The sequence below is a fragment of the Aegilops tauschii genome, chromosome 6, assembly GCF_002575655.3.
Source record: "Aegilops tauschii subsp. strangulata cultivar AL8/78 chromosome 6, Aet v6.0, whole genome shotgun sequence".
Lineage (NCBI taxonomy): Eukaryota > Viridiplantae > Streptophyta > Magnoliopsida > Poales > Poaceae > Aegilops > Aegilops tauschii.
This window is the reverse complement of record NC_053040.3, coordinates 153,652,986-153,797,164: the sequence shown is the minus strand read 5'-3', so window position 1 is coordinate 153,797,164 and position 144,179 is coordinate 153,652,986. Positions and strand designations below refer to the sequence as shown.

The window sequence follows — 144,179 nt, the reverse complement described above, 5'->3', positions numbered from 1 at the left end:
AAGGAGCCTTAGGTCGTGGTCTTTCACTCAGTGATGCCGTTGGAGTTGATGGACTCACTTTATCTTCCAAGCCTTCCGCTGTTATCGTTTTAGATGGCCTAAAGCCATATTTATTGTAATAAGTTCTCTTTTGAGACATTCGATGTAATAAGAGTGTGATTGCTACTCTGTTATAAATCCTCCAAGTACTGTGTGTGTTAGCATTACCGATCCAGGGATGACACTTATGCACAGAGATCAGACTGTTTGAGGTCTGGTCGCTACAAAGATGGTATCAGAGCACACGCTGACTGTAGGACACGACCACTAAGCTAAAGCCCTAGATCACTACTCTCTTCTCATTTCTAACTCCTCTCCATTTTCTACTCTTTAGGATGGCGGATGCAAGGATTAAGTTCATGCAACCGGATGAAGACACCCCATTTGGACGCCACTTGAAGGAAGTTACTAAGTACCTGACCAAGCTTCATCGGGACCTACAACGCCACTTTACCAGAAGAGGAGCGCTGGATGATTCAAGTTCAAGTTCCATGAAGGACGTTCACGCCAGTCACTGAGCCCATAGAGTTTTCTTTCGATGCACCAACCTGGAGTCTAGGAAAGAGTATGGCAGGTCACATTACCATGGGACGCATTGGAGAAGTTTACCACAATGACATCAAGGATACAATCTACCAGATTTGTGGGCGCCGAGATGGGCAATGGGAGATGATCAGTACCAGGAAGGATAGATCGATTGCCTCTTTCATCCAGGAGTTAAACCAGCACATTCGACGCCAGGAGAACCAGATGTGCGCAGGCATGGCGGATTTGAAGAAGGCAATGACAAGGATCACGGAGCTGGAGGAAGAACTCAAGGCTACACGCGAGGATTATATGGAGGAAATCGTCGCACTAGTAGAGAAGAATGGCGACCTGACAAAGAAGCTAGGAGTTTTCATGGGAGACCCTGTGCCAGGAGGAGAAGATGACAGTCCACTTGCCCGGACAACTACATCATCATCGATGACACCGACTCGGACCCTGATGATAGCGATGATGACTATGATGATGAAGCTGGAGCAGATATCATGGAGTCTTCGACCGATCAATTTTTCTAATCGACCACCATATCAGTAGTAGTATTCCACCATGTATATAGTATAGTCCAAACACTTTTGTAACGATAGTTCTAGACCGATTGTATGCCCTTGTTTGATTGTTTGAGTGATATGTTTGTGTTTGTCTCATGTGCATATGGGTAGTGTTTTCCCTCTAGACCTCATTCTATTCTGTTTTCTCATCTTTTCTAAACCCAGCAGATGCCTCCGAGACACGACAATGGATTTGCTTTCCCACCGGAGCTCACTCAGTTGATCCAGCAGCAGAATGCATTGATGCATATGCTAGTCCAGAATCAGAACCAGGGGAACAACAACAACAACAACCCACCCCCACCCCCACCAGTTGACCACTTAGCCCATTTTCTTAGGCTGAATCCGCCGGTGTTCTCCAGTAGCACCGAGCCGATTGTTGCAGATGATTGGCTTCGCAAGATTGATAGGGAGTTGACCACTGCAGGATGCACAGATGCGGAGAGAGTGCGTTTTGCCGCACATCAGCTTGATGGACACGCAGCATCTTGGTGGGAGAATTTCATAGTCACTTACCCTATTGACACTGTGACATGGGACCAGTTCCAGCAGGCTTTTCGCACTGCCCATGTTTCAGCAGGAGCTATGGCCATGAAGAAGCGTGAGTTTCGCAACTTACGCCAAGGAGGGTGCACTGTTGGCCAATATGTGGATGACTTTAGTAAGTTAGCACGTTATGCCCCAGATGACGTCGCTACAGATGCAGCTAAGAAGGAGAAGTTTCTGGAAGGACTGAATGATGAGCTGAGCATGCAGTTGATGGTGGCAAATTTCAATAACTACCAGGAGTTGGTGGATAGAGCTCTCATGCTTGAAGGGAAGCAGCAACAGATTGACAGCCGCAAGAGGAAGTATGGACAAGGGAAGTATAATTCTGGAGCCCAGCAGAGACATCGTTACACCCCGAACCCGGGAGGACTTGTTCATAACCATGGAGGCCACACTCATAATGGAGGAAGTTCACACAATCATGGTGGCCCCAAGAATGGTAATGGTAATGGAGGAAGCAGCGGACAAAACCGTTCCAACCCGGCAACACCCGCCAAGAAGGACCTAAGCCACGTTACTTGCTACAAGTGCCAGAAGACCGGACATTACGCAAATGAATGTCCTGAAGCTAAGAATGGAAACGGCAATGGAAGCTCTGGGAAGAAGCCCAACCCTTTCAACAGGGGACAAGTGAACCACGTTAACGTGGAGGAGGTTGAAGCCCAGCCAGATGCAGTAATAGGTAAGTTTTTGGTTAAGTCATTTACTGCAGTCGTACTTTTTGATACTGGTGCATCGCATTCATACATATCAAGGGGATTCGTGGATAAGTTTAAACTGCCAAGCCAAGCCCTTAGGTCACCCATGTTAGTAACCTCGCCAGGAGCAGAGTATATGGCTGGCCTATGGTGTGATCAGTTACCATTAAGGATTGGTAACTACTTGTTTCCCTCGGACCTAATAGTATTGGAGTCACAAGGACTGGATGTGATATTAGGCATGGATTGGTTATCGAAGTATGGAGGGAACATTGACTGCGCCAATAAGTCGATTTTGCTTACCACCCCAGAAGGAAGAAGGATCAAGTATGTATCCCGGCATGTGCCGAATAGAACCCAAGTAAATTCCTTATCAGGAGTTGTACAGGAGGAAGTACCAGTGGTGAAGGATTTTCTGGATGTATTTCCAGAAGAGTTGCCAGGCATGCCACCGGATAGAGACATTGAGTTTTTGATTGAACTTTTGCCAGGCACAGGGCCAATATCTAAGAGACCGTATAGAATGCCCGCAAAGGATTTGGAGGAAATTAAGAAGCAGATTAAGGAGTTACTGGATAAGGGATATATTCGCCCAAGTTCGTCACCTTAGGGATCACCAGTACTTCTAGTGGAGAAGAAGGATGGATCGTTAAGGATGGTTGTTGACTATCGTGGATTGAATGAGGTGACGATCAAGAACAAGTACCCACTGCCGATGATGAATGATTTATTTGACCAGTTGCAAGGAGCTAAAGTGTTTTCTAAGATCGATCTGTGATCAGGGTACCACCAGCTAAAGATTCGAGAGCAGGATATACCTAAGACAGCTTTTACAACGAGGTACGGGCTGTATGAGTACACCGTTATGTCATTTGGTCTGACTAACAATGATCAGGAGATCAGGAAGTTGATTCTGCAAGAGGCCCATGATACACCATATTCGATTCACCCAGGAAATACCAAGATGTATCTGGATTTGAAGGATAGTTTCTGGTGGACCGGAATGAAGAAGGATATTGCGGAGTATGTAGTAGTTTGTGATGTATGTCAGAGAGTAAAGGCAGAACATCAGAAGCCAGTAGGATTGCTACAGCCATTGCCTATACCCGAATGGAAGTGGGATAAACTAGGCAAGGATTTTATCACGGGATTACCCAGGACTTGTTCAGGCTATGACTCGATATGGGTTGTAGTCGATCGTTTGACGAAAGTAGCTCATTTCATCCCCGTGAAGACCACTTACACCAGTGCTAAGTTGGCAAAGATATACATGACCAGGATCGTATGTCTGCATGGAGTTCCGAGGACCATTGTATCAGATAGAGGAACCAAGTTTACTTCAAAGTTTTGGAATCAGTTGCATGAAACTTTGGGAACCAGACTAGAGTTCAGTACAGCTTTTCACCCGCAAACAGATGGACAGACTGAAAGAGTAAATCAGATTCTGGAGGACATGTTGAGAGCTTGTGCGCTAGACTATGGATCTAGCTGGGACGATAATTTGCCTTATGGAGAGTTCTCTTATAACAACAGTTATCAAGCCAGTTTGAAGATGTCCCCTTTCGAAGCGCTGTACAGAAGGAGGTGCAGAACACCGTTGTTGTGGGACGAAGTTGGAGACCGACAGTTGTTTGGACCAGATTTGATTAAAGAGTCTGAAGAGAAGGTTAAGCTGATTCGCGGTAGACTCAAGGTAGCCCAATCCAGGCAGAAGAGTTACGCGGATTCTAAACGCAAGAGACAGTCTACGAAGTCAGAGACAGAGTGTATCTTCGAGTATCACCACTTTGAGGAGTGAAGCGCTTTGGAGTTAAGGGAAAGTTAGCACCACGTTTTGTGGGACCATACAGAGTTTTGGAACGTATGGGAGAAGTTGCCTACAAGTTAGAATTACCCGAAGGATTGTCCGGAGTTCACGATGTCTTCCACGTTTCTCAGTTGAAGAAGTGTCACGTAGAGATGGCTGATATTCCTCTGAGAGATACAGTGCCGCTGGAAGCGATACAGTTGGATAGCGATCTGACCTATGAAGAGAAACCAGTCAAGATACTCGAGTTTGCCAGCCGAGTTACACGCAACAAAGTAATCAAGTTCTGCAAAGTTTAGTGGAGTCACCATACCGAGGATGAAGCCACTTGGGAACGAGAGGAAGACCTACGGAAGGATCACTCTCACCTATTTTCTAGCCAACCCGAATCTCGAGGGCGAGATTCATCTTAAGGGGGCTAGGTTTGTAACATCCCAAATTTTCAATTTGGAATGTTATACATTAGATCATCATTGCATACCATATTTTATTGCATTTTGATTTGATCCTAAAAATTCCACGCAACTCAAGGACCCACGGAGAGAGTTGGGGATTTCAATTTATTTCATATTCGAGTTTTTCTTGAATTTTTGAAAAGAGGATCGTTTGATTTTAATTATTTTTCTCTGAAATATTTCTTTTATAAAAAATAAAAGAGAGAGGATAAAATGACTTCCTAAAATTAAAGAAATATCAGAGATTTAATATTAAAATCAAATAAGATTTTCATTCGGAGTTTTATCGCTATTTTGTTTGAATTAGAAAAAATATGCGTTTTTCAAAATTGCATTTTAGGCCCAAATAAATGTTCACCTTGTCCGGCCTATTTTTAGAGGACGGGGAAAATTTATTTTGGGATTTTTGGAGTCCGTTTAGTATTTCTTTTCTTTCTTTTTTGCATGTAGGAATTATTAAAAAAAGTCAAACCGACTTCAGGCCGTACCCGGCCAGGACTCTTCGGGCCGGCCCCTTTATAAGCTGCCACCCGCCCCGCCACCCAAAACCCTAACCCTAGCCGCCCGCCGCCCGCGCCGCCGCCGCCGCACGCCCGCGCCGCCACCCCGTGCCGCCCCGCCGCCCTTCGCCGCCGACCGCCGCCGCCCGCCGCAGTTCGAGGTAGCCGCGGGTTTTTACTTTAAATCGATCGGTTTTATTTCGTAAACCCTAGTTTTTGTTCGGTTCGGTTTATTTTTTGGTTTAGTTTTGTAGCGAACGCTCGTTCGTTCGTTCGTTTTAACGAACGGTTTTCACCGTTTAACCGCAGACAGCGAACGCTCGTACGTTAGCCTGTTCGTCAGTTTTTCTTTTTCTCGGATTTTCCGCGATTATTTTCGATCACGATTTCTGATCCGATTTTCGTTCAAGTATAACTTTTCGCTCGTTTATCGAAATCAGGCGATTCAAACGCCTAGAGTTTCGTCTCGAAACCCTCTTTCTGTTTAACCAACTTAAACAAGCTTTTGCTACTGTAAAATTTGACTTAAGTCCATATTAGTAAATGAAGCTTGTTTCTTTCGCCGTTTGAGTTTTGTTGCTTCGTTTGATTTGATTCTTTTTGCGAACCGGAGTTCTTAAGTTGAACTTTCTGGTTAGATCTCTTATTCGAGTTTTACTCATGCCCTTGCTTGATTGCTTATTATATGCTTGTTTGTTTGCGATAGAGTACCCGGAGTGTGAAGCATGCTACTACGAGTCTCTAGGTTTCGCGGATCATCAGCAAGGCAAGTAACACTTTGATCATACCTCTTACTACCCAGTTTTATTGCATTAGATCAATCCTCAAACAATTGCATGGTTAGGATTTGAATTAAATTGTGGGTTTGGGAAGTAGATGAGGTAGTACCTATTCACCTGTTTATTATCAAACCTTGGGAGTTACTTCTACGCTATGCTTATATTGCTATGCTATGCTCGTAGACGTGGATTGGGTTTGAGTGTATCCATGACAGTTGTGAGATTGTTAATTAACGGTTCAACTTAAGGTGGCAACTTAAATACACATCTGGGTGGATTGAGGCACCTGGGGAATCCAGTGATTGCATGTATTTTTGGAAATCCCGGGGTACCGTGTGATTCTCCTATGGACTGCCACCCAGGCTCAAAGGGATCATGAGATTATTCATACTAGAAACTTCCGTGTGCAGCCACAAGCTATTATGGGCTCTAGCATAGTTGATTAAGTCGTGTGAACTCTTACAGTGGTAGACTAGCAGATGTAGGGGATGTAGGTGGTACGGTCTACCCATCGTAAGGTGCTAACGCTTCTGAAAGACTATGTCTCGGTCATCCTTTTCTCAAACATCTTGTAGTGCGAGAAACCAAACGGAGGAGATCGAGTCTTGTGGGGAAAAGTGCGCAAACCTCTGCAGAGTGTATAAACTAATCATGGTTAGCCGTGTCCCCAGTTATGGACATCTTGAGTATCTGGTTCTTGGATTATCATGTTGATCTCATCGCTACTAAATTAATTTGATTGGGTTGTTAATGATTACTTTTAATTGGGATTGAGAGGGGGTTTACCTTCTCAATGTTTTCAACAAACTTTGTAGTTAAATAAAATATATTCCTTTGCAGTAGGGAAAAATTGGCTTTCCGCAAAACACAATAACCATACAGCCTCCACCAGCCATATATGCATGTAGTGATAGCTTTATTCTGTTTACTACTCTCTTGTGTTACATTGCCAGCATATTCCATGTGCTGACCCGTTTTCGGGCTGCAACGTATCATGTTGTAGACTTTTCAGACGACGAGTAAGGAGCCTTAAGTCGTGGTCTTTCACTCAGTGATGCCGTTGGAGTTGATGGACTCACTTTATCTTCCAAGCCTTCCGCTGTTATCGTTTTAGATGGCCTTAAGCCATATTTACTGTAATAAGTTCTCTTTTGAGACATTCGATGTAATAAGTGCGTGATTGCTACTCTGTTATAAATCCTCCAAGTACTGTGTGTGTCAGCATTACCGATCCAGGGATGACACTTATACACAGAGATCAGACTGTTTGAGGTCTGGTCGCTACAAAAGCCTGCCGTGTTCGCGTCGCACCCCCACACGGTTGGTCTGGCATGCCGCTCAAGGGGGAATGCGTGATGTGTTGCATTTTCACTTACAAGTGGGACTGCAGTTGAGAAAACCGACTATCGGCAAACCCCCACCCCGCCACCGCGCGATGGCTGAGAAAACAGGAGGGAGAAGAGATGGTTGTAGCATGGACTCCAAGAAAATTGGTGTCGGATGGGACTCGTGTGGGTGGCATGTGCCGTACTGCTAGACATGAATGCTAGTTATGGCCCATGCCACCCCACTATATCGAGGTGCTGGTTACGTAGAACTAATATCCTGGAGTCCGTGCTCAGCCCTCCTCTATCTCTCTTCTCAGCCAGCCAGCAGATGCGTGGAGCCCATCGTCTGTTTGCTCATATGCGGTCCCACATGTCAGTGAATACACAAGAGGACCCACTGAACCTGCACATCTTTCACCTCGACGTGCTGGTGATGAAAAACAAATCCAATAAAGATCTTCGGTGGCTGCTTTTGGAGTTACTCAAGAGTAGTAAGATTCTATTTACAGTTTAACCCAAGATGCACATCGCGTGGCTTCAACTATCACTCTATTTTCTTGCATGACACGACCTGGATGCTGGATGTCCCACGTGTCGGCAAAAGGAGGAAGAACTCGACCAAATCTTCGGTTGTGCTCTCGGATTAGACTAGTTGTGCTAACTTAAAATTTTATTGTGTAGAATGGATGCAAGTTTTGGTATTGGGAAGAAGAGTACAATGATATATTGATAGAGCGCAATTTAGTAGATGTTCTAGCACTTTTAGCTAGCATAGAGGCTAGAGATGAGACTAGTGCACTTGTTGATAGAATAGAGGCTAGACACGTCTACTTCTTTACACTCGAAGAAGAAAGAAGCACGCAGGATCGAGCCTCCGCAGATCAACAATGAATGTATCGAGAAGGCACTAATCCAACTTACAGGAGCAGTTATGGAAGTTGGATATCTTCTAAAATGTATTCTTGTGGTTCTTGTTTTTCTAGTCAAAATTTTGGTGATGTATTTCCTTGTACCAAAAAATCAATGATGAAAAAGATACGTGTTTGCAAAGAAAAATGTACGCGGCCGGGATGCGTCCGCACGTTCGGCGCACGGCCACCGCATCCGAGAAATGGCCCGGACATGACCCCATTGCCCTACCCAAACGAACAGAATCCGGAAAAAACAGAGGTCCGTTTGGGGTCGTGCGTTGGAGTTGGCCTTACAAGTGGGACCGCAGTTGAGGAAACCGACTATCGGCAAACCCCCACCTCGCCCGCCGCGCGATGGCTGAGTTAGAGAAACGACGAGGTTGAAGAGATTGTTGTAGCACGGACTGCAACAAATATGGTGTCAGATGGAAGTCGTGCTGGTGGCGTGTGTCGTACTCCTGGACGTGAATGCTTGTTCTGGCCCATGCCACCCTACTACTCCTACTACTCATAGTAGTAGTATCGAGGATTCGAGGTGCTGGTTACGTACAGCGAACACATTAACATATGGCCCACCTCACACTGTGGCCAAATTTCCTGGAGTCTGTGCTAGGTTAAAAAGTGTTCTTTGTGAGGATGGGTGGCTGGTCTCAAGTTTAAAACTTTTTGTATTACGTACGTAGACATAGAGATAGTGCAGCATGTGAAGCTAGTACATTTAGTGTACTATTGTTGATTGGCCTCATCCGATAACCTGTTGCAATGCACGTACAATTATGTATTCGGAAAATATTTTTTTGCCTCGTCGCAGCACCCACTCAGAGAAGCGACTCGAAAGCCATTCATAAATTTAGTAAGTTTATCACAGGCATATCATTTTATTACATACAACAGGTCATCAACCCACAACGACAACGAGGATACATTATAAATACTAAAGTTTTCATCACACAACAAATAACAAGCAATGAAATGAACTTCAACTCAACCAATCCTCGGCGTTGGAAATGCTTGCTTTGAACCACAAGCGATTCTCTGGGAAGAGCCAGCTACTGTCAATCTCGAGACCAATGCAGGACTGATCATCCAGGCTGAAGCGTCCTACAATATCACGACCAGGGTAGGGAACCACCGCAATGTCCGACGTATAGATACAGTTGCTTCTCATAAATGGTAGTAACGTTGTGTCAACAGCAGTTGGATCGCCTTTCACCATCATTGGATAGTTTTGTCCAAGGAAGAGCGAGTTTGCTCCAAGACTATCAATACTGTACCAGGAAGAAGGTGTTGGCGCTAGCACAATAGTATCCATCCCGAATACCATGCAACGGGTGTTGGAATAGGTCCGGAGAGTGCGACGTTGGGAGACAACACCTGCTCCCTCAGTAGTAACATCAGCAGTGGGCTGTATACAGACAAGAAGTGGTGATCCATTGGAATTAGTTGCCAGCCGCCAGTGAGCATATGGGCCCTGCTCGTCCTCATGCTCGTGATCATCACCATCGTCATCTCCCCCTTGGTTATAAATTTTTTCAAGTATAGGTGGTGGAATGTTCACAGGACCTTGGAAACACAAGAAGAAGGTTAATTAGTAGAGAAGGTAAACTTGCTAACTCGCATGCATGTGGATGAAACAATTATAATTACGGTGGAAGACAAACATACCGAAACTATGAGGATCCCGTGCAAAAAAAGTGCCATGAGTGGTGGCAGCAAACACAAGACCCTCGTATTCAATTGCATCATGGTACACATCCGTGTATAGAAACTGATTTTTGAGCAATATCCATCTAGTCGAACCACGAAGGATGGCAACAAACTTGTCGAAGATAGCAACAACTTGATAGTTCTTGTAATTCCAAGAGTGGTTGGGAACTCGAGAAATTGCTATCTTCCATAGACGACAGTCACCATGATCATATTTGAATGTACGTAGATCATCTGTGTGCTCAACCTTAGGGCACTCAGAGATTTTTGGAAGTGGAATCCGCTGACGAGTGTACACATTCACAAGTTCCCACTCACAATTGTACCCAATATAAACAACCCAATCTCCATTTGCGCCTGCCCAAGCCTTGCCCTCAAGCGATGGCATCTTAACATCATACGTATCATTATCAAGCGGCATCAACTTGCACAAGGCGAGGCTTCCCTCGTCCCTGCGCCATTCAGCAGGGTCACGGCGAAGAAGATAGGGGAGATCAAACCGCTCCTGGACCCTTGGGTTCCTTGTAATGATGTTATTAGTTGAGTCGAGAATGTTCTTGAACGAACCTGCCATGCTAGCCGAGGTGATGACTTTGCACCGATCAATGAGTTCCCCCACCACGTCATTTTTCAGATCGGGGCAAGAATAACGGGGTCGTTTCCGGCTTGTTCCCTCCATGGAGAAGACGATCGAACAATGGCAGAAGGAAGGGTGAAGGGAAATGGAGGAGGGAGGAAGAGCGTGCGACAGCAGTTCCAAATCGAGAGGGAAAGGCGAAGAGTCGGTGGACGGTTGCTAGTTTGCCACGGTACACGAAGAGGCACCCCGGCCTACACGTCCTTTCGGAAATTGTACAAAAGGACTCGCCGTCGTCTCACTGGCATGTTGGAACGGGACCACATGTCAACGAAACGTGGTGTGTAATTTCTCGTTCAAAATGCGATCTGGCCGCGTTGGCCTGAGGTGCCGCATTAGTTATCGACCTTTATTTTTTTAACATACAATCTGAGTGGATAGCTCATGTGGTCATCACACGTGAGCAGATATATAGGTGGGCTAGGTGGGCAGGCGGTAAGTGCTAAAAGAGTTGATCTCGGAAAAATAGTTGATCCAATTCTTGGTTTTGTTTGAATTTTCCAACTATGACCATTGGATAGAGTGAATCAATGGCTTACATTCAAAGTTATTCTCATACTATAGAATGGTATAGGAACATGGAGAGATTTGGTTGATTTTATATCGCTGAATAATATAAAATATTATGAGTGCAGACGCTCCACCCCGAGGTTTGTTGCTCCTTCTCGGTCGTCGGGAATCTATGTTCTTCCACTCTTTCGTTTAAGACATGAGCTTTGTTCATCCTTTTGCCGACACGCGGGACATCTATATGCCTCCATTTTACAAAATCATACTATGTGCCTCCATGACACGCGAGACATCTAGCATCAAGGTGGCGTGTCATGCAAGAAAATGGAGATATGCGGTGCGTAAGTGAGTCATGCACTTCGGTGGCACCTAGTACAACGCAATATTTTTTCTCCTCGATGGCACGTGAATAGTGCACGTACTCAATGACAGAGCATGGGATGGAAGACATGGACATGGTCGGCCCTTTTTGAAGAGAGTACTAATAAATAACTTTGATGTGTCCCGTCAACTCGCAGAACTCGAGAAGCTTGCTTACTATGCCTTCTCCCTCGCCAACGCGTGCGCGGTGGCTCGTAGCACGAGGAGAAACTTTTGCTTACAAGCGGTGGACGTGCAGCAGTTCATTTGGTGTCAGATTTCCAGAAGTACTACTGTAGTACCATCATTATTGTTCGACTTCCGGAAGAGGAGAAGAGCCAAGCGCAAGGTCACCTACTAACCTAGTACAATACTACTATAGCCAAAGTTGGTCCACCTTTTTAGAGCATGGTTAATTAATATAGGTGGCTCTTGCAGCGGCACATTATTTAGAGCAAGTACTCTCTTCGTAGGAACAAAGGAAGTGAAACAAAAGTTGGAGTGGATGCTAGATTGCCAATTAAAACATGATTACATAGGAAAAAAATCCTATAGCATTCTATCCTATGAATCAAACGACCGATGTAGGAAAATTATGAGGGGGGGGTCTCTCCAACAGTGTTCCTTGGCTCGCACCTAGCATCACGGTGGTCGAACTTGGAGTCATTCATCTGGTACACGTGGCATCTCGGATCTGGACACAAGGTGATGCGACCTCTCACTTGCTCCGCCATTTGAAGCGGCGCGCCGGTGGAGGGCTAGCATACTCCAATATTAGGTTGGATCTATGTGATGTGGCAACTTCATATACTAACCGGATGCTGGCTATACTACTACGGTACTCACACTCCAAGAAGTGACTCGAAAATCATTCATAAATTGAGTCTATGACATGCATTTGCAAATGTACCATTCATTACATACAACAAGTCATCAACACACAACGACAACGAGGATACATGTTGGATTATAGATTATTTCCAACAAAACATTCTAGCAAATACTAAAGTTTTCATCACACAACAAATAACAAGCAATGAAATGAACTTCAACTCAACCAATCCTCGGCGTTGGAAACGCTTGCTTTGAACCATAGGTGCTCTGGGAAGGGCCAGCTATTGTCAATATCGAGAGCAACGCAGGACTGATCATCCAGGCTGAAGCGGCATATATCAGGACCAGGGTAGGGAACCACCGAAATGTCCGAGGTATAGATACAGTTGCTTCTCATAAATGGTAGTAGTAACATTGTGTCAACAGCAGCTGGATCGCCTTTCACCATCATTGGATAGTTTGGTCCAAGGAAGAGCGAGTTTTCTCCAAGACTATCAATACTGAACCAGGGAGAAGGTGTTGGCGCTAGCACACTAGTATCCATCCTGAATACCATGCAACGGGTGTTGGAATAGGTCCGGAGAGGGCGACCATGGGAGACAACACCTGCTTCCTCAGTAGTAACAATCTGAGTGCACTGTATACAGACAAGAAGAGGTGATCCATCGGAATTAGTTGCCAGGCGCCACTAAGTATATAAGTTCCGCTCCTCCTCATGCTCGTGATCATTGCCATCGTCATCTCCCCCTTGCTTATAAAATTTTTCAAGTATAGGTGGTGGAATGTTCACAGGACCTTGGAAACACAAGAAGAAGGTTAATTAGTAAAGGGAAACTTGCTAACTCGCATGCATGTGGATGAAACAATTATAATTACGGTGGAAGACAAACGTACCGAAACTATGAGGATCCCATGCAAAAACAGTGCCACGAGTGGTGGCAGCAAACACAAGATCCTCGTATTCAATTGCATCACAGTACTCATCCGTGTGCAGAAACTAATTTTTGAGCAATATCCATGGACGACGAACCGTGGAATGAGTAAGGATGGCAACAAGCTTGTCGAAGATAGCAACAACTTCATAGTTCTTGTAATTCCAAGAGCGGTTGGGAACTCGACAAATTGCTATCTTCAGTAGAAGACAGTCACCATGATCGTATTTGAACGTACGTAGATCATCTGTGTGCTCAACCTCAGGGCACTCTGAGATTTTTGGAAGTGGAATCCGCTGGCGAGTGTACCCTTTCACAAGTTCCCACTCGCAATTGCACCCAATATAAACAACTCAATCTCCATTTGCGCCAGCCCCGACCTTACCCTTAAGCGATGGCATCTTGACATCACACGTATCATTATCAAGCGGCATCAACTTGCACAAGGTGAGGCCTCCGTAGTCCGTGCCCATGCAAACAGGCTTATAGCGAAGAAGGTAAGGGAGATCAAACCGCTCCTGGACCCTTGGGTTCCTTGTAATGATGTTATTAGTTGAGTCGAGAATGGGCTTGAACGAACCTGCCATGCTAGCCGAGGTGATGACGTCGCACCGATCAATGAGTTCCTCCACCACGTCATCTTTCAGATCAGGGCAAGAATAACGGGGTCGTTTCCGGCTTGTTCCCTCCATGGAGAAGACGATCAAACAATGGCAGAAGGAAGGGTGAAGGCAAATGGAGGAGGGAGAAAGAGCGTGCGACAGCAGTTCCAAATCGAGAGGGAAAGGCGAAGAGTCGGTGGACGGTTGCCAGTTTGCCACGGTACACGAAGAGGCGCCCCGGCCTACACGTACTTTCGGAAATTGTACAAAAGGACTCGCCGTCGTCTCACTGACATGTTGGAACAGGACCACATGTCAACGAAACATGGTGTGTAATTTCTCGTGCAAAATGTGATCTGGCCGCGTTGGCCCGAAGTGCCGCATTATTTCTCGACTTTATTTTTTTAATGGCGTGCCGTTCAGTTTTGAAGCACGACTAAGTGGTACTGTTTGCAGAGAAAATATAAACTACTCTACCACTACTCCACCTCTAGTACTAGTAGTATAAAAAAGATATGTAGGCTAGAGCTTCAGAGCTTTCTTGCTAAGGGCTGCCCACTTGCTTTTCACACTATCACCCTCTCTCCAGATCTAAAATAGACGGCCTCTCTCTCCCTCCTCACCGGTGGTCACAGATCCGTCGGGGAAGAAAAGGACGTGCAGCGTTGACGCACTCGTCGTCGGCGAGTGAGGTCACACACTGACGGCAAGGCCGTCCTCTCAGACCTAGCGCCCGCGCGGGATGGCCTCCGTCCCCAAGCTCGCTGCCGTTGTGCGTGCGGAGGACGACGACCACGAGCGAAGCCACTTCCCGCCGACCCTCAGGTATGCTACCTCTTTTCAAACCATACCCTTGTTCTATTGCCCCATCTGCCACATCGCTGCATGTGGATCTTTTTCCACTCCACCATCTTCCCAATTTCCTGTCCTCTGCTCTGCTGGTCACGCAGACGGAAACCTTAATTTGCACTATTAAAGGAAACCCTACTTCATGCAGACTAATCCATGTCTGGGTTGAATAAGGAAAGGAAGGGAGACTGTACTGTCCAAGAGAGTAGGCATCGAACCCGCATCTAGGTTGAAAAGGGGAAAATCAGTAGCTAAGGAACGAGTCTCGTGTCTCTTGGTTGAAGAAGGGTAGAAAGGCATGACAACGCAATAGAGAATGACCAGGTTGATCGGTTTGTTGTCCTCACATAGGAAAAAGGTGGCTAAAGAGAACAAAAATGGGACGTAATCCACATATGTTGCCTGGATATTTGTTGCTCTGGGCAACCATACCTCCCTCACCACTCTATGCGTCCGTGGAGGTACATCGTACTGGTGCGCCCACTGTCCGAATGGGCCTAGCATGTCCCTTAAACTAAACACATCCTTATTGTCACTTTTTTGCTGTTAGTATAACGCCAGCAGTCAAGTCAAGCAATGCTACTGCTAAAGTGATGCCACATTTAACTAATGCCACTGATAAAAATTTTTTTGACGAATAGGCAAGGCCACTGCTTTTCATTGCGTATACAAGAAATAAACAGTTACAAAAACAAGATTAGAGAAGGAGGATTGGGGTTAGAGATACATCATAAGTACATCAGTCTAGTTCTAGGGGGCGCTCTACCTGACATCATGATGTAATGTTAAGTCATTTCCTTTAGTTACAGTGTCACTGAATTGTCAAGGCGGTGATGGCATTTTATTTTAGTTGAACTGCACAAAATATGCTTAAAAGAAGAGGAAAGGTCAGGAATCGATCATTCTTTCAGAAAGAACTATATATGCCTTTCTGACATCAGCTGCTGTTGCCTTATTTATTCCTTCAAACAGGTGGTTAGAAACAGTCTTGCTACCTTTTCCCATTAAGAAATTGGAATGCTTATATTTGTGAGTCTATGCTTCAACTAGTGCCACTTTTATAGTAATCACACTTTCAATATCTATGCAAACAGGGATGCTCGATTTTAGTGGAACTGCACAAAAAGTCCAACTGGTTCAACATTAGGAGCATGTTTTCTTCCAAACCTTTATATCCAATTGGTGGCACTATGAGCTGTTCATTAAGAAGGTACATGGTTTGCTACTATCTTGCTACTCTTTTTGTACTATCATTAGATAGTAATACTAGTGGTTTGCATGTGAATTTATTGGCAGGGTGGACCTACATTGGAGGTGCAGGACAAGATTCAATGATTGGATGCTCAATTTCGGTTGTATCGATTTCACCTCTTCCATCACTGTGAACATGGATATCCTTCGTCTGATGAAGAATAGGCGCTATATTTCTGCTCTGAACAAGCAAATCAATTCAGTATGAAATTGTCCAGGGCAAAACATGACTGTATCAAATTGTCCAGTGCAAAACATGACAGATGCTAAGCGGAAGAGACATGTTTAAACCGAAAATACAAGGTGGGGTATATGTTTACTAGCTACTTGATATCTGTGCAGACAGAGATGTCTGCCCGTTGCTATTTGGCAAACACATAAAGTGACCGCAATTTTGATTCAATTGCACAAGAGAATAGTATGGTCACTGCATGCAGTGCCATTTGAAAATAGACACAGAAAGATTGGATAGTCACTTCATGGACTGCAGAAAAGTAGTATTGTACTATTTATTGGTCAACACTAGGTGTTGGTGAATGTAGTAATTTCAAAATTTTCCTACGCACACACAGGATCATGGTGATGCATAGCAACGAGAGGAGAGAGTGTGTCCACGTACCATCGTAGACTGAAAGCGGAAGCGTTAGCACAACGCGGTTGATGTAGTCGTACGTCTTCACGATCCGACCGATCCAAGTACCGAACGTACGGCACCTCCGAGTTCAGCACACGTTCAGCTCGATGACGTCCCGCGAACTCCGATCCAGTAGAGCTTCACGGGAGAGTTCCATCAGCACGACGGCGTGGTGACGGTGATGATGTTGCTACCGACGCAGGGCTTCGCCTAAGCACCGCCACGATATGATCGAAGTGGAATATGGTGGAGGGGGGCACCGCACACGGCTAAGAGATCAAGAGGTCAATTGTCTTGTCTATGGGGTGACCCCTAGCCACGTATATAAAGGAGTGGAGGAGAGGGAGAGGGCCGGCCTCTATGGCGCGCCCTGGAGGAGTCCTACTCCCACCGGGAGTAGGATTCCTCCCCTTCCAAGTAGTAGGAGTAGGAGACAAGGAAGGGGAAGAGGGAAGAGAAGGAAGGAGGGAGCGCCGCCCCTCCCCCTAGTCCAATTCGGACTAGTCATTGGGGGGGGCTGCCTCTCTCTCTCCCCTAAAGCTCAATAAGGCCCATATACTTCTTCCCCCGTATTCCCGTAACTCCCCGGTACTCCGAAAAATACCCGAATCACTCGGAACCTTTCCGATGTCCGAATATAATCGTCCAATATATCGATCTTTACGTCTCGACCATTTCGAGACTCCTCGTCATGTTCACGATCTCATCCGGGACTCCGAACTACCTTCGGTACATCAAAACACATAAACTCATAATATAAATCGTCACCAAACTTTAAGCGTGCGGACCCTACGGGTTCGAGAACTATGTAGACATGACCGAGACACGTCTCCGGTCAATAACCAATAGAGGAACCTGGATGCTCATATTGGCTCCCACATATTCTACGAAGATCTTTATCGGTCAAACCGCATAACAACATACGTTGTTCCCTTTGTCATCGGTATGTTACTTGCCCGAGATTCGATCGTCGGTATCTCAATACCTAGTTCAATCTCGTTACCGGCAAGTCTCTTTACTTGTTCCGTAATACATCATCCCGCAACTAACTCATTAGTTACAATGCTTGCAAGGCTTATAGTGATGTGTATTACCGAGTGGGCCTAGAGATACCTCTCCGACAATCGGAGTGACAAATCCTAATCTCGAAATACGCCAACTCAACAAGTACCTTTGGAGACACCTGTAGAGCACCTTTATAATCACCCAGTTACATTGTGACGTTTGGTAGCACACAAAGTGTTCCTCCGGTAAACGGGAGTTGCATAATCTCATAGTCATAGGAACATGTATAAGTCATGAAGAAAGCAATACCAACATACTAAACAATCAAGTGCTAAGCAAACGGAATGGGTCAAGTCAATCACATCATTCTCCTAATGATGTGATCCCGTTAATCAAATGACAACTCATGTCAATGGTTAGGAAACTTAACCATCTTTGATTAATGAGCTAGTCAAGTACAGGCATACTAGTGACATTCTGTTTGTCTATGTATTCACACATGTATCAAGTTTCCGGTTAATACAATTCTAGCATGAATAATAAACATTTATCATGTAATAAGGAAATAAATAATAACTTTATTATTGCCTATAGGGCATATTTCCTTCAATCTCCCACTTGCACTAGAGTCAATAATCTAGTTCACACCGCCATGTGATTTAACACCAATAGTTCACATCACCATGTGATTAACACCCCTAGTTCACATTGTCATGTGACCAACACCAAAAGGGTTTACTAGAGTCAATAATCTAGTTCACATCGCTATGTGATTAACACCCAAAGAGTACCAAGGTGTGATCATGTTTTGCTTGTGAGAAAATTTTAGTCAACGGATCTGCCACATTCAGATCCGTATGTATTTTGCAAATTTCTATGTCAACAATGCTCTGCACGGAGCTACTCTAGCTAATTGCTCCCACTTTCAATATGCATCTAGATTGAGACTTAGAGTCATCTGGATCAGTGTCAAAATTTGCATCGACGTAACCCTTTACGACGAACCTTTTGTCACCTCCATAATTGAGAAACATATCCTTATTCCACTAAGGATAATTTTGACCGGTGTCCAGTGATCTACTCCTAGATCACTATTGTACTCCATTGCCAAACTCAGTGTAGGGTATACAATAGATTTGGTACACAGCATGACATACTTTATAGAACCTATGGCTGAGGCATAGGGGATGACTTTCATTCTGTCTCTATCTTCTGCCGTGGTCGGGCTTTGAGTCTTACTCAATTTCACACCTTGTAACACAGGCAAAAACCCTTTCTTTGACTGCTCCATTTTGAACTACTTCAAAATCTTGTCAAGGTATGTACTCATTGAAAAATCTTATCAACCGTCTTGATCTATCTCTATAGATCTTGATGCTCAATATGTAAGCAGCTTCACCGAGGTCTTTCTTTGAAAAAACTCCTTTCAAATACTCCTTTATGCTTTCCAGAAAATTCTACATTATTTCCGATCAACAATATGTCATTCACATATACTTATCAGAAATGTCGTAGTGCTCCCACTCACTTTCTTGTAAATACAGGCTTCACCGCAAGTCTGTATAAAACTATATGCTTTGATCAACTCATCAAAGCGTATATTCCAACTCTGAGATACTTGCACCAGTCCATAGATGGATCGCCGGAGCTTGCACATTTTGTTAGCACCTTTAGGATCGACAAAACCTTCTGGTTGCTTCATATACAACTCTTCTTTAAGAAATCCATTAAGGAATGTAGTTTTGACATCCATTTGCCAGATTTCATAAAATGTGGCAATTTGCTAACATGATTCGGACAGACTTAAGCATCACTACGAGTGAAAAAATCTCATCATAGTCAACACTTTGAACTTTGTCAAAACCTTTTTCGACAAGTCTAGCTTTGTAGATAGTAACACTACTATCAGCATCCATCTTCCTCTTGAAGATCCATTTATTTTCTATGGCTTGCCGATCATCGGGCAAGTCAACCAAAGTCCACACTTTGTTCTCATACATGGACCCCATCTCAGATTTCATGGCCTCAAGCCATTTTGCGGAACCTGGGCTCATCATCGCTTCCTCATAGTTCGTAGGTTCGTCATGGACAAGTAACATGACCTCCAGAACAGGATTACCGTATCACTCTGGTGCGGATCTCACTCTAGTTGACCTACGAGGTTCGGTAGTAACTTGATCTGAAGTTACATGATCATCATCATTAGCTTCCTCACTAATTGGTGTAGGTGTCATAGGAACCGGTTTCTGTGATGAACTACTTTCCAATAAGGGAGTAGGTATAGTTACCTCATCAAGTTCTACTTTCCTCCCACTCACTTCTTTTGAGAGAAACTCCTTCTCTAGAAAGGATCCATTCTCAGCAACGAATATCTTGCCTTCGGATCTGTGATAGAAGGTGTACTCAACATTTTCTTTTGGGTATCCTATGAAGACGCACTTCTCTGATTTGGGTTTGAGCTTATCAGGTTGAAACTTTTTCACATAAGCATTGCAACCTCAAACTTTAAGAAACGACAGCTTAGGTTTCTTGCCAAACCATAGTTCATACGGTGTCGTCTCAACGGATTTAGATGGTGCCCTATTTAACGTGTATGTAGCTGTCTCTAATGCATAACCCCAAAACGATAGTGGTAGATCGATAAGAGAAATCATAGATCGCACCATATCTAATAAAGTACGGTTACGACGTTCGGACACACCATTACACTTGGTGTTCCAGGTGGCGTGAGTAGTGAAACTATTTCACATTGTTTTAACTGAAGGCCAAACTCGTAACTCAAATATTTGTCTCTACGATCAGATCGTAGAAACTTTATTTTCTTGTTACGATGATTCTCTACTTCACTCTGAAATTCTTTGAACTTTTCAAATGTTTCAGACTTATGTTTCATCAAGTAGATATACCCATATCTGCTCAAATCATCTGTGAAGGTCAGAAAATAACGATACCCGCCGCGAGCCTCAACACTCATCGGATCGTATACATCAGTATGTATTATTTCCAATAAGTCAGTTGCTCGCTCCATTGTTCCGGAGAACGGAGTCTTAGTCATCTTGCTCGTGAGGCATGGTTCGCAAGCATCAAGTGATTCCAAAAGCCCATCAACATGGAGTTTCTTCATGCGCTTTACACCAATATGACCTAAACGGCAGTGCCACAAATAAGTTGCACTATCATGATTAACTTTGCATCTTTTGGCTTCAATATTATGAATATGTGTATCACTACGATCGAGAACCAACAAACCATTTTCGTTGGGTGTATGACCATAGAAGGTTTTATTCATGTAAACATAACAACAATTATTCTCTAACTTAAATGAATAACCGTATTGCAATAAACATGATCAAATCATATTCATGCTCAACGCAAACACCAAATAACACTTATTTAGGTTCAACACTAATCCCGAAAGTATAGGGAGTGTGCGATGATGATCATATCAATCTTGGAACCACTTCCAACACATGTCGTCACCTCGCCCATAACTAGTCTCTGTTTATTTTGCAACTCCCGTTTCAAGTTACTACTCTTAGCAACTGAACTAGTATCAAATACCGCGGGGTTGCTATAAACACTAGTAAAGTACACATCAATAACATGTATATCAAATATACCTTTGTTCACTTTGCCATCCTTCTTATCCGCCAAATACTTGGGGCAGTTCCGCTTCCAGTGACTAGTCCCTTTGCAGTAGAAGCACTTAGTCTCAGGCTTAGGTCCAGACTTGGGCTTCTTTACTTGAGCAGCAACTTGCTTGCTGTTTTTCTTAAAGTTCCCCTTCTTCCCTTTGCCCTTTTCTTGAAACTAGTGGTCTTGTTAACCATCAACACTTGATGCTTTTCTTGATTTCCACCTTTGTCGATTTCAACATCACGAAGAGCTTGGGAATCGTTTCCATTATCCCTTGCATATTATAGTTCATCACGAAGTTCTAGCAACTTGGTGATAGTGACTAGAGAACTCTGTCAATCACTATCTTATCTGGAAGATTAACTCCCACTTGATTCAAGTGATTGCAGTACTTAGACATTCTGAGCACATGCTCACTAGCTGAGCAATTCTCCTCCATCTTGTAGGCAAAGTACTGTCAGAGGTCTCATACCTCTCGACACGGGCATGAGTATGAAATACCAATTTCAACTCTTGGAACATCTTATATGCTCCATGGCGTTCAAAACATTTTTGAAGTCCCGGTTCTAAGCCGTAAAGCATGGTGCACTAAACTATCAAGTAGTCATCATACCGAGCTTTGCCAAACGTTCATAACGTCTGCATCTGCTCCTGCAATCGGTCTGTCACGTAGCGGTGCATCAAGGACATAATTCTTCTGTGCAGCAATGAGGATAATCCTCAGATCACGGATCCAATCCGCATCATTGCTACTAACATCTTTCAACTTAGTTTTCTCTAGGAACATATCAAAAATAAAATAGGGGAGCTACACGCGACCTATTGATCTACAACATAGATATGCTAATACTACCAGGACTAAGTTCATGATAAATTAAAGTTCAATTAATCATATTACTTAAGAACTCCCACTTAGATAGACATCCCTCTAATCATCTAAGTGATCACGTGATCCATATCAACTAAACCATGTCCGATCATCACGTGAGATGGAGTACTTTTCAATGGTGAACATCACTATGTTGATCATATCTTCTATATGATTCACGCTCGACCTTTCGGTCTCTAGTGTTCCGAGGCCATATCTGCATATGCTAGGCTCGTCAAGTTTAACCCGAGTATTCTGCGTGTGCAAAACTGGCTTGCACCCGTTGTAGATGAACGTAGAGCTTATCACACCTGATCATCATGTGGTGTCTCAGCACGATGAACTTTGGCAACGGTGCATACTCAGGGAGAACACTTTTATCTTGAAATTTAGTGAGAGATCATCTTATAATGCTACCGTCAATCAAAGCAAAATAAGATGCATAAAGGATAAACATCACATGCAATCAATATAAGTGATATGATATGGCCATCATCATCTTGTGCTTGTGATCTCCATCTCTGAAGGACCGTCATGATCACCATCGTCACCAGCGCGACACCTTGATCTCCATCGTAGCATCGTTGTCGTCTCGCCAACTGTTGCTTCTACGACTATCGCTACCGCTTAGTGATAAAGTAAAGCATTACAGGGCGATTGCATTGCATACAATAAAGCAACAACCATATGCCTCCTGCCAGTTGCCGATAACTCGGTTACAAAACATGATCATCTCATACAATAAAATATAGCATCATGCCTTGACCATATCACATCACAACATGCCCTGCAAAAACAAGTTAGACGTCCTCTACTTTGTTGTTGCAAGTTTTACGTGGCTGCTACGGGCTGAGCAGGAACCGTTCTTACCTACGCATCAAAACCACAACGATAGTTTGTCAAGTTAGTGTTGTTTTAACCTTCTCAAGGACCGGGCGTAGCCATACTCGGTTCAACTAAAGTTGGAGAAACTAACACCCGCCAGACACCTGTGTGCAAAGCACGTCGGTAGAACCAGTCTCGTGTAAGCGTACGCGTAATGTCGGTCCGGGCCGCTTCATCCAACAATACCGTCGAACCAAAGTATGACATGCTGGTAAGCAGTATGACTTGTATCGCCCACAACTCACTTGTGTTCTACTCGTGCATATAACATCTATGCATAAAACCTGGCTCGGATGCCACTGTTGGGGAACGTAGTAATTTCAAAATTTCTCTACGCACACACAGGATCATGGTGATGCATAGCAACGAGAGGTGACAGTGTGTCCACGTAACCTTGTAGACCGAAAGCGGAAGCGTTAGCACAACGCGGTTGATGTAGTCGTACGTCTTCACGATCCGACCGATCCAAGTACCGAACGTACGGCACCTCCGAGTTCAGCACACATTCAGCTCGATGACGTCCCGCGAACTCCGATCCAGCAGAGCTTCACGGGAGAGTTCCGTCAGCAGGACGGCGTGGTGACGGTGATGATGTTGCTACCGACGCAGGGCTTCGCCTAAGCACCACTACGATATGATCGAGGTGGAATATGGTGGAGGGGGGCACCGCACACGGCTAAGAGATCAAGAGGTCAATTGTTGTGTCTCTGGGGTGCCCTTGGCCACGTATATAAAGGAGTGGAGGAGGGGGAGAGGGCCGGCCTCTATGGCACGCCCTGGAGGAGTCCTACTCCCACCGGGAGTAGGATTCCTCCCCTTCCAAGTAGTAGGAGTAGGAGACAAGGAAGGGGAAGAGGGAAGAGAAGGAAGGAGGGGGCGCCGCCCCTCCCCCTAGTCCAATTCGTACTAGTCATTGGGGGGGCGGCCTGCCTCTCTCTCTCCCCTAAAGCCCAATAAGGCCCATATACTTCTTCCCCCGTATTCCCGTAACTCCCCGGTACTCCGAAAAATACCCGAATCACTCGGAACCTTTCCGATGTCCGAATATAGTCGTCCAATATATCAATCTTTACGTCTCGATCATTTCGAGACTCCTCATCATGTCCCCGATCTCATCCGGGACTCCGAACTACCTTCGGTACATCAAAACACATAAACTCATAATATAAATCGTCACCGAACTTTAAGCGTGCGGACCCTACGGGTTCGAGAACTATGTAGACATGACCGAGACACGTCGCTGGTCAATAACCAATAGAGGAACCTGGATGCTCATATTGGCTCCCACATATTCTACGAAGATCTTTATCGGTCAAACCGCATAACAACATATGTTGTTCCCTTTGTCATCGGTATGTTACTTGCCCGAGATTCGATCGTTGGTATCTCAATACCTAGTTCAATCTCGTTACCGGCAAGTCTCTTTACTCGTTCTGTAATACATCATCCCGCAACTAACTCATTAGTTACAATGCTTGCAAGGCTTATAGTGATGTGTATTACTGAGTGGGCCCAGAGATACCTCTCTGACAATCGGAGTGACAAATCCTAATCTCGAAATACGCCAACTCAACAAGTACCTTCGGAGACACCTGTAGAGCACCTTTATAATCACCCAGTTACGTTGTGGCGTTTGGTAGCACACAAAGTGTTCCTCCGGTAAACGGGAGTTGCATAATCTCATAGTCATAGGAACATGTATAAGTCATGAAGAAAGCAATAGCAACATACTAAACGATCAAGTGCTAAGCAAACGGAATGGGTCAAGTCAATCACATCATTCTCCTAATGATGTGATCCCGTTAATCAAATGACAACTCATGTCAATGGTTAGGAAACTTAACCATCTTTGATTAACGAGCTAGTCAAGTACAGGCATACTAGTGACATTCTGTTTGTCTATGTATTCACACATGTATCAAGTTTTCGGTTAATACAATTCTAGCATGAATAATAAACATTTATCATGTAATAAGGAAATAAATAATAACTTTATTATTGCCTCTAGGGCATATTTCCTTCACTAGGTGCTTCATTGCTTTGGTCTGATTATACAATGGGCATCATTTTGCCTAAGTTAAAGTTTGTATTCCGAAAATAGTCTCGCCGTGTGATCGAGAGAAGACCAAATCATATTGCAGTGGATGTTCCTCCATCATGTGTGGTTCATTCTCATGGTTCCATCTGTTGGTGAGACCACTTACGTTTGCAAGAGAAATTGTAGACTTCACAAACAAATTTGTCTTTCAGTCTGTACTGAATGTTGGCCAAGAGAAGCATCCATGTTAGTAGGAAGAACATATGTTTTTTCTAGATCTTTGCTTTTGGAGCTACATATTTGTATATGATCTGTGAATCATCGAGATGCATTAACATGTTGATCTTATGTATGAGAATCGTACTAGTTGGTTTTAGTTGTGGCTGATCTTTGCTTTTGGAGCTACATATTTGTATACGATCTGTGAATCATTGAGATGCATTAACAGTTCCTTATATCTGTTCGCTCAGTGTTTACAAGTTACTGATCGATCACTAGCTAGCCTACTAATGCACTCCTAGCAGTTTTAGTTGCGACGCAAGATCTGAAGTGGCGGTTTTTTTGAATAAAAATGCCTACCTCTGAAGAAACTGACAAGCTGCTCTGAAGAAAATGCCATGCGAATCTGAAGAAACTGCCAGCAAAAACATTCGCAAATGCCTTATCTCCCAGCTAAAGTTCATCAACTAATGCCCTCGGCTGCGACTCGTTGCATGATGCTCCGCGTACTGACTGCGACTGATTTTGAGTGCCTGCATGCAGCCGGCCGTAATTAAGGCAGCTAACTGATGCGAAAAAAGATGTGCTTTAATTGTTGCGGGCCTTTTAAATCCGTGGAATCATTATTGACAAGGAGGGAGATGATTCGAGTGCACTCGTTTGACCGTCATGCCGGCGTGCGACCCAGCACGGACGGGACGGCACAGTCAGAATTTCAGTTTCTCTAGTTTTCCATGGCAAGCTGGTGCGCTAAGCCATGCCTGCTTAATTATGAATTGAATTCCGATGACCTTCGCGCTACCTTCCGCCTATAAGTACTGTTTCCCGGCCTTCTATGGTGGCACCGTGACCCAACTCGCCCTATCCTCATAAGCCCCCATCGGCCCGACGTCGCTCGCAACTTATCCTCGCTCTCGCCACGTCCGCCATGCCCCCGCCCGTCCGCGATAGGCGAGGCCGGAGGCGGTCACCACCGGAACTAGTGTTCGGTTTTTCACCGGAAGGCAGACGGAGGGAGGAGGCATTCTATTGGTCTTTAGATGGCAATGCGGAGATCGAAGACTTGTTGGAGCGCGACCGCCTGGCGGAGGAGCAGGAGTTGTTGGAGTGCGATCGCTTGGCGGAGGAGCAGCGTATCGCTGATTTGCGCTGCCAGCGGGACATGGAGCAGCAGCGCACCGGCGCTCTGAGTCACGAGCAGAGCGCCCGCTACTGGGCCGACTACGTGGAGGCCGGCGCCCGGCAAATAGCCCTGGAGGCTGTCGGGCTCGCACGCGTTCGCGACGCCGATTTTTACAACCAGCTCGTCAAGTGGGTTTCCCGCTTAGAAGCCGAAGCTTCGGTGGACCTGGAAAGGGCCAACGCGCGCGAGCAACACGCCCTATCGCACCTCTGGCAAGTCCGAGACGAGGCGGAGGACGCCGGTGCCGGCGTTTAGCGTGTACCGCAGATGGCGGCCGGCATCGTCTAGTCAGCTAACAGTAAGTTAGTACTTGTACGCTACTAGAGTATTAGTGGGAGTAGATAGTTAACTTGGTTATGATGGTTGTCAACGTGGAAGTTCAGTACTCTATATGTGGATCAGACCTGTTACTTTGCTCTGAATGTTGAACTTTCCGTTTGAACGTATGGAATGGGCTGTTATTTTTTTAAATGGGTTGTATTTGTCCTCCATGGGTTTAGAGGCTGACTTGTGGGCGTACCAAGTTGACGCGTACACAATCAGGAGATGATTGTACGTGGAGAGGATGACAGCAGGGAGCCGCCAAGGTCATGGCAGTACGCAAGCAAGTGCCTCCTTATTTCAAGCCAATAAAAAAATGGCTCCTCCTAATGGATTTCTGACATCTGGGTCCCATGCCATTGTCAACGTAGTCAATAAACGAGAGAATTGCACAACGAGCGGCTGACACCAGGGACCCAGCAGCTCGCCCAGTTATTTTTGTTTTGGGTTAATTTGATAAATGGCACTCCAAATCTGGTGTTTCTGAGAAATGCCACTGCAATTTCCAAACATTGAAAAATGCCATTTTCAGTGGCATTTTTCGAAGTCTGGAGTGGCGTTTTTCAAAGTTTGCAAATTGCAGTGGCGTTTTCCAAAGTTTGCAAAAATTGCAGTGGCATTTTTCAAAGTTTGGAAATTGCAGTGGCATTTTATAAATCGCCATAATTGGAGTGGCATTTATCTAATTTGTTTTTGAGACGGAAGCAGGGTGTCAACTGTGCTGTGCAGGGCACTCTGGCCTGTCTAGACAGCCTTCTCTTTTATGTTTACCACAGACCAGCCCAGTAGTTTTTTTTTCTGAAAATGGCTAGCCCAGTTTTTTTGTGATTTGCCAAGTAAGTCGCTTTGTCAGGCCTGTTGGGCTGCAAATCTTTCAAGACGAGGAGAGCTTCATTCGACTGGACGAGAAAATGGCCTATCAGTAATGGGAAATGGGTTGTACATTTTTAAAACACATCAAACCGGCAATTAGTTTCAAATTTCTTTTTTTTCATTTTGAGATTTTAAATTGCATTAATTTTTATGCGTGGACAATTTATTGGATTTTATATTGATATACATTTATTTTTAAAATCAGTTTGAATGTGATTCGAAATTTGGGGATTAAAAATAGTTCGGACCGTACCGAAATATGCAAAATTTCGTATAATTTTTTAACCATGGCCACAATATGGGTTGTAATGCTAACAAAAAGAATATGGGCTCCAAAAAAACCTTAAGAATTAGCAAATGGGCTGTAAATTATTAGAAATAATGGCAGATGGGCTGTATGCTGTTTTCCACAGATTTGAGGCTTTCCTGAAAAAAAAAGGTTGAAGCACAAGCAGTGACTGTTGGATGTCCATCCAACGGCCATCGTGCTTCTTCAATCTCTGCTCTTCCTGCTCCAGCCGCTCAAACAAGCACCGGCGGGACTGCCTGCTCCCTCCTTCCCGCGGCCAGCTGTGCTGCCGCGCAGGCCTCACCGCCCCACCGTACTCCCATCGCTGGCCTAGCCATCCCTCTACTCACCCACACCTGCTGTTATTCTCCGGCGACGGCAGAGGAACCAGTAAACCCTCGTACAATCGTACTCCCCTCCGCGTGGGAAACAACTGCCGAGTCTTCCCTGCCTCCGTGTCGTTCCCTTCCTAGGCCTCGCCATCGTCCATCGCCCTGGTGCTCTCGGCGCGGCCTGGTCAACGTGGTCAACGACCGACATGCATCTGAAGTGGATTGTACGTGGAGAGGCTGACAGCTGGGTCCACAGCCGCACGCAAGGAAATGCCTCCTTATTACGCGCAAAATAATGATTCCTCCACCTGACATCTGGGACCCACCTAAAGGGCCTCTGTATTTCGCGAAAAAACATTACCGCCGCTGACAGCTCGGACCCACCAGCTATGTCTTCGCACACAAGGAAGTGTGTCCTTATTACGCACAAAAAAATGAATACTCCCCCTGCTAGCTGGGACCCAGTATAGTGGCAGGCTGACTTGTGGGCCTACTAAGTTGACGGGGACGGAGGGCTTTGTCAACTTAGTCAATATGCACGATTCTAGCTCCAGTGACCGTATGATGTCCATCCAACGGCCGTACGTAGTGCTTCTTCAACCTCTGGTCTTCCTGCTCCAGCCGCCAAACCAGCGTTGGTCGTGCCTCGTGCTCTTGCCTCCCGTGGCCGGCTGCGATGCGGCGGAGGCCTCATCGCCCCCTACTACTCCCACCGCTGGCCAGGCCATCCCTCTACACACCCACACCCCCTGTTATTTTACGGCGACGGCAACCTCACACCGCAGCGAACCAGTGAACCCTCATACTCCTCTATGCGTGGGCATCCACTGCCGCGTCTTCCCCGGCTCCGCGTCGTCCCCTTCCTAGGCCTCACCGTCGTCCACCGCCCTGGTGCTCTCGGCGCGGCATGGTCAACGTGGTTAAGGAACGACTTCCATCGAAAGAGTACTGTACGTAGAGAGGCTGACAGCTGGGTCCACGGCAGCCGCAAGGAAGTGCCTCCTTATTACGCGGAAAATAATTATTCCTCCACCTGACAGTAGGGACCCACCGGACGGGCCACCGTATTTGGCGAAAAAAACGTTTCCCCCCTAACTGTTGGGACCCACCGGACGGGCCACCGTATTTCGCGAAAAAAACGATCCCCCCGCTGTCAGCTCGGACCCACCGGAAGTGCCGCCTTATTACGCACAAAAAAATGAATACTCCCCCTGCTAGCTGGGACCCACCATGGTGGTGGCTGATTTGTGGGCCTACTAAGTTGACGAGGACGGAGTGCTTTGTCAACTTAGTCAATATGAACGATTCTAGCTCCAGTGACCGTACGATGTCCATCCAACAGCCATAGTGCTTCTTCAACCTCTGGTCTTCTTGCTCCAGCTGCCCGAAGCAGCGCCGGTCGTGCCGCATGCTCCTGCCTCCCATGGCCGGCTATGCTGCCGCGGAGGCCTCACCGCCCCTACTATTCCCACCGCTGGCCAGGCCCTGCGGCGACGGCAGGCTCACATCGCAGCCGAACCAGTGAACCCTCGTACTCCCCTCCGTGCGGGCTTCCACTGCCGCGTCTTCCCCGGCTCCGCGTCGTCCCCTTTCTAGGCCTCACCGTCGTCCACTGCCCTGGTGCTCTCGGCGCAGCGTGGTCAAGGAACGACTTCCATCGGAAGAGTACTGTACGTGGAGAGGCTGACAGCTGGGTCCACGGCCGCAGCAAGGAAGTGCCTCCTTATTACGCGCAAAATAATTATTCCTCCACCTGACAGCGGGGACCCACCGGACGGGCCACCGTATTTCATGAAAAAAAACGTTTTCCCCTGACTGCTGGGACCCACCAGCTACATCTTCGCACGCAAGGAAGTGCGTCCGAGCAAAAAAATGATTCGCCCCCCTGATTGCTGGGACCCACTAGCTACATCTTCGCACGCAAGGAAGTGCCTGACAGTCGGGACCCACCTGGTCGAAGCGTACGTAGCATTGTCATTCTAGTCGCAAACGTGTACGTACATACTGGTCGATGTAGAGGCGCACACGTGTCGTAGTAGGGGCGCGCACGTAGCATGTACACGTACATATAGCGGCCAGTGTGCAAGAAAGAAAATACGGCCACGTACGTATATACGGGCAGGGTCTTGAACGCCTACTCGCGCATACGTACGGCCGGGGCTCGTGTACATGGCTGGGTCGGAACGGAGAAACTGCGTCGTCGTCGTGTTCATGGGGAGGCAACAGAATGCGTCGTGTTCATCGGGAGGCAACGGAACGCGTGGGGGCCAACCGGCTTGGACGGAACAGCCGATGGAAACGAGGCCTGGCGTACCGCAGAACAGAGGAAACAGCCTTGTGTTCGACCGGCCACGATCGAAACGGGATCCTGTTCATCGGGAGGGGTCTGGCGTACCGCAAAACGGAGGAAACGGACCTCCTACAGTCGAAACGGGGGTCCTATTGATCGGGAGGGGTGTGGCGTACTGCAAAACGGAGGAAACGGACTTGTGTTGGAGCGCTACGGTCGAAACGGGGGTTCTGTTCATCGCGAGGGGTGTGGCGTACCGCAAAACGGGACTCCACGGGATACCATTCATCTCCACCGTCGACCCCCTCCAGCCTCCATGGGCTACTGTTCATCCACCGTCGACCTCCTCCAGCCTCCACATGTGACTGTTCATCCACGGGCTCCTGTTCATCCAGCCTCCACCGCGCGCTACTCCACCGGCTACTGTTCAACCAGCCCTCTCCACGGGCTCCTGTTCAACCACCCCTCCACGGGCTACTGTTCATCCACCCCTCCACGGGCTACTGTTCATCCTGCCCTCCACGGGGTGGTCCTGTTCATTCAGCCCTCCACGGGGTCCTTTTCATCCAGCCCCAACCGGCTCGATCGATCGGGGTCCTGTTCATCCAGAGGCAACACCACGGGGTCATGTTCATCCACCCCCATCGGGAACTGTTCATCCAAACCCCCCCAACAACACTCACTGTTCATCCAGAGGCAGCATCGATCGGCTTCAGTTAGCAGCAGTAGCGAAGGAATCGCTCGATCGGGTTCAGTTAACAGCCATCGATCGATCGCTCGGGTTCAGTAACGCATAGCCTGCAGTGCAATCGCTCGGGTTCAGTTAGAGCCCAACGCCTCGCTCGGGTTCAGTTAGAGCCCAACGCCTCACACCCACGCGCGTGCGTGTACGAGAGAAACGCGCATCGCTCGGCCCCGACCACCCACCCTAACCGGGAACACCCCGATATTTTCCTCGCCCTCGCTTCTACCACGGTTTTTTCCGTCATGGACGGCTCAAAGAATGTCATGCAGCTCCGTCTCCGGCCCGCCCAGGATGAAAAGCCCATTTTCTGTCATGATTTTTTGTCATGGAAGTAGGAGCCCACCACATCTATGATGATACCGGGTTTTGTCACAATTATCATCATAGAAGTGTCATAAGTATGACAGAAAAAAATTTCGTTCAGCCCAAAATGTCACGGATGTGTCTTTTTTTGTAGTGTATGGTGTTGATGTAGAAGCCCTCCGTGATCGATTCCCCCTCCGGCGGAGCACCGGAAAAGGCCCCAGATGGGATCTCACGGGTACAGAAGGTTGCGGCAGTGGAAATAGGGTTTCGTGGTGCTCCTGATTGGTTTGGGGTATATGGATATATATAGGAGGAAGAAGTAGGTCGATGGAGCTGCGAGGGGCCCACGAGGGTGGGGGCGTGCCAAGGGGGGCAGGCGCGCCTCCCTGCCTCGTGGCCTCCTTGTTGATTTCTTGACGTCCACTTCAAGTCCTCTGGATCACGTTTGTTCCAAAAATAACTCTCCCGAAGGTTTCATTTTGTTTGGACTCCGTTTGATATTCCTTTTCTGTGAAACACTGAAATAGGCAAAAAAACAGCAATTTGCACTGGGCCTTGGGTTAGTAGGTTAGTCCCAAAAATAATATAAAAGTGTATAGTAAAGCCCATTAAACATCTAAAACAGATAATATAATAGCATGGAACAATAAAAAAATATAGATACGTCGGAGACGTATCAATATTGAGATGGTAATGTGTGGGGGTATCATACATCTCCAATATATCTATAATTTTGGATTGTTTCATGCTATTTTATTATCAATCTTGTATGCTTTATATGCAATTTTATATCTTTTTGGGGAACTAACCTATCACAGTGCCCAGTGCCAGTTCTTATTTTTGCCTATTTTCTTGTTTCGCAGAAAAACCATACCAAATGAAGTCCAAACATGATGAAACTTTATGGTTATTTTTCTGGACCAGGAGACCTTAGAAGCTTCTGGGGGAGGTAAGAAGATATACGAGAGAGCCACACGCTCACACGGCACGCCCCCAGGGGGCGCCCCACCTGAGCTTGTGGGCCCCTCGTAGCTCCATTTGACCTAATTGCAAGCCAATAAATTCCCTAAAATCTAGAAACCACCAGAGCGAGACCTGAGACAATAATTCCGCCGCCGCAAGCCTCTGTTCTTTTGCGATCTCATCTAGAGGCCTCCGCGGGTACTCATCTGGAGGGGGAATCGATCATGGAGGGCTTTTACATCAACCTTGCTGCCTCCATTATGATGCATGAGTAGTTCTCATAGGCCCTACTGGTTCATAGCAGTAGCTAGATGGTTGTCTGATGCGGAGCATCCTACAGACATCACCATGTCAAGAGTCTGTTTGGCGAGTGACACATGTGACATCCCTTCACATACACAAAGGTGAATCATCTCCTTTACACGTATTCACTTGACCCCATCGAGGATGGTATACTACTTGACACTCCTCTCGTGTGCATTCATAGGTATTATCAGAGCACCACGGATGACGAAGAGGAGTGCAAGCGCAAGCGTACGCCTACACCGTCCGCGAGGGAAGCTTGGAAGCGACGACGGAAGAAGATGGTGCAAAATTTGCACTACCGGACTGTCCGGTCGCCCAACCGAACTGTCTGGTCCATCAAGAGAGTAGTTTTGGTCTGTGCAGAAATTGCACTACCGGACAGTCCGGTCCCCCAAGCAGAAAGTCCGGTAGTACAATACCTGGACGCCCAAAAGTTTCTGTTTCCACCGGACTGTCCGGGCCCCCGTACCGGACTATCCGGTAGTGCATCTGCGGGCCGAATTTGAGCAAGGCCCATGTAACTTTACCCTTTCGCCCTCACTTACCCCTTCCTTGCCTTGGACCAATATATATCCCTCCTTCTCCTCCATTTTAGGGTTAGCTAAGATTAGAACTACACATTGGAGCTTAGCTCATGTACCTCCCCTTGTGGGATTCCTCTTGAGGGAGAAGACTCCATTGGAGTTCAAGGCCTCCATTGGAGAAGATCCTTAGGGATTCAAGACCCCCTTGTGGGAAGGATCTATCTAGATCATCAAGACCTCGTCTCCTTCATAGGATTTGGGATGAATTTTACCATGTATCTTGTTTCCCTTTGATTGTTTTTGTACCTTGTGAATCTCATGTGTTTGTGAGTCTAGTGGATGTGTGATTGGACTTGTTCTTGAGTGTTCCTCTTGTGATTTACCCTCTTGTTCTTCGTGTTCTTCGCGTTCTTCGTGGATTTCCCTCCAATTGGTGAAAGATCTCCACTTAGGGTCTCCACCCTACAACATTGTCTCTCCTTTTGATCTTCAATACAATGTTCTCTTCGGAGATCGATTCGATGTAATCTTTTTGCAGTGCGTTTGTTGGGATCCGATGAATTGTGGGTGTATGATCAGATTATTCATTGAAAGTAACTGAGTCTTTTCTAAACTTTTTATGTGTTATTTCTATAGCTTTATATTTATCTTTGATCTATTCGTTTAGTTTGGCCAACTAGATTGATTTATCTTTAGTGGGGAGGTGCATGGTAGTAGGTTCAGTTCTGTGGTGTCCTCACTCTGTGACAACAGGAGTAGCAAGGCACACATTTTGTATTGTTTCTACTAAGGATAAAACGACGAGGTTCGAACATATTATTTGATCTTACGTTGTCTACATTATGTCATCATGCTCCAAGCATTACTCTGTTTGATATGAACTTAATACCTTAAGATGCATGCTAGATAGCAGCCGAGGGGTGGAGTAATAGTAGTAGATGCGTGTGTTTGTATCTGGTTGTTGATGGTCGTTACTTTATATATAAAGCGGAGCGAAGGCCTTTTTGGGTATAATTCATTCAGTATAAGTTTACTTTCAAAGCAAAGAAATTATAAAGTCATATAAGAGAAGCATGAATGACATGTCCTGAAAATCGTATGAGGTTCAATCTTGATGTAATTTTGGACTGAATGTTTCTCACTTGGATAATGTTTTTTTTTGCTAAAATCAATGTTTTTTCCAGTGCCCCAACGATTTCATTCCCCATTCCCCAGTGCCCCCATGGACTTAGATCAAAATTTTCTTCCAAAAATGTATTAAATTTGCTATGATTCATTGAAGTAGTTTGACAGAGAGAAATGTTCTCTGCATAGTCCTTTTACTCGCTAGCAACAAGTACTCTCATTTTTAGTCTTATGTACCGTCATTGACATGTACCTTTTTCTTCCATGGAGAATATATTATGTACATGCTGATTTTTTGTTACTGAATACTATGAGATTTTCAAAATGGTTAGTACCCTAAACGTTTGCTCACACCTGAGTTACTAAAATAAGATTTTACTGCACGCTAAAGTATATATTTGTAAAGAGAAATCCTTCTCATTTTTTGATTAAAAGGGTTTGCGTTGGTACCTAAGTGTTTCCTCACACCTAAATTGCTAAAAAAAAATACAAATAATTTCAACACACTCATGGTTTCAAATGAGACTCTGCGCCATTTGGTACAACGGGTCATCTAGTGCTTGGATAAATCATGACGGTATTGGAGAGCCACTTCGGCTCTCTAGCACCGTGACCAATTAGGGTGGTTATCCTCAAGAGCTTTCTAAGAACCAACCGAATATAAGCCTTTACATATAGAGAGGTTAACAAGGCAAAAGAAAAAACAATTCAAGACAATAGTAAAAGAGTGCATCGCCACCTTCGTATTTAGTACTCCCTCCATTTATTATTATTATATGTTTTGATATTTCAATATGAACTACATACGGACTAAAATGAATAACAAACACACTAAAATGCGTCTATAGCATGTGCCAAACAAACCCGATCAAATTTAGATTGTCCCCCCTCCTCCTCCCGTGTCGCCCCGCGCGGCAGCCAGGAGGAAACCCTAGCCCGCCACCGCCAGGAACCCCATCCATCCTTCCCCTCCTCCCTCGTCGTCGCCCTGGACTCGGCCGGGAAAAACCCGCCTGGAGCCGGTGGCGGCGGGGCAACCTTGATCTCTCGCAGGACAGGGCCGGCGCGGGGCGGCTTCCTCTGGCTTGGGCGCGGTGCGGGCGGCGGTCACCGCGGCGCGGCGGCGTGCTGCCGCCGTGGTGGGCGCCGCAGTGGCGGGTGGTGCGCGCGAAGGTGGCGGTGGCTAGTCTTCGTCCCGATCTCGCGGGCGTCATCTCTCGCGGTGCGGCCCGTGGGCGGCGTGGCTCCGTCCTCTCACCCGGCGGCTGCGGTGCACACGGGGCTAAGTGGTGCGGCCGGCCGCTGCAGGGGCTTGCCAGGATCCGCCCGCGCCTGTGGTGGGCGCTCAACGTCGGCGACTTGGTGGAAGTGGTGGTGGAGCGTGCCGGGCGGATCCGACGCTTTGTTTCCGGCGGAGGGCACGGGTTGGGGCACCGACCCGACGTGGCTGCTGCTTCGGCTGTGGGTGACGGCGGCGAGGTGGCTCGGCCCTCTGGATATGGCGGCCTCAATTCGCCACGCCGGCATCATGGCAGCTCGGTGGGCTGGCTGCGGCTGGTTTTCCGGCATCGGCTCGTTTGTAGGCGGTCTGTTTCGACCTTTGAACCCTCTTCCTCGTCGTCAAGTCGTTGCCTTCGTCGATGGAAAGGCCCTCCCCCAGCTGCGATCCATCGCCCCCCGCACGGCGGCCGGGAGGAAAACCTAGCCCGCCGCCGCCAGGAACCCCAGCCCTCCTCCCCCTCCTCCCTCGTCGTCGCCCTGGACTCGGCCGAGCAAAACCCGCCCAGAGCCGATGGCGGCAGGGAAACCTCAATCTCTCGCAAGACAGGGCCGGCGCGGGGCGGCTTCCTCTGGCTTGGGCGCGGTGCGGCTGACGGGCGCGGCGGCGCGCTGCCACCGTGGTGGGCGCCGCGATGGTGGGTGGTGCGCGCGAATGTGGCAGCTGCTAGTCTTCGGCCAGATCTCGCGGGCGTCATCTCTCACGGTGCGGGGTTGTGGGCGGCGTGGCTCTGTCCTCTCGCTCGGCGGCTGCGGTGCAGGCGGGGCTGGGTGGTGTGGCCGGCCGCTACGGGGGCTAACCAGGGTCCGCCGGCGCCTGTGGTGGGTGCTCGACGCCGACGACTTGATGGCAGTGGTGGTGGAGCGAGCCGGCCGGATCTGGCGCTTTGTTTCCGGCGGGCAGCGTGGGTTGGGCACCGACCCGGCGTGGCTGCTGCTCCGGCTGTGGATGGTGGCGACAAGGTGGCTCGGCCCTCTGGATATGGCGGCCTCCATTCACCGCACCGGTATCACGTCAGCTCGGCGGGTTGGCTGCAGCTGGTTTTTCGGCGTCGGCTCATTTGTAGGCGGTCTGTTTTGACCTTCGATCCCTCTTCCTCGTCGTCCGGTCATTGCCTTCGTCGAAGGGCAGGCCCTCCCCCAGCTGTGATCCATCGCTCGTCTCGCGCTCGACAGCAGGACCGACCCTGTCTCGCGCCCAGCAGCAGGACCAACCTCGTCTCGCGCTCGGTGCCGTTGGACGGGTCGTTGGTGGCCACTTTTGGCCGGCCTATTGGATCTCGTCGCTGGGGGCGCCCAGGGGTGCGAAAGGCGGGTCCTTCCGGGTCGTTTCGTTGGTTGGGGTAGCGACGGGTCTCGGGTGAGGTGGTACCAAGGTCTTGGAGGCCGGGGCGGCGGCCTTGGTGGTGGCTCCGCGGTGCTCATGGGCAAAACCCATGGCTCGGTGCTGCCCGATGGCCATGGCCATGTGAGTGGCATGGTCACTAGGGGTGAGACGTTCGGTGGCGGTGAGTGTTGGCCGAGGTGAAAACCTACTCTATCCTCGGACAGACCAGTTGTAGCCTAGCCCGTTCCCTTCTTCAAGGCTTCGTCGCGGCTCTCATCAGCCATCGTGTCGCTCCAAGGGAAACTCTGATCATCGGGTCAGGCGGTGGCGGCGCGTTGGTGTCGTAACCTTCTTGAAGGCGCCGCCTTGGAGCACACGGTTCGTCATATGCAGCTTCATCTCTTCGCGGTGGCGTGTTCACGGTGGAGGACCCCGATTGCTCTTCTAGTGCTAGAGGTGGTGTTGCTGCGCTTAGCGCCTATGTATCCCACCTTGGGTGTGTGCATGTGTTGTGATGGGATGCGTGCCTATGTATCCCACCTTGGGTGTGTGCATGTGTTGTGATGGGATGCGTTTATACTTGCGCTGTGGTTGATCACTACTTTATATATAAAGCGGGGCGAAAACCTTTTTCGATAAAATGCGTCTATATACATCCGATTCAGAAAAAAGTTAGAACATCTTATAATAGTGAATGGAGGGAGGGAATATGAACATTAAATTAAAAAAACTGGGATTTGGGAATATCAAACTTAGGTGTCCAATCTACTCCTGTGTGAAGTTTCGTGAAAAAGATGACATCAGCTGTATTCTCGGTAAAAAGACAAAAAATTCCAATGTATAGAAGAAAAAACTGTTTGGAGCACTCGGGGAGCTCCGGTGTATTTTCCACGGAGAGAGTAAGGGTGATAAGGCACAAAAACAAGGCATAGGTTTCAAATTCTCTAACGTTAATGAAAAACAAATTTTCTTTTAGAATGCTCTGAAACTATGTGAACATCAAAATGGCAGAACACAGTTGGAGCAGCAAGATAAACATATCAGCAACAATCGTGTCAAGAACAAAGATGAAGAGGTCGTTTGCCATCACATGTGATGCATAAGCAGAAAAAAAAAGGAATGCTAAGAAAATACAGCAGACTGTTTTACATTAAGCCATATACAGATCAAGACAGCAGGATTTGAGTGAGCAGAACTGAACAAGTGCAAGCTACATCACTTAACGTCAGATCTGCTGATCCTACAACATATTTTTGACTAAATCCTATAGACTTCTGCTGATCCTACAATAGCAGAGAGTTAAGCACAATTACACAAATTGTATTTAGAAGTTACTCCCTCCAATCCAAATTAAGTATCGCGGCTTTGAACCAAGGTTAGTTCAACCTTAGTTCAAAACTGCGACACTTATTTTGGATCGGAGGGAGTAGTATTCAATCGAGAATATACACCTGTTTATGAATAAAAGAGAGCTCGTGCTCAACTCTATCTCGCAAACAATCCACGAAACTTCGACCTGTATCTTTGGGCTTTGATTGGTAGCCACTTGTCTCAATAATCCACCATGGTATCTTGTTCATCCATGAGTGCCTTGCATTAATAAATTTCTTGAGACCAGCTACAGCTTCACATTTTCCTGAAGCTTGACTTGCAGATCTGAAATCATCTTTTGACTGCACCAACATATACAAATTTAGTGCAAGGATATTCTCAAAATTTTGTTGCACCGTCAATAATGCATTGTGTTTTAGCATACAAGTATTTAAAAGTCGTTATTATCTGCTAATAATAGCGCTTTTATGAACACCATTAATTGTAGGTCACTGAAAACAAGGAAATTATTCTAAATTATTGGCTGTTGTTGATAAGCTTCTCAAAATTGCAATAAAAAGACAAGGCAGGAGTCAAATTGACACCAATGGTATACTGCAAACTCTATCTTCTATATTTTGTGGCACATACAAATCCAAGGCAGAGAATGACGAAAAAAGAGTAAAGGTCAATGTTGGAGAGTACCTAACCAATTTATTGCCCTAAAGTTCAGCCAACATGAACGATGTAGCTGTCAACAAGGGATTAGATCACCACAGTATCTTCTAAGGGCTCTGACTTTCTTCCAATTCCAAAGACCTGCACAGATATGAGATGAATAAACAGCCAGCAAAAGGTGCAATGTCAGTGCCAAACCATGCAACTTAATTTCAAACGCGATACTGCAGTCGGATAGTTTATTTGCATATGAGCTACAATACCTATAGACATCAACAGAACAAATAGTTCAACCAAACAAATACCCTAGATTAACTTGCCTCATTTTCCTAACACAATGATTAGGCATGATTGCAAAATATTTATTTAAATATAAATATTATAAAAGAACGGAAATCTTCATGCATGTTTACTTGTTGAGGTGGTTTTTCTTATGCATGGTTGCATGTTGAGGTGAGTCTTTCTTCCATGCATGTTGAATGATGAGGTGGCATGCTTGCATGTTGAGAGAAATAGGTAGTGGGGGCTAGGTAATTAGATATAAAAGATAAAAGATTCCAGAGGATAGAAAGGCTGGAACACCAGAAAGTTAATTATAACATCTATACACTTCTACCCTCTATAACTAATAGCTACCTCCCGACCTATTTTTTCCTACAATCTCATTCAGCCACATCATTGACAACCCTGATTAGACGCCGCATGTACATCCTCACGATCAGATCCTGTTGTACTGCTTCTATTCCTCTCCCCTTACTTACTGACAAGTTTTTTTGTAGCCAATTCTTTGTATTCATTAGAAAAATAACTAACTTACGTGTTACATACATAACTAGCACATATTTTCATTATGTTTGTCTCTCTTTTATGCACCCATTTTCAGAGGTGTACAACAGATAGCGACTACAATTTTTGCACCAATGTGCAGGGTTCCATCTAGTTGTAACATTGACAACCCTCAGCAATGCTATACTTCTGCACTCAGTCCCCATAATCATTTGTTTGTCTAAGTGGTTGATTTTATGTTTCTGCGATGGAGAATCATGCTTCTATTCTTTTCTTGTAATACCAATGGACAGCGAAAGCTATGTGCTATATCTACACAATATCTGGCCCCACGGTTCTGGAATTCACAGCTACTAATCAAATTTCCTGCAATAAGATGCATGGGACAGCTTCATGATCAACAACCAAGGCTCGGCTTTCACAAAAACAGGATATACTGAAGTACATCTGAAACAGGGAAATTGCGTAGCGGGTAACTTGTTCAGTGCAATCAACTAGCTAACCATTATTTTGTTACACACAAATGTCTCTTAGATGATAACATTAACACATGATAGAAGGTTAGCTTTGGATGTTAGTTTACAAGGAGATGCACCTCTACTTATCTGTTCTTTTTTGTGCTTTTGTTCACTTGCTCAAATCAAGTGTCCTCTTAAGGTACGCTAGGAAAAGAAGCAAATAGTCTTCAAGCTAGAAATAAACATTTCATGTATGCATAAAACATAGTACTATGCCTAGCACTAAGTACATACAGCTAGCTAGAGAACCAAGTCACTCTCGTATAAGATGCACAACTGGTATATTACTACACTGCCAAGGCCAAAGGGCAAGGCACGCACGCGCGCGCGCACGCACACACACATGTCCGTATCCCAGAGATTTGAGTACAGTAGTCAGAACAGCAAAATGAATGTGCGCACATATTGATCAGTATAGAGTCCAAATTCAGACAGAACTTGTTTCAAGTAAAAAATAGGAAGTGGAAAAGAAGAGGGAGATATATGGGAGATAGTTGGCCTAAGTGTTTGGGCTCACACTAACTCATGCTGGTGGTGCCCCGTCATCCCCTATTTACAGTTGGGTCTGAGACAGACCATGTAAAGGTTAAAACAGCATTTTTTTTCCCGTCCTACTCAATGGATGGAGAACTGAATAACAGAATTAGGTCGAGAAAGACAATTATCATGCCTGAATCCAAATTTTGCACCCTTATCTTCATATACTCCAGAATAATGGGAATCTCTCTTTTAGCCTAGTCAAAGCTGTATGAACTCAAAAGGCGTCTGCTGGGATTACTTTCTAGATATGCAAAATAAGGAAGGGGCAGAATGGCAAAAGATAACATCAGAATGTGAATCCCAGGAGTTCCCTCCTTAACTTGAAGGAAGAAAATATCTATGACCTGTTGGAGGTGTGAAAATTGAAAAACTAAAGACAAATTATCTAGCCTTTTTCTTCAAGGAGCTTATTAATTTGAGCTAGCTCATTCAGCTTCAACGATGATAAAAAGGACAGCCCGGTGAACGTAGCTCCCGCTTGTGCAGGGTCCGGGGATGGGTCTGGCCACTTTGGGTCTTCACTCTTCAGTACACAGCCTTTCCCTACATTTCTGCAAGAGGCTGTTTCCAAGCAACAACTACACCGCTGTGCCAAGGCTCCCCTTCTCAGCTTCAACGATGATAAGTGTCTTTTTGACAACTGCCCCTAAAAGATTTGTGGGGAAGGAACTTCTCAATGTGGTTTCTTTTGCCCCGAAAAAAAAGTCATTGGGACTTACTATTCAGCGTGGATAACATAGCTATCCGTATTTCAGCTAGACATTGCCATATTAGTGTCTAGTTCCACACCATTGCTATCTTGTAAAAATGTTATCAGGACAGAAATTACAAAATTAGCACACTAAGACATTTCAGAAATGCTAAAAATCTACGTCAAATTTTTAAGCATGGCAAATCGAACGATTTTTATGGCAAATTACGTGTCGCAAGCATGCAAATCCTGGCAAAAGAAAACTGAACATGCCAGGGTTTGCCATGCTTGCTTAAGGGAATTGCCAGGCTTGCGACACGTAATTTTCCATAAAAAACGTTCGATTTGCCATGTTAGAAAATCTGACATCAGATTTGTAGCGGGGTAGACATTTTTGGGGTTGTCACGGAATGTCTCACAAGGCAATAGAGGTAGTCCATTTTCTTGTTGAACTGAAAACTGCAGGGCAAGCCCCGACAGTAAATTTTATTATTCAATATCGGTAGGGACAAGACACAGGAGGTTGAGCAGTCTGAGGTGAGTTCCTCCCTGAGAATCAACATGGTATCAGAGCTGGGCACCTTGTTGTAGATGGTTATTGTGATGCTGATTGGGCTAGCTGTCTGGATGACAGGAGATCAACTTCAGGCTATTGTGTCTTTGTGGCAGGAAATCTAGTATCTTGGAGAAGCAAGAAACAACCTGTTGTTTCCAAATCAACTGCAGAGGCTGAATACAGAGCCATGTCCAAGGGACTGAGTGAGATGTTGTGGACCAGAAATCTATTGGCACAATTGAAGATATTGAAGACAAGTTGTATGAATGTGTGGTGTGATAACAAATCAGCAATCAACATAGCACACAATCCAGTGCAGCATGATAGAACCAAGCATGTGGAAATAGACAGATTCTTCATCAAAGAAAAGCTTGACGCTGGGATCATCAAGATTGAGCATGTGAGTTCTGGGCAACAGATTGCAGACTGTTTGGCTAAAGGATTGGGAACTAAAGAATGCAATCTAGCATGTGACAAGATGGGAATGATAGATATCTATCACCCCTCTTGAGGGGGAGTGTTGAATGTCAGGCCCAAGTGGCCCAGGCCCATATGGGGCTGACCTAGAAGAGGAGCCCCAGCTCTCTCGTTCCAGTGAGCCGCCACACACTAACGCGAGGGACAAGACACAGGAGGGTGAGCAGTCTGAGGTGAGTTCCTCCCGGAGAATCAACAGGTAGTCTATGGATCAAAATAGTTGCCATATTACTAATTTCAACTAGGAGGAACCACTATCATATCTTGGCAGTGTAAGTGCTGCAGCAAAAAAAAAAGGATATTCATAAATACAAAGGACACTAACCTGTTCCAGGGGTCGTCTGGCAATGTTATAGCAGGCGTGCTCATGGTATCGTGTCTCCGTCCAAAACTGGAGAAACATACAAGACAAATACTAAATAAATAAAGAGATAATGACACGAATGTTTTTTAATAATGCACTTCACAATGCTTTTCCACTTTCCACCACTCATCTTATGCGAGTTGAGACATCGGTATAGTTGTAGATGTATAGAAGTCAATACCGCTTCACAGCGTTCAATCCACCGGTCACATACTCGACCAACAACCTAATGGAAGTACACAATAAGTTATACTATTCACTAAAAGATATACACTACTTTATTGAATCGTGAAACACGAAATATCTTACGAATCTGAAAGCATCTGGCTGAGATCTATCCTTCAACGACAAGATTGACCGATAATCCTGACATCAGTTGCAAGTAGAATTTAGGATTAATAACCTGAAATGTGAGAGGATAATGGTCATACAAGGTTATACCATGATTCCTCTGATCACAAAATGTTTCGGAAGAGAATGCCCAGCAAAAACTTTGCCACAGAATTGATTCCCAAGTTCTGAAAAGCGCTCCTTCTCCTACAGCAAATAAACTATTAGTGCATGCCAACTCACAAATGGTAATAGAGAAATCATGGTTATCAGAAGTACCCAATCGATAGAAGCATTATCAGTGTCGAAAAAACCTTCTGTTTCGAGCTCAGTAATCAACACTTTGAGATGACCTTTTTGCTGAAATTTTTAATATACATTCAAAACTCAGTAGACATAAATATAATCAAAAGCAGAGTAAACATTGTACAAATTGTACTTGGTCGTTGGCACAGTTGTATTAAGTAGATTTGTGAGAAAGATACATTAACTGTAACTATGCGTGTTTTCTACATGTAAAAACTGCAGCACTAAAGATGTGAGATGATATAGATTCTTATCCTGCACAAAAACCTAAGCTAGCTCACACAAAGTCGGTACTTGGTAGCCAAGATATCTTTGCTGATTTATCTTGCTAAGGAAATGCGCAGATTTTTTCTAGCTCTGAAATCTCAGTATGATGCAGCTTACAAATTATTAGCAACATAATGATCCACGTAAAGTCTCCAGGCAAATGAGAACTCATTATATGGTATCAGTATAGGTGGGAGGAACCTATGTGATAGGATATTGGGATAGGTATAGGCCCATTTTTGACATATACCAGCTGCTTGGATGGAAGGATGACAAGGATAGAGGCAACCACATTTTCAGCATATTCGCTCTAGATGCTGGCTCTCCACACCCTTGTGAAACCCTTTTCCACCCATGGCAACGGCTCCTCCCTCCCTCCCCCTCCCTCCCTCCAAGGAGGCAAGGCCAGACAGAGCCGTCGACGGGGACTGAGACGGCGACCAGCAGCAACTTTGGAGAACAAGCTTTGTGATTTTCCTCTCCAAATTCTAACGTATTGCGGCCAGGAAGAACCAACTTACTGTGACTCTGTTTCGTCAGTTGTCTACTGCTCCCTGATCCTATCAGTTTAACTATCATTTAAATTGTACCGCAGGCACTTGACGCGTGGTAGACTGGCAATATTTGTGTTGTTCTTTCAGTTCCCTTTACATAGGAATGAAGGCAGTATCAGTTTTATTACAGTTCCCTTAAGAGAAACAACTTTCTAGGTTTTCTCCTAGAAAATCTGTAATAAAAATTATACAGGTGTACAACTCAGTTGTAAAGTACATTTTTTCTGAAGTAATATAATTGTTTCCTCCGAGTGCATATCATTATCCACTGATTTTTTTGTTTGAATACTTTCATCACCACTAGTAAAATTGACTTCTCAAGAAAATAAATTATTTGTTTCATCTAAAAAAATAAGATGTATTTATGCCCAGTGGTGGAACTACATGCAGCATCCCGGATGCACGAGCACCAGGGTCAGAATGATTTTTAGCAGTAATTAGCACCTACGTCAGCATGTGCATCATGCTAAACTAATAGCAGTGCATCAGGCTTGAAAAAATTTCACAGCCAAGCCTGTTGCGTAGGCCCTTTACAGGCAGGGTAGGCCCATTAGGCACTAGTTGGAGGCTATTAGAGATCAGGCACAGGAGCAAACATACATATAGTGATTGATCGATCCATGCACACCCTGTTCGTTCACCTTGACTTCTCCTCTCCCCCCACGAGTTCATGAGGCCACGGGGCGACCGAGTCGACTGCAGACGCGGACGGAGGACGGCCGATGCATGTGTGCTCTAAACACCAAACATCCGCCTTATTTGAGTAGCCCACGCTACAAACGTTCCACTGCCAGGCGGCAGCCAATTATCCACTGTTCTCGATCCTAGCCGCGGCTAGTGCACCCTAAGTCTCAATTTCCAGTCAGCTCAAAATTTATTCGTCTAAACAACATGAGTTATTCTGAACTTTTTAACTATCTTTCCTATCTAGCTGGCATGCCGTGGTTTTTTATTTATTCTGGAAAGCTATTTGCATAATCACCGCAATGATGACAGTTTTTTGAAGAATGTTATTTGCTGTGTGAAAAAAGAAGAAATAAAGAAAGTCAAGAACGATTCATGAAAATAAGTGTGCAATATTAAAAAAGGGCAGGGCAGCCCCAGTGCATGTAGCTCCCGCTTGCGCAGGGTCTGGGGAAGGGTCCGACCACTTTGGGTCTATTGTACGCAGCCTTTCCCTACATTTCTGCAAGAGGCTGTTTCCAGGACTTGAACCCGTGACCTCATGGTCACAAGGCAGCAGCTTTACCACTGCGCCAAGGCTCCCCTTCAAGTGTGCAATATTAAAAGGTAACTTAAAATAATTATATTTGTTCATTCTATTATTTTAATACATTATCAAGGATTAAGGTCAGATGATGTGTTTTGCTAACTCCGACTATCTTTTAGTGGCATCATCAGTAGCTTATTCATTTCGGTACGATGCCTCTTGACTTCTAGTATATGCTAAGACTTATCAAACACATTGCCGTTGGTAAAATTTTGGTTGAGTTACAACCTTTACAGCACCATAGGATTTGTTAAGAGTTATATTGATGATTGCTTTTGGCCTTCTACATTCTAGCCTTTTGGCATCCCACTTGTACATGTATATATGTTGGCTGTGGCCTCCAGTAATACTAAGTGGCATCATAACATGGTATAGAGCTAGGTCTTTTTTAGCATGCGCAACTCGTGCTTGAATCCTGTCTATCGCGCCACCGCCGATTCTCTCTTGGTTGCCGACGCTGCTATTCCTCCTTCCCGGCGGCTAGTCTATCTCCACCGGCCCCGGTTACCAGGTGAAAGATCGTGGATGTCGCCTAGAGGGGGAGGGGGTGAATAGGCGCTTTAAAATAATTACGGTTTAGGCTTGAACAAATGCAGAGTAAAACTAGTGTTTAATTTGTCAAGCACAAAACCTAAAACAACTAGGCTCACCTATGTGCACCGACAACTTATGCTAAGCAAGATAAACAACTAGGTGATAGCAAGATATATATCATGAAACACTAAGGCTATCACAAAGTAAAGTGCATAAGTAAAGGGCTCGGGTAAGAGATAACCGAGGCACGCGGAGACGACGATGTATCCCGAAGTTCACACCCTTGCGGATGCTAATCTTCGTTTGGAGCGGTGTGGAGGCACAATGCTCCCCGAGAAGCCAGTAGGGCCACCGTAATCTCCTCACGCCCTCGCACAATGCAAGATGCCGTGATTCCACTAAGGGACCCTTGAGGGCGGTCACCGAACCCGTACACTTTGGCAACCCTTGGGGCGGTCACCGGAACCCGTAGAAATTGCTCGGGGCAATCTCCACAACCTAATTGGAGACTCCGACGCTTGCCCAGAGCTTTACACCACAATGATTGAGCTCCGAGACACCACGAACCGTCTAGGGCGCCCAAGCACCCAAGAGGACAAGCTCTAGGGTACCAAGCACCCGAGAGTAATAAGCTTCTCAACTTTTCACTTCCACGTATCACCGTGGAGAACTCAAACCGATGCACCAAATGCAATGGCAAGGGCACACGGAGTGTCCAAGTCCCTCACTCTCAAGTCCCACCAAAGCAATGTAAGCTATGGAGGAATATGAGAGGAAGAACAAGAAAGAGAACACAAAGAACTCCAAGATCTAGATCCAAGGGGTTTCCCTCACATAGAGGAGAAAGTGATTGGTGAAAATGTGGATCTAGATCTCCTCTCTCTTGTCCCTCAAGAACTAGCAAGAATCATTGGAGCGATTGAGAGATAGCAAGCTCGAAGAAGGTCAACAATGGGGGGCAAACACGAGCTTAAAGGATAAGAACCATTGGGGAAGAAGACCCCCATAAATAGGCCCTCCCAAATCCAACCGTTATGCCCACAACCCGCACATAAGCGGTACTACCGCTCCGGAGAGCAGTACTACTGCTCGGACGGTAGTACCCACAGAGCAGTGCAATGGCGAGGAGCCACGAGGCGGTAGGGCCGCCGGACCGATACTACCGCTCGCCCTAGCGGTACTACCGCTGGGTTTGCAGCTCAGGGGCCTATGGAGATAGGGCAAGCAAGTGGAGTGCGGCAGTACGGCAACAGCGGTACCACCGCCCAGTGTGAGCGGTACTACCGCTTATAAACTGTAGTACCGCACACCCAGTTCCGCCCTACTACCGTTGAGCGCGATAGATCCAGAAGCAACTGGATAAGCGGAAGTAGAGCTGTAGTGGGCGGGCGGTACTACTGCTCGCACTACCATTCTACTTCGCGCAACCCGACACGAAAAGTCAAGTCCCCAGAAGCAGCGGTAGTAGTCGCGGTACTGGACAGCGGAAGTACCACTTATAAGCGGCACTACTGCGGGAGTGCTACAAAGAAGCCCAAGCAAAACAGATGGATGCAATAAAACCTGAACTGCCATAACTTCTACAAATGAGCTCCGAATACAGCAAACTCAAGCTTGTTGGATAGATGACGACAAGTACTATCCAAACACCGATTGGTTTTCAGTAAGAAGAGGCAATAGAAAATGCCAATGATATAGAGATGTGAAACCTCTATGAATGAATAACCAGCAAAAACTACAACATCGAAAACATCATAGAAGATGCATATGAACTCCGTTTTCGATGAACTCGAGCTTGTCATGAAGATGACCATAAGCTCTAAAACTCACAAAGAGAAACACTAAACAAGAACCAAGAAAGATGATGCAAGGATGCAATGGTTTGAGCTCTCTACGAATGATACGATCAAGCTACTCACTTGAGAGCCCCCCTTGATAGTACGGCAATCGATCCTATAGCCCGATCTCCCAACTAGCACCATGAGACTGGTAAAATAGAAAACCTATCTAGGTCAAACATTTGCCATGCACATAATCCACTTGAGCTAGATGATGACAATCTTGTCCTCCTCAAGTTGGACCACCATTCTTGATTGCGTTGTCTTGATGAAGACTAGTAGATTGCTACCCCATACTCCACTATAGGTGAGCCACTCTTTAGCGCATCTTCACAAGTCCATTGTCACCAAAATGGACGGCAAGCTTCAAGCATGTGATCTCTTCGTGATGACCCACTTGAACTTGCACACCGCAACCTAACCCCACAAAGAACTCACGTAGACCATGGGTTAGTGCACAAAGCGTAATGGACAATGCTTACCATACCATGGGATCACATGATGCTTCTCGGTACATCTTCTACGCTTTGTGTGTTGATCACCTTGACTCGCTCTTTGACTTAGTCTTGATTAACCTTGTATCATGACATCTCCATGACCAATCTTTGGATAATTCCTTGAATAGCACCCGTCCGTCCCGAGCTTCAAATCGATCAGCTGCCCGTCCAACCACCACTAGCCGCTGGACCAACTCCAGCCGCCAATTCCCGCCGCCGGTCGCTGGATTCTGTTACTCCCGCTGAACGTCTGCAATAGCTCCTTCCCGATCGCTGATCAGATCAAGAGGCATCAGGTCCGCCCCTTTGGATCGATTTGGCCCTCGATTCGGCTGGCCTTCCGCCTGGATAGATTTGGTCTGCCTCTCGTTCGACTGCTCCTGACCGCTCTTGTCCAGGACCCATCGGGTGTTCAATTGAGTGTATTGGACCTCTTCGGTGCCCTTTGCAGATTGGATACTAAAAAAGAGTCAAAAAAGAGAAAGGGAGACAATAAAGGAACACCATGTCTTTGATGTCATCGGGCCATGTCGCCATCCCGCGCTGCCAGGTGATATTTGATGGGACTAAATATGTTGAGTTCGTTGCCTTCATGTGTATTCACATGCATGGCATTCGTCTCTGGGGTGTTCCTTCCGGCAAGGTCCCCTGTCCTCCGCGCCCAGTTCCTCCTATGGCTCCTACCCCGTCGTTGTTGATGATGCGACTGCTGCTTATGACCAGTAGGTCTTGGATTATTCGAATGCTCTTTCCGTTTATCATGATGATCTGGCTGCTTACACTCAGTGGTGTGATGATGTGTTCTACCTCAGTTTGCTTCTGAGTTTATGGGCCTCGGCACTATCTTTGAGATGTGGACTCATCTTCGCTAGTGCTATCAACCCTCTGGTGATGCTCTCTACTTGTGTGTGGTCTGTCAGGAGCATGCTCTTCAGCAGTTTGACTCCACTATTGATGAGTTCTACACTCAAAGTCCTGCTATCTGGCACCAGCTTGACTCCCTTCGCACTATTGTTTGTGGCACTTGCCCGTGTTGCTAGACTGTGAGGTCAGACTAGAGTTTCAGCGCGTCTACGAGTTCTTGTCGCGGCCCCGTGGGGAGTTTGAACCTCGACGTGCTCAGTTGTTTGCTCGTGGTCGTGTTCCTATTTCTGAGGTGCTTTCTGAGCTTCGTGCTGAGACGCGCCTCTGTGGTGCTGGTTTGCTTCAGGTTCCCTCTATGCTCACTGCTCGAGCTGCTGCTCCACCAATGTTCTCTCGCTCCATTGCTCCGCCGCTACTGCCCACTTCTTATGGTAGTGAGGGCCGCTCTCGTTCTCTTACTCATTGCGGCTACTGCACCAGGGATGGTCACCCCGAGTCTGAGTGCTTCAAGAAGCGTGCTACGCGTAATAGGGAGCGCAATTCTTCTTCTAGGACTCGTGCTTCTTCCTCAACGTCGTCTATTGTCTCCTTGACTGAGCAGGATATTGTGAAGCTTAAGCGTCTACTTGTTGCTTCAGGTTTTTCAACAGGTACTACGGGCTCTATGACTGGTACTTCTAGTGTCGAGTGACCACCATCTACACAGTCAGGTACATCCCCATGGGTTCTGGATTCTGGAGCTTCATTTCGTATGTCTTCCGATTCTTCTCTCTTGTCTCTCGTAGATCTCTCGCTTTCAGATTCGTGTCCAGCGGGATAAGCATGCCAAAGTCGCTAGAACGAAGTGGTGGAAGCTCAAGGGGGCGGTAGCTCAGGCGTTCAAGGAGAGGGTCATTAAGGAGGGCCCTTGGGAGGAAGGAGGGGATGCGGACAATGTGTGGATGAAGATGGCGACTTGCATTCGTAAGGTGGCCTCGAAGGAGGCGAAGATAAGGATACCTGGTGGTGGAATGATGATGTCCAGAAGGCGATTAAAGAGAAGAAAGATTGCTTCAGACGCCTATACCTAGATAGGAGTGCAGACAACATAGAGAAGTACAAGATGGCGAAGAAGGCCACAAAGCGAGCTGTAAGTGAAGCAAGGGGTCGGGCATATGAGGACCTCTACCAACGGTTAGGCACGAAGGAAGGCGAAAGGGACATCTATAAGATGGCCAAGATCCGAGAGAGGAAGACGAGGGATATTGGCCAAGTAAATCCATCAACGACGGAGCAGACTAACTCTTGGTGAAGGACGAGGAGATTAAGCATAGATCGCGGGAGTACTTCGACAAGCTGTTCAATTGGGAGAATGAGAGTTCTACCATTGAACTGGACGACTCCTTTGATGAGACCAGCATGCGTTTTGTGCGGCGAATCCAGAAGTCTGAGGTCAAGGAGGCTTTAAAAAGGATGAAAGGAGGCAAGGCGATGGGCCATGATTGTATCCCCATTGAGGTGTGGAGAGGCCTCGGGGACATAGCGATAGTATGACTAACCAAGCTTTTCAACCTCATTTTTCGTGCAAACAAGATGCCAGAAGAATGGAGACAGAGTATATTAGTACCAATCTTCAAGAACAAGGGGGGTGTCCAGAGTTGTACTAATTACCATGGAATTAAGCTGATGAGCCATACAATGAAGCTATGGGAGAGAGTCATTGAGCATCGCTTAAGAAGAATGACAAGCGTAACCAAAAATCAGTTTGGTTTCATGCCTGGGAGGTCGACCATGGAAGCCATTTTCTTGGTACGACAACTTATGGACAGATACAGGGAGCACAAGGACTTGCATATGGTTTTTATTGACTTGGAAAAGGCCTATGATAAGATATCGCGGAATGTCATGTGGTGGGCCTTGGAGAAACACAAAGTCCCAACAAAGTACATTACCCTCATCAAGGACATGTACGATAATGTTGTGACGAGTGTTTGAACAAGTGATGTCAACACTGATGACTTCCCGATTAAGATAGGACTGCATCAGGGGTCAGCTTTGAGCCCTTATCTTTTTGCCTTGGTGATGGATGAGGTCACAAGGGATATATAAGGAGATATCCCATGGTGTATGCTCTTTGCAGATGATGTGGTGCTAGTTGACGATAGTCGGACAGGGGTAAATAGGAAGTTAGAGTTACGGAGACAAACCTTGGAATCGAAAGGGTTTAGGCTTAGTAGAACTAAAACCGAGTACATGATGTGCGGTTTCAGTACTACTAGGTGTGAGGAGGAGGAGGTTAGCCTTGATGGCAGGTAGTACCTCAGAAGGACACCTTTCGATATTTGGGGTCAATGCTCCAGGAGGATGGGGGTATTGATGAAGATGTGAACCATCGAATCAAAGCCGGATGGATGAAGTGGCACCAAGCTTCTGGCATTCTCTGTGACAAGAGAGTGACACAAAAGCTAAAAGGCAAGTTCTACAGGACGACGGTTCGACCCGCAATGTTGTATGGCGCTGAGTGTTGGCCGACTAAAAGGCGACATGTTCAACAGTCAGGCGTGGCGGAGATGCGTATGTTGAGATGGATGTGTGGCCACACGAGGAAGGATCGAGTCCGAAATGATGATATACGAGATAGAGTTGGGGTAGCACCAACTGAAGAGAAGCTTGTCCAACATCGTCTGAGATGGTTTGGGCATATCCAGCGCAGGCATCTAGAAGCTCCAATGCATAGGGTAAAGCGTGCGGAGCATGTCAAGAGAGGTCGGGGTAGACCAAATTTGACATGGGAGGAGTCCGCTAAGAGAGACCTGAAGGATTGGAGTATCACCAAAGAACTAGCTATGGACAGGAGGGCGTGGAAGCTTGCTATCCATGTGCCAGCGCCATGAGTTGGTCGCGAGATCTTATGGGTTTCACCTCTAGCCTACCTTAACTTTTTTGGGACTAAAGGCTTTGTTGTTGTTGTTGTTGTTGTTGTTGTTGTTGTTGTTGTTTGTTGTTGATGGTACTCCTCTTCCTGTTGCGAGTCGAGGCACTCTTTCCACTTCTTCTTTTTATGTTCCGGATGTTTCTCATGTTCCTCGCCTTACCATGGACCTATTTTACCGAAAAAGGCTTTCGCCCCGCTTTATATATAAAGCACCGACCGATCACAACTCAGATACAAACACACGCCAGCACAACACACGCACGCACCCAAGGCAGGATACAAAGGCGCTGAGCGCAGCAACACTACCCCTAGTACTACAAGAGCAACCGGAGTCCTCAACTGTGAGCATGCCACCGCGAAAAGATGAAGCCGCCTATGACGAACCGTGTGCTCCAACGCGGCGCCTTCAGGAAGGTTACGACACCAGAGCGCCGCCACCGCCCGACCCGAGGATCAGAGTTTCCCCTGGAGCAACACGACGGGCAATGAGAGCCGCGACGACGCCTTCAAGAAGGGAACGAGCTTCGCCACCACCGGTCCATCCGCGGATAGATAAGGTTTTCACCCTGGCCAACACTCACCACCACCGGATGCCACACCCCAGCGACCACGCCGCCCACACAACCATGGCCACCGGGCAGCACCTAACCACGGGCTATGCCCATGAGCACCGCGGAACCACCACCAGGGCCGCCACCCCGGCATCCCAGACCTTGACACCCCCTCGCTCGAGACCCACCGCAACCCCAACCAAAGATACGGGCGGAAAGGGCCACCTTTCGCACCCCTAAGCTGCCCCCAACGCCGAAACCCAATAGGTCGGCCAAAACTGGCCTTCATCGACCCGTCCGGGGCACCGGGCGCGAGACGAGCTCGGTCCTGCTGCCGGGCGCAAGACAAGCATAGTCCTGCTGCCGGGCGCGAGACGAGGCCGGTCCTGCTGCCAGGCGCGAGAAGAGGTCGGTCCTGCTGCCGGGCGCGAGACGAGCGATGGACCATTGTCGGGGGAGGGCCGAACCTTCGACGAAGGTAGCAACTAGACGACGAGGGGAGGACCGAAGGTCGAAACGGGCCGCTTACAGACGAGCTGACGCCGGAAAGCCAGCCGCAGTCCTAGCTGGCCCGCCGAGCTGCCATGATGCCGACACGACGAATGGAAGCCTCCACACCGAGAGAGCCGACCCACCACGCCGCTGCCGCCCACAGTCGGAACAACAACCACGCCGGGCCGCTGCCCCAACCCGCACCGCCCGCCCACCAGACATCGACAAAGCGGACACGCACCACCACCACCACCACACCAGCGCCACCGCTAGGTCCAGCCGGAGCCCTCCCACCCCACCGGAGTAGACGGACCCCCGCTGCAGCGCCACCACCTAAACACGGCCGCCGGCCTCCACTGCCACCGCCAACCACCACATCGTCCTGATCTGGGCCGGGGGCCAGATCAGCCACCAGCACGATCCAGGGCACCGGATCCCCACGGGCTGCGCCGGAGAGGAAGGAGGCGGCGCCGCTGGCCACCAGAACGCAGGGGAGGGGAGGGAGCTGAGGCAGGGCCGGCCCGACAGCCGTCACCACCGAGCAGAGGGACGCCCCATGACGGCCCCCATCTGCGCGCGGGAGGGAGCAGCCCCCCGCCGCCAGCGCCACGCGGCCTTAGGCCGGCGACGCCCCCGGCGGCGGCGAGGGAGGAGGACGGGGCGAGGGGGCGGGGGGAGGCAGCGCTAGGGTTCCTCCCGAGGGCGCTCGCGGGAGCGCCTCGGGGAGGGAGGGAGATCCAGACTCGAGCCAAAAAAAGTGAAATGCAACTTTTTCACCATGGAAGTATTTTCCACGAGTCAGTTTACTGATTCTGGTTCTCATGTCATTCTTCACATTGATTCTTACACTATCCAAGATCGTCACACGAAGGCTCTGGTTGGGGCTGGTCCTCGCCGACATGATTCTCAAGGGCTTTGGGAGTTAGACTGGCTTCATGTTCCTTCCGCTGCCAGCACACTCGCCAGTTCATCTGCCTTCGTCACTTCAGCTACCAGCTCCTTCCAGCAGTGGCATCCTCGACGTGGTCACCTTTGTGGTTCTCAACTATCGTCTTTAGTTCATCATGGTCTTCTGGGGCCTGCCTCAGGAGATGTCTGCTTACAGTGTCAAGGTTGTAGGCTTGGTAAACAAGTTCAGTTACCTTATCCTACTAGTGAGTCGGTGTCTCAACGCCCTTTTGATTTACTAGTACATTCTGATTTGTGGGGTTCGGCTCCCTTCGCTTCCAAAGGGGTCATCGATACTATATTATTTTTATAGATGATTTCTCTTACTACACTTGGCTTTACTTTATGTCTTCTCGTAGTGAAGTTCTCTATTTATAAGTGTCTTGTTGACATGGTTCACACTCAGTTCTCTACACCTATTTGTGTGTTTCGTGTTGATTCTGCTGGCGAGTATATCTCAAAATGTTGCGTGGCTTTCTTGCTGAGCAGGGTACTATTGCCCAGTTCTCTGGTCCTGGTGCTCATGCTCATAATGGCGTGGCTGAGCGCAAGCATCGTCACCTTCTTGAGACAGCTCATGCGATGATGATTGCCACCTCTGTTCCGCCTCATTTTTGGGCTGAGGCTATCTCCACTGCCACATATCTCATAAACATTCAGCCCTCATCTGCTCTGCAGGGTGGTATTCCTCTAGAGCGTCTTTCTGGTAATTCTCCTAATTATTCGGCGCTTCGGTTGTTTGGTTGTGTTTGCTATGTTCTCCTTGCCCCCCCCCCTCCCCCGAGAACACACCAAACTGATCCCTCAGTCTGTTGAGTGTGTTTTGCTAGGCTACAGTGATGAGCATAAGGCTTACCGGTGTTGGAATCCAGTCAGTCGCCGGATGCGTATTCCCGGGACGTGAGTTTTGATGAGTCTCGTCCATTCTACCCGCAACCATCCTCCTCGACCTTTTCAATAGAGGATATCTCTTTTCTCACCTTTCCTGATACACCCCCTCTGTGCCTCGTATTCCTACTCCTCCTTCTTGTCCCGCTATTACAGATCTGACACTGTCTTCTCCTACGGTTTCTTCTCCTCCCTTGTTGCATGACTCTCCACCTTCATCACCGATGTCTTCCCTATCTCCATCACCTCCGGTGGTTCCTTCTCGTCCCACTTTTCCTTTTCATTATACCCGTCGTCCACATGTTGTGGATGAATCTACTAACATGTCATCTACTTCTAGTGCGTCGTCTTCCTCGTCCCAGCCGAATTATGGTCTTCAGGCTCGGCCTTGCCCTCCTCCTGGCCGCTATTCTCCTAGTCGATATGGTCTTTCGGCTGTACTTGAGCCTACCTCTTATCGCGATGTTGTTGTTCATCTTGAATGGCAGCTTGCAATGGCAAAGGAAATTGCTGCACTTGAGCGCAATGGCACGTGGGATCTGGTTTCTCTTCCTCCCCATGTTTGTCCCATCACTTGGGTCTATAAGATTAAGACTCGCTCCGATGGTTCTCCTAAGCGTTATAAAGCTCGTCTTGTGGCTTGTGGCTTTCAGCAAGAGCACGGTCGTGATTATGATGAGACTTTTGCTCCTGTGGCCCATATGACCACTGTCCGCACACTTTTCATCGTGGCCTCTGTTCGCCATTGGTCGGTGCCACAGCTTGATGTGAAAAATGCATGGTGAGTTGTATGAGGAGCTTTATATGCAGCCACCACCTGGGTATTCAGTTCCTGATGGCATGGTTCGCCATCTACGTCGCTCTCTCTATGGCCTTAAGCAAGCCCCCCATGCTTGGTTTGAGCGTTTTGCCTCTGTGGCCACTGCAGCTGGTTTTTCGCCCAATGCTCATGATCCAGCACTATTTGTCCACCTTTCTGCTCATGGTCGCACTCTTCTTCTATATGTTGATGACATGATCACCACTGGCAACGATTCTGGGTACATTGCCTTTGTCAAGGCTCGTCTCAGTGAGCAGTTCCTTATGTCTGATCTTGGTCCTCTTCGTTACTTTCTTGGGATTGAGGTTTTCTCCACCTCTGATGGTTTTTTTACTTCCCAAGAAAAGTATATGCAAGATCTTCTTGCTCATGTGGCTCTTAGTGACGAACAAACTGTTAAGACTCCTATGGAGCTCAATGTTCACCTTCGCGCTTCTGATGGTGAGCCCTTGTATGATCCGACGCGTTATCATCATCTTGTTGGGAGTCTTGTCTATCTTGCTGTCACTAGTCCGGATATCACCTATCCTGTCCATATTTTGAGTCAGTTTGTTTCTACTCCCACTTCAGTTCACTATAGTCACCTTCGTGTTCTATGATATCTTTGTGGCATGATCTCTTATCGTCTCTATTTTCCCCGTTCCAGCTCGTTACAGCTCCAGGCTGTTCGAATGCTACATGGGCTAGTGATCCTTCGGATCGCCGTTCACTTTCTGCTTACTGTGTTTTTCTTGGTGGTTCTCTCATTATTGCCTGGAAGATGAAGAAATAGACTGCATTTTCCCGTTCGAATGCCAAGACCGAGTTGCGAACTATGGCTCTTCTGACAACAGAGATGACTTGGTTACGATGGTTACTGGAGGATTTTGGTGTTTCTGTTTCTACACCTACCACCCTCTTGTCAGACAGTACAGGTGCCATCAGTAGTTGGGGCCCCATGAAGAATGAGCTTACCAAGCATATTGGTGTTGATGCTTCTTTTGTGCGTGTTGTTGTGCAGGATCATGTTATTGCTCTTGTGCCTTCCGAGTTCATCTAGCGGACTTCTTAAAGGCCATGACTAGAGCGCGACATGGATTTTACCTCTCCAAACTCAATTGATGATGGCTTTTGGCCTTCTACATTCTAGCCTATTGGCATCCCACTTGTACATGTATATATGTTGGCTTTGGCCTCCAGTAATACTAAGTTGCATCATATCAGGTTTGACATGACTTAAGAAGCTAGATTATGAGGATAACAGAAGAAAAAATAGGCATTTGTATGTTTCATGTGTGCATCTCTATTTAGTGAATAACTCCTCTCATCCAAACATTGTAGAGAATATCAAAACAAAGAGCTGATGCTGAACCAGGGGACAGAGACTAACTTCTATTTACTGGGCACAGCTAGAAATACTTGTAACTTCATGTTTTCTGAATTTAGTTCATCAGTTCTTTTGTGAGTAAATGAAAGTTTATTTGCATAGTATGGCACCATGCGAAGGGGAGCCTTGGCGCAGTGGTAAAGCTGCTGCCTTGTGACCATGAGGTCACGGGTTCAAGTCCTGGAAACAGCCTCTTACAGAAATGTACGGAAAGACTGCGTACTATAGACCCAAAGTGATCGGACCCTTCCCCGGACCCTGCGCAAGCGGGGGCTACATGCACCGGGCTGCCCTTTAATAAACATGCATGCAAATGTTCGAATTCTGCACATCCATGTAAATTTTCTTGGATTCGTGAAGTAGAGATCATTTTTGCATGCTTGGTAACAACAATTATTTAGTGCTCCAAAAAAATTAAAACACCAAGTTCGTTATTTCAATAGAGCATTTTGTTCCAAAACTTACAAGCACAGAAGGCACTAAGGAATCTACATGCTTCACTTTTTTGACATTTGGAACTTAGTTTTTTTTGGACTGGGAGTCCGCACTCTGATGCAGCTTTGAGTACTCAGTTTTCCTAGCATACTTTGCTACTGCTCTCAAATTATAAATGACAATAATAGAAGCCATATATTGGAAATTCCCACACAAAACTTCCCAATTTGCAAAAAAAATAAGTACTGTCAGAAATATTGTATTTTGGATGCGTATGGATCCTAAGCAAGATTAGTTATATAGCATTGCTAAGCAAGGGTGTGTATTTAGTACAAAACAAAAGTCTAGCTTTGCCCAGCAAACTAGCCTCTATGGTCTAGAGCTAGCAGAGCCGAAGCCAAATCGGCTCTCTTCCAGCAACAAGCAATAAAAGTAATGGTAAATGCCTACCCTTGTAGGGTAGCTCTTCCAAGCAAACTACCATTTGTTCGTCAGCTCATATTTTGCTGTTAGCTAGAAGCAGGCTGAAAGAACTTAACAAGTAGCCTAGCCATTGTAGGCTGTAGCTTGTGCTAACGAGAAATCCTTGCCTATCTAGCCAGCACGAGCAGAAGATCCAAACACACAACACACCCTTACTCACCTTCATCTATTGTCAATGATGAGTATTCATATAAGCTGTTCGTAGCAACACAACACAATTATATATTGCATTAAGATGTATTCATACCGACTCATCCTTAAGGAGGCTTCGTAAACAATCAGAGTAAGTGTAAACTTGATGCCGAATTTCCACAAACTCAGCTCTCCACTATGAGGGGAAGAATCTTGTTAAGGAAATACCCATTAGAGAAGAAACAAAGTTATGAATAGTTCACGAACAATTAGCACCTCCAGAGACAACTTTATGAGATCGTCTTCTATATCTGAAAACTCCATCGCCAGCTCACCCTTCAAAAGATTCTTTACAAAGTCATCCTGCATATCACAACAGAGTTAAAATATTAGAAGTACGTAGTGGTACTTGTATTGACGCAAATAATTACCTTAGAAGATATAAATTCATCCATACGATGATCTAGCCCACCGGAAACCAAAAGCTTATCAAACTCTTTATGCAGGCGTATTTGCTCTGTCGCCCAATGATACTGGAAAAGATAGTTCCATTACAAAATTTAAGCTGGTCAAAATAGAAAAATAAAGGTACCCATACATAAATAAAGAACACATAAGTCAAGTTTTCAATTTTCTTAACTCAGATATGAATTTTCAATTCCCAGCGGCTGGTTATTTGAAACCATTGGTAGTGAGGCCTTTTGAGGTGATGGCTCCGCTCCGCTCCCTCCCTCCCGCTCCCCCCGCCTGACCCAGCCACCTACCAGCCCCGCCGCCGTTGATTCCCCGACGGCAGCCCTCCTCCCCAACCCCCGTCCCCCCAGCCAGCCACCCCCGGCCATGCCGTCTGCAAGCGCTGACCCTGTCGAGCCCCGAGCGACCCTCTTCGACGACCGCGTGTCCTCCAGCAACCGCTCGTCTGACTCAGAGAGCGAGTCCTCGCCGCGCTCGTACAACAGCGTCGCGCGCGCTCCGCCGGCCCCTTCGGTCGGCGCCGCTGGCGCCTCCTGCTCCACGGGCCGTGGCCCCCGCCCGGGCGCACGCCTCGACCCGCCTCAGCCCTCACTCCGAGGTGCACTGTGTCTCCGGCGGGGTCCAAGTCGACACTAACGGGTACCAGCAACCGCGCCACAGGAACCGCCAACGCCGCCCGCGCCAGGTCGACTTGCCCAGCCCGCCACTGCTGCGCCAATGCAGCCCATCCCCGAAAGAGATCGCGGGGCTCTGCTTCCGTTGCCTCGACCACTGCCACCGGGTGCAGGACTGCACCAACGACATCCGGTGCCGACGATGCCTTGTCTCCGGCCAAGACTTGCGCTCCTGCGACGCCACACACCAGGACGTCGCCGCGCGGACTCGCCCCACCACTGGCCGCGCCGGTCTGGCCGCTCGGGAGCGCGCCCCAGCCCAGGCCACTGTCGGCGTCCTGGGAACGGGGGTCCCCAGACTTGCCTGCCTGCGGCCCACGGCGTGGCTAAGCCAGCGGGCCGTACGGCCCATCTTCATCAACAAGGCATCCAAGACTCGCGAGGGGCCAAGCCTCGCGAGGCGGACGACGCAAGACCTCCTCAGGAGTGGCCTAGTCAGGCAGGCTCACGAGGAGCGGAGATATCAAGGCGGGGCAAACCTCACGAGGCTCTCGTGACGTGAGCCGTGACGATCGGCGCCAGGCGGGCGCCAGCGCGCGCAGCGTCCTTGTTTCCTCTTTGGTGCTAAGGAAGCAGGCGCAGGCGAGGAGTACCGAGGCATCAGGCAAAGGTTGCTATATCGGTGCAACGAGACCAAGACCAGAAGGACGGCAAGACGGAGGTCATCGTGGAGCCCAAGACGGCGTCACCACCAGAGCTTTTCGCAGGCGAAGACCACTTTTGTCAGGATAGCTTGTACTAGCTGTCCCCCTTTAAATTTGCCCGCCGTTGTTGGCTCCCTTCCCGCTCAATATTTGGGAAGAGGACAAGGGCCTATATAAGTAGAGCTAGCCACCACAATAGGGGCATCGAGCAATTCACCCAGCTCTCACCCGCTAAGTCACCAAGCACAAGAACACCTCAACCTCAGGAGGCTGTTCTTCCCTCTGTACTGTTCATCATCAGCCCAAGAGGCAATCCACCACCACCACACTAGAGTAGGGTATTACACCACAACGGTGGCCCGAACTAGTATAAATCTCGTGTCTCTTTGTGTTGTGAGTTCGTTGAGTTCGTCCGCGAGATCTTAGCGAGCTAAGGCGTAGATCGGTAGGAGGGAAAGACTTCGCGCGCACCCCAGTGTTCGAACCTTAAGGGTTTGCTGGAACCCCACATCCGACAGCCACCCCTCCGCCTCCGCCTCCCTTGCTGCCTATAGCCCAGCTAGCCGCCGTGCCGGCAACGTGCGTGCAGGAGCCAGTTCGGGTGATCATGGCGCATTCGGTTGAGATGGAGGAGGCTGAGGAGGTCTTGGGCCGCGCTATGGTTGCCTCCATCACCGGGAACAGGCCACGCGTGGCTGTCGCCGAGGTCTCCGATGTACTGCTCAACACCTTCGACCTCGCCGACGGCGACTTCACCGTCCATGTCCACCACCCAGAGGACTTCCTAATCCTAATCAGCTCCCATTCCATCAAGCGTCGGCTGGACGGAGACCACTTCATCAACTCGCCACGCTTTTCTCTCTCCCTCCGGCCCTAGAGCAAGCTCACCCACGCCAGCTCCGACGAGTTCGAATTTCGCGTCGAGCTGGAGCTCCGTGGAATACCCACCCAGGCTTCGCACCTCCCCACCGCCGAGCACATCCTGGGGGGGAGCTGCTGGATCGAGCGCCTCCACCCGAACACCCGCTCCAGAGCAGACTTGGCCACGTTCCGGCTGGCAGGGCGCACACACTGCCCAGACAGCATTCGCCGCACTGCCATCCTGGAAATTGTTGAGCAGATCCCCGCTCGCTTGAGCTCCGATGCTCCGATCATTAGGACGCTCACATACCCTATCGCCATCGCGCTGGCGCACGTCGAGCCGAGCGGAGCACCATCTCTCGGCGCCCAGCCTGGTGCCGGGCAGGGAGGAGCTGGCTCGAGGGATGATGGTTGCCGTGACGGCGCTCCTGGCCTCGGCCGGGGCGCGTCATCATGGCCGCAAGCGCCGCCGCACAGAGGCGCCGCGCGGATGGCATGGCCATGGATTCCTCCCTCTGGCGCGCCGGCAACCGCTTTGTCCGCGCGGATGGGGTGTCCGTGGCTCCATCTTGGCCTACTCCTGCCGGTGTGGATGCACCGCCGCCCGTACAGCACGCGCGTCGCAGCATGGCCCCGTGGCCGGGTCAGCAGGGGCCCATCAACCCTCGTCATGCTGACAGAAAAGGAAGGGGCAGAGGAAAGCAAAAAAGGGCTTTGCCAATGGACCAAGCGCGCAGAGATGCAGACACCGCAGAGACCCACAGGGTGGAAACATCTGGAGCAGCGGGTGGCCCATCCTTGACAGTGGGAGCTTTGGTGCCAGCGCCAACTGGCGACTCGTCATTGGTTGCAACCACTCCGGAAGCATCCCCGGATTCAAATCAGGCCGAGACTGCCGTAACCGAGGCAGATCGTGCGAGCCCCACGCCTGGCTCGTCCGATCCGATGAGCTATAGGGGCCTAGCTGTTCTGAGCGAGGTGCCAGACGCCCAACCAGATGGACCAGCTATCCTGTCGGGACAAAGCGATGTCTCGCTGATGCCAACACCTACTGCGGGGACAGACGCACCCGACCAGCCCCCTAGGTCCCACGCGTGTGCCGAGGAGGGCGGGGATGTGCAACCCACTTGTGGCGTGGAAGTGCAACCCACCTGTGGCGCCAACCCCGCCACCAGACAGGTCGAGCCCCACACCCCGATGAGAATACTACAAAGGCCACCGGCCCAGCCCACGATCAATCAGCCCACGACGACCGGGCCCCCAAAGGATTTGCCAACGCTGACTGGCATGCAGCACGGCCCGTGCAATTCTGCTTCAGGGCGGTTCGCCTCCCCGCCGATCACGCTATGCCGATCCCGCGGCCGCGCTGCACCGCCACGCACTTGGACTCTGGGTGAGTTCCTGGCTGCCGCCACAAAGCACATCACCGCAGCCCTGCCTACCCTTGGGAGAAGACCGCGGCGCCCGCTCAACTTCACCCCGCGACGCGGCCGCTCAGCCTCGACAGCGGCCTCCCCACCGGCGGCACCGCCCACCGCCGAATGAAGATCGCAAGTTCAGATCATGCGCACCCTTGGGATCGTTGGGACAAGCTAGAGGATCACCTCAGCCGAGATGAAGGCGTACGATGGCCTATTTGCAGCACCCATCCCTCTCTCAGTGCTCACGACCATCGCCGCACTGGTTGATCGCGAGATCCTTGCGCGCATGGCTACCTCAACAACCGCCCCGACAAGCAACGTTGTGGTACGCGTGCCATGAGCCATCGACTTTGTGTGCATGGATCACAAACTTAGGCTTGTTGTATGGAATGTGAGCGGCCTTAATGCGTGCGCCCGACGCACGGAGATCCGCTCGCTGATTGGAACCACCTCTGCCTCCATTGTTTGCCTTCAAGAAACAAAAATGGAGTTGATCTGCTCCTCTGTTGTTCTTGACACTTTGGGCTCTGAGTTTGATGACTACACGTACCTCCCGGCACAAGGCACGCGGGGCGGCATACTGCTTGCGTGGAAGAGCAGGGTTGTGACTATCACGGACCCCTTGTTCACCATGAACGTCCTCACGACCAAGGTGACTGCGGCCACGGGCACGCCCTAGTGGATGTCGATTGTCTATGGCCCCCAGGAGGATGCGGACAAGATCGCATTCATGCAAGAGCTTAGAGACGTGCGCGCGGACTGGCCAGGGCCATGGATGGTGTGTGGCGACTTCAATCTAATCCTCCGCGACGAGGACAAGAGCAGGGGCAACTTGAATCGCCGCATGATGGGCCGATTCCACCGCCTCATCAAAGACCTCATGCTGAAGGAAATATACCTCAACGGACGGCGCTTCACGTGGTCGAATGAACAATCGCCACCCACGCTGGTACACCTGGACCGCATGCTATGCACCTCGGATTGGGAAGACGCCACACAGACTGCCACCTGCGCTGCCTTGCATCCGTCGTGTCAGACCACAGTCCACTATGGCTCGACTGTTCGCCAACGTGCACGGTGCGGCGCCGCTTCCATTTTGAGGACTTTTGGTTGCGCTTACCTGGGTTTCACGACACGGTGGCCACGGCATGGGGCTCGGTGCATGACCCGGACCCTTTCCGTCGCTTGATGATGCGCCTTCAGGCAACTGCGCGCATGCTCACTAGCTGGAGCGCTAAGTCCACTGGCTGCATACGGGATAAGATGACAATCTCTCACGAGCTCATCTCACGATTCGACAAGGCTCAAGAAGATCGCGTGCTATCGCCTCCGGAGGATTGGCTGCGTAAGCAGCTCAAGATCGCATACCTCGGATTGGCCTCCCTAGAGCGCACCATAGCCAGGCAGCGTGCCCGCATCACCACGCTCAAAGATGGCGATGCCAACACAGCCTTTTTCCACAGGCAATGCTCCTATCGCCGGCAGAAGAACCACATCCACGCCCTCACCGCCAACGGCCACGTAACCACTGGCAGGAGGAGATGGCGCGGGCAGCGTTCACCCACATCGACGAACTCTTCGGCTGTCCTGCCACAAGCGACTGCTCGCTGGACCTTGATCACCTCATTGAGCCTTGCGACCTGGCAGGCCTTAACGAGCCGTTCAGCCCAGAGGAAATATGGAACGCCATCAAACTCTTGAAGGCCCGCAAGGCTCCCGGGCCAGACGGGTTTACGGCAGAGTTCGTGAGAGCCTGTTGGGGCACTATTCGACAAGATTTCCTGGACGTCTTCCAGCAGTTATATGAGCTGCGGAGCCGAGGTTTCAGCAAGCCCAACCAAGCCCTTCTGACCCTGCTTCCCAAGCGTGCCGACGCCAGCGGGCTGCGCGACTATTGCCCGATTTGTTTGATACATCTCGTGGCCAAAATATTCGCGAAGGTGCTACCGCTCCGGCTAGGCCCCAGACTTGGCGGCTTGGACAGTCGCAATCAAAATGCGTTCATCCCTGCCAGGAGTCTCCACGACAATTTTGTTCTGGTCAGGCAATCACTGAAACTGTTGCATCAACTCAAGGCCCTGCGGATCATGCTTAAACTAGACCTCACGCGGGCCTTTGATTCCATATCGTGGCCACCATATCGTGGCCGTTCCTCTTCGAGGTTCTTGGTCAGAACGGCTTTGGCCTCGATCCAGGGAGTGGATGGCCATCCTCCTCACAACGGCCAACACCCGTGTCATGATCAACAGCGAACCCGGCCCACCAATCTGGCTCCGATGCGGTCTGCGCCAGGGAGATCCCGTGTCTCCGCAGCTTTTTGTGCTCGCGGTTGACACTCTCAGCCGCCTCATTAGACGCGCCCACGACTTCAGCATACTACGGCCGCTACACCCCCGACGAGCTATTCCGGCGATCTCACTACGCCGACGATGTGATGATATTCTGCCATGCCACGCAGGACGACGTGGCGGCCATCAAGGGTATCTTAACCCTGTTTGGCAGAGCCAGTGGGCTCCGGGTGAATTATGCTAAGAGCTCAGCTACCATCCTCCATGGTAAACCCGCGACGGCCGAGATGATCACCCAACTGGGATGCCCGGTGGTTGAGCTCCCCATCACCTACCTTGGCATCCCTTTAACGCTTCGTCGACCCTCTGCTGCACAGCTACAGCCCCTCGTCGACTCGGTGGCCGCCCGACTACCGACATGCAAAGCTTGGCTCATGAACAAAGCCGGGAGGCTCGCACTGGTCAAGTCGGTGTTGAGCGCCATCCCAGTTCACCAGCTACTCGCGTTCACCCCACCCAAGAAGACCCTGAAACAACTGGAGAAAATCCAACGTGGCTTTCTTTGGGCCGGCCGCGCCGTCGCCAACGAAGGGCACTGTCACGTCAATTGGCGACACGCCTGCCGCCCTGTGGAATATGGCGGGCTTGGGATCCGCTGCTTGGAGCGCGCTGGCCTCGCATTACGGCTACGATGGATGTGGCTCGCCCGCACGGACACAGACCGCGCATGGAAGGGCCTTGACCTCCAGTTCTCCAAGGAGGAGCGTGCGTTGTTCTTCGCATCTACTACTATGGTGCTCGGAGATGGCCGGACAACACTTTTCTGGGATGACCGATGGATAAACGGCCAATCCGTCCGTGAGATTGCCCCCATGCTATACCAATGCATCCCCAAGCGGCGACGCAAGACGAGAACAGTGGCAGAAGGCCTGGGCGGAAACACTTGGGCCCGCGACATCCAGGGGACCCTCAGGATACACGAGATTGGCCAGTACTTGATGCTCTGGCAAGCTTTACAACATCGCCCCCTCTCAGACGAACCCGATCGGCTGCTCTGGAGATGGACGGCCAGCGCCACATACTCGGCCCAGTCTTGCTACGCCGCCACATTCCAGGGATCTACCCGCCGTCATTCTTGGAAGCTGATCTGGAAGAGTTGGGCGCCACCCCGCGTCAAATTCTTCCACTGGCTTGCCAACCAAGACGTTGTTGGACGGCGTCGCGGCTGGCCCGCCGTGGCCTGCAACACCACCCCCGGTGTCTCCTTTGCGACCAAGACCCGGAGACCATCCAACACCTGCTCCTGGCATGTCCATTCACTAAGCAGACTTGGCGCATCACCCTGGACTGGGCGCGTATACCTGCCCAACCACCAGCCAACGAACCTACCATGCTGGACGGGCGGCTGCGTGCGAAGGCACAGACCCCTCCTACACTACGCAAAGCTCTACAACCAATCACACTGCTCGTCCCCTGGATGATCTGGAAACAAAGGAACGAATGCGTCTTCGACAATGCAAGACCCTCGATAGATGCGCTGGTCGATAGGATTAAAGACGAGGCCAAATGTTGGGCACAAGCTGGGGCAAAGGGGCTGAGGGTTGTCTTGCCCGCCTCCTGGGACGTCCACTGATCAGGCGCTAGGATTCTGTAACTATAACCTCCTAGGAGGCATGTACTCTCTCTCGTCTTTTCAATGCAATGAAACGCAAAGATCCTTTTGCGTTTTCTCGGAAAAAAACATTGGTAGTCTGTCATACCCAAGAAGAGCTTAGATCCAAATTTGCAATTTTTTCAAGTGACCACACTACTTAATTGTTTTATGGTTTCCATTACCCAACTTTTCCCCTATTGTCAGCCTAGGTCCAGGATTTGAGCAAGTTCTATAACCTTGGTCTGTATTATTCCATATAGGTCACATTAATCTACATGCAATACAAACATAACAGATACTCCCTCTGTTCCTAAATATTTGTCTTTTTAGAGATTTCAAATGGACTACCACATACGGATGTATATAGACATATTTTAGAGTGTAAATTCACTCATTTTGCTCCATATGTAGTCACTTGTTAAAATCTCTAGAAAGACAAATATTTAGGAATGGAGGGAGTACACAAATAAGGAAATGTGATGCCTTCTGAACAAACTTATTCTTGTAACACTGGAGTGAACTTTACAAAATCGAGCAAAAAGAGAAGACCCGGCCAAGTAACACATTAGAAATTGTGGAGTCGGAGGCAAAGAGCAGAGTACACCTTGTGAAGTATCCAAAAGAACTTGATTGAAAATGATCAACTGAGAACTTCAATATGTATATTGCTAAGCTTCATGCACTAGCCAATGCAACCAAAAGTCCGAACTAATGGAAAGAGCTAGGCAATCCACATATACACTTTAACACCCCCCTCTCACGTGTGACCCGAGAAGTCAGCACATGAATAGACTCAGAGGTATAGCTCGAGAGACCTATATGTGGACATAGAGGGGGTAGCAGCAATTTTTTTGGATAAAATGCGAAAGCCAGGACTTTGAACTCAAGACCTTAGCTCTGATACCATGTTAAGCTTCATGAACTAGCCAACGCAACCAAAAGTCCGAACTGATGGAAAGGGCTAGGCAATCCACATATACACTTTAACGTATATCACCATAAGGTATCATTTTCATAATTAGATTCAAGAATGATTCATTAGCATGTATAGACATGCAATAGACAAGTTATCAACTTGACATTTTGTGAAGGTCGGTATCACAGAGGAAACAGAAATAAAAGAGGCTGTTAACAATGAAGCCAATAACCTCATGTATCAGTCACGTACCTTGTTATCTTTAAGCTTAGTCTCAAAAAATGCGTATGCATAAGGCTGCAAATGCAACTTAAAATCATGTGTAGCTGGTACTACTTGCTGCAAAGACAAACCAAAATGAAAGGGACTCCTAGTCATGCCAAAGTGCTAAGAAGTCAGAAAATTGATGCAAGAACATACCTGCACGTATTCTCTATTACTCCCCTTGTTATAATGATCAACTATCCACAAAAGTGTGGCCATGTGGCTCTAAAGAGCAACAAAATTTGTTTAGTTGCACCCCAATAAATAGTTCAGAAAAGGAAAGGTAAAAATATACTCTCAAAGAAAGTACAAGGCTTTAAAAGTTCCACAAGTCACCTGGCGTATCAGAGGATGATATACAGGTTCCCAAAGAAGTAATACAGTGTGCAGAAACTACAAAGATAAAAAACAAATGCTCAGATCAATCGTCAAATAGACTACTTTTATTTACTAATTCTACAGGCAAACAAAATACTCACATCAACGGATGGTAACAGAGCCCATTCAGGAAGCTCATATTGTATCTCAGATTTATCGCGGAGACGACGAATAATATCAGAAGAACAATCGGAGACCTGCAAACCATTAATACGTGAGCTGTGGTGCTTCAACTATACTAACACAAAATGCAGCGCATTGGATTAATACCTTGATGTAGGGCTTGAGTATGATTAGTTTGCTAAGAAATTTGTTTTTTTCCCTTTGGTATATAAGGCCATTCATTGAATAAAATTGTTGCTACAAGGGCAGACAAAAAAAAATCTGTTAGACAAAATATTCGCAAACATATATACATGAGAAATTCATCGTAAAATGCTTATATCAAAATGAAGAGTATATCAAACTGCTTACTTGCCGCAAAGATGAGATGGTCAACATATAAGGGTGCTCACAGCTGTTGATGCCATACTTAGATCTGAACTCTGGCCTCAATTTCTGTAAGAGAGCTTCTTCTTTCAAATAATCACGCTGCAGGTGTTTATAATCAGAGAAGTTGTATTGGTCCCTTGATATCAGAGAAGGCATTGACAACAAGCCTTGCAGAGTACCATCAACCAGAAGTAATGTCTTGTATTTTTTTTAAAGACATAAACATGTTACGAAGAAAACATTTTCCTCTACAATCCTGTTTTATGCAATACATGAAAAATAATTTCTAACAAAAACCCTATTGTCTCATGTTTGATTTCCTTTCAAGTTTCAACTATCAAATAATTTCTAGATCTATTGAAGCAAGGTCAGGGATCTCGTTTATTAACAACAATTATGCAATTGTTACGGTTGTTGTCTTAGCCTCCCATAGTTAACCATAGTGCAAAGCATTGCAGCAGATGCCCATATTAGTTTATATTTTTAGGTAAAACACTGACCCTGCCAAGGTTGTCCACCTTGCACACATAAAAATGCACAAGATCAGAAACACAACTTCCACCTGCCTACGAAACTGTTTTTTTATCGAAAAACTGCAGAAGCCCCATCAGAAGATAATCATTATATTTGATCATAAGATAATATTGTCCAAAGCAATACCAGGTGCAACAAACAAATTACCTCATCAGAGACATCCATGGAATCCACTTGTTCCAACATTTCCATATAAGCAGGAAGGTATCTCTGAAATTCATCTTCAAACTGGTTGTAACATGAAAGAGGATGTTGTAACCAAGAAATGTCTACCAAAAGAAAATGAAGTAATGAACCTTCAAAGATGTTCAGAATCTATAAAAATAGAAAAGAAACATACTTCCCAATTCCAGTCAGATCCCTCGAGAAGTTCCTTAGCAGCAGAGCCCGCCTTTACTCGAAGATTTTCCATTTCATTTTCCAACCAGGATGTATAATTGTTTTCAGCGCGGCGGCTTTCTTTATCTTCTCCGTCAGAATCCTATCACAGATACATGAATGAACGAGTATGTTATGCGGGGAATCCATATAGGCAACATGGAGCCCACAGCAGGCACAAAGCATATGAATGCAGGAGCAGCAACAAGAAATCAGAGTTTAAGTTGGGTTTGAATACGTAAGTCAATCCTTCGGGTGCATGTGTCAACCAAGGCTATATGAAATTGGAAGTAAACCCCATCAGCAGTAAATGGCCACTACGGAAGAAGTCCTAATTGGCCTTCAACCATGTCTTTCAGGTAATTGCTGCCACCATCCTCTACAAAATGAAGCCACCACAGTTGGTTGAGCGAGCTATCAATTAACAATTCATAACCATGATCCATCTTCTCTATCCTACCCCGTTACCCTTCCCTCCAAAGCACCAAACCGGCATCGCAACACCAGTTGGCTGATGATTCATCGTCCGGAGACACCTTCTGGGCACAGCATCAACCTTATCATAGACATGTGACTATTAATACCGAGCTGCAACATACACCGCCCTCCTGCCAACAAGACCACGTTAAATTGGTAACAGGAAGTCAAGAACACGGTAACAGTGCAGCAGCTACTCCGTGACATCTGCACCCGCCTCTCTACTCTAGAGAGCGTGACCACCAGCACACATACCATCGTCCCTGGAGCCCGCCAGATATCCACTTGCCTCTCCCATCCTCGGCCGTCAACTCCAACCATATATAACTCCACCATTGCATCAACCGCTCTCTCAATTCCATACCCATTAAACCATCATGCCCACTATCCAACACCTGGCCTCCAGCACACCACCTTGAAAGTGCAACTAATCCCTGGGTGGTTTTGATAATACTTAACAACATATAGCTCATTGAACTAATATTCTTTCAAGATAATCATTTCAGAAAGTTCAATGATTGGCATGGCATGGACTAAGAGATGTGGACCCCTCAAAATGCTAAAGACAAATATTAGCAAAAGCTCAAGACTCTTCATTTCTATTTTAGTGATCCAAGATCACATTGAGTCCATAGGAAAGCCAATACTATTAAAAGAGGATGAGGTGTTGCTTAATGGTCTACTTGCTCAAAATGCTTAGTGATATGCTCCAAAACCCTCAACCATTTTCTCATATCCAAATATGTCCTAAACCTAAAGTCAAACTCGGCCCCACCGATTTGATGCATCCGGCGCCACCGAGTTCACTTGACATAGCCACTGCCACAAACCCTAATTAATTCGGTCTAACCGATAGGGATCTCGGTCTCACCGAGATGGGATTGTAAACTCTCTGTTTCCCTTCGTAACGTCACCGAGTTCACAATGCAAACTCTCTGTTTCCCTTTCGTAACGTTTCGGTCTCACCGAAAGGAGCGATCGATCCCACCGAGTTTGCCTGACCAACTCTCTGTTTGCTTGTTACTGAAATCGGTCTCACCGAGTTGAAGTAATCGGTCAAACCGAGATCAAGTTTTGCCCTAACCCTAGCTCATCGGTCCCACCGAGTTGATCATGTCAGTCCCACCGAAAACTCTAACGTTCACATTTTGAACTGAATCGGTCTCACCGAGTTCACATATTCGGTCTGACCGAGTTGGCTCTTTTGTGTGTAACGGTTAGATTTTGTGTGGAGGCTATATATACCCCTCCACCCTCCTCTCCATTAGTGAGAGAGCCATCAGAACGTGCCTACACTTCCAGCATTCATTTTCTGAGAGAGAACCACCTACTCATGTGTTGAGACCAAGACATTCCAATCCAACCACAAGAATCTTGATCTCTAGCCTTCCCCAAGTTGCTTTCCACTCAAATCATCTTTCCACCATAGCCAAATCTGTGAGAGAGAGTTGAGTGTTGGGGAGACTATCATTTGAAGCACAAGAGCAAGGAGTTCATCATCAACACACCATCTATTACCTTTTGGAGAGTGGTGTCTCCTAGATTGGTTAGGTGTCACTTGGGAGCCTCCGTCAAGATTGTGGAGTTGAACCAAGGAGTTTGTAAGGGCAAGGAGATCGCCTACTTCGTGAAGATCTACCCAAGTGAGGCAAGTCATTCGTGGGCGATGGCCATGGTGGGATAGACAAGGTTGCTTCTTCGTGGACCCTTCGTGGGTGGAGCCCTCCGTGGACTCGCGCAACCGTTACCCTTCGTAGGTTGAAGTCTCCACCAACGTGGATGTACGATAGCACCACCTATCGGAACCACGCCAAAAATCTCCGTGTCTATATTGCGTTTGCCACTCCAAACCCCTCCCTTTACCTTCATACGCAATGATTTACATTCCGCTGCTATACTCTTAGAATTGCATGTATAGGTTGATTGCTTGACTTGTGCTAAGTTGTTAAAATCTACCAAGACTTAAAATTGGGAAAAGGCTAGATTTTTATTTGGTCAAGTAGTCTAATCACCCCCCTCTAGACCTACTTTCGATCCTACACATCTCCGCTAACCGCCACCAAGTCGCAGACCCATCTACCCAATATTGCGCCCATCACCTCCCAAACCAATCCAGTTATCTCCACTTTCCTGCACAATTCCTCCATCATAGAACCATACTGTCCACAACCACCAATTACCATCCTCCACCACCTTCCCTTCCAACCCTAACCTTGTAAGATCTTTCCTCACAATCCCAAGTATGCTAAGCTCGAGTCCCCACAGTTTGATAATCCCTCCGTCCCATAATATAAGATGTTATTACATCCATTGTACTCATGTATTGGATGTGATAAGATCTTATATTACGGGACCGAGGGAGTAGAAAATAAAACCCATTGTCATGGCTGAAGCAATACAAGCAAATTTTTAAGGGCCGGCAGATAATGGAGGTAAACAAGCTGCAGCTCGCTTTGTTCCATATCAGCGGCAAAAAGCATGTACCCATTACATTCTATAAATTGCAAACATGAAGTGTATTTGAAGTGCATAAATCATACATCGTAGTGACTCCCTTGCATTAATAGCTTACCTTTACCAGATAAACATACAAGTCTTCACAAAGAGCATGCAGCTCTTTGTCCACACTACCATCTGTACTTGACCCTGATTCATGTCTTAGACTTTGGGTTGCACATTGGAGCTCATTGTCTAGACGCCATATCAAACACGGGAGCAGATCATCTACAATCAAACGCTCAAGCCGCACATCATTTGTGGAAACTGCAAGCTGAATCAGATAACGGCAAAAGTGAAGAGCCTTGATTGCTGCTTTATCATCCACAAAGTATCCAAAGAAGCTCATCCTCAACTTCTCAAAGAAATTATGATGTAGAAGAAACCTGTTAAACTGACTACCTTTTTACATGTTTTTCTTTCATGTTCTATTTATGACTTCTAATAAATAGACATAGAATTGTATTATTTAACAGAATTTGACTAAAACTGTACCTGCAGAAAGAAGATGGTGCCATAGAGTTCAAATCTTGAGAAGAGACAGTGTCCTTGTTGCAGATAGGTTTAACATCTTCATGTAGAGGCACAACAGTTTTTCCATAAATGCTAAGGCCTCAAGCAAATCTGACATCTTTCGAGTAAACTCTAGCAGTAGCTTATATCCCATTTTATTTATTTGTTCATCTTCTCCAACAAGATTACCATAGTTAAAAAGGTTGTGTGCTTGTCTTTTATAAAGAAGATAAAACCAAGTACCATGAAGTCTATCCTCGCACTCCAATAGTATGGGCTCTAATAAGTTGACTGTCCACTCCTCCAAGATTTCACGGGGACAATGCTTGACCAGAGGAATAACTACAAGACGGATAAGCTTCCCTAAATGTCTCAATTCCATACACCCTAAAGCTTCCGTGAACGCATTACCAACAGATAGACTTTCCAACAACTTAGGGAATGCCCCCTTAATGGTTGTACACAGACCTATAAAATTGTACCTATGGCAATGATATAAGCAGTAAACAACATGATTATCATAATAAACATTTGATGTAGAATTTAAGTTCATGCCACTCAAGAAAACTCTCACTGCAAACATTTGACTTTGGTCATTTCTAAGTACTCCAGTATCGATCAAAAAAAAAAAACAGTATATCTGAACCGCTATAGCAATGTACTTACACCCTCTGTCGAGTTCCCTCTAACAGTGCCCTTGTCTCATTCTCACGGAACGATTCCTCACTGTCAATAGTATACAGCCCATCAGAAATTTCAAGCAAATGATCAAGCTCCATACAGCTCAAGGTTTTAGCCTTTTCAACTTCTGCAGGCAACAAGTCAACACCAATTTCCGCCGTCCAAAGTACATGTATACAACGGAGCAGCTGAAAAAATATGAAAGAAATAGATTGTAAACACACGGCTGTATGCAACCTAAATTTGCTGTGTATTTACAATCATTGTTCGGGCACAACTGCAAATTTAGAGGAACATTTACCCGCAAGAATAGAGGAATGATTAATTCCAAAAGAGCTGTGGAGAACACATCACAAGCACCATACTCGTTTATTCCATTCATAAGCTTTTCCTCACAGAATTTCACAACGTGATAAGACATCTTCAAAAATTGACCATCAGAAAATAGATTGCTCAATCCAGACATGGTACGCACATATTTACAATTCCACTCCATCTGGATCCATATTCTGTTGAGAGAATTAAGTAGACATAGAAGCATACCCATGTATTGCTGAATCCTGTAAAATAGTTCAAAGGTAAGTAGTCGCTTTGTAACTGCTCCCTCTGCTCTTAAATAAGTGATATTTTTTACTTGCATGGTTTGCAAGGTACAGATTAATTCATAAACTGTAGTAATAACATGATCATAAATTCATAACTAAATTAATAGAATCCTTCTGTCAATACTCCAGTTAAGTCTCAACTATGAAATTTGGTGTATTTAATGCTATGAAGAATAGCAACCTGTATTCCCATGAGACCAAGTATATATACACATGCATGCGTGGTACATATGCACAAAACGCCCAATACAGCGGTCATATGACACAGCTAATATGTGGCAAACTGGCAACTATGCACATCTCTAACATTGAATATACCGCTCCTGGCCTACTGAGCAATGTCTCATGTTGACAATTGAAAAAAAATTGTTCATATTGGAAATCCATTTTGAAAATAAGGACCTCAGGCTTCTATAATGTCATTTATTTATGGAGAAGGGGGCGTTACATACAGTTGGATACCAGGCAATCCAATTTAGTGGAAGCAAATCATACCCTAGACAAGACGTTGCAATAATAAATGCCTCGCATAATAAATTATGCTCTGCAAGGATAGGACAGTCCATTCCTTGGTGAGAAGAAATTGTTTCATTGATTCCCTGTACCATCAACAAAGCACATTCAAGAACAGAAAAAAAGTATTCCCTCTAACATAATGTCTTACATTAAGTTATAGAGGTTGTATATTATAGTCAGAGTGCATCTCTCTTGAAATAAAATATGTGTACCACCTGGTAAAAACAATTGTCACACATTTAAATGTCTGGACACATCATAAAGGGACATACAAAAAACTAATCATAATGGTATACCGTGGGTGCCGCACTCCAATCACTATTCTGGGGTCTTTTATCTGGCATGCTGCTTCTACTGTCAGTACTCTCTAAAACTAAATCATGATCGGATTTAACCAGCTGTAACATCAACTTTAGAAGATTAGCGCTGCTAAGTTTTTCACTCCTGTATTTCAGGAGATGCTGCAGAAAAAAAAGACCAATGCAAAGGAAATAAAAGAATTAAGGACCCAGTCATCTGAGAGTATGTACATGAAGCACTATGATGAAGTAAAGTGTCAGGAAGGACCTGAAGCATCTTATAGCCATGAAGTTGAACCTTGATCAACTCCTGGTTGGCTAGCAGAAGTGAAACCTTTAGAAAGGATTCCACGTATAGTTCCTCTTCTGTTCTTACCTGGAGTATTTCACATTGATCAGACATCACCAATGCATTGTTTGATAAAAGAAAAAAGTGACAGAATTTGAAGAAAGCACGCTGGTAATTGCATTGTGCACATAACTGAAGGTGTGCCTTCAAATTGGCGAGTTCTCGGTACAGAATTTACCAGGCCCCATGTCAGATCACAAAGGCCAAAGCTAGCGAATTAAAGCCTACGGAATATAAATTCAACTAAATCCGCTTAATAACTAGTACAAAGAGTGCTAGAGTAGAGACCTCTTCGTTCCATCCTACAATGTTGCAGAAACAGCATTGTTTAAAATTCCAATCGTAGTGTTGCCAAAATTAGCATGTTCAGAATTCCAATTGTGACGTCTTGGACGTATTTGCTACTCCCTCCGTCCCAAAATAAGTGTCTTGAACTTAGTACAAATTTTACTAGAACTAGTACAAAGTTGAGACACTTATTTTGGCACCGAGGGAGTATATTAGTGACACGTGTAGCCACACCATCGGTTCACAACCTAAAACTGCTGCGGACACTTGAGATTCATGCTGCATTGGACTAAAAAACTGGGCACGAGTTTGGAACCCTAGGCGTAGACAAAGCACGTGATTAGCTGCGGCCTGGAAACTCGTTTAGGCTGTCACCGAAACAGAAGCAAGGCCAGTACAAGTACCTGTCCCGAGTTTGGAGGGTCCGAATCGCGGTCGGCACCCGTCGCCGCCTCCGTTGGGAGGCAGGACGCGTCCATGGAGATGGAGGGGAAGCCTCGAGGTGGCTGGCGCCGGCCGTGCGCGGGCTCAGGAGAGGAAGGAGTGGAGGAGGAGCGGCGGATCCTATTCCCCGCGTACCGCCGGGATACAGATTTTTTTTTCCTTTGAGAATTCCGGGGAGAGAGATACCCTTGTGCTATATGGACCAGCCCATTCAGGGTTTACCAGAACCGGTTTTCGTTTTCAGTTATCTAATTCAGATCTAGATGTTTTCTAAGAATGTCACATCCAAGCTCTCATAAATAACGCAGCAATAAGGAATAAAAAAAGCTGGGACAAAAAAAATAAACCACAAACATGGTGGACATCAGGTTAGCTGTGACATACCTACGTCACATCTAAATGTGTCCTAGACACACCCTTTGGTTTTTCCCTTTCTTTTTTCCGTTTTTATATTTTTCTTTTCTACTTTTCTTATTTTCATTACTTTTTTATTTTTCTTGTTTTAAACTTATGACTTTTAAAAAAATCGGTAATAAATAAACTCAAGAAGAAATTTTGAAATTCATGAAGAATTCCTGAATTTTGAGAACATTTTTAAATTCGTGAATATTTTTTGGAATTAAAGAACATTTATTTTGGACTTGTGAATTATTTTTTGAATTCCTTATCATTTTTTAAATTTCATATCTCTATTTTAAATTTTCGAACATTTTATTCAATCAGCTGATTTCTTTTTAAAATTTCTGAACAGTTTAATTAATTTGGGGAAAAATAAAATTCCTGAACATTTTTTGAATTTCGAACATCTTCGAAAATTTGTGAGCATTTTTTCCAAATTCATTAATAATTTCTTTAAAAATTGGAGCATTTTTCAAATTCACGAACATTTTTTGTAATTGGAAAAAAATCAAATTCATGAATGTTTTTTATAATTCAGGAACATTTTTTAAATTCATGAACATTTATTAATTCAAAACTTTATTTCAAATCCGACATTTTTTAGAGAAACAAAAAACAGGAGATAAAAACAATGGAGCACCGCGGAGCATTTGGGCCGCCCCAAAGCTAGTGCGGGAAGGAGGGCTTGTGTTTCCTCTCTATTCCCCCTGTAGGTCACGCAATGGGAGGTCCTGTGGAGGTGGTCGAGCGATCGGAGACGGAGGGAGACCACAACCCACAGGGATCGGTGGCCACGACGGTGTCTGACCCGCGTATTTGGGCTTTTTAAGGTAGTGTACAATGTAAAGTGCTTAGGGGAGATGCTTAGAGAAATAAAATAGTTTTTCCTATGAGGATCGATGCTTATTTTTAGATGGCGGGTGCTTAATTAGAGATCTTTTATGTAGAAATAAGCACCAATGCTTAAGAAGAACTCGATTTATTTTATCAAGCACCTCACTAAACAGTAAACACCTTGCATTGTATAAGGCCTAAGAGCATCTCTAACAACTCCTTTATTTTAGCACACCAAAAGGTCATTTTTAGGGCACTTAAAATTGTTCTCTCCCACCGTTGCCTTATTTTAGGGCACTCAAGCATGCTAAAACAAAACAAAAAACAAACATCCAAAGTACTTGATCACATTGCATACTCCATCGCTATAAACTTCCAATATTCACGGTTTTAAACATCCAACGATCTAAAAATGCAAACATCTGAACTTAAACATAGTAGAGTACTTACACTATAGACACTAGACAACTACACCTCATCACTCTCACGTGCAAGGCCCTCCCAGTCAAAGTCGGAACCCTCGTCGTCGGACTCCACTTTTTATCACCCGTGAAGGCACTGCCTCTTCCTCCTTGCTCTGCCTCTTCCTCCTTCTTGACATTCGCCTTCTCACACTCATGGTGCCACTTATAGAACCACTCCGCCTCATACTGCACGAGGTGTGGATTTTCTACTCTGAGCCTCGCCATGACGCCTGATCACTCTCCTGTGTGTCTCGCTCCTTAAGGACAATGTGGGTTTTCCTCTTCGTTGGGCGGAACACAATGTTCACCTGCGGACCGATGAGCTATGCATCCGATTGGGACTTGATCTTTGGTAAGTTGATCTTGTGATGCGGCCGACAGAGCCTCCAACAGGCAATGTCGTAGGCGTGCGCGACGATCTCCGCCATCTCGAATATGTAGAGCCAATACCGTCGGCTATCGCACTAAAACTCAACGCTGAATCAGCAGGATTCCCTTGGCCGAACGCCGCGGTAGTCGGCCTTGCTCCTCACGTGTTTCGGTGTCATCATCGGTACAACGCGGCAGATCCAATGGTACGTCGTGTCGCAACGGCGGTGGTGGATAGATTTAGTTGGCGGGGCAGCGCGGCAGCGATTGCCAAATGGAAATGGGTGATTCGATAGCATGGCGGTGCGTGGTGCGGGTGATTGGAAGAAGGAGCCGCCAAATCCGGGCTGCAAGGTGGTGCGGTGGTGGCCGGATCTAGCCGGATTTGATGGGGCAGGGACGACACTGGAGGGTCTGCACGCTTAACGTTCGTTGATGATATAGTGTTATATGAGTTATGTGATTTGGTGAACGAATGTTGTTCGGAGTCCCGGATGAGATCACGGACATGATGAGGAGCTCCGGAATGGTCCGGAGGTAAAGATTGATATATATAGGACAATGATGTTTGGACACCGGAAGAGTTTTGGGAGGTACCGGGTAATCATCGAATCACCGGAAGGGGTTCCGGGAACCCCCGGGAGGTATATGGGCCATATGGGCCAAGTAAGAGGAGCACACCATCCCACAAGGGGCTGGCGCCCCCCTCCTATGGCAGTCGGCCATGGGGAGAAAAGGAAGGAGGGGGATTCGACCTCCCCCTGCCTTCCTCTCCCCCCTTCCTTTCCCCCTTGGGCAAATATGGTAAGGGGGCGCGGCCAGGGCAGGAGCCCAAGGGGGCTTCAGCCTCCCTTGGGGCGCCTCCTGGCTGCCTCCCTCTCCCCCGCCAGGCCGCAACCTATATATATGAGGGAGGGGTGCCACACAAGACCACGACAATCTCTTAGCCGTGTGCGGTGCCCCTCTCCATAGTTTCATCCCTCGGTCATATTTTCGGAGTGCTTAGGCGAAGCCCTTCGGAGATAGCATCACCACCACCGTCACCATGCCGTTGTGCTGCCGGAACTCATCTACTACTTCGCCCGTCTTGGTGGATCAAGAAGGCGAGGACGTCACTGAGCTGAACGTGTGCTAAACGCGGAGGTGCCATACATTCAGTACTAGATCGGTTGGATCATGAAGAAGTTCGACTACATCAACCACATTACTAAGTGCTTCCGCTTACGGTCTACGAGGGTATGTAGACACACTCTCCCCTCTCGTTGCAATGCATCTCCATGGATAGATCTTGCATGTGCGTAGAATTTTTTTTGCTTTCCATGCAACGTTCCCCAACAGTGGCATCATGAGCCAGGTCTATGCGTAGATGATATGCATGAGTAGAACACAAATGAGTTGTGGGTGGTGATGGTCATACTGCTTACCACAAATGTCTTATTTTGATTCGGCGGCATTGTGGGATGAAGCAGCCCGGACCAACCTTACATGTCCACGTACATGAGACCGGTTCCACCGACTGACATGCAACTTGTTTTGCATAAAGGTGGCTGACGGGTGTTTGTTTCTCCTACTTTAGTTGAATCGAATTTGACTACGGCCGGTCCTTGAAGAAGGTTAAAATAGCAAACTTGATAACCACCGTTGTGGTTTTGCGTAGGTAAGAACGGTTCTTGCTAGTTGTCCGTAGCAACCACGTAAAACTTGCAACAACAAAGTAGAGGACGTCTAACTTGTTTTTGCAGGGTATGTTGTAATGTGATATGGTCAAGACGTGATGTGATATACGTTGTTGTATGAGATGATCATGTTTTGTAATATCGACAACCGACAGGAGCCTTAGGGTTGTCTCTTAATTATTGTATGAAATGCAAGCGCCATGTAATTGCTTACTTTATCGCTATGCGTTAGCAATAGTTGTAGAAGCAATAGTTGGCGAGACAACCCCGATGCAACGATGGAGATCAAGGTGTCGAGCCGGTGACGATGGAGATCATGACGATGCTTTGAAGATGGAGATCAAAAGCACAAGATGATGATGGCCATATCATGTCATATATGTTGATTGCATGTGATGTTTATCCTTTATGCATCTTATTTTGCTTAGAACGACAGTAGCATTATAAGATGATCCCTTCACTAAATTTCAAGATAAAAGTGTTCTCCCCGAGTATGCACCGTTGCTAAAATTCGTCATTTCGAAGCACCTCGTGATGATCGGGTGTGATAGACTCTATGTTCACATACAACGGGTGTAAGCCAGATTTACACACGTGGAATACTTGGGTTAAACTTGACGAGCCTAGCATGTACAGATATGGTCTCGGAACACTGGAGACCGAAAGGTCGAACATGAGTCATATATAGATATGATCAACATGAAGATGTTCACCATTGATGACTACCCATCTCACGTGATGATCGAACATGGGTTAGTTGATTTGGATCATGTATCACTTAGACAACTTGAGGGATGTAGATTTAAGTGGGAGTTCATTAGTAATTTGATTAATTGAACTAAGATTTATCATGAACATAGTCAAAATGTCTTTGCAAATTATGTTGTAGTTCAATAGCTCGCGATGTAGCTTCCCTGTTTTCTGATATGTTCCAAGAGAAAACTAAGTTGAAAGTTGATGGTAGCAATAATGCGGATAGGGTTCGTGATCTGAGAAATATCTTCATTGCTGCCAGGGGCGGAGCCATAAAATTTGGCCAATGGGTTCACTCAATAACTATGTGTGAGGGTCCAGTATGAGTTAATTAAGTGTAAACCAATTTCATACTATCTTGCAACAAGAATACATCACTCAAAGTAGAATATCACATATAATAGTTACATAAAATAACTGAAGAGTGCAAGACACACCGATTGGAGAAAATTATAAAACTACTTCATATATTATAAATATGGAGTAGTGCCAAAATAACTTAGTAGCTTCAGGTGCAGCTTCTAATCTTCCTGAAACATTAAAAAATGACTATTTAGTTTGAAAAGATTAAAATAAGCACTATCAAGCGGAAGAAGAATGTAAAATCCCTCACATCTTAGTGTCTCCATTTCGATCTTTCACCATCTTAAAAAGTGAAGGAAATATGCCCTAGAGGCAATAATAAAGTTGTTATTTATATTTCCTTATATCATGATAAATGTTTATTATTCATGCTAGAATTGTATTAACCAGAAACTTAGTACATGTGTGAATACATAGACAAACAGAGTGTCCCTAGTATGCCTCTACTTGACTAGCTCGTTAATCAAAGATGGTTAAGTTTCCTAGCCATAGACATGTGTTGTCATTTGATGAACGACATAATGATCGTTTAGTTTTCTGCTATTGCTTTCTTCACGACTTATACATGTTCCTTAGACTATGAGATTATGCAACTCCCGAATACCGGAGGAACACCTTGTGTGCTATCAAACGTCAAAACGTAACTGGGTGATTATAAAGATGCTCTACAGGTGTCTCCGATGGTGTTTGTTGAGTTGGCATAGATCGAGATTAGGATTTGTCACTCCGTGTATCGGAGAGGTATCTCTGGGCCCTCTCGGTAATGATCATCACTATAAGCCTTGCAAGCAATGTGACTAATGAGTTAGTTGCGGGATGATACATTACGGAATGAGTAAAGAGACTTGCCGGTAACGAGATTGAACTAGGTATGAGGATACCGATGATCGAATCTCGGGCAAGTAACATACCGATGACAAAGGGAACTACGTATGTTGTTGTGCAGTTTGACCAATAAAGATCTTCATAGATTATGTAGGAACCAATATGAGCATCCAGGTTCCGCTATTGGTTATTGACCGGAGATGTGTCTCGGTCATGTCTACATAGTTCTCGAACCCGTAGGGTCCGCACACTTAACGTTCGATGATGATTTGTATTATGAGTTTCGTGTTTTGATGAACCGAAGTTTGTTCGGAGTCCCGGATGAGATCACGGACATGACGAGGAGTCTCGAAATGGTTGAGAAGTAAATATTCATATATTGGAAGGTTGCATTCGGACATCGGAATGGTTCCGAGTGGTTCGGGCATTTATTCGGAGTACCGGGAGGTTATCGGAACCCCCCGGGGGAAGATTGGGCCTACATGTGCCATAGGGAAGAGGGGAGGCAGCCCACAAGGGGCAGCCGCGCCCCTCCCTATAGGGAGTCCGAATTGGACTAGGGAGGGGGGCGCCCCCCTTTCCTTCTCTCTCTCTCCCCTTCCCCTTTTGCCTCTCCGGTGGAAGGAAGGAGGGGGGGCGAATCCTACTTGGACTAGGAGTCCAAGTAGGACTCCCCCTTGGCGCGCCCCCTCTAGGGCCGGCCTCCTCCTCCTCCCCCCTTTATATACGTGGGAGGGGGGCACCCCAAAGGCACACCAAGTATTCTCTTAGTCGTGTGCGGTGCCCCCCTCCACAGTTACACACCTCGGTCATATTGTCTTAGTGCTTAGGCGAAGCCCTGCGCCGATAACTTCATCAATACCGTCACCACGCCGTCATGCTGACGGAACTCTCCCTCGGCCTCAACTGGTTCAAGAGTTCGAGGGACGTCACCGAGTTGAACGTGTGCTGATCGCGGAGGTGCCTTACGTTCGGTACTTGGATCGGTTGGATCGCGAAGACGTTCGACTACATCAACCGCGTTACTAAACGCTTCCGCTTTTGGTCTACGAGGGTACATGGACACACTCTCCCCGCTCGTTGCTATATGCATCTCCTAGATAGATCTTGCGTGATCGTAGGCAACATTTTTGAAATACTGCGTTCCCCAACAGTGGCATCTGAGCCAGGTTTATGCGTAGATGTTATATGCACGAGTAGAACACAATGAGTTGTGGGCGATAATTGTCATACTGCTTACCAGCAACGTCTTACTTTAATTCGGCGGTATTGTTGGATGAAGCGGCTGTTGAAAATATGCCCTAGAGGCAATAATAAAATGGTTATTATTATATTTCCTTGTTCATGATAATTGTCTATTGTTCATGCTGTAATTGTGTTATCCGGAAATCGTAATACATGTGTGAATACATAGACCACAACATGTCCCTAGTGAGCCTCTAGTTGACTAGCTCGTTGATCAACAGATAGTCATGGTTTCCTGACTCTGGACATTGGATGTCATTGATAACGGGATCACATCATTAGGAGAATGATGTGATGGACAAGACCCAATCCTAAGCATAGCACAAGATCGTGTAGTTCGTTTGCTAGAGCTTTTCCAAATGTCAAGTATCATTTCCTTAGACCATGAGATTGTGCAACTCCCGGATACCATAGGAGTGCTTTGGGTGTGCCAAACGTCACAACGTAACTGGGTGGCTATAAAGGTGCACTACGGGTATCTCCGAAAGTGTCTGTTGGGTTGGCACGAATCGAGACTGGGATTTGTCACTCCGTATGACGGAGAGGTATCTCTGGGCCCACTCGGTAATGCATCATCATAATGAGCTCAATGTGACCAAGTGTTTGGTCACGGGATCATGCATTACGGTACGAGTAAAGTGACTTGCCGGTAACGAGATTGAGCAAGGTATTGGGATACCGACGGCCGAATCTCGGGCAAGTAACGTACCGATTGACAAAGGGAATTGTATACGGGATTGATTGCATCCTCGACATCGTGGTTCGTCCGATGAGATCATCGTGGAACATGTGGGAGCCAACATGGGTATCCAGATCCCGCTGTTGGTTATTGACCGGAGAATCGTCTCGGTCATGTCTGCATGTCTCCCGAACCCGTAGGGTCTACACACTTAAGGTTCGGTGACGCTAGGGTTGTAGAGATACTAGTATGCGGTAACCCGAAAGTTGTTCGGAGTCCCGGATGAGATCCCGGACGTCACGAGGAGTTCCGGAATGGTCCGGAGGTGAAGAATTATATATAGGAAGTCCAGTTTCGGCCACCGGGAAAGTTTCGGGGGTCCACCGGGTGGGGCCACCTATCCCGGAGGGCCCCATGGGCTGAAGTGGGGAAGGGAACCAGCCCCTGGTGGGCTGCTGCGCCCCCCTGGGCCTTCCCTGCGTCTAGGGTTGGAAACCCTGGGGATGAGGGGGGCGCCCCACTTGGCTTGGGGGGCAAGCCACCCCCCTTGGCCGCCCCCCCCCTTGGAGATTGCATCTCCTAGGGCCGGCGCCCCCCAGGGACCCTATATAAAGGGGGAAGGGAGGGCAGCCGCACCCAAGCCCTGGTGCCTCCCTCCCTCTCGTGACACCTCTTCCTCCCCGCTTGCGCTTGGCGAAGCCCTGCCGGGATCCCGATACTTCCACCACCACGCCGTCGTGCTGCTGGATCTCCATCAACCTCTCCCTCGCCCTTGCTGGATCAAGAAGGAGGAGACGTCTTCCCAACCGTACGTGTGTTGAACGCGGAGGTGCCGTCCGTTCGGCGCTCGGTCATCGGTGATTTGGATCACGACGAGTACGACTCCATCAACCCCGTTCTCTTGAACGCTTCCGCTCGCGATCTACAAGGGTATGTAGATGCACTCATCTCTCTCGTTGCTAGATGACTCCATAGATTGATCTTGGTGATGCGTAGAAAATTTTAAATTTCTGCTACGATCCCCAATAGTGGTATCAGAGCCAGGTTTATGCGTAGTTTCTATGCACGAGTAGAACACAAACTTGTTGTGGGCGTAGATGTTGTCAATTTTCTTGCCACTACTAGTCTTATCTTGTTTCAGCGACATCGTGGGATGAAGCGGCCCGGACCGACCTTACACGTACGCTTACGTGAGACAGGTTCCATCGACTGACATGCACTAGTTGCATAAGGTGGCGAGCGGGTGTCTGTCTCTCCCACTTTAGTCGGATCGGATTCGATGAAAAGGGTCCTTATGAAGGGTAAATAGAAATTGGCATATCACGTTGTGGTTTTACGTAGGTAAGAAAAGTTCTTGCTAGAAACCTATAGAAGCCACATAAAAACATGCAACAACAATTAGAGGATGTCTAACTTGTTTTTGCAGCATATGCCTTGTGATGTGATATGGCCAAAAGGATGTGATGAATGAAATGTATGTGATGTATGAGATTGATCATGTTCTTGTAATAGGAATCACGACTTGCATGTGGATGAGTATGACAACCGGCAGGAGCCATAGGAGTTGTCTTTATTTTTTGTATGACCTGCGTGTCATTGAATAACGCCATGTAAATTACTTTACTTTATTGCTAAACATGTTAGCCATAGAAGTAGAAGTAATCGTTGGCGTGACAACTTCATGAAGACACGATGATGGAGATCATGGTGTCATGCCGGTGACGAAGATGATCATGGCGCCCCGAAGATGGAGATCAAAAGGAGCAAAATGATATTGGCCATATCATGTCACTATTTGATTGCATGTGATGTTTATCATGTTTTACATCTTATTTGCTTAGAACGACGGTAGCTTAAATAAGATGATCCCTCGCAATAATTTCAAGAAAGTGTTCCCCCTAACTGTGCACCGTTGCGAAGGTTCGTTGTTTCGAAGCACCACGTGATGATCGGGTGTGATAGATTCTAACGTTCGAATACAACGGGTGTAAGCCAGATTTACACACGCAATACACTTAGGTTGACTTGACGAGCCTAGCATGTACAGACATGGCCTCGGAACACGGAAGACCGAAAGGTCGAGCATGAGTCGTATAGAAGATACGATCAACATGAAGATGTTCACCGATGTTGACTAGTCCGTCTCACGTGATGATCGGACACGGCCTAGTTGACTCGGATCATGTTTCACTGAGATGACTAGAGGGATGTCTATCTGAGTGGGAGTTCATTGAATAATTTGATTAGATGAACTTAATTATCATGAACTTAGTCTAAAATCTTTACAATATGTCTTGTAGATCAAATGGCCCACGCTAATGTTGCCCTCAACTTCAACGCGTTCCTAGAGAAAACCAAGCTGAAAGATGATGGCAGCAACTATATGGACTGGGTCCGGAACCTGAGGATCATCCTCATAGCTGCCAAGAAAGATTATGTCCTAGAAGCACCGCTAGGTGACGCACCCATCCCAGAGAACCAAGACGTTCTGCGCTTGGCAGCAGCGTGCTGATGATTACTCCCTCGTTCAGTGCGGCATGCTTTACAGCTTAGAACCGGGGCTCCAAAAGCGTTTTGAGCAACACGGAGCATATGAGATGTTCGAAGAGCTGAAAATGGTTTTCCAAGCTCATGCCCGGGTCGAGAGATATGAAGTCTCCGACAAGTTCTTCAGTTGTAAGATGGAGGAAAATAGTTCTGTCAGTGAGCACATACTCAAAATGTCTGGGTTACACAACCGCTTGACTCAGCTGGGAGTTAATCTCCCGGATGACGCGGTCATTGACAGAATCCTTCAGTCGCTTCCACCGAGCTACAAGAGCTTTGTGATGAACTTCAATATGCAGGGGATGGAAAAGACCATTCCTGAGGTATATTCAATGCTGAAATCAGCAGAGGTGGAGATCAAAAAGGAACATCAAGTGTTGATGGTGAATAAAACCACTAAGTTCAAGAAAGGCAAGGGTAAGAAGAACTTCAAGAAGGACGGCAAGGGAGTTGCCGCGCCCGGTAAGCCAGTTGCCGGGAAGAAGACAAAGAATGGACCCAAGCCTGAGACTGAGTGCTTTTATTGCAAGGGAAGTGGTCACTGGAAGCGGAACTGCCCCAAGTACTTAGCAGACAAGAAGGCCGGCAACACCAAAGGTATATGTGATATACATGTTATTGATGTGTACCTTACCAGCACTCGTAGTAGCTCCTGGGTATTTGATACCGGTGCGGTTGCTCATATTTGTAACTCAAAGCAGGAGCTGCGGAATAAATGGAGACTAGCAAAGGACGAGGTGACGATGCGTGTTGGGAATGGTTCCAAGGTCGATGTGATCGCCGTCGGCACGCTACCTCTACATTTACCTACGGGATTAGTTCTAAACCTCAATAATTGTTATTTAGTGCCAGCTTTGAGCATGAACATTGTATCAGGATCTCGTTTAATTCGAGATGGCTACTCATTTAAATCCGAGAATAATGGTTGTTCTATTTATATGAGAGATATGTTTTATGGTCATGCCCCGCTGGTTAATGGTTTATTCTTAATGAATCTCGAACGTAGTGTTACACATATTCATAGTGTGAATACCAAAAGATGTAAGGTTGATAATGATAGTCCCACATACTTGTGGCACTGCCGTCTTGGTCACATTGGTGTCAAACGCATGAAGAAGCTCCATGCAGATGGACTTTTGGAGTCTCTTGATTACGAATCATTTGACACGTGCGAACCATGCCTCATGGGTAAGATGACCAAGACTCCGTTCTCCGGAACAATGGAGCGAGCAACCAACTTATTGGAAATCATACATACTGATGTGTGCGGTCCAATGAGTGTTGAGGCTCGCGGTGGCTATCGTTATGTTCTCACTCTCACTGATGACTTGAGTAGATATGGGTATGTCTACCTAATGAAACACAAGTCTTAGACCTTTGAAAAGTTCAAGGAATTTCAGAGTGAGGTTGAGAATCAACGTGACAGGAAAATAAAATTCTTACGATCAGATCGTGGAGGGGAATATTTGAGTCACGAATTTGGCACACACTTAAGGAAATGTGGAATAGTTTCACAACTCACGCCGCCTGGAACACCTCAGCGAAATGGTGTGTCCGAACGTCGTAATCGCACTCTATTGGATATGGTGCGATCTATGATGTCTCTTACCGATCTACCGCTCTCATTTTGGGGCTATGCTTTAGAGACTGCCGCATTCACTTTAAATAGGGCTCCGTCGAAATCCGTTGAGACGACACCGTATGAATTATGGTTTGGGAAGAAACCTAAGCTGTCATTTCTAAAAGTTTGGGGATGCGATGCTTATGTCAAGAAACTTCAACCTGAAAAGCTCGAACCCAAGTCGGAGAAATGTGTCTTCATAGGATACCCTAAGGAAACCATTGGGTATACCTTCTACCTCAGATCCGAAGGCAAGATCTTTGTTGCCAAGAACGGGTCCTTTCTGGAGAAAGAGTTTCTCTCGAAAGAAGTAAGTGGGAGGAAAGTGGAACTTGATGAGGTGATAGTCACCCCTTCCGAACCGGAAAGTAGCGCAGCGCGGGAAGATGTTCCTGTGGTGCCTGCACCGACTGGGGAGGAAGTTAATGATGATGATCATGAAGCTTCAGATCAAGCTCCTACTGAACTTCGTAGGTCCACAAGGACATGTTCCGCGCCAGAGTGGTACGGCAACCCTGTCTTGGAAATCATGTTGTTAGACAATGGTGAACCTTCGAACTATGAAGAAGCAATGGCGGGCCCAGATTCTGACAAATGGCTAGAAGCCATGAAATCCGAGATAGGATCCATGTATCAAAACGAAGTATGGACTTTGACTGACTTGCCCGATGATCAGCGAGCCATAGAAAATAAATGGATCTTTAAGAAGAAGACAGACGCGGATGGTAATGTGACCATCTATAAGGCTCGACTTGTCGCTAAGGGTTATCGACAAGTTCAAGGGGTTGACTACGATGAGACTTTCTCACCCGTAGGGAAGCTGAAGTCCGTCCGAATCATGTTAGCAATTGTCGCATTCTATGATTATGAGATATGGCAAATGGACATCAAAACGGCATTCCTTAACGGCTTTCTTAAGGAAGAATTGTATATGATGCAGCCGGAAGGTTTTGTCGACCCTAAGAATGCTAACAAGGTATGCAAGCTCCAGCGCTCCATCTATGGGCTGGTGCAAGCATCTCGGAGTTGGAACATTCGATTTGATGAGATGATCAAAGCGTTTGGGTTTACACAGACTTATGGAGAAGCTTGTGTTTACAAGAAAGTGAGTGGGAGCTCTGTAGCATTTCTCATATTATATGTGGATGACATACTATTGATGGGAAATGATATAGAATTCTTGGAAAGTATAAAGGCCTACTTGAATAAGTGTTTTTCAATGAAGGACCTTGGAGAAGCTGCTTATATATTAGGCATCAAGATCTATAGAGATAGATCAAGACGCCTCATTGGTCTTTCACAAAGTACGTACCTTGACAAGATATTGAAGAAGTTCAATATGGATCAGTCCAAGAAGGGGTTCTTGCCTGTATTGCAAGGTGTGCAATTGAGCACGGCTCAATGCCCGACCACGGCAGAAGATAGAGAAAAGATGAGTGTCGTCCCCTATGCCTCGGCCATAGGGTCTATTATGTATGCCATGCTGTGTACCAGACCTGATGTAAACCTTGCCGTAAGTTTGGTAGGAAGGTACCAAAGTAATCCCGGCATGGAACACTGGACAGCGGTCAAGAATATCCTGAAGTACCCGAAGAGGACTAAGGATATGTTTCTCGTTTATAGAGGTGACGAAGAGCTCGTCGTAAAGGGTTACGTCGATGCTAGTTTCGACACAGATCTGGATGACTCTAAGACACAAACCGGATACGTGTATATTTTGAATGGTGGGGCGATCAGCTGGTGCAGTTGCAAGCAAAGCGTCGTGGCGGGATCTACATGTGAAGCGGAATACATGGCGGCCTCAGAGGCAGCACAAGAAGCAATTTGGGTGAAGGAGTTCATTACCGACCTAGGAGTTATTCCCAATGCGTCGGGCCCGATGACTCGCTTCTGTGACAACACTGGAGCTATTGCCCTTGCCAAGGAGCCCAGGTTTCACAGGAAGACCAGGCATATCAAGCGTCGCTTCAACTCCATTCGTGAAAATGTTCAAAATGGAGACATAGATATTTGTAAAGTACATACGGACCTGAATGTAGCAGATCCGTTGACTAAACCTCTCCCTAGAGCAAAACATGATCAACACCAGAACTCTATGGGTGTTCGATTCATCACAATGTAACTAGATTATTGACTCTAGTGCAAGTGGGAGACTGTTGGAAATATGCCCTAGAGGCAATAATAAAATGGTTATTATTATATTTCCTTGTTCATGATAATTGTCTATTGTTCATGCTGTAATTGTGTTATCCGGAAATTGTAATACATGTGTGAATACATAGACCACACCATGTCCCTAGTGAGCCTCTAGTTTACTAGCTCGTTGATCAACAGATAGTCATGGTTTCCTGACTATGGACATTGGATGTCATTGATAACGGGATCACATCATTAGGAGAATGATGTGATGGACAAGACCCAATCCTAAGCATAGCACAAGATCGTGTAGTTCGTTTGCTAGAGCTTTTCCAAATGTCAAGTATCATTTCCTTAGACCATGAGATTGTGCAACTCCCGGATACCATAGGAGTACTTTGGGTGTGCCAAACGTCACAACGTAACTGGGTGGCTATAAAGGTGCACTACGGGTATCTCCGAAAGTGTCTGTTGGGTTGGCACGAATCGAGACTGGGATTTGTCACTCCGTATGACGGAGAGGTATCTCTGGGCCCACTCGGTAATGCATCATCATAATGAGCTCAATGTGACCAAGTGTTTGGTCACGGGATCATGCATTACGGTACGAGTAAAGTGACTTGCCGGTAACGAGATTGAACAAGGTATTGGGATACCAACGATCGAATCTCGGGCAAGTAATGTACCGATTGACAAAGGGAATTGTATACGGGATTGATTGAATCCTCGACATCGTGGTTCATCCGATGAGATCATCGTGGAACATGTGGGAGCCAACATGGGTATCTAGATCCCGCTGTTGGTTATTGACCGGAGAATCGTCTCGGTCATGTCTGCATGTCTCCCGAACCCGTAGGGTCTACACACTTAAGGTTCGGTGACGCTAGGGTTGTAGAGATACTAGTATGCGGTAACCCGAAAGTTGTTCGGAGTCCCGGATGAGATCCCGGACATCACGAGGAGTTCCGGAATGGTCCGGAGGTGAAGAATTATATATAGGAAGTCCAGTTTCGGCCATCGGGAAAGTTTCGAGGGTCACCGGTATTGTACCGGGACCACCGAAAGGGTCCCGGGGGTCCACCGGGTGGGGCCACCTATCCCGGAGGGCCCCATGGGCTGAAGTGGGGAAGGGAAGGGGCTGGTGCGCCCCCCTTTGGCCTCCCCTGCGCCTAGGGTTGGAAACCCTGGGGATGGGGGGGCGCCCCACTTGGCTTGGGGGGCAAGCCACCCCCCTTGGCCCCCCCTTGGAGATTGCATCTCCTAGGGCCGGCGCCCCCCAGGGACCCTATATAAAGGGGGGAGGGAGGGCAGCCGCACCCAAGCCCTGGCGCCTCCCTCCCTCTCGTGACACCTCTTCCTCCCCGCTTGCGCTTGGCGAAGCCCTGCCGGGATCCCGCTACTTCCACCACCACGCCGTCGTGTTGCTGGATCTCCATCAACCTCTCCCTCGCCCTTGCTGGATCAAGAAGGAGGAGACGTCTTCCCAACCGTACGTGTGTTGAACGCGGAGGTGCCGTCCGTTCGGCGCTCGGTCATCGGTGATTTGGATCACGACGAGTACGACTCCATCAACCCCGTTCTCTTGAACGCTTCCGCTCGCGATCTACAAGGGTATGTAGATGCACTCATCTCTCTCGTTGCTAGATGACTCCATAGATTGATCTTGGTGATGCGTAGAAAATTTTAAATTTCTGCTACGATCCCCAACAACGGCCTGGACCGACATTACATGACCGCGTTCATGAGACTGGTTCTACCGACATGCTTCGCACACAGGTGGCTAGCGGGTGTGTGTTTCTCCAACTTTAGTTGAATCGAGTTTGACTATTCCCGATCCTTGTTGAAGGTTAAGACAACACAATTGACGAAAAATCGTTGTGGTTTTGATGCGTAGGTAAGAACGGTTCTTGCTAGAAGCCCGCAGCCACGTAAAACTTGCAACAACAAAGTAGAGGACGTCTAACTTGTTTTTGCAGGGCTTGTTGTAATGTGATATGGTCAAGACGTGATGATATATAAATTGTTGTATGAGATGATCATGTTTTGTAATAGTTATCGGCAACTGGCAGGAGCCATATGGTTGTCGCTTTATTGTATGAAATGCAATCGCCATGTAATTGCTTTACTTTATCACTAAGTGGTAGCGATAGTCGTAGAAGCAATAGTTGGAGAGACGACAACGATACTACGATGGAGATCAAGGTGTCAAGTCGGTGATGATGGTGATCATGATAGTGCTTTGGAGATGGAGATCAAAGGCACAAGATGATGATGGCCATATCATATCACTTATATTGATTGCATGTGATGTTTATCCTTTGTGCATCTTATTTTGCTTAGTACGGCCGTAGCATTATAAGATGATCTCTCACTAAATTTCAAGGTATAAGTGTTCTCCCTGAGTATGCACCGTTGCTATAGTTCGTCGTGCCGAGACACCACGTGATGATCGGATGTGATAAGCTCTACATTCACATCACTACAAAAAAGGCACATCCGTGACATTTTGGGCCGAACGAAATTTTTTTCTGTCATACTTATGACACTTCTATGACGATAATTGTGACAAAACCCGGTATCATCATAGATGTGGTGGGCTCCTACTTCTATGACAAAAAATCATGACAGAAAATGGGCTTTTCGTCCTGGGCGGGCCGGAGGCGCAGCTGCATGACATTCTTTAGGCCGTCCATGACAAAAAAACCATGGTAGAAGCGAGGGCGAGGAAAATATCGGGGTGTTCCCGGTTACGGTGGGTGGTCGGGGCCGAGCGATGCACGTTTCTCTCGTACACGCACGCACGTGGGTGCGAGGCATTGGGCTCTAACTGAACTCGAGCGAGGCGTTGGGCTCTAACTGAACCCGAGCGATTGCACTGCAGGCTACGCGTTACTGAACCCGAGCGATCGATCGATGGCTGTTAACTGAACCCGATCGAGCGATTCCTTCGCTACTGCTGCTAACTGAAGTCGATCGATGCTGCCTCTGGATGAACAGTGAGCGTTGCTGGGGGGTTTGGATGAACAGTTCTCGGTGGGGGTGGATGAACAGGACCCCGTGGTGTTGCCTCTGGGTGAACAGGACCCCGATCGATCAAGCCAGTTGGGGCTGGATGAACAGGACCCTGTGGAGGGCTGGATGATCAGGACCACCCCGTGGAGGGCTGGATGAACAGTAGACGGTGGAGGGCTGGATGAACAGTATCCCGTGGAGGGGTGGTTGAACAGGAGCCCGTGGAGAGGGCTGGTTGAATAGTAGCCGGTGGAGTAGCGCGCGGTGGAGGCTGGATGAACAGGAGCCCGTGGATGAACAGTCGCAGGTGGAGGCTGGAGGAGGTCGACGGTGGATGAATAGTAGCCCGTGGAGGCTGGAGGGGGTCGACGGTGGAGATGAACAGTATCCCGTGGAGTCCCGTTTTGCGGTACGCCACACCCCTCCCGATGAACAGGACCCCCGTTTCGACCGTAGCGCTCCAACACAAGTCCGTTTCCTCCGTTTTGCGGTATGCCACACCCCTCCCGATCAACAGGACCCCCGTTTCAACCGTAGGAGGTCCATTTCCTCCGCTTTGCGGTACGCCAGACCCCTCCCGATGAACAGGATCCCATTTAGAACGTGTCAGGTCAAACTCAAGGCCGTTTCCTCCGTTCTGCGGTACGCCAGGCCTCGTTTCCATCGGCTGTTCCGTCCAAGCCCTCCCGATGAACACGACGACGCATTTCATTCCGACCTAGCCGGTTGGCTCCCCATGAACACGATGACGACGTAGTTTCTCCGTTCCGACCCAGCCATGTACACGAGCCCTGGCCGTACGTATGCGCGAGTAGGCATTCGAGACCCCGCCTGTATGTACGTACGTGGCCGTATTTTCTTTCTTGCACACTGGCCGTTGTACGTACGTGTACATGCTACATGCGCGCCTCTACTACGACACGTGCGTGCACATCGACTAGTATGTACGTACACGTTCGCGACCAGAATGACAACGCTACATACGCTTCGACCAGGTGGGTCCCGACTGTCAGGCACTTCCTTGCGTGCGAAGATGTAGCTGGTGGGTCCCAGCAGTCAGGGGGAAACGTTTTTTTTGCGAAATTCGGTGGCCCGTCCGGTGGGTCCCTGCTGTCTGGTGGAGGAATAATTATTTTGCGCATAATAAGGAGGCACTTCCTTGCGGCCGCCGTGGACCCAGCTGTCAGCCTCTCCACGTATAGTACTCTTTCGATGGAAGTCATTCCTTGACCACATTGACCACGCCGCGCCGAGAGCACCAGGGCGGTGGATGATGGCGAGGCCTAGGAAGGGGACGATGCGGAGCCGGGGAAGACGCGGCAGTGGATGCCCACGCGTAGAGGAGTATGAGGGTTCACTGGTTCACTGCGGTGTGAGGCTGCCTTCGCCGCAGAATAACAGGGGGTGTGGGTGAGTAGAGGGATGGCCTGGCCAGCGGTGGGAGTAGTAGAGGGCGGTGAGGCCTCCGCGGCATCGCAGCCGGCCACGGGAGGCAGGAGCACGAGGCACGACCGGTGCTGGTTTGGCCAGCTGGAGCAAGAAGACTAGAGGTTGAAGAAACAATACGGCCGTTGGATGGACATTGTACGGTCACTAGAGCTAGAATCGTGCATATTGACTAAGTTGACAAAGCCCTCCGTCCCCGTCAACTTAGTAGGCCCACAAGTCAGCCTGCCACTATACTGGGTCCCAGCTAGTAGGGGGAGTATTCATTTTTTTGTACGTAATAAGGAGGCACTTCCTTGCGTGCGAAGATATAGCTGGTGGGTCCGAGCTGTCAGCGGCGGTAACATTTTTTTCGCGAAATACAGAGGCCCTTTCGGTGGGTCCCAGATGTCAGGTGGAGGAATCATTATTTTTCGCGTAATAAGGAGGCATTTCCTTGCGTGCGGCCGTGGACCCAGCTGTCAGCCTCTCCACGTACAGTCCACTTCAGATGCATGTCGGTCGTTGACCATGTTGACCAGGCCGCGCCGAGAGCACCAGGGCGGTGGACGAAGGCGAGGCCTAGGAAGGGAGCGACACGGAGCCAGGGAAGACTTGACAGTTGTTTCCCACGCGGAGGGGAGTACGACTGTACGAGGGTTTACTGGCTCGTTTGCCGTCGCCGGAGAATAACAGCAGGTGTGGGTGAGTAGAGGGATGACTAGGCCAGCGATGGGAGTACGGTGGGGCGGTGAGGCCTGCGCGGCAGCACAGCCGGCCGCGGGGAGGAGGGAACAGGCAGTCCCGCCGGTGCTTGTTTGAGCGGCTGGAGCAGGAAGAGCAGAGATTGAAGAAGCACGACGGCCGTTGGATGGACATCCAACAGTCACTGCTTGTGCGTCAACCTTTTTTTTAGGGAAGCCTCAAATCCGTGGAAAATAGCATACAACCCATCTGCCATTATTTCTAATAATTTACAGCCCATTTGCTAATTCTTAAGGTTTTTTTTGGAGCCCATATTCTTTTTGTTAGCATTACAGCCCATATTGTGGCCACGGTTAAAAAATTATACGAAATTTTGCATATTTCGGTGCGGTCCAAACTATTTTTAATCCCGAAATTTTGAGTCACATTCAAACTGATTTAAAAATAAATGTATATCAATATAAAATCCAACAAATTGTCCACGCATAAAAATCAATGCAATTTAAAATCTCGAAATGAAAAAAAGAAATTTGAAACTAATTGCCGGTTTGATGTGTTTTAAAAATGTACAGCCCATTTCTCATTACTGATAGGACATTTTCTCGGCCAGCCGAATGAAGCTCTCCTCGTCTTGAAAGATTTGCAGCCCAACAGTCCTGACAAAGCGACTTGCTTGGCAAATCACAAAAAAACTGGGTTGTGGCCGTGGACCCAGCTGTCAGCCTCTCCACGTATAGTACTCTTCCGATGGAAGTCGGTCGTTGACCACATTGACCACGCCGCGCCGAGAGCACCAAGGCGGTGGACGACGGTGAGGCCTAGGAAGGGGACGACGCGGAGCCGGAGAAGACGCAGCAGTGGATGCCCACGCGGAGAGGAGTACGAGGGTTCACTGGTTCGGCTGCGGTGTGAGGCTGCCGTCGCCGCAGAATAACAGGGGGTGTGGGTGAGTAGAGGGATGGCCTGGCCAGCGGTGGGAGTTGTAGGGGGCGGTGAGGCCTCCGCGGCATCACAGCCGGCCACAGGAGGCAGGAGCACGAGGCACGACCGGCACTGGTTTGGGCGGCTGGAGCAAGAAGACCAGAGGTTGAAGAAGCACTACGGCCGTTGGATGGACATCGTACGGTCACTAGAGCTAGAATCGTTCATATATTGACTAAGTTGACAAAGCCCTCCGTCCCCGTCAACTTAGTAGGCCCACAAGTCAGCCTCCCACTATGGTGGGTCCTAGCTGGCAGGGGGTATTCATTTTTTTGTGCGCAATAAGGAGGCACTTCCTTGCGTGCGAAGATATAGTTGGTGGGTCCGACCTGTCAGCGGAGGGAACGTTTTTTCATGAAATACAGAGGCCCTTCCGGCGGGTCCCAGATGTCAGGTGGAGGAATCATTATTTTGCGCGTAATAAGGAGGCATTTCCTTTTGTACGGCCGTGGACCCAACTGTCAGCCTCTCCACGTACAGTCCAGTTCCGATGGATGTCGTTCGTTGACCACGTTGACCATGCCACGCCGAGAGCACCAGGGCGGTGGACAACGGCGAGGCCTACGAAGGGAACGACATGGAGCCGGGGAAGACACGACAGTGGCTGCCCACGCGATGGAGAGTACAAGGGTTGACTGGTTCGGCTGTCGTCGCCGAAAAATAACAGGAGGTGTGGGTGAGTAGAGGGATAGACAGGCCAGGGATGCGAGTATATGATGGGGCCGTGAGGCCTGCCCGGCAGCACAGCCGGCCACGGGAGGTGGGAGCAGGCGGTTCCGATGGCGCTGGTTTGGGCGGCTGGGGCAAGAAGATCAGAGCCTGAAGAAGCACGATTGCCGTTAGATTGACATCTAACGGTCTGACGCTGGTAGAGTCAATTGTTGACTAAGTTTCTTTTTTGAGAAACCTTGTGTACACATGAACGTAGTAGGCCCACAAGTCAGCCTCCAAATCTGTGGCAGACAACATAGAGCCCATTTGCTATTTTTTTAATAATTTGCAGCCCATTTGTTAATTCTTAAGTAATTTATTACAGCCCATTTTCTGCCGAGGACCACGGTCAAAAAGTTCAACCTTATTTTGCATATTTCGGTGGAGTCCGAACTTTTGTAATCCCAAAATGATAAACATTTTTTAAGAACTTATTGATTTGCCAAAAAATCGTTTTGTTTTTGTAAGCAAATAAGACGTGGGACAATTGAGTTGGTTTAAGGGAAAACCAGTGGTAAAAAAAATCAGCGCTGGGAGGGAAAACAACAACAAAAATAAGGATGCAAATATGAAAAGGGAATTTTATGTATTTTCAATATAATGATACGTGTATATGAACTAGTAAAACTATAGATAGAGATTAGAAAACGGATGGAGGACATGCGTTTCAAGAGGAAAATAGAACTGGGCTGTGTGTTTGATTCAGTAAAAAAACTGCCTGCGGATGTTGTAAGACAAAATATAACTAACTCTGGTGGGCCAGAGGCCAGTAGATACCTACTGGATCTTTGTGCCCCGTTGTCGTCATGGGCTGGGCCTGTTAAAAACAAAACCAAGCCTGGGCAGTCTACAGCCTAGTTGAAACTTGCTCGACCTGAAAAAACAATATATGTGCTCAATAAACGAGAGAATTCTGCAAGTACAGACTGATAACTGGGATGCAGCAGGGATATTGTTTTTTCATCGTGATAATAAGAGCATCCACTTGTTTTAAAAAAATTGGAGAACTGGGAATTCGAACGGCAGGTGCTTATGCTACCCATCAAATAATAATCAGGTGCCTGAAAATTCGTTTCGAAACAAATGATTCAGCTTTATATCCACGTCGACCCTCGGCATGATGGTTGGAAGCAAATGCCAAGTTTGTACCAAAAGATCGTTAACAACAATACCAACTTGCGGACGACAAGGTAGTACAAGTACCAATACCAAACTAACTTATAATCTTTTTACTCCTGGCCCTAGTGTTCGTCTGGTAGAAAATCTTGCAGAGGACCAGCTCCCGCTCCTTCTCTTGCTCCAGGTCCCCGAGGTGGTACTGGTGCATCACCTAGTTGGTCCTCTGCTGGTCGAAGTTCTTCTTGGTGTGCAGCACCAGAACCTTTTTGTTGCCCGTCTGCCGGCCGTTGACCATCACCGGCAAGGTATTGCCGGTGTTGTGCCACATAGCGTGCATGCCGCACTTCGACTGTATCTTGCGACGCATCCACGTGCCCCTTTTGAACGCCCTGGAATTGCGCTGGAAGAAATGCTTGCTTAGGCCACTCAGTGTGATACCTGCAGTATTGTCGAATACAGGTTTTAGTGTACGTAGTTGGCATTTTCATAACATCTTTGGCATGTTGCAGTCACTTGTTTCACTTTTTATTAACTGTCAAATTGTAATTGCTTCACCAGGTCTGCGTCTAAAAAGAAAAATAGAGCTATAAACAAAGGAATATGTTTGTGCAAGTAGACGGCCGACCGGTGTCTTACCTGGAAGTTTCTCGGGATGGGTGTAGCATATGCCGTGCTCGCTGTTGATACGTCTCCGTCGTATCTACTTTCCCAAACACTTTTGCCCTTGCTTTGGACTCTAACTTGCATGATTTGAATGGAACTAACCCGGACTGACGCTGTTTTCAGCAGAATTGCCATGGTGTTATTTATGTGCAGAAACAAAAGTTCTCGGAATGACCTGAAACTCCACGGAACTTATTTTTGGAAAATATTAAAAATATTGGCAAAAGAATCAAGGCCAGGGGGCCCACCACCTATCCACGAGGGTGGGGGGCGCGCCCCTGCCTCGTGGGCCCCCTGTTGCTCCACCGACCTCAACTCCAACTCCATATATTTGTGTTCGGGGAGAAAAAAATCAGAGAGAAGGATTCATTGCGTTTTACGACACGGAGCCACAGCCAAGCCCTAAACTCGCTCAGGAGGGCTGATCTGGAGTCCGTTCGGGGCTCCGGAGAGGGGAATCCGTCGCCATCATCATCATCAACCATCCTCCATCACCAATTTCATGATGCTCACCGCCGTGCGTGAGTAATTCCATCGTAGGCTTGCTGGACGGTGATGGGTTGGATGAGATTTATCATGTAATCGAGTTAGTTTTGTTAGGGTTTGATCCCTAGTATTCACTATGTTCTGAGATTGATGTTGCTATGACTTTGCTATGCTTAATGCTTGTCACTAGGGCCCAAGTGCCATGATTTCAGATCTGAACCTATTATGTTTTCATGAATATATGTGAGTTCTTGATCCTATCTTGCAAGTCTATAGTCACCTACTATGTGTTATGATCCGGCAACCCCGAAGTGACAATAATCGGGACCACTCCCGGTGATGACCATAGTTTGAGGAGTTCATGTATTCACTATGTGTTAATGCTTTGGTCCGGTACTCTATTAAAAGGAGGCCTTAATATCCCTTAGTTTCCATTAGGACCCCACTGCAACGGGAGGGTAGGACAAAAGATGTCATGCAAGTTCTTTTCCATAAGCACGTATGACTATATTCGGAATACATGCCTACATTACATTGATGAATTGGAGCTAGTTTCGTGTCACCCTATGTTATGATTGTTACATGATGAACCGCATCCGGCATAATTCTCCATCATCGATCCAATGCCTACGAGCTTTTCACATATTGTTCTCCACTTATTTACTTTTCCGTTGCTACTGTTACAATCACTACAAAACCCAAAAATATTACTTTTGTTACCGTCACCGTTACTTCCATATTACTTTGCTGTAGATACTAAGTTATCCAGGTGTGGTTGAACTGACAACTCAACTGCTAATACTTGAGAATATTCTTTGGCTCCCCTTGTGTCGAATCAATAAATTTGGATTGAATACTCTACCCTCGAAAATTGTTGCGATCCCCTATACTTGTGGGTTATCAAGATTATTTTCTGGCGCCGTTGCCGGGGAGCATAGCTCTATTCTTTGAGTCACTTGGGATTTATATCTGCTGGTCACTATGAGGAACTTGAAAGACGAGAAAACAAAAATCTATCCCTCAACTACGAGGGAAGGTAAGGAACTACCATCTAGCTCTGCACTTGATTCACCTTCTGTTTTGAGTAAGCTTGCGACACCTAAACCTGCTTCTGCTATTAATTCTGATATGTCGCATGCTATTGATGATGCCACTTCTGCTGTGCATGATACTTATGATGAAACTACTTCTATGCTTGATACTACTGTGCCACTTGGTGAATTTCTTGATGAACAACTTGCTAGGGCTAGAGAGAATGAAATTATAGAAACTGATAATATTGATGACAGTGATGATGAAGACTCTCCCCCTAATAAATATGAATTACCTGTTGTGCCTGAGGGCTATGTTATGGATGAAAAAACAAAAAGAGACTTTCTTGCTTGCAATGATAGAAGTGATCTTAAGAAATTATTAGCTAAGCTTAAACAAAAAACTCTGAATGCTGGAATGAAATATGATCCTGCTTATGCTACTTCACCTATCTTCGTTACTGATAAGGATTATGAATTCTCTGTTGATCCTGATATAATTACTTTGGTTGAATCTGATCCTTTTTATGGCTATGAATCTGAAATTGTTGTGGCACATCTTACTAAATTAAATGATATAGCCACCCTATTCACTAATGATGAGAGAACTCGCTACTTTTATATCCTTAAAATATTTCCGTTCTCATTAAAGGGCGATGCTAAGATATGGTTTAATTCTCTTGATCCTGGTTGTGTGCGTAGTCCCCAGGATATGATTTATTACTTCTCTGCTAAATATTTCCCTGCTCATAAGAAACAAGCTGCTTTAAGGGACATATACAATTTTGTGCAAATTGAAGAAGAGAGTCTCCCACAAGCTTGGGGGAGGCTTCTCCAATTACTTAATGCTTTGTCTGATCATCCTCTCAAGAAAAATGAAATACTTGATATCTTTTATAATGGACTAACCGATGCTTCCAGAGACCACCTGGATAGTTGTGCTGGTTCTGTTTTCAGGGAAAGAACACCGGATGAAGCTGAAATTCTATTGAATAATATGTTGACCAATGAAAATAATTGGACACTTCCTGAACCAATCCCTAAGCCAACTCCGAAGAAGATGGGTGTTCTATTTCTCAGTCCCGAAGATATGCAAGAGGCAAAGAAATCTATGAAAGAAAAGGGTATTAAAGCTGAAGATGTTAAGAATTTACCTCCTATTGAAGAAATACATGGTCTTAATTTACCGCCTGTTGAAGAAATATATGATCTTAATCCATTACCTATTGAAGAAACTCATGGTCTTGATAACCCGACACAGGTAGTAAAGATAAATTCTCTCTATAGATATGATAAAGCTGAAATCCCTCCTACTAAGTTTGCTAGCCAATGTTTGGATGAGTTTGATAACTTTATGGTTAAGCAAGAAGATTTTAATGCTTATTTTGGTAGACAATTAAAAAAATGCTTATACGATTGAACACTTGGGTGATTATATGTCTAGAGTTAAAGGTGAACTTAGACTCATCAGTAAACATGCTTCTATGGTCACCACTCAAGTAGAACAAGTACTTAAAGCTCAAAATGATTTGCTCAATGAATTAAGTAGTAAGAATAATGATTATGCTGTTAGAGTGGCTACTAGAACTGGTAGAACGACTCAGGAACCTTTGTATCCTGAAGGCCATCCTAAGAGAATTGAGCAGGATTCTCAGAGAAATAATGTAGATGCACCTAGTCCTCCTAAAAAGAAGAAAAAGAAAAATGATAGGACTTTGCATGCTTCTAGTGAACCTATTGCTGAACCACCTGAGAATCCTAATGATATTTCTATTTCTGATGCTGAAACACAATCTGGTAATGAGCATGAACCTAGTGATAATATTAATGATGATGTTCATGTTGATGCTCAACCTAGCAATGATAATGATATAGAAATTGAACCTGCTGTTGATCTTGATAACCCACAACCAAGAATCAATGTTATGATAAGAGAGACTTTGTTGCTAGGAAACACGGTAAAGAAAGAGAACCATGGGTTCAGAAACCCATGCATTTTCCTCCAAACCATCCAAGAAAAATGATGACGAGGATTTTGAGCGCTTTGCTGAAATGACTAGACCTATCTTCTTGCGTATGCGTTTGACTGATATGCTCAAAATGAATCCTTATGCTAAGTATATGAAAGAAATTGTTACGAATAAAAGAAAGATACCGGAAGCTAAAATTTCCACCATGCTTGCTAATTATACTTTTAAGGGTGGAATACCTAAGAAACTAGGAGATCCAGGAGTACCAACTATACCATGCTCCATTAAAAGTAATTATGTTAGAACTGCTTTATGTGATCTTGGAGCCGGTGTTAGTGTTATGCCTCTCTCTTTATATCATAGACTTGATTTGAATAAGTTGACACCTACTGAAATATCTTTGCAAATGGCTAATAAATCAACTGCCATACCTGTGGGTATTTGTGAGGATGTGCCTGTTGTGGTTGCAAACATTACTATTTTAACAGACTTTGTTATTCTTGATATTCCCGAGGACGATAGTATGTCTATTATTCTTGGAAGACCCTTTTTGAATACTGCAGGGGCTGTTATTGGTTGCAACAAAGGCAATGCCACTTTTCATGTTAATGATAATGAGCACACGGTACACTTTCCGAGGAAACAACCTCAAGTTCATAGTATCAATTCTATTGGAAAAATTCCACTGATTATTTTTGGAGATTTTGAATTTCCTCTTCCTACTGTCAAGAAGAAATATGATATTCTTATTATTGGGGAGGTGCATATCCCCGTTGAGGTAACATAGTGTCATTCGAAATTTCTCCGGTTCCATGTTAGTCGGAATGAGTTTGTTAACAAGACCTGATCAACCTTGTTAGTGGATTCCTTTTGATGAGCATGAGATGGATGAAGTTAGAAGGCACAACCTTCTGTACCCTCTCTTTACTTTCTGTTATTTAGTAGAAATAAAGTAAAAATAGTATTTTTCTGTCTGTTTCCTGAATTATCCATGCAATATAAAAATACCCCGAAAATAAAAGTTCTCCAAATGCCCTGCCAATTTAATATGATTTTTTCTGGAATATTTGAGAATATCTGGCACTGAGAACACAGCAGGGGGAGCAAGCACCTGGCCACGAGGGTCCAGGGCGCGCCCCTTGCCTCGTGGGCCCATGGTGGCTCCCCTCCACTTATTCCTGCACCCACACACTTCTTCTTCCTCCCAAAAAAATCACCATCCAGCTCAAGCTCGAGTTCTAGCTCATTTTGCTGCGATTTTCGATCTCCTTGCTCAAAGCACCTGTCGCAAAACTGCTTTGGGGGATTGTTCTTTAGTATGTGACTCTTCCATTGGCCCAATTAGTTTTTGTTCTAGTGCTTTATTCATTGCAAATTTGTGCTGCCTAGGTGACCATGTTCTTGAGCTTGCATGTCAAATTTATATGGTTCCAAGTGCTTCTAATGCATGATATAGTCTCTAGGCACTTGTAGGAGTAGTTACTATCAATTTTGTTGAGCTTGGTTCACTTTTATTTGAAGTTACTAAAAATTTCAGAATTTTTCAGGAAATAATGAAGAGATTTTTGAGGGGCTCATCGAGCCGAAGCTCGAAGGAAAAGCAAAGTGAAGAAGCAGAGAGGCCCAAATATAATCTGCCTCACACTGCGGAGGTTAGGCCGTGTGAATGGCCTTCTGATGATTTCTTGAGAGCAGCCAGGATTTATGATGATTTTTATGAATTGGCTGAGAATGCAGGCCTCACCGACTTCCTCCGTGACCAACGCGAATAGTATCCCTTACTCACCAATACTTTTGTGCAAAACTTCTACTATTATCCTAAGGAATCACCTCCTTCAGTAGAGTTTCATTTATATGATGTGGTTAAGAAGATGTCACTAGATGAATTGCAGCAGGGTTTGCAAAATACCTTTCGAGGGTAGCTTAGAGGAACCACATCGTAAAGATGTGGATGGTTTTTTTGATACTATTACTGTAGGGGAAACTAGGAAGGTTTCCGATGCAAGAATCACTAGCATACATTTTCCTGTTTTACGCTACTTTGCAATATTTGCTAGTCGTTGCTTAATTGGTCGCGGAAACTGTGGAAACCTTAGTGTTCCTGATATTATTATTTTGTTCCATGGTTTATTCCGCGATGACTCTATTAGTATGGGCGGTATTATTGCCAAACGGTTAAGTCTGAACCGTACAAAGGGCCCCATCTTTGGAGGTGTCTATGCTTCACGCCTTGCTGCATATTATAACATACCTATTAGGCACTATGAAAAAGAAGAAAAGTTGCTGCCCACTATTTATTTAGATTATAAGAGTATGGTAGCACATGATTTTATTGTTAAGAACAGGGAAAGGGCGCTTAAATACAAATTGTTCTTTGATAAACATCACCCTGAGACTATTACCTTGCCTGCTCCTTCCTTGTTTGATTTATTTGCAGGCCAGTATCTCGTTCCGCTGGCGACCATTCACGCCTACCGGAACCCTACGTCAGCCACAGAGCCAGAGCCGGAACCACAATTTGATCCTCCACGACAGTCTAATCACCAGTGGGATCCGGAGATGATTGCCAACCAGTGGCAATCAGGGGCTTCTTCATCGCAGTACGACCCCAGCTATAACTTTGGATGTCCGCCAGGCCATCCGTGGCAATAAACCAACTTAGGCCAAAAGCCTAATCTTGGGGGAGTATGTATTTCCCACCGACATTACATTTATGTTCACACACTCATTGCTAGATGTCGGTGCTCATACTTTTTCACTGTAATATCCATGCTAGTTTATTTTCTTTTTTACGCTTTCTTCTTGTGTGTTTAATAAACCTTAAGAAAAAAAGAAAAAAATTAGTTGTAGCTTTTAGCTAGTTTACTTTCTTGCTGTAGTAGTAATAATTAAAAAGAAAACCCAAAAAGATTTCCTGTTCTTCTTTTGCTTGTTGGCAGCTTTCCCATGTAAATAGTTTTATTTCTTTTCTTTTATTTGGGGGTCGATAGGAGAAGACCATGATTAAATTGTTGAAGTGGCTCTTATATGCATTATTGTTGATTTAACCAAGAGCCCATATTGCCTTGTCCTCTCCTGTTTATTGAATGCTCGCAGATTCCAAGTTAGTCCAATGCATGTGCACTATTATTATTCACATCGTTCGGTCGTGCAAGTGAAAGGCAATAATGACGATATATGATGGACTGATTGAGATGAGAGAAGCTGGTATGAACTCGACCTCTCTTGTTTTTGTAAATATGATTAGTTCGTCGTTCCTGATTCAGCCTATTATGAATAAACATGTTTGCAATGACAATTAGAGATTATAGTTGCTTATGCCATGCTTAATTAGCTAGGAGTTTATAATGGTTTACCTTGCGTGCCAACATGCTATTAAAATGGTTGTGATGTGGTATGATGGGGTGGTATCCTCCTTTGAATGATTCAAGTGACTTGACTTGGCACATGTTCACACATGTAGTTGAAACAAATCAACATAGCCTTCACGATATTTATGTTCATGGTGGATTATATCCTACTCATGCTTGCACTCAATGTTTATTAATTTTAATGCATGTTCATGACTGTTGTCGCTCTCTAGTTGGCCGCTTCCCAGTCTTTTGCTAGCCTTCACTTGTACTAAGCAGGAATACTGCTTGTGCATCCAATCCCTTAAACCCCAAAGTTATTCCATATGAGTCCACCATACCTTCCTATATGCGGTATCTACCTGCCATTCCAAGTAAATTTGTATGTGCCAAACTCTAAACCTTCAAATGAAATTCTGTTTTGTATGCTTGAATAGCTCATGTATCAACTAGGGTTGTCCGTATCTTCCATGTTAGGCGGGTTATTCTCAAGAGGAGTGGACTCCGCTCCACACTCATGAGAAAATGGCTGGTCACCGGGATGCCCAGTCCCATGCTTTATGCAAACCAAATCAAAATAATTGCAAACAAAACTCCCCCTGGGACTGTTGTTAGTTGGAGGCACTCGTTGTTTCGAGCAAGCCATGGATTGATGCTTGTTGGTGGAGGGGGAGTATAAACTTTACCATTCTGTTTGGGAAACGCCTATAATGTGTGTAGCATGGAAGATATCGCCATCTCTTGGTTGTTATGTTGACAATGAAAGTATGCCGCTCAAAATATTATTTATCTCTATTTCAAAATCGAGCTCTGGCACCTCTACAAATCCCTGCTTCCCTCTGCGAAGGGCCTATCTATTTACTTTTATGTTGAGTCACCACCCTCTTATCAAAAGCACCAGCTGGAGAGCACCGCTGTCATTTGCATTCACTACTATTAATTTATATTGGGTATGACTGGATCTCTTTTGCCATGTGAGGGAGTCCTGGATTAGGGGGTCCTCGGACAGCCGGACTATATACTTTAGCCGGACTGTTGGACTATGAAGATACAAGATTGAAGACTTCGTCCCGTGTCCGGATGGGACTCTCCTTGGCGTGGAAGGCAAGCTTGGCAATACTGATATGTAGATCTCCTCCCTTGTAACCGACTCTGTGTAACCCTAGCCCCCTCCGGTGTCTATATAAACCGGGGGTTTAGTCTGTAGGACAACAACAATCATACCATAGGCTAGCTTCTAGGGTTTAGCCTCTACGATCTCGTGGTAGATCAACTCTTGTAATACTCATATCATCAAGATCAATCAAGCAGGAAGTAGGGTATTACCTCCATCGAGAGGGCCCGAACCTGGGTAAACATCGCGTCCCCCGCCTCTTGTTACCATCCGCCTTAGACGCACAGTTCGGGATCCCCTACCCGAGATCCGCCGGTTTTGACACTGACATTGGTGCTTTCATTGAGAGTTCCACTGTGTCGTCATCACAAGGCTTGATGGCTCGTCTTGTTGTCAAGGACAACATCACTTCCGGGGGAGCCCTGGCTATAGGCCAAACTCTCTGATTAGGCGACTTCATCATGACCGCCCGTTCGGCCGCTGCGCCGACGATGACCTCTCGGGTCATCAAAAACCGCCTCCGCATCGGCTCGGGACTCGCCGAGCAGATGGATCCAATGGAGCTCTCCTCCTTGAACGGGCTCTTGGATCGCATCGCCGCTTTGGGAGTCGCTACGGACTATGATCGGATTGGGCTTAAACCCGACCAAAGGGAGATTAACTCTCCGCCGGTCACCCATCAGATAGAAGTGGTGGAGGAGCAACTCAGCAATTCTTCCTCCATCTTGAGGACAAACTATGTCCAGATTCCTGAGCTCTCCGAGCCGGATACCTGTCTACGGGAGGACATGGCCCAAGACTTGAACCTAGAATCAGACAGCGGGCCAGACCTAGCGGGCAACATCCCGGAGCCCGAGCTTCCAAGATCGGAAACTCCTCCGCCCCTGGGTCTCAGATCGGGTTAGGGTTCGGACCTAAATCTACCCACCCACCTAGATATAAGTGATCTTTCCCACATTAGACAAGAGCCCCAAGAGACAGTACACCACTATTGGGCCAGATTCCTCCTTGTAATGAGCAAGGTTAAGGACTGTCGCGAGGAAGACGCAATTTCATTCTTTTGCAAAAATTGCACGGACAGGGGAATCTTCAACGCCATAAGTCGCCGTGACATAGCACACTTCGCTGACTTGGCGGTCATAGTATGGAAGTACTGTGCGATGGAAAGTGCCTGGAAAACCCAAACAAAATTTTGGGATCCTCCGGCTCTGACAAAACCCCCAGTCAGAACTAAAAGGGTGCACTCTCATAAGTTGCCAGATCCAATTACAAAGAAGCAAAAGCCCACTACAGGGCGTGGAACCGTATTGGAGGGATGGCTTAATGGGCCATGCAAAATTCACAGTACAGCGGATACCATGCCAACACACAGCCTTAGAGCATGTTGGGTACTCCGGCAGGTGGCCAAGAGCGGTGAGGATCTCCTCATCAGCAATACCACAGAGCACCATCCCGTGGAGAACAACAATACTGTATTGACAGTCTTCGAGACCTTCGCCTCAAATAATAGGCGTAAACGAGCACTCCGCAGCCTTGCCAAAGTCTGCCACATGGCAGCAATAAATCCATGGAGCGATACGGCTATCACCTTCAATGCCAGTGACGAACCTAAATTCCGAACAGCCCGAGCACCATCCGCCTTGGTCCTTAGTCCAATTGTGGACGGCTTCCGGCTTACTAAAGTGCTCACGGACGGCGGCAGCGGATTAAACCTCATCTATGAGGAGACTCTTTGAAAAATGGAAATAGACAGAAGCCGCATTGAGCAAAGCAACACGACCTTTAGAGGAATCATCCCTAGTCGGGAGGCACGATGTGCTGGGAAAATCACACTAGATGTGGTATTCGGCACGCTGGAGAATTATAGGTCCGAAGAAATCACATTCCAAGTGGCCACGTTCAATAGCGGATACCACGCCCTTCTAGGGCGGGAGGCATTCACGATCTTCCAAGCTATACCCCATTACGGGTACATGAAGCTCAAAATGCCCGGGCCCAATGGAATCATCACTCTAACTAGTGATCCGGACATAGCACTCCGTGCCGAAAATAAAACAGCCGCACTGGCCCTTGAGGCGTTATCCGAAGCCCTCACGGCCGAGGAATTAACTGCGCTGCGCTCCACAGTGGACAGGGACAACGTGATACTTGACAAAAGATCCAAGTCCACCTCTTTTAAAACAGCGGATGAAATAGTCAAATTCCAAGTCCACCTAACGGACCCTACAAAAACAGCATCCGTCGGGGCACAGTTAAAACCCACAGTAGACGCCGCACTATGGGAGTTCTTGCGCGAGAATTGGGACATATTCGCCTGGCATCCTTCAGACATGCCAGGAATCCCACGCAGGCTGGCCGAGCATAGCCTTAACATTCTAAAGGGGTTCAAGCCGGTCAACCAGACTCTTCGGCGTTTCTCTGAACCTAAGCAACAAGCCATGGGAGAGGAGCTAGCCAAGTTACTTGAGGCCGGATTCATTAGAGAAATAAAACATGCGGACTGGCTAGCAAACCTGGCGATGGTACCAAAGAAGGATAAATCCTGGCGCCTATGTGTCGATTTCAAGGACCTTAACAAGGCTTGCCCCAAGGATCCTTTCCCCCTCCCCCGCATCGATCAAATTATCGATGCTACTGCAGGACACGACTCATTGTGTTTCCTCGACGCATACTCTGGATACCATCAAATCAAGATGGCGGAGTCCGATCAAGACGCAACGGCATTTATCACCCCATACGGCCCCTTCTGTTTTAACACCATGCCTTTCGGGCTTAAAAACGCCGGTGCAACCTATCAACGCATGATTCAGACATGCCTGGAAACACAGATCGGCAAAATAGTGGAGGCATACGTAGACGATGTGGTCATTAAAACCACACACGTCGAATCCTTAATAGACGACTTGAGGCTCACGTTCGACAATCTCCGAGCATACGACATCAAGCTCAATCCGGAAAAATGCATTTTCGGCGTGTCCTCCGGAAAGCTCCTGGGCTTCATTGTCTCCAGTAGAGGAATTGAAGCAAATCCGGCTAAAATCCGAGCTCTGTCACAGTTGGCTATCCCAACAGACCTCAAGCAAATCCAAAAATTAACTGGATGCGTGGCGGCCTTAAGCCGCTTTATCTCCCGATTAGGAGAAAAGGCACTACCCCTTTATCGCCTTCTTCGGCGCACCGAACACATCGAGTGGACGGATGCGGCCACGACCAGATTGGAAGAAATAAAAGCCATTCTGGCCACCAACCCAATCTTGGCCGCGCCAAATGTCGGCGAACCAATGCTGTTATATATAGCGGCAACTCACCAAGCTGTAAGCGCAGTGCTCGTCGTCGAACGAGAGACGGACGGACATAAATTCCCACTTCAAAAGCCGGTATACTATGTATCCACTGTTCTCACTCCATGCAAATCACGGTACCCACATTATCAAAAGATAGCATACGCGGTATTCATGGCATCCCGGAAATTACGACACTACTTTCAAGAGTGTTCAATTACGGTGGCCTCGGAAGTACCACTCAATGACATAATAAATAACCGCGATGCCACGGGCCGGATTGCTAAATGGGCTATCGAGCTCCTCCCGTTCGACATAACATATAAACCACGGCGAGCCATTAAGTCGCAAGTACTGACTGATTTCGTCGCCGAATGGACGGAAGCCGAACTCCCTAAAGAGTACGGTGCGTACTCCAATTGGATCATGCACTTTGACGGTTCAAAGATGTTGGCTGGTCTGGGGGCAGGCGTCGTCCTGACATCCCCCACCGGAGATACAGTCCAATACGTACTCCAAATATTATACACAGACTCCAACAATGCAGCAGAATATGAGGCCCTGTTGCATGGTCTCCGGATAGCAGTCTCCATGGGCATTCAACGCCTAGAGGTGCGTGGGGATTCGAACCTCGCAATATCTCAAATAAATGGGGACTTTGATGCCAAGGACCCAAAAATTGCAGCTTACCGCAATGCCGTCCTCAAAATGTCAGCTCGGTTCGAGGGGCTCGAATTCCACCATGTGGTCCGAGAAAACAATCAAGCGGCGGACATCCTCGTCCGCATCGGCGCTTAGCGCGACCCTGTCCCACCCAATATCTTCTTGGAAAGGCTGTTTAAGCCATCCGTGGTATGGGAAGGAGAGACCGGCAACAACAGTCCGGACTTGGCCACAACACCAGATACCGAACACTCTGACGTAATCGGAGGCTCTGCCACCGAAACAACACCTTCCGCCCACGTGATTATGGCTGTCATCACCCCGTGGATAGAACCCTTCTTGGCCTACCTAACTAGGCAGGAACTACCTGAGGACCCAAACGAGGCACGTTGCATTGTGCGGTGGTCTAAAGCCTACAAGGTCCACGAGGGAGAGCTTTATAAGAAAAGCGCTACCGGAGTCCTTCAAAGGTGCATCTCCGAAGAGGAAGGACGACAACTTTTGGCGGAAATTCATGCTGGACTTGGCGGCCACCACGCCGCAGCTCGGGCCCTTGTAAGCAAGGCCTTCCGTACAGGTTTCTACTGGCCGACGGCCCGAGCAGACACACAGGACCTCGTTCAACGTTGCGTCAGTTGCCAGCTTTTCGCAAACCAAAGCCATATGCCACCTACCGCTCTCCAAACAATCCCCATTACTTGGCCTTTTGCGGTCTGGGGGCTTGATATGGTCGGACCCCTCAATGGGGGAAGCCATAAGAAAAAAATACTTATTGGTCATGGTGGATAAATTCACCAAATGGATAGAAGCCAAACCAGTTAAAACGGCCGAATCCGGACCGGTGATAGACTTCATATCTGGGGTTGTACACCGTTATGGCGTCCCCCACAGCATCATCACCGATAACGGCTCGAACTTTACAGCCGACGAGGTAAAACTTTGGTGCAGCAACATGGGCATTAAGCTCGACTATGCTTCTGTCTATCACCCGCAAACTAACGGTCAAGTCGAGCGAGCAAATGGTCTTATCATGAGCGGCATTAAAACCATATTAGTGCGATCCTTGAAGGAATCCGATACGCACTGGGTAGAGGAGCTCGACTCCGTACTATGGGGGCTGCGGACCACGCCGAATCGCACTACCGGATACACACCGTTCTTTATGGTGTACGGCGCAGAGGCGGTACTGCCCTGCGACATAATTCATGACTCACCTCGAGTTCGCATGTACGAAGAGAAAGAAGCCGAGCTTGATCGGCAGGACAGTTTGGACGCCCTGGAGGAGGAGCGTGACGTGGCAAAAGCCCGTTCCGCATTCTATCAGCAACAGGCTCGAAGGTATCAAAGCAGAGAAGTACGGGCCAAAACTTATAACGTTGGCGAACTCGTTCTATGCCTACCGGAGAAGAAAAAGAACAAGCTCAAGCCCAAATGGGAAGGTCCCTTCATTATCGACCAAGTTCTGACCGGTGGAGCGTATCGTCTGCGGGATGCATCGGACAATCGACTCGAGCCAAACCCATGGAACGCAGCCAGACTCCGAAGGTTCTACGCCTAGTGCCGGACTCTATGTTCGTCTCCTTACCTCCGTCAATTTTTCATATATCCGTTATCTGTCTTTTATTTCTTTCTTTCTTCCCTTTTTCTTCAAGGCCTTAAAAGGCTAAAATGTGTCTTGACTACACAATCTTAACGCACTAGCCGCGCTCATTATACCTGGGGGGCTTCTTATACAGAAGCTTAATATAACTATTTTCCGGGCTCTATGCCCCACACATGTGTTATTCTTCCACATGTACCTTTTTTCGCCATTATATGCATCGATATGACTTAAGTTTTGGCCAAGCTGGGTTGCCTGGCTCTTGTGTTTATGCCCTACGTTCCCGTTAATTCGGCTAGGGCATAAGGGGAGCACCTCTGCGATTGTTACTGCCGGGTCAGCCGGATGTGTACCTCGGACTAGGTGAAGCCAAAAGCTAGCGTTCTTAAGGGAATACTCGGTCGGTGAACAAAAGATGACCCTTATTTATTGTGATACATGCCCCTAGATGTTTATATCCTGTGTCTCTTTTCGCAGCTCGGACATGCACATTAGGGCATGCGTACCCAGGGAAAGGAACCCTTAACGGAACTATTCTCCCTGGAAGATGTTTCTTACTATCCATGTAATATAACATAGCTAGTTGGGTACTTGTCTGTTCAAGCACTTATGACCCCTACGCCTTGTTTCCACGCGTACCTCGGTTTTTTCATAACTGAGCGGGTATTCGGATACACTCCGGACTGTCGGGTCCAGAGGTTGAAGCGAAACGGTCCGCCATGACAAATGATTTACAATCCGGCTAGGGACAATACATGTCACTTGAAGTACACAGTCACTTAGACTGACTAAATTCTTCTTCTATACCATCCAACAGGCTGTCTAGCCTACAATCCTGTTGGGAATACTTTGCGGCTAATTCTACTTGGTCATACACCAAACTGACGGGGATCTCTTTCCCATCAGGCCCCACAGGTCCGACCTCGGCCATGTGGTTCGGGTCAGCCTTGGTATATCGCGTCTTCACCATGGCCCAGGCTTCCCTCGCACCTTGTCGGTAGGCTGATATCTTCCATAATCGAAAGCGCCGCCGCGCTCCCTTGAGCTTCTCTATAAGCTCCCCCAGGCCTCCTGGTGGGGAGGCGGATGGCCACAAGGCTTGGGCAATGCCCTACATCACCTGCCGAACTTGTTCGTGCAGTTGTGAGAGCTCTGGCAGAAGATCACCTGCAGACCCGGGCATTTCCTCTGCGGGACGACCCGTCAGCATACCTACAGATATAACTCTGTTAGCCGGTTTCTTTGCCGAACTCAATAAAAAGTTCATTCAAGCACTTACTAAAAATGCCGCGTCGAAGCCTCTTATTTTCCTTTACGGAGTCAGCAAGTTGGGCCCGAACATCTTTCAGTTCAACACTCAGCCGGATATTGGCATCTTGGAGATTGTTTTTCTCCTGCCTAACCTGCTTAAGCACGCGCTCGCCAGCCTTTAACTGTCGTTGAGCATGTTGCTCATCCCCTTGCACTACCTCCGGATTAACCCCGGGATCATCTGCAGAATCTATTGTTAGATTTGCATGCATGCTGCATACTAACCGGTACATGTCATTCTTTTTTATAGAGACAAGTGTTACCAGAGGGGGCCTTCTCGGACTCCTTCATTGCGTCAACTGCGGGCCGTAGCTGGGCTTTGCACTCTTCCAGCTCTTGAGACAATTGGGTATTCTTCTCCGTAAGAACCTGCACAAATAATGATCCTTAAATCAGTTGTGTCAAATGTTTCAAGTCTCAGGGGCTACTGATATACATAATTATTAGATTTCCTTACCCGTATATCCTTTACATACTGGTCCGTGCCTCTGGCAAGACCATTTTGAGCAGCTCGGATGTACGCGTTGTTGGAAATATGCCCTAGAGGCAATACTAAATTGGTTATTATTATATTTCCTTGTTCATGATAATCGTTTATTATCCATCCTAGAATTGTATTGATAGGAAACTCAGATACATGTGTGGATACATAGACAACACCATGTCCCTAGTAAGCCTCTAGTTGACTAGCTCGTTGATCAATAGATGGTTACGGTTTCCTGACCATGGACATTGGATGTCGTTGATAACGGGATCACATCATTAGGAGAATGATGTGATGGACAAGACCCAATCCTAAGCCTAGCACAAGATCGTTTAGGTCGTTTGCTAAGAGCTTTTCTAATGTCAAGTATCATTTCCTTAGACCATGAGATTGTGCAACTCCCGGATACCGTAGGAATGCTTTGGGTGTACCAAACGTCACAACGTAACTGGGTGGCTATAAAGGTGCACTACAGGTATCTCCGAAAGTGTCTGTTGGGTTGGCACGAATCGAGACTGGGATTTGTCACTCCGTGTAAACGGAGAGGTATCTCTGGGCCCACTCGGTAGGACATCATCATAATGTGCACAATGTGACCAAGGAGTTGATCACGGGATGATGTGTTACGGAACGAGTAAAGAGACTTGCCGGTAACGAGATTGAACAAGGTATCGGGATACCGACGATCGAATCTCGGGCAAGTAACATACCGATTGACAAAGGGAATTGTATACGGGATTGATTGAATCCTCGACATCGTGGTTCATCCAATGAGATCATCGAGGAGCATGTGGGAGCCAACATGGGTATCCAGATCCCGCTGTTGGTTATTGACCTGAGAGTCGTCTCGGTCATGTCTGCTTGTCTCCCGAACCCGTAGGGTCTACACACTTAAGGTTCGGTGACGCTAGGGTTGTAGAGATATTAGTATGCGGTAACCCGAAAGTTGTTCGGAGTCCCGGATGAGATCCCGGATGTCACGAGGAGTTCCGGAATGGTCCGGAGGTAAAGATTTATATATGGGAAGTCTTATTTTGGTCGCCGGAAAAGTTTCGCGCATTATCGGTATTGTACCGGGAGTGCCGAAAGGGGTCCGGGGGTCCACCAGCCCCGGGGGGTCACATGGGCTGTAGGGGTGTGCGCCTTGGCCTATATGGGCCAAGGGCACCAGCCCCAAGAGGCCCATGCGCCAAGAGATAAGGGAAAGGGAGAGTCCTAAAGGGGGAAGGCACCTCCGAGGTGCCTTGGGGAGGATGGACTCCTCCCTGGCCGCACCCTTCCTTGGAGGAAGGGCCAAGGCTGCGCCCCCCTCTCCCTTGGCCCTATATATAGTGGGGGGAGGGAGGGCAGCACTATCTAAGCCCTGGCGCCTCCCTCTCCCTCCCGTGACACATCTCCCTCCTCCCGCAGCGCTTGGCGAAGCCTTGTTGGATCCCCGCTGCTTCCACCACCACGCCGTCGTGCTGCTGGATCTCCATCAACCTCTCCTCCCCCCTAGCTAGATCAAGAAGGAGGAGACGTCGCTGCTCCGTACGTGTGTTGAACGCGGAGGTGCCGTCCGTTCGGCGCTAGGATCATCGGTGATTTGGATCACGACGAGTACGACTCCATCAACCCGGTTCTCTTGAACGCTTCCGCTCGCGATCTACAAGGGTATGTAGATGCACTCCTTCCCTCTCGTTGCTAGTAAACTCCATAGATTGTTCTTGGTGATGCGTAGAAAATTTTGAATTTCTGCTACGTTCCCCAACAGTGGCATCATGAGCTAGGTCTATGCGTAGTTTCTATGCACGAGTAGAACACAAAGTAGTTGTGGGCGTCGATTTTGTCAATTTACTTGCCGTTACTAGTCTTATCTTGATTCGGCGGCATCGTGGGATGAAGCGGCCCGGACCGACCTTACACGTACACTTACGTGAGACAGGTTCCACCGACTGACATGCACTAGTTGCATAAGGTGGCTAGCGGGTGTCTGTCTCTCCCACTTTAGTCGGATCGGATTCGATGAAAAGGGTCCTTATGAAGGGTAAATAGAAATTGGCATATCACGTTGTGGCTTTTGCATAGGTAAGAAACGTTCTTGCTAGAATCCCATAGCAGCCACGTAAAACATGCAACAACAATTAGAGGACGTCTAACTTGTTTTTGCAGGGTATGCTATGTGATGTGATATGGCCAAAAGGATGTGATGAATGATATATGTGATGTATGAGATTGATCATGTTCTTGTAATAGGAATCACGACTTGCATGTCGATGAGTATGACAACTGGCAGGAGCCATAGGAGTTGTCTTAATTTATTGTATGACCTGCGTGTCAATGAAAACGCCATGTAATTACTTTACTTTATTGCTAACCGTTAGCCATAGTAGTAGAAGTAATAGTTGGCGAGACAACTTCATGAAGACACAGTGATGGAGATCATGATGATGGAGATCATGGTGTCATGCCGGTGACGAAGGTGATCATGCCGCGCCTCGAAGATGGAGATCAAAGGCGCAGGATGATATTGGCCATATCACGTCAGTTTATGATTTGCATGTGATGTTTATCATGTTTACATCTTATTTGCGTAGAACGACGGTAGCATAAATAAGATGATCCCTCACTAAAATTTCAAGAGAAGTGTTCCCCCTAACTGTGCACCGTTGCGAAGGTTCATTGTTTCGAAGCACCACGTGATGATCGGGTGTGATAGATTCTAACGTTCGAATACAACGGGTGTTGACGAGCCTAGCATGTACAGACATGGCCTCGGAACACATGCAAAACACTTAGGTTGACTTGATGAGCCTAGCATGTACAGACATGGCCTCGGAACACAAGAGACCGAAAGGTCGAGCATGAGTCATATAGAAGATACGATCAACATGGAGATGTTCACCGATGATGACTAGTCCGTCTCACGTGATGATCGGACACGGCCTAGTTTGACTCGGATCATGTATCACTTAGATGACTAGAGGGATGTCTATCTGAGTGGGAGTTCAATAATCAGATGAACTTCATTATTATGAACATAGTCAAAAGGTCTTTGCAAATTATGTCATACGCTTTAGTTCTACTGTTTAAGATATGTTCCTAGAGAAAATTTAGTTGAAAGTTGGTAGTAGCAATTATGCGGACTGGGTCCGTAAACTGAGGATTGTCCTCATTGCTGCACAGAAGGCATATGTCCTTAATGCACCGCTCGGTGTGCTGAACCTCAGCGTCGTTTGTAGATGTTACGAAACATCTGACATACACGTTTTGATGACTACGTGATAGTTCAGTGCTTATTGCTAACGGTTTAGAATTGTGGCACCAAAGACGGTTTTGAAACGTCGCAGAACATATGAGATGTTCCGAAGAGTGAAATTGGGATTTCAGACTAGTGCCCACGTCAAGAGGTATGAGACCTCTGACAAGTTTCTTAAGCCTGCAGACTAAGGGAGAAAAGCTCAATCATTGAGCATGTGCTCAGATTGTCTGAGTACCCCAATCGCTTGAATCGAGTGGGAGTTAATCTTCCAGATGTGATAGTGATGGTTCTCCATAGTCACTGCCACCAAGCTCTTAGAGCTTCGTGATGAACTATAACATATCAGGGATAGATATGATGATCCTTGAGCTATTCGTGATGTTTGACACCGTAAAAGTAGAAATCAAATAGGAGCATCAATTGTTGATGGTTAGTAAAACCACTAGTTTCAAGAAGGGCAAGGGCAAAAAAAAGGGATACTTCATGAAACGGCAAATCATTTTCTGCTCTAGTGAAGAATCCCAAGGTTGAACCCAAACCCGAGACTAAGTGCTTCTGTAATGAGGGGAACGGTCACTGAAGCAGAACTACCCTAGATACTTGGTAGATGAGAAGGCAGGCAAGGTCGACAGAAGTATGTTGGATATACATTATATGAATGTGTACTTTACTAGTACTCCTAGTAGCACCAGGGTATTAGATACCGGTTCGGTTGCTAAGTGTTAGTAACACGAAATAAAAGCTGCGGAATAAACGGAGACTAGCTAAAGGTGAGATGACGATATGTGTTGGAAGTGTTTCCAAGGTTGATGTGATCAAGCATCGCATGCTCCCTCTACCATCGAGATTTGGTGTTTGCGTTGAGCATGATTGGATTATGTTTATCGCAATACGGTTATTCATTTAAGGAGAATAATGGTTACTCTGTTTATTTGAATAATACCTTCAATGGTCTTGCACCTAAAATGAATCTCGATCGTAGTGATACACATGTTCGTGCCAAAAGATATAAAATACTAATGATAGTTCCACATACTTGTGGCACTGCCATTTGAGTCATGTTGGTATAGAACGCATGAAGAAGCTCCATGTAAATGGATCTTTGGACTCACTCGTTTTTGAAAAGATTGAGACATGCGAACCATGTCTATTGGTATATATGCATGAAGAAACTCCATGCAGATGGATCGTTTGGACTCACTTGATTTTGAATCACTTGAGACATGCAAATCATACCACATGGGCAAGATGACTGAAAGTCCTCGTTTTCAGTAAGATGGAACAAGAGAGCAACTTATTGGAAGTAATACATTTTGATGTATGCAGTCCAATGAGTGCTGAGGCATGCAGTGGATATCGTTATGTTCTTACTTCACAGATGATTTGAGTAGATGCTGAGTGTATTTACTTGATGAAACACAAGTCTGAATTATTGAAAGGTTCAAGTAATTTCAGAGTAAAGTTAAAGATCGTCGTGACAAGAGGATAAAATGTCTGTGATATGATCATAGAGATGAGTATCTGAGTTACGAGTTTGGCAGACAATTAAGACATTGTGGAAAGTGTTTCACAATTAATACCGCCTGGAACACCATAGTGTGATGGTGTGTCCGGACATCATAGCTGCACCCTATTGGATATGGTGCATACCATGATGTCTCTTATCAAATTACCACTATCGTTTATGGGTTAGGCATTAGAGACAACCGCATTCACTTTAAAAGGGGCACCACGCAATTCCGTTGAGACGACACCGTTTAGAGAAACCTAAGTTGTCGTTTCTTAAAAGTTTGGGGCTGCGATGCTTATGTGAAAAAGTTTCAGGCTGATAAGCTCGAACCCAAAGCGGATAAATGCGTCTTCATAGAATACCCAAAAACAGTTGGGTATACCTCCTACTTCAGATCTGGAAGCAAAAGTAATTGCTTCTAGAGACAGGTCCTTTCTCGAGGAAAAGTTTCTCTCGAAAGAATTGAGTGGGAGGATGGTGGAGACTTGACAAGGTTATTGAACCGTCACTTCAACTAGTGTGTAGCAGGGCACAGGAAGTTGTTCCTGTGGCACCTACACCAATTGAAATGGAAGCTTATGATAGTGATCGTGAAACTTCGGATCAAGTCACTACCAAACCTCGTAGGACGACGAGGATGCGTAATACTTCAGAATAGTACATGATCCTGTCTTGGAAGTCATGTTGTTGGACAACGATGAACCTACGAGCTATGGAGAAGCGATGGTGGGCCCATATTCCGACAAATGGTTAGAAGCCATGAAATCCGAGATAAATGGAACTTTGAGAAGAAGACGGACGTGAACGGTAATGTTACCGTCTATGAAGCTCGACTTGTGGCAAAGAGTATTTCCACAAGTTCAAGGAGTTGACTACGATGAGATTTTCCCATCCGTAGCGATGCTTAAGTCCGTCGGAATCATGTTAGCATTAGCTGCATTTATGAAATCTGGCAGATGGATGTCAAAACAAGTTTCCTTACCAGTTTTCGTAAGGAAAGGTTGTATGTGATACAATCAGAAAGGTTTTGTCGATCCTAAGGATGCTAAAAGGTATGCTAGCTCCAGCGATCCTTCTAAGGACTGGAGTAAGCATCTCGGAGTTGGAATGTACGCTTTGATGAGATGATCAAAGATTTTGGGTTTATATAAAGTTTATGAGAAACTTGTATTTACAATAAAGTGAGTGGGAGGGCTACAACATTTCTGATAAGTATATGTGAATGACATATTGTAGATCCGAAATGATGTAAAATTTCTGGAAAACATAAAGGGTTGTTTGAAAGGAGTTTTTCAAAGGAAGACCTGGATAAAAGCTGCTTGCATATTGGGCATCAAGATCTATAGAGATAGATCAAGACGCATGATGATACTTTCAAAGAACGCACACCTTGACATGATTTTGAAAGAGTTCAAAATAGATCAGCAAAGAAGGAGTTCTTGGCTGTGTTACAAGGTCTGAGTATTGAGTAAGACTCAAGACCTGACCACAGCAGAAGAGAGAGAAAGGACGAAGGTCGTCCCCTATGCTTTAGACGTAGGCTCTATAGTATGCTATGCTGTGTACCGCACATGAAGTGTGCCTTGCCATGAGTTGGTCAAGGGGTACAATAGTGATCCGGGAATGGATCACATGACAGCGGTCGAACTTATCCTTAGTATCTAGTGGACTAAGGAATTTTCTCGATTATGGAGGTGAAAAGGAGTTCGTCGTAAAGGGTTACGTCGATGCGAACTTTGACACTAATCCGGATGACTCTGAGTAGTAAACCGGATTCGTATAGTAGAGCAGTTATTTGAAATGGCTCCAAGTAGCGTGTGGTAGCATCCACAAGATGACACAGATATTTGTAAAGCACACACGGATCTGAAAGGTTCAGACCCATTGACTAATAACCTCTCTCACAAGCATAACATGATCAAACCAGAACTCATTGAGTGTTAATCACATAGTGATGTGAACTAGATTGTTGACTCTAGTAAACTCTTGGATGTTGGTCACATGGTGATGTGACCTGTGAGTGTTAATCACATGGTGACGTGAACTAGATTATTGACACTAGTGCAAGTGGGAGACTGTTGGAAATATGCCCTAGAGGCAATACTAAATTGGTTATTATTATATTTCCTTGTTCATGATAATCGTTTATTATCCATGCTAGAATTGTATTGATAGGAAACTCAGATACATGTGTGGATACATAGACAACACCATGTCCCTAGTAAGCCTCTAGTTGACTAGCTCGTTGATCAATAGATGGTTACGGTTTCCTGACCATGGACATTGGATGTCGTTGATAACGGGATCACATCATTAGGAGAATGATGTGATGGACAAGACCCAATCCTAAGCCTAGCACAAGATCGTTTAGTTCGTTTGCTAAGAGCTTTTCTAATGTCAAGTATCATTTCCTTAGACCATGAGATTGTGCAACTCCCGGATACCGTAGGAATGCTTTGGGTGTACCAAACGTCACAACGTAACTGGGTGGCTATAAAGGTGCACTACAGGTATCTCCGAAAGTGTCTGTTGGGTTGGCACGAATCGAGACTGGGATTTGTCACTCCGTGTAAACGGAGAGGTATCTCTGGCCCCACTCGGTAGGACATCATCATAATGTGCACAATGTGACCAAGGAGTTGATCACGGGATGATGTGATACGGAATGAGTAAAGAGACTTGCCGGTAACGAGATTGAACAAGGTATCGGGATACCGACGATCGAATCTCGGGCAAGTAACATACCGATTGACAAAGGGAATTGTATACGGGATTGATTGAATCCTCGACATCGTGGTTCATCCGATGAGATCATCGAGGAGCATGTGGGAGCCAACATGGGTATCCAGATCCCGCTGTTGGTTATTGACCTGAGAGTCGTCTCGGTCATGTCTGCTTGTCTCCCGAACCCGTAGGGTCTACACACTTAAGGTTCGGTGACGCTAGGGTTGTAGAGATATTAGTATGCGGTAACCCGAAATTTGTTCGGAGTCCCGGATGAGATCCCGGACGTCACGAGGAGTTCCGGAATGGTCCGGAGGTAAAGATTTATATATGGGAAGTCTTATTTTGGTCGCCGGAAAAGTTTCGCGCATTATCGGTATTGTACCGGGAGTGCCGAAAGGGGTCCGGGGGTCCACCAAGGGGGTCCACCAGCCCCGGGGGGTCACATGGGCTGTAGGGGTGTGCGCCTTGGCCTATATGGGCCAAGGGCACCAGCCCCAAGAGGCCCATGCGCCAAGAGATAAGGGAAAGGGAGAGTCCTAAAGGGGGAAGGCACCTCCGAGGTGCCTTGGGGAGGATGGACTCCTCCCTGGCCGCACCCTTACTTGGAGGAAGGGCCAAGGCTGCGCCCCCCCTCTCCCTTGGCCCTATATATAGTGGGGGGGGGGAGGGAGGGCAGCACTATCTAAGCCCTGGCGCCTCCCTCTCCCTCCCGTGACACATCTCCCTCCTCCCGCAGCGCTTGGCGAAGCCTTGTTGGATCCCCGCTGCTTCCACCACCACGCCGTCGTGCTGCTGGATCTCCATCAACCTCTCCCCCCTAGCTAGATCAAGAAGGAGGAGACGTCGCTGCTCCGTACGTGTGTTGAACGCGGAGGTGCCGTCCGTTCGGCGCTAGGATCATCGGTGATTTGGATCACGACGAGTACGACTCCATCAACCCGGTTCTCTTGAACGCTTCCGCTCGCGATCTACAAGGGTATGTAGATGAACTCCTTCCCTCTCGTTGCTAGTAAACTCCATAGATTGATCTTGGTGATGTGTAGAAAATTTTGAATTTCTGCTACGTTCCCCATCACGCGTCTCCTGAGTTGAAGGCATCGAACGCCTCTTGGGAGAAACAAGCGTCACGGAGTACGGCCCGACGACGCCTGTGATTCATGGCGCTGTCCACTTCGGAATTTGTAGCGGATAGCCTATCCGCATCCTCTGTAGGAGGAACATCCGGCGTTCGCCTCATGTTAGCGTCCGCCTCTATGTCCGGCTCTGGAGCCCGACTGGTGGAGGCGTGACCGGCAACCTCTCCGGATATAGTCCGGCGAGCGTTTTTCCTACTAGGAAACATGGGCGTTATTATGTTTTATAAGACGACCACCACGGAGCTGGGTTCTCTTTCATACCTCTGCGACGGTGTCTCAGTCCTGACCGCCTTCCTTTTAAGCCTACCCGGCTTCGGTGCCCCTTGTTGGTGAGTCACTGCGGGTTCGGCATGGCGTCCCGAGGGCCTTCCCTGTAAGACACCATATGTGTGCGGTAGGTGAAGTGCAGAAAAGGGGATCCTTCTCGGAAGTTGGGACTCCGGTTTTACTTACATGCGATGCAGGGAGTAGTCCAGGATAATCGGCTATGATGGCCACCATGGCATCATCGCAGCTCAAGTGATAGAACGTCCTGTCAATCAGCTCCACAAATGTGTCCGTATCCTCTTCAAGTCCGGGGTCGAGGGCCCGGTCAGAGTCCTCCGGTTGTGGAGGCGGGCTGTGGACCTCCCTTACAACTTTTTGCAGTTCCTACTATGAAACAGCAAGGTAAATACTTATGATGAAGAATGCGGGAAGGTTGGGAGTAAAAAGTGACGGCTCACCCAGCTTGGAGGGTTGTACATGGAGAATCCATCCCGTGGCTTAATGCAGATGAACTCCTCTTCCTCTCCTTTGTACAAATCGGACAGAATTTTTGCTAGAGTAGCGACTGAGTCCGGTCCCTTATGACCGCAGCGGGTGGCATCGTCTTCTTCGTTGAAGTGCCACATGGGTTGCCCCCGATATTGAAGTGGCTGTACCCCCCGCATTATACATATTGACATAACCTCAATTATTGTCAATCCTGACTGGGCTAGCGTCTGTATCCGACTCATCAGGTAAAGGCTTCCCCGTTATCTTCCTCCTGAGGGCTCCGAGGGTGCCAGCTGCGGCGTTTCTTCAAGGGAGCGTTGTCGAACTCAGGAAGGCCCATCCGAATAGGGTCCGGAAGCGGGACGTCCTCCATATAAAACCACTCCGAAGGCCAGTCCTCGGATGTCTTCTTCGGAGTACCAGACAGGTATCCGGTCCCGGCGATGCGCCATATTTCAGCTCCGCCCACTTGGTATATTGACCCCTCCTGTGTATGGGGTACGAGGCAGAATAGCCTCTTCCATAGCTCGAAATGAGCTTCACAGCCCAGAAACAGCTCGCAAAGGGCGACATAGCCAGCGATGTGTAATATGGAGGCGGGAGTGAAATTATGCAGCTGGAGGCCTTAGAACTCCAGGAGCCCACGGAGGAATGGATGAATTGGGAATCCAAGCCCTCTTAATAAGTAAGGGACAAGGCATACCCGCTCCCCCATGGATGGGTTGGGAAAGCTCTCCGCTTGCTCCCCGCCATTGTAGGTGGCGAGCCCGGCTCGAACGGGTACCATATACGCTGGAGGGAGAAATCCCTGGGTCTGTAACTCTACTAATTGGCTGTGGGGGATGGAACACTTCTTCCAATTACCGGGCTTAGGGCTACGGGAGCGAGAGGAGAAGCTCCGATGGCCGGCCATGTTGGAATGGATTTTTTCCGGGCGCGCTCCGATGGATACTCGCTATGGGAAGATGGTGTGATCTGGATCTGAGAATCCCCGTCTCTTTAATAGACGATTTACTCGCATGGCTAGGGTGGCAAATGTAAAAATGCCTTGGCTTCTCGCATTCGCTTGACACGTGGAAGATAGCCATTATTGGGCGCAGAAGCCAAGGAGTGCAACATTTATGGGAAGCCGGACACTACTCAACAGGTACTCAGAATTTGGAGAAGAACCCGCCTTGCAATGCCGAAGACAATCTGCGTGCCAGACTCATCGCAATTGAAGCCTAGTTCGGGGGCTACTGAGGGAGTCCTGGATTAGGGGGTCCTCGGACAGCCGGACTATATACTTTAGCCGGACTGTTGAACTATGAAGATACAAGATTGAAGACTTCGTCCCGTGTCCGGATGGGACTCTCCTTGGCGTGGAAGGCAAGCTTGGCAATACGGATATGTAGATCTCCTCCCTTGTAACTGACTCTGTGTAACCCTAGCCCCCTCCGGTGTCTATATAAACCGGGGGGTTTAGTCTGTAGGACAACAACAATCATACCATAGGCTAGCTTCTAGGGTTTAGCCTCTACGATCTCGTGGTAGATGAACTCTTGTAATACTCATATGATCAAGATCAATCAAGCAGGAAGTAGGGTATTACCTCCACCGAGAGGGCCTGAACCTGGGTAAACATCGTGTCCCCCGCCTCCTGTTACCATCCGCCTTAGACGCACAGTTCAGGACCCCCTACCCGAGATCCGCCGGTTTTGACACCGACACCATGAATTACAATGTTTAGTCAGTCCTTGATCTTTAAAGGTGCTCTGCGTTTATGTTTTGTGGTCTCAGAAAGGGCTAGTGAGATACCATCTTGTTATATCATATCATGATTGTTTTGAGAAAGTGTTGTCATCCGAGATTTATTATTATTGCTCGCTAGTTAATTATGCCATTGATATGAGTAAACATGAGACCTAAGTGTTATTGTGAATGTGGTTAGTTATAATCTTTGCTGAAAACTTGAATGCTGGCTTTACATATTTACAACAACAAAAGCAAACAGAGTTTGTAAAAGTTTTTCTTTATCACTTTCAGTTTATCAACTGAATTGCTTGAGGACAAGCAAAGGTTTAAGCTTGGGGGAGTTGATACGTCTCCGTCGTATCTACTTTTCCAAACACTTTTGCCCTTGCTTTGGACTCTAACTTGCATGATTTGAATGGAACTAACCCGGACTGACGCTGTTTTCAGCAGAATTGCCATGGTGTTAATTATGTGCAGAAACAAAAGTTCTCGGAATGACCTGAAACTCCACGGAACTTATTTTTGGAAAATATTAAAAATATTGGCAAAAGAATCAAGGCCAGGGGGCCCACCACCTGTCCACGAGGGTGGGGGGTGCGCCTGCCCCCTGGGCGCGCCCCTGTTGCTCCACCGACCTCAACTCCAACTCCATATATTCGTGTTCGGGGAGAAAAAAATCAGAGAGAAGGATTCATTGCGTTTTACGATACGGAGCCGCCGCCAAGCCCTAAACTCTCCCGGGAGGGCTGATCTGCAGTCCGTTCGGGGCTCCGGAGAGGGGAATCCATCGCCATCGTCATCATCAACCATCCTCCATCACCAATTTCATGATGCTCACCACCGTGCGTTAGTAATTCCATCGTAGGCTTGCTGGACGGTGATGGGTTGGATGAGATTTATCATGTAATCGAGTTAGTTTTGTTAGGTTTTGATCCCTAGTATCCACTATGTTCTGAGGTTGATGTTGCTATGACTTTGCTATGCTTAATGCTTGTCACTAGGGCCCGAGTGCCATGATTTCAGATCTGAACCTATTATGTTTTCATGAATATATGTGAGTTCTTGATCCTATCTTGCAAGTCTATAGTCACCTACTATGTGTTATGATCCGGCAACCCCGAAGTGACAATAATCGGGACCACTCCGGTGATGACCATAGTTTGAGGAGTTCATGTATTCACTATGTGTTAATGCTTTGGTCCAGTACTCTATTAAAAGGAGGCCTTAATATCCCTTAGTTTCCATTAGGACCCCGCTGCCACGGGAGAGTAGGACAAAAGATGTCATGCAAGTTCTTTTCCATAAGCACGTATGACTATATTCGGAATACATGCCTACATTACATTGATGAAGCTAGTTCTGTGTCACCCTATGTTATGATTGTTACATGATGAACCGCATCTGGCATAATTCTCCATCACGGATCCAATGCCTATGAGCTTTTCACATATTGTTCTCCTCTTATTTACTTTTCCGTTGCTACTGTTGCAATCACCACAAAACCCAAAAATATTACTTTTGTTACCGTTACCGTTACTTCCATATTACTTTGCTACTAAATACTTTGCTGCAGATACTAAGTTATTGTCACGACCGGTTTTTCAATAAAATATTTATTGAGAGACCAATCCCCTTTACGGACCAGTAAAGAAGAATTCCTTCTCACTGATAGACAATATCTTGGTCACAGAAGAAAAATACCAGGAGTACTGAATATAATGCAAGGTTGAGCGGGGACTGCTCAACAATTTATTACATGCACGCCGATAAAACATGACGGCGGATAGGGTGTCATAACTACTAACTCACGATAACAACGGTGGTGGAAATATCGCAGCGGAGCGAGTGATATGACTTCTGCAAACTACAGCTCTTCGAGCGTCGGGGTGAAGCTCGAGGAGGTTTATTGCGGGTGGCGGAAGCGTATATACTACACGTGACCAATATCCAGGATCGCACAGGACTGACTAGGATTCCTCTAGGCGTCGGACTCACTATCAAACTCTTCATCCAAGAGGTCGCCTTCGTCAACATCTGGCCAAATCAACAAGCCAGGTGAGTACTATGAAAGTACTCGCAAGACAGTTCGGACATAAGATATAACAAATGTAAACATGAAGCATATGAACAGATTAACAAGTGCGTTCAGACATAGAGACAATAATGCATGTGAAAATAACACAGAAGTCGGGCGGTAGTCCTCCCGAAATCCCAAAATAAATACTGGGTGCCAAACGAGGGTCTGAATGACTCCTCGAGAGGAAACTGCAAGAATAATAATGCCGCAGTCGGGCGTCGGGCGACACCACATAAAGGGCTTATAACAGAAAATAAAAGACAGTGCGTGCCACAGTCGGACGTCTGAGCGACATCACATAAAGGGCTCATATTGAAAGTAAGAGACAAACATGCCACAGTCGGACGTCTGAGCGACATCACATAAAGGGCTCATATTGAAAGTAAGAGACAAACATGCCACAGTCGGACGTCTGAGCGACATCACATAAAGGGCTTATATTCATAACTTAGTAGCTCATGAATTTTAAATCATATCGAGAGAATAATCAGGCATGAGATAAACAACAGGGTTAGTCCATCCACAGGAATAACGTTCAGCCAAGTTTACTACTCAAGCTCACTTACCGGAAAGAAGAATATACCACGAGGTTATGACATAGACATGGATACGCTGATCACGTTACTTGACCATGGGTACGATGACTCGGAAGGATTTGACTCTGCAGAGTTTGTACTTTAACCACAGCCAACGGATTTCAGTAGTCACGGGGACTAGTTCCGTTTACGGTGTTTTGGAAGAAACACGTCTAACCAGTACACACCCATTCAACATTCCGAAGCCAGGGATCACCCTCGGCAACGTTCAAGAAAAACCTTGAGACGGGGAGGCTACAACCTCGCGTAGCATGGGATCAAATTTCTATACGCGCGCTCTAAGGGGTGCCCCCCTCTCGGTCCCAACCGGAAACACCCATGCCCCCTGACCGGATGACTGGCTTCAATCCAGGGCCATGGAACCATCATCCCGGCCCCTCTGTTTGGTGTGTACATGGAAAGAGGTTACCAACTTACTAAACCGCATTCTGGCAGAAAACAAGTGGTAGCACGGAAGGGGAAGAACGATAACGTGACTCCGTCCACGTTAACGTCGGAATTTATCAGACGACGCAAGGCTGACATGCTACAACAGTACCACCTTACTGCCCTTCATGTCACCACATGACTAGGCCATCTCTCATCAGAGATCACAGTAACTTTGGAACACACGGGTAGTTGCCTCACAAGCAACGAGATACTCACCGATACTCATATGGCACGCGCAACCTTTCACGCAAACATGCAAAACACCTATCATATCAAAGGTTCAAACATGCTTGCCTGGTTCGGAGAAGTCGGAGTCTAGCTCGGCGAAGTTCGCGGCTCCGTCACCTCTTCCAGAACCTAAGGTATAGCGAAGAAGCATACTAATGTGAAAACCAACGCGTGCATAAAAATTGTTCCAAATAAATCCCATAAAAAACTAGACAAAATTATAAGACTGTCAGAAAAAGAATCACTCAAAAATCACTTTTTATTAAAAAGTTATAAGGGTTTCTGTCCAGGGACTCATCTGTAATGAAACAGAGAAGTTCCAGGGGCTAAACTGAGAAAACAGAAAACGGTTCGAATAGAAACGCGCCAGCCCACAGAGAAAACGTACTCTGCCCGAAGGCGCCAACAGAAAACGCTTCGGGGGTGAAAGAAGAGAGGCTGACATGGGGGGTCCACATGTCAGGTTTGAAAAACCTCGCTGGCGCCCGAAGGCTGCGGAGGTCGCCGACGTCGAACCACGGCGAGTCAGGGAGATTGGAGTGTACCAAGAGTATCAGTGTGCCCTTCCGCGTCGGTGGGTGGTGGACTCGAGCGTCGGGGAGCACCACGTCGACGGCGACACTTTCTCCAGCGGACGGCGGCTCGGGCGATGGTGGGGAACTCCGGTGGTGTGCTGCAAACTTCGAATTGAAGCGCGGGTCAGAAGGAGGGATGTACTAGAGAGCTACTGGCAAGAGATGGGAGGCAGAGGTGCACGCACGGGAGCGAATCGAGCTGGATCCCGTGGCGGGTCGCGGCGGCCGGAGTCGAGGAAGGAGACTCCCTCGGGGCTCTTCCAGTGGCTAGGCAGGGTCTTGGTGGAGTGCAGAGGTGGTGTGGGTACTAGGTGGAGCTCGGGGCCTCTATTAATAGGCGGCTCGAGGGGGTGGCCGAGAAGGGGGTTGCTCCGGCGAGCAATTACGGCGAGGCAGCAGCTTGGCAAGGAGTTTAGGTGGCCAGGTAGCATCAGTGAGGTGTACTGGTGCCGTTCCCCTGCTAATCCTGGTCGGTCTTGGCGTAATGGCGCAGGTCCACGGTGGGGTGGCCGCACGGGCACGACGGCGGCAGAGAGCGCGCTCCGCGCCCAGCGGTTCACGACGAGGGTGGCAGCGCGCACTGGGGAGTGGAAGACCACGCGGCGATCTCCGGTGGCTTGGGCGGCGCTGGGTGGCGCCGTCTGCGCTGCGCCTCTCTCTGGCGGCCGCAAAGCCGCCGCTGGCGTCGGTCACGGGGCGGCGCACCTCCTCCAGCTCGTCGCCGACACCCGCAAGCATCCAGGCGCTCGTGCGGTGCAGAGGACAAGGGGGAGGGGACAGGAAACACGGGGCACTGGCGAGATCGACAACAGACACTGAAGAAAACGACAGTGATTCAGACACTGTTAACTGAATTTGACTGAACCTCATAGAAACAGTGTCCAGTAGGTGTTCGACGAAATGATTTGATATGAAGAAAAATTTTCCTGGGGCTGGGACCTGGTGAGGTGACCTCTCAATGCACCCAGAGGCTGCCTGATTTTTCTCAGAATTTTTGGAGAGGGATTTGAATGAATTTCATCAAATTTGGCAAATCTGGTCCAAACTTGCAGCAAGTATAGTTTGAAAAATTTGAACTGAAGACCAGTGGATCTTCATGGATCTTGGTTGAGGGTTCAAAGGACTAGGAAGGGAAATTGGTTTGGGGGCAAAAATCAAAACAGAAATGGTAGCTCCTTTGTAAATCTCCAAGAGCTAGAATAGAAGGCAGAAATTGTTTTGATAAGAAATAAATGGGAAAATTTTTATGGAGAGGTCCAACTTGCTGGATTTGAAGTAAATCATGATCCAAAGATGAGGAAAGGTTTATGAGAGTGGATTTGCACTAAGGTCATGGCAAGAGAGATTTGTTGAAAGGGGCAAAGAATCATTCCAAAAGCCATAGGGCATTTCAAAGGAATTTTCTAAAGGCATTTTTCCCAAGTGAAAAGCATTTTGGTTTGAGTCCAAAAAAAAGAAGAACCTCCAAGACCAAAACCAAGTCTTGGGTGAATCCAAATAAAACCCTTGCCAAAAAAAATATTTTGAAAGGGAGGGTTCTTTTGAAGGCAAAATTTTTTTAAAACACCTCCCTCAAGTCAAATAAATTTTTTGAAAAGGCCAAATAAAATTTTGGGTGTCACAACACCTACCCCCTTAGGAAAAATCTCGTCCTCGAGATTTCAGCTGATCCTCGAATAGATATGGATATTCTGCCTGGAGAAAATCTCCCCTTTCCCATGTAGCTTCATCCTCAGTGTGGTTGCTCCACTGAACTCTGAATTTTTTTGTTGTTTTCTGTCGGGTCCCTCTTTCAGACTCTTCCAATATCTTTACTGGCCGTTCTCTATAGGTGAGATCTGGTTGCACATCAATGCTCTCATGGGATACATGCTTTTCCGGGTTGTTCACACATTTTCTTAATTGCGAGACGTGGAATACGTCATGGACGTCTGACAGCTCCTTCGGTAGGTCTAGCTGGTAGGCTACCGTGCCTCTTCGTGCAATTATACAGAATGGTCCAATAAATCTCGGGGCTAGCTTCCCCTTAATTTTGAACCGTTGCAGGCCCCTCATAGGAGACACTCGTAGGTATACGGAATCACCGGGTTCAAAGCTGACCTCACGATGTTTTTTATCGTAGTAGCTCTTTTGTCGGCTCTGTGCTGTCTTGAGTCTGTCCCTGATCTGTTTAACTTTCTCCTCGGCCTCCTTGAGCATGTTTGGGCCGAAGATACGACTGTCACCTGTTTCTGACCAATTCAGTGGGGTACGGCACCTCCGTCCGTACAATGCTTCAAAGGGTGCCATTTGTAAGCTGGCTTGGTAACTGTTGTTGCAGGCAAACTCGGCATATGGCAAACTTTCCTCCCAACTGGATCCATAGGTGAGCACACAGGCTCTCAGCATGTCCTCTAGGATTTGGTTCACACGTTCCGTTTGTCCATCAGTCTGAGGGTGGTACGCTGTACTGAAAGCTAGCTGCGTGCCCAGAGCTTGTTGCAGGTGATCCCAAAATTTGGAGACAAATTGTGTGCCTCGGTCGGATATTATAGTCTTTGGGACTCCATGCAAACAAACTACACGTGAGAGATAAAGTTTGGCCAGCCTTTGTGTGGAGTAGGTAGTCTTCACGGGAATGAAATGAGCAACCTTGGTTAGTCGGTCTGTGATGACCCATATGGCGTCATTTCCGCGTTGTGATCGAGGTACTCCGACGATTAAGTCCATTCCTATTTCATCCCATTTCCATTCCGGTATCCTGTTTGGCTGGAGTAGCCCTGCTGGCTTTTGATGCTCGGCCTTGATGCGCTGACATGAATCGCAACAAGCAATAAATGTGGCTATATCCCTTTTCATACCGTGCCACCAAAATCTTTCCTGAATGTCCTTGTACATTTTGGTTCCTCCAGGGTGGATCGAGTATGGAGCGGTGTGGCTCTCGGTTAGGATTTGTTGCTTGAGTTCCTCAATGTTAGGTACGCAAAGTCTGTCTCCGTACCATAATATTCCTTCACTGTCTGTGACGAACTCTGAAGCCTTACCAAGGTTCATTTTCTTTCTTATACCGTCGATGCTGGGATGTCCCTGTTGAGCCTTCTTAATTTGTTCCACTAGGGTGGGTTGTATCTCCAGATTTGATATGGTGCCCTCAGAGACTAACACCATGTTGAGCCTAGCGAACTCTTGCTGAAACTCAGGCCTCAAGTTTTGGGGACCGTCGTTGTCCGGGCTGGGGTTTCGACTAAGGGCATCGGCCACTACATTTGCTTTCCCTGGATGGTAGTGAATACCGACATCATAGTCCTTGACCAATTCCAACCAGCGTCGTTGGCGTAAGTTTAGCTCTGGTTGAGTGAAAATATATTTAAGGCTCTTATGGTCCGTATATATTTCACAGCGATTTCCCAACAGAAAGTGCCTCCACTCCTTGAGTGCATGTATGACTGCTGCTAGCTCCAAGTCATGTGTTGGGTAATTTTCCTCATGTTTTCGCAGCTGCCTGGAGGCATACGCGACAACTTTGCCATCCTGCATTAGTACACACCCGAGACCCTTTCGGGATGCGTCACAATACACTTCAAAACTCTTGTGTATGTCTGGCACAGTTAAGACTGGTGCGGTTGTTAGTTTCTTCTTGAGTTCTTGGAAGCTTTTCTTGCATGCTTCCGTCCATATAAATTTCCTGTCTTTCTTGAGCAACTGTGTTATTGGTTTTGCCACAGTGGAGAATCCTTCAATGAATCTTCTGTAATATCCGGCCATTCCAAGGAAACTCCACACATCTGTCACGTTGGCGGGTGGCTTCCAGTCAAGTATGGCTTTGACTTTCTCTGGGTCTACGGCCACGCCTTCTTGGTTTAATATGTGGCCTAGGAAACCAACTTGTCTTAGCCAAAATTCACACTTGCTAAATTTGGCATGCAACTGATGTTTCCTCAATTCACCCAAGACAATTCTGAGATGCTCAGCATGCTCTTCTGGTGTCCTTGAATATACCAGAATATCGTCGATGAACACCACAACAAACTTGTCCATGAATTTCATGAACACTTTATTCATGAGGTGGACGAAATATGCGGGGGCGTTCGTTAGACCAAAAGGCATCACTGTGAATTCATATAATCCGTATCTGGAGGTGAATGCTGTTTTAGGGATATCTTCTGTCCATACTTTCAGTTGATGATATCCCGATCTCAAATCAATTTTTGAGAACACCTTGGCTTGTGCGAGCTGGTCGAACAAATCATTTATCCCTGGCATCGGATATTTGTTTTTGATGGTGACCATATTGAGAGCTCGATAGTCTATACACAGTCTTAGTGTCCCATCCTTTTTCTTGGCGAATAATACTGGCGAACCCCAAGGTGAGGAGCTGGCTCGAATAAAACCTTTGTCCAATAATTCCTTTATCTGCTTCTTCAACTCCACCAATTCTGAGGGTGCCATTCTATAAGGTTTCTTATAGATGGGAGCGGTGCCAGGTGCTAGTTCGATGCTGAACTCTATCTCTCGGTCTGGTGGCATGCCTGGTAGTTCTTCAGGAAATACGTCAGGGAACTCGCATACCACTGGCACTTTTCTCAGTTCTGAAATGTCCACTTTGTTCAGCTTTGGTTGCCGTGACCGTGGCCTTTCTTGAGCTGTAACCTTTATTGTCTTGCCGTGATGGTGAGTGAGAATCACGGTCCGATTGAAACAGTCAATGAATCCTTTGTTGGTGGTCAACCAGCCCATCCCTAAGATGACATCCAGTCCTTTATTTTCCAACACGATGAGATTTGCTTGGAACTGTAGTCCTTCGAATTCAATGATCACTCCTTGGCAGTAACTCCGAGCGATTTGCTTATTTCCGGGGGACTTGATGATCATAGATTTTTCCAAGGGAAGTATCGGAAAACCATGTTGCAAAACAAAACTCTTCGAAACGAACGAATGGGAAGCTCCAGAATCAAACAAAACCGTGGCAGGTACTGTGTTGACAGGGAACGTACCGAGCATGATGTCTGGGGCATTCTGCGCTTCTTTCCTGGTCACATGGTTCAGGTGACCCTTCCTGTGGTTGCTGTTGGGATTGAAATTGTTGCGCTTGGGGGCTGGATTGTTTCCACCATTGTTCGGCTTGGGGGCCGAGTTCCTCGGTTTTGGGCACTGTTTAGCATAGTGCCCTTCTTCTCCACAAGCATAGCATGTGACCCCTGGATGGTACGTGAACTCCTTGTCCCTGGCATGAAACTGTCTGACGGGCCTTAGATCAGTAGTCGTGGATTTCCTTGCTTCTGTCCTTGGAACCTCAGCCTTGCTTCGGTTGTTGCGAGCAAGGGTCGTCTTGTCCCTCTTCCGCTTACGGATATCTTCCAGACTACGGCGCTCATTCTCCAAGGTGATGGCCTTGTCAACCAGAGTTTTAAAATCCGGGAAAGTGTGTACAATCAGTTGGCATCTTAGCGCCGGTGCCAGGCCGTCCAGGAATTTTTCCATCTTCTTGTTCTCTGTCATGTGCTCGTCGTAGGCATAACGAGATAGCTGGGTAAACTGACCGTTGTATTCTGTCACTGACATGCCTCTTTGCTTGAGATCGTCAAATTCTCTCTTCTTGATTTTTATGATGCTCCTGGGGATGTGTGCCCCACGAAAGCCTTCCTGGAACTCTTCCCAGGTGATGTTGTGTTCACTGGGATGCATGTGTAGGAAGTTTTCCCACCATGCTGCAGCTGCTCCAGTAAGGTAGTGTGGTGCACACAGCACCTTCTCATGATCTGAACACTGAGCAATAATCAGCTTCCTTTCGATTTCACGAAGCCAATCATCGGCTTCTAGCGGCCTATCGGTGTGAGCAAACGTTGAAGGGCGAGTCTTCTGTAATTCAGATAACTTGGAATGTGGTTGATAGGGTTCACGGTGGTTTCCCATATTGATGACGTGATTCATCATCTCTTGGTGCTATTGCTGGCTTTGTTCGAAGAGACGACATACTTGAGACAGGGCTGCTTCGCTGTCCTGTTGACTGGACTGACCCTGAGTGAAGTTGTTGCTAGTCTGTGTCCCATAAACTTCTGCTGGCTGATTGGGCATGGAACGAGTCCACGGACGAGACATTTTTCCAGTCTGGGGTATTATTTTGCAAAACTCATAAGAAGAACTGTGTGGCACAAGGAAAATCTTGCAAAGGCAAAAATTTAAAAGACCTCAAGATTTTTCAAGAAAATAAACAATTTTGCATGGAGGCGAACTGCTTAACCCAAATCTTACACGCGAAAAGCAAACACACGATACAACACTCAGGATGTGCGTACACAATCCTGACATGTTATTTAGACTAGCATACTCCTCCGGAAAGCAGCAAACACACTAATACAAACTAGCGTACAGATAAAACACATCATACAAGCAGACATAACGCGTGGCTACTCGGCGCTCTCAGTCGGAGATGGTGACGATGTCCTTTCCCTTGCCGAGGGCAAGACTCAGCGGTGCAGGAGATTCAACCTCCACCTCCTCTCTAGCAGGTTCCTGGTGCGTAGCACTGCGCTGCGGTGATGGTGCGGGGGCGACAGGCGGCAGTGCGGGTGCGGCAGGCGGTGCAGGTCTGACTGGAGTAGGAGCGATGACTCTGTCGAATTCCTCAGTGGTAGGCAGACGGCGAGCAGTGTCCAAAACGGCTGGTGCATAAGAGGCTGAAGACGAGACGAATGTCAGAGGCGGTGCTGTGAGGAGAAGCTCCTTCCTGCTGGCAGGACCGCCCCGGACTAAGTCCATGCGGGCAGCCACAAGATCGTCCACGAGGTTGTCGAAAGACTCCTCCAGAGCCTTGAGATACTCCACAACCATCTCGATGGCTTCATCTCGCTCTCCCCGATGGCAGGCGAATGCATAGTGACAAGTGTACGGCACATGGCATGGGAGGTAGCGGTAGCGACGAGTCTTCATCATAGGAAGGATATCCCGAAGGCGAGCTATCGACTCACGGGTAGCCATCTGCATGGCATGCCTCTCCGTAGGCATGGCCCTTCCCACAAAACGGAAGTGGCGAGATGCAGAACGCCCTCCCTTGAATTGCACCACGGCTTGGTGCATAGACACGTCGTCGCTGAGCTTGTGCTGGTAAAGCGTGAACTCCGGACGAGTCGCTGGCCCGATCGCGAGCTTGGTGATGGAGACGAGGAGTTTGACAAACCCCTCGGGCACGTTAATGAACACTCGAGTCTCGCAGTTGCTGCCAGCCATCTACAAAAGTAGGCAAAAATTCTGAGTAGTCATGTCATAAATTTATGATGACCAACAGAAAATTTAGCTACATTTGCAAAATGCTGAAAAAGCACAAAAGACGCTAATAACCGATTAGCGATCGCACCTAGTGGCTTCCTACAGTCAGCCTGGCTCTGATACCAAGCTTGTCACGACCGGTTTTTCAATAAAATATTTATTGAGAGACCAATCCCCTTTACGGACCAGTAAAGAAGAATTCCTTCTCACTGATAGACAATATCTTGGTCACAGAAGAAAAATACCAGGAGTACTGAATATAATGCAAGGTTGAGCGGGGACTGCTCAACAATTTATTACATGCACGCCGATAAAACATGACGGCGGATAGGGTGGCATAGCTACTAACTCACGATAACAACGGTGGTGGAAATATCACAGCGGAGCGGGTGATATGACTCCTGCAAACTACAGCTCTTCGAGCGTCGGGGTGAAGCTCGAGGAGGTTTATTGCGGGTGGCGGAAGTGTATATACTACACGTGACCAATATCCAGGATCGCACAGGACTGACTGGGATTCCTCTAGGCGTCGGACTCACTACAAACTCTTCATCCAAGAGGTCGCCTTCGTCAACATCTGGCCAAATCAACAAGCCAGGTGAGTACTATGAAAGTACTCGCAAGACAGTTCGGACATAAGATATAACAAATGTAAACATGAAGCATATGAACAGATTAACAAGTGCGTTCAGACATAGAGACAATAATGCATGTGAAAATAACAGAGAAGTCGGGGGTAGTCCTCCCGAAATCCCAAAATAAATACTGGGTGCCAAACGAGGGTCTGAATGACTCCTCGAGAGGAAACTGCAAGAAAAATAATGCCGCAGTCAGGCGTCGGGCGACACCACATAAAGGGCTTATAACAGAAAATAAAAGACAGTGTGTGCCACAGTCGGACGTCTGAGCGACATCACATAAAGGGCTCATATTGAAAGTAAGAGACAAACATGCCACAGTCGGACGTCTGAGCGACATCACATAAAGGGCTCATATTGAAAGTAAGAGACAAACATGCCACAGTCGGACGTCTGAGCGACATCACATAAAGGGCTTATATTCATAACTTAGTAGCTCATGAATTTTAAATCATATCGAGAGAATAATCAGGCATGAGATAAACAACAGGGTTAGTCCATCCACAGGAATAACGTTCAGCCAAGTTTACTACTCAAGCTCACTGACCGGAAAGAAGAATATACCACGAGGTTATGACATAGACATGGATACGTTGATCACGTTACTTGACCATGGGTACGATGACTCGGAAGGATTTGACTCTGCAGAGTTTGTACTTTAACCACAGCCAACGGATTTCAGTAGTCACGGGGACTAGTTCCGTTTACGGTGTTTTGGAAGAAACACGTCTAACCAGTACACACCCATTCAACATTCCGAAGCCAGGGATCACCCTCGGCAACGTTCAAGAAAAACCTTGAGACGGGGAGGCTACAACCTCGCGTAGCATGGGATCAAATTTCTATACGCGCGCTCTAAGGGGTGCCCCCCTCTCGGTCCCAACCGGAAACACCCATGCCCCCTGACCGGATGACTGGCTTTAATCCAGGGCCATGGAACCATCATCCCGGCCCCTCTGTTTGGTGTGTACATGGAAAGAGGTTACCAACTTACTAAACCGCATTCTGGCAGAAAACAAGTGGTAGCACGGAAGGGGAAGAACGATAACGTGACTCCGTCCACGTTAACGTCGGAATTTATCAGACGACGCAAGGCTGGCATGCTACAACAGTACCACCTTACTGCCCTTCATGTCACCACATGACTAGGCCATCTCTCATCAGAGATCACAGTAACTTTGGAACACACGGGTAGTTGCCTCACAAGCAACGAGATACTCACCGATACTCATATGGCACGCGCAACCTTTCACGCAAACATGCAAAACACCTATCATATCAAAGGTTCAAACATGCTTGCCTGGTTCAGAGAAGTCGGAGTCTAGCTCGGCGAAGTTCACGGCTCCGTCACCTCTTCCGGAACCTACGGTATAGCGAAGAAGCATACTAACGTGAAAACCAACGCGTGCATAAAAATTGTTCCAAAAATTTTCCAAATAAATCCCATAAAAAACTAGACAAAATTATAAGACTGTCAGAAAAAGAATCACTCAAAAATCACTTTTTATTAAAAAGTTATAAGGGTTTCTGTCCAGGGACTCATCTGTAATGAAACAGAGAAGTTCCAGGGGCTAAACTGAGAAAACAGAAAACGGTTCGAATAGAAGCGCGCCAGCCCACAGAGAAAACGTACTCTGCCCGAAGGCGCCAACAGAAAACGCTTCGAGGGTGAAAGAAGAGAGGCTGACGTGGGGGGTCCACATGTCAGGTTTGAAAAACCTCGCCGGCGCCCGAAGGCTGTGGAGGTCGCCGGCGTCGAACCACGACGAGTCAGGGAGATCGGAGTGTACCAAGAGTATCAGTGTGCCCTTCCACGTCGGTGGGTGGTGGACTCGAGCGTCGGGGAGCACCACGTCGACGGCGACACTTTCTCCGGCGGACGGCGGCTCGGGCGATGGTGGGGAACTCCGGTGGTGTGCTGCAAACTTCGAATTGAAGCGCGGGTCAGAAGGAGGGATGTACTAGAGAGCTACTGGCAAGAGATGGGAGGCAGAGGTGCACGCACGGGAGCGAATCGAGCTGGATCCCGTGGCGGGTCGCGGCGGCCGGAGTCGAGGAAGGAGACTCCCTCGGGGCTGTTCCAGTGGCTAGGCAGGGTCTTGGTGGAGTGCAGAGGTGGTGTGGGTACTAGCTGGAGCTCGGGGCCTCTATTTATAGGCGGCTCGAGGGGGTGGCCGAGAACGGGGTTGCTCCGGCGAGCAATTACGACGAGGCAGCGGCTTGGCAAGGAGTTTAGGTGGCCAGGCAGCATCAGTGAGGTGTACTGGTGCCGTTCCCCTACTAATCCTGGTCGGTCTTGGCGTAATGGCGCCGGTCCACGGTGGGGTGGCCGCACGGGCACGACGGCGGCAGAGAGCGCGCTCCGCGCCCAGCGGTTCACGACGAGGGTGGCAGCGTGCACTGGGGAGTGGAAGACCACGCGGCGATCTCAGGTGGCTTGGGCGGCGCTGGGTGGCGCCGTCTGCGCTGCGCCTCGCTCTGGCGGCCGCAAAGCCGCCGCTGGCGTCGGTCACGGGGCGGTGCACCTCCTCCAGCTCGTCGCCGACGCCCGCAAGCATCCAGGCGCTTGTGCGGTGCAGAGGACAAGGGGGAGGGGACAGGAAACACGGCGACGCCGGGCACTGGCGAGATCGACAACAGACACTGAAGAAAACGACAGTGATTCAGACACTGTTAACTGAATTTGACTGAACCTCATAGAAACAGTGTCCAGTAGGTGTTCGACGAAATGATTTGGTATGAAGAAAATTTTTCCTGGGGCTGGGACTTGGTGAGGTGACCTCTCAATGCACCCAGAGGCTGCTTGATTTTTCTCAGAATTTTTGGAGAGGGATTTGAATGAATTTCATCAAATTTGGCAAATCTGGTCCAAACTTGCAGCAAGTATAGTTTGAAAAATTTGAACTGAAGACCAGTGGATCTTCATGGATCTTGGTTGAGGGTTCAATGGACTAGGAAGGGAAATTGGTTTGGGGGCAAAAATCAAAACAGAAATGGTAGCTCCTTTGTAAATCTCCAAGAGCTAGAATAGAAGGCAGAAATTGTTTTGATAAGAAATAAATGGGAAAATTTTTATGGAGAGGTCCAACTTGCTGGATTTGAAGTAAATCATGATCCAAAGATGAGGAAAGGTTTATGAGAGTGGATTTGCACTAAGGTCATGGCAAGAGAGATTTGTTGAAAGGGGCACAAAATCATTCCAAAAGCCATAGGGCATTTTCAAAGGAATTTTCAAAAGGCATTTTTCCCAAGTGAAAAGCATTTTGGTTTGAGTCCAAAAAAAAAGAAGAACCTCCAAGACCAAAACCAAGTCTTGGGTGAATCCAAATAAAACCCTTGCCAAAAAAATATTTTGAAAGGGAGGGTTCTTTTGAAGACAAAAAAATTTAAAACACCTCCCTCAAGTCAAATAATTTTTTTGAAAAGGCCAAATAAAATTTTGGGTGTCACAGTTATCAAGGTGTGGTTGAATTGACAACTCAACTGCTAATACTTGAGAATATTCTTGGGCTCCCCTTGTGTCGAATAAATAAATTTGGGTTGAATACTCTACCCTCGAAAACTGTTGCGATCCCCTATACTTGTGGGTTATCAGCTATCGATGGTTGGTATGAACAAATCGATGAGAGGGTGAGATCTCGCACTGTTTGCACTCCTTTGGCCTCAAGGTGCTCGATCAGCTCCTGATCTGTGGGATCAAACTTGACACCAGCCGGCAGCACCGGCCAATCCTTCTTCGACTTGCATCGGTTAATTCCAGTTATATGGTACTCAATGTATGATCAATCGACTGTTTTAAGTGAATGATGAAAGATTTCGACAGATAAGTGGTACTCCAAATCTGAAGTCTAGAATACCCGAACACGCCGCCGGGATTCTTGTGTCACCTCACGCGCAGCGTGTTGTCACGTCAATTAAATGTGTGGACATGATGAATAATTTGACCGACGTATACTAGTACTGCTACTGTACTACTTACTAGTCGTATTTAGTGTCACATTTTAACCATAGGTTTAACTAACAAGTACGCACTTGAAGCCTAAGTGATATATATATATATATATACTGCACAACATCTCCATCATCATTATCAGTACATCCTGCGCAGGTGAGTTAGGATGCACTTGATCCCATAAAGGTATCTATCCTTCAAACCAGAGGAGTGCTTCAAACTAACAACAGTACATAATATCCAACAAAAGAGGGTCGTGCTACAGCAGCAGAATACATGGCTCAGTCTAGATATCAGTACGAATCAAGTTGTGCATATTTGCTGTTGGCATGTACCACATCGCCGCATGTCGGGTTTGCAAAAGCCATCCATCGCATGGAAGTTTGATGCCTTTCACACCCTGAAGATTATCTGGCAACAAGCTGTGTCGACGAATCTCTGGATATGGTGATTCATGAAACCCATGGTATGATGTGTAAACACAGTCCCCCCTGGCGAATGGAAGTTGCATAGCACGGTAATCATCGCCGGTGATATGATCGATGATTGGTTGGATGATCGGATAATTGAGCCCGAGGAACATGGAGTGGTTGCCGAGGCTATAAACCCGCCTCCAGTTGAATACGCCTGGCCCAACGGAGCTAGGATCTTTCTCAAACACGAAGCAGCCATAGCCATCAATGTCACGAATGCCCCAGGCATTGTACTACATGTGTTTTGATGAAATGGTTTGGTCAATTTGGTACGTGCAAATGAGCATCAAATGACCACCTTCAGCTGAACGAGCGATAAACCACCACCCATCGGCTGGTATGATTCCAGGTCCTGGAATCATGAAGGCCAACGCATTTGCGTCTGCTGCAACAATTCAAATTGGAGACCAAAAGGAAAAAAAAACAATCATGTTCAGAGTATGTGTGGAATTAAGATTATTATAACAGTGACACATATCATAGACAGAGAATTGCAATGTCGTGGTCATAATCATACCACAAGTTAAAAAAAAGCCAATGGCTTTCATATTCTAGCAATATATCATGGTTCAAACATCATGTAACAATGACATGAAAATAGATATGACAGGGCCTACTCATATTCTACCATAGCACTTACTACAGTTATCATATCAACTCTAAGCAATAACATGCGTTGTTATAAAAATCCTGGAAATGAGAGTAGCATATAGCAATCATGAGGTTATACTCATAATATCTATTCTAACAATCATTAGATACCAATTGTTCTCATATCAACTCTAACAATAACATGTGTGGTCATAAAAATCTAGGAAATGAGAGGAACATATAGCAATGATGTGGTTATAGACATACTATATATTCTAAATTTGTAACAATGAACAGGCAATCATATTCTTAAGGTAAAGATGAGATGAGATAGAACAATTACACGACGATAGATTCCACCAGTATAGGCAGCCAATCTGTGCGTCGACCGCATAAACGATGCCATCATGCACTATAGCATCAGACAGAAGTGTTGGGTGAAGAGGATCGACGATGAGCCATAACCATGTATGGCGACCGGATTCCAGATAGACTAATCCCATGTTGAACACGGCAATGAGCTTGTAATCCATGTAGTCTTCTGATGGTGTGGGCACTTTGCAGATTACAACCTTCAACAAATAGAGGTCGAGCCAAAAGCTCGACGTGTCTCGTGCGTAGTAGGCAGGAGTGTCCGGCGGGCCGCGAGGATCGATGGCGGCGGTATCCAAAGATGGAAGGGTGATCTCGCTGGGTGTAGATATCCACGAGACGCCACGGACTACCGGATTGGTGGATGATGACGATCCAGTTGGCCTTCATGCCCGCCCAGTAGTGGCCGCGCATGAAGGACAGGTGGACGGGTAGTGGTAGCATGTCGAGGGGCACCACGGCAACCTCCGTAGGATCGTCAAGTCGGTGTCTGGGCCACCTGCGAGGATCAGGCATCAGCAAGCAGGGTGTCTTGAAAAGAGCCGGTCGGTTGCAGACGAGTAGACGGTACAAAGACACCGAACATGCGACCAGATGGACGGTGCTGAGTAGGTCCATATGATTACAGATCTGCTCCAAGAGAACATCGGGGAGGGAATTCCAATTAGGGCTCTGCGTGTCAGTCAGTTCTGCCATTGGGGTTTTCGGTGCCTGCGGGCCAGCGGGGAAGTAGATTCGGGCGGGCGAGCGAAGAAGCTTCTCCTCGTGTGGCCGAGCAGTGAGCGGGGGGATATGGTATGCGCGAGATACCAAGGAAGATATCGTGTGCAGGCGAGCAGTGAGCAGGGGGAAATGGTGTGCGGCCGACGATGGGGAAGAGAGGAGGAAGAAGAAGAGAGGAGGAAGAAGAGTGGAAGACGGGGAAGAAAGTGCATTAAATCTCAATTCTACTACTACTACCAGGATATACCGTCCTTCGAATTGTAAATAGTTACACCGATGACATGTGGGTCTACCACAAGAGGGCCCATATGTCAGTTAATGGAGGACAGAAGCGTGCTCTACTGGCAAACATGATGGCAGTACTGGGTAAGGCTGATTTAGTAACACCAACACACTGGTTCAGCTTATTAATTAAGTGTCCCATCTGCTGCAGCGTGTATTGTCACTTCACTGCAAAGACTAGTTGAATAGTTCTCTCTGATCGAGATGGGGAATAATGGATCGCGAAGACTTCCTTTCTACATTATCCCTATGCCTCTACGCTCACTTCACTCATTTTGCTCCGTACGTAGTCACTTGTTGAAATCTCTAGAAAGACAAATACTCCATATTTGGGAACAAAGGGAGGATTTTACTCCGTATTTGGGAACAGAAGGAGGATTTTACTCTCTATTTGGAAACAGTGGGAGTATCACCATATGGAGGGAACAGAGGAAGCTTGAAATATGAACATGTCAATGGGAGGGAGTAAGCCCCATGCATGCATGCAACATGCAACACTCACATGTACACATGGACGCACGCAACACTCACGCACACATGCGGCACACAACACACAACGCAACACACACACTCATGCTCAAGTGCTCAACCTACTCCCTACGTCCGTGAAAGACTATACATTTAGAGATTTACACATTGACCAGGGCATAATTAACGCCCAAAAGTAGCAGACTTATGTGTGCATGCGACCATTGAGAGAAGAAGATTAAATGAAGGTCGTTGCAGGCTGTAATTAAGGATAGACATGTAGCCTATACCTAGAGCACAAGTTGGTGCATTAGTCAATCAATATCGATTTAGATTAAAGGCTAAATGCATTGGAAGTGCAGATGTACTACACTCTTTGTTTTTTAGCTGATTTCTTTGCTCTGCCAACTGACAGGTGGGACCCAGAAACTAGGTGACAATTTAACCAGTCAATAAAGTGCCACGTCGACTATGTGGCCGGTCAGTAGGGTGCAATACGATGCTCTACGATGAGCTAGTGATCGTATAATCACCACAAAACTATATATAGTGACCGTAAAGAGC

The 144,179-nt window shown here is 47.1% G+C and overlaps 2 protein-coding genes across 9 annotated transcripts; both read right to left on the bottom strand.

Annotated features, from left to right (window-relative positions):
- Positions 1–38,120: 38,120 nt before the first annotated feature.
- LOC109764265 (uncharacterized) lies at positions 38,121–73,666 on the bottom strand. 8 transcript variants are annotated; one of them, XM_040392245.2, is made up of 20 exons: positions 73,530–73,666; positions 72,846–72,921; positions 72,427–72,736; positions 69,340–69,480; positions 69,147–69,227; positions 68,448–68,564; positions 68,244–68,333; positions 68,075–68,170; positions 67,932–67,988; positions 67,752–67,820; positions 67,584–67,670; positions 58,831–58,932; positions 58,676–58,762; positions 58,515–58,595; positions 43,520–43,600; positions 43,352–43,447; positions 43,220–43,276; positions 42,872–43,136; positions 39,006–39,119; positions 38,121–38,662 (listed from the first exon to the last, which is right to left on the bottom strand). In XM_040392245.2, exons 2-18 carry the CDS (start codon positions 72,866–72,868, stop codon positions 42,912–42,914), a joined length of 1,800 nt encoding a protein of 599 aa, XP_040248179.1. In that variant the 5' UTR covers positions 72,869–72,921; positions 73,530–73,666; the 3' UTR covers positions 38,121–38,662; positions 39,006–39,119; positions 42,872–42,911. The 8 variants fall into 8 exon arrangements, with proteins under 8 accessions (XP_040248179.1, XP_045085740.1, XP_040248178.1 ...); XM_045229805.2 differs by having other exon boundaries at positions 72,427–72,624; XM_020323108.3 differs by lacking the exon at positions 73,530–73,666 and having other exon boundaries at positions 38,392–38,662; positions 42,872–42,937; positions 43,092–43,136; positions 72,846–73,147.
- Positions 73,268–76,294, bottom strand: LOC109764266 (protein HASTY 1). The gene is made up of 6 exons (XM_040392249.3): positions 76,006–76,294; positions 75,233–75,340; positions 74,962–75,126; positions 74,645–74,748; positions 73,846–74,104; positions 73,268–73,732 (listed from the first exon to the last, which is right to left on the bottom strand). The coding sequence occupies exons 1-6, from the start codon at positions 76,078–76,080 to the stop codon at positions 73,526–73,528; spliced, it is 918 nt and encodes a 305-aa protein (XP_040248183.1). The 5' UTR covers positions 76,081–76,294; the 3' UTR covers positions 73,268–73,525.
- Positions 76,295–144,179: the final 67,885 nt, after the last annotated feature.

Excerpts from the sequence above, each read along its gene's own strand:
- LOC109764265 (XM_040392245.2), bottom strand. The coding sequence starts at position 72,868 with ATGGCACCATCTTCTTTCTGCAG. Across the intron at positions 69,228-69,339 it reads GATCTGACTGGAATTGGGAA|TTTGAAGATGAATTTCAGAG; the intron begins GTATGTTTCTTT and ends TGTTACAACCAG. Across the intron at positions 67,671-67,751 it reads GTAATAGAGAATACGTGCAG|CAAGTAGTACCAGCTACACA; the intron begins GTATGTTCTTGC and ends TTGTCTTTGCAG.
- LOC109764266 (XM_040392249.3), bottom strand. The coding sequence starts at position 76,080 with ATGGACGCGTCCTGCCTCCCAACGGAGGCGGCGACGGGTGCCGACCGC. Across the intron at positions 75,127-75,232 it reads ATGGCTATAAGATGCTTCAG|CATCTCCTGAAATACAGGAG; the intron begins GTCCTTCCTGAC and ends TTTTTTCTGCAG. Across the intron at positions 74,749-74,961 it reads ATTGGAGTGCGGCACCCACG|GGAATCAATGAAACAATTTC; the intron begins GTATACCATTAT and ends TTGATGGTACAG.